Raw genomic sequence first — 144,179 nt, forward strand, 5'->3', positions numbered from 1 at the left:
AGAATGTGTGTTGACTGTAGAACTATTAATAACAAACAGTAAGATATAGACATCCCATTCCTAGACTTGATGATATGCTTGATGAACTTAATGGTGTAATAATTTTTACTAAAATTGACCTGAGAAGTGGCTATCACCAAATAAGAATGAGAGAAGGAGATGAGTGGAAAACAACTTTTAAAACCAAGTTTGGGTTGTATGAATGTTTGGTAATGCCCTTTGGATTGACTAATGCACCAAGTACCTTTATGAGATTGATGAATCATGTGCTTAGATCTTTCATTGACAAGTTTGTTGTGGTTTACTTTGATGATATATTAAATTTACAGCAAGTCTCTTGATGAACATGTTGAGCATATCTAAAGTGTGCTTGCTGTCCTACGTGAGCAAAAATTGTTTGCTAACCTTGACAAGTGCACATTTTGCACCGACAAAGGTAGTCTTTCTTGGCTTTGTTGTTTCAGGTCAATTTGTGGAGGTGGATGAGGAAAAGATCAAAGCTATTTGTGAGTGGATGCCTCCACAAAATGTGAGCCAAGTGCGTAGCTTCCTTGGACTTGCTGGTTTCTACCGACGATTTGTGAAAGATTTTAGCACCATTGCTGCTCCAATCAATGAGTTGACAAAGAAAGAAGTGCCTTTTAAATGGGGAGAAGCACAAGAGAAGGCATTTGAAGAACTGAAAATGAAGTTGACAACAGCCCCACTTCTTGCACTTCCAGATTTCGGTAAGACATTTGAAATTGAATGTGATGCAAGTGGTGTAGGAATTGGTGGCGTTCTCATGCAAGAAATGTAACACCCTAAAATTTACTCCTTTTGAAATATAGATAAAATTATTTAATTTTGTATTTTTGTGCTCATGAAAATATAGGAAAATAATATTTTTCATTAAATTAAAATTTATCATAAGGCTTAGCAATATTATTATGCATACATGCTGGTGCATATGTTTTGATGAATTTATCATAAGGCTTAGCAATATTATTATGCATACATGCTGGTGCATATGTTTTGATGTGATGCTTGTTGCTCCTTTATGTGTTGATAGTAAGAAAATTGTTTAAAATACGTTTAGTAGATCGATCTTCCTTATTCGGCACATATTTATCTTTTATCTACAACCAAATTTCTTGTTTCTAAGCTCAAATTTTTTTTATTAGGAGCTTTCTAAAATCTTTTCTTTGTCACTCAAAGCACTTCTTTTAGTTCCTCGTCCATCAAGCAATCTCTACAAACTTTTCGGGAATTTTTCCATCTTCTATTCTCACTTTTCTATGAGCATAAATCTAATTTTTAGATGTCCCAAATTATCTTATCATGAGATCCAAATACGTTATTTGAGTTCCTCATATTCCATAATGTCTCTGAGAATTTTTCCCGAATTTTCGGAGCTTTCGGAGTATTTTTCGTGGCTTAACTACTAATTCTAAACTTTTCTAGAATTATTTTATCAATGAAAATAATTAATTCGAAAATAATAAATCTCTTATTATTTTTCCAACGTCAAAGCCCATAATAAATCCCAAAAACCATATAGTTATTTACTAATGGGCTTTAATAATTAATTAGGCCTATTAGTAAAGATGAATGTTGCAAATCAATTAGTACCATATCGCTAGTTGACGTGGAGGTGTGGAGTTTCTCTACCTATATATATGTACCAACCCCTTAGGCAAAGCACACCAAAAAAAACTACCATATGCGAAGCCTCTAGTTTGGAAATTTTTAAGGTAGTAAAATTATATTTTCTCGTCCTCTCTATATCGCCAATGGCCAATCCCGATGACTACTCAAGCGATCGTTTTGCAGCTCTGAAGTTTACCTTGCCTGCCTCCGTCCGTCTCCAGCCAGGTCATGCAGAAGTCGGATCTTGATCTTGGCTAGCACCAGGATGCCTCTATATCTACTGAATCTAGTCTTCCGTACATGCTATTCGTCAATGCTCGATCTCCGTTACCGTGAATCTGCAACCTACCGAAAATCCTATGAAGGTACATGTCCTAGGTACCAGACCTGAATTTTGCTCTCTAACTTGCCCAGATTGTCTTCTAGTCATCACGTGCCTTTGATTAACCTTTTCTCAACAGAAAAACTAGCTGCATCTATGCGTGACCTTGCTGATGAGCTGCTGGACTGCTCCCAAAACTCCAGAACCCGCCGTCAACTTCCTGGTGTCGAGAGCCATCTAATGCTTGGGACAAAATCTGCCATGGTCATCATTCGTTATACACTAAGGTTTCTATTGTTTCATTATCTTCGATCCATTCAAGTTACGTTGAGAACATAGTGACATAATTTATGTGTTAATTAGAGTTAATCGTGTGGTACGTTAGTAAATTTCATAAATAACATATTTATTTTAATTAATTTCTGTGCAATTGGCTTTCGAATTATAAGAATATAAGCTTAACGTCTGTCTTCTACATGTCAAATGTTATTTTGATAAAAGGCAATATTAATATGTTTTAAATTTGTAATCCAGCCGACTGAGTTCAAAATCGTTTTCTGATATTTACAAATTTGCCACTGAAACTGTTTTAGCCATAAAATCTTCGTTCTAAGTCCGTTTTGACACATTCAAATTGTGTTAGGTTCATAATCATGAGATCTACATGTTAGTAAAATTATTTTACCCAGTTTGAAACTTTTAAATTTCGTGACTTTAATTAATTAATTACTTTTCTATATAAAATCGTAGAAAATTCATATCTCCTTCGTTTTAAATCCGATTTTTGTGATCTTTATGTATGTGAGATCGTAGCGATGCGTAGAATCATTTTATAAACTTTTCATACTGTTTTTATATGATTGGTGTACTGTTCTAATTGTAGCTTTGTTTGCTCGTGTATGCTTTCTTCGATTGTTTGTGTGATCGATGATCGAGTTTAGACGGAGAGCAGTTTTGGTGATCAAGATGAAAGCTTTGGAAACAAGTAAGACCAGCAGAACCAAAAGGATAAGCAAGAGCATTTGGATCAAGGCAAGTATAGCATTTTGATTTTATTTCTGTGACCATGATCCTGTGACTAGATTAATGTTAAGTAATAAATGATAAAAATGACTTTTTAGCCACTTGATGATTTATCTGTAAGTGATAACCGGGACAACAGTGCAACCATGAGGGCTATAATGGCTCTGGCTTTAGCTCAGTATGGAGACCTTTTCTAGCTTGTTAGAGGTTCCCCGAAAGGGCGGAGGGGCTGAACCGACACGGGTATAGTGCGAGCTCCTGTCCCTATGTGTATAGGCTGCGCGTCATTGTGCCATTCGGAAGGGGGGTATCTATATCTGCTCGCGAAGGAAACCTTGCGGCCCTAACATGTTAGACGAACTTTTGAAAGGCTTCATAGTGATCCCTGCCGACCTTCCTTGGAAGTGGGTTAAGAGGCTGATCACCTCGGGCGAAAGGGTAAATCATGACTCATGGGTAAAGATGTACAACCTCTGCAGAGTGTAAAACTGGTATACTAGCCGTGCTCACGGTCATGAGCGGCATTGGGGATTCTTGCATCGACGATGATGATTCTTGTGTGTTAAATATGCCCATTATTTATTATTTAATGCTTTACATTATTTATGTCACATTGATCATGAGATTGTGGGATATATACAATCTAGTTGCTATACTTGTGGAGTTCGACATGGACTCATTCTTGCTATTTGCCCCAAACCTCAGGAGAAGTTTAGACTTGTGATCAACCAGTCAGTTGGATCCTGTAGAGAGAAGTTAATGCCCGAAGTTTGGAGTTGTTTATCCGCTTTTGCTATCAAAGGTTATCTCTTTTATACTAAATACGTTATGTATTTATGCATTGTCTTTTGATATTACCCCTTATTTGTAGCTATATGTGAGATTTGGCTTCTAAAACTCACATATGGTGCATATCTGATTTTGTCCTTAAAATCGGGTATTGCAAAGTGGTATCAAAGCAATGCTGACTGTAGGACGCAAGCCTAGTTAGAAATTTGTCGTCTTAAGGTTTTGGAATTGTCATAAAATCCTTGCTCTATAAACCTTGGTATTTTCATCCATACTATATCCCTATCCTTGCTATTTGTCTCCACCTTGTTGCTTATTTTAAAAGTACGTGTTCTCACCTTCACTCCTTGATTCAGTATGCTATTAGATCCTTTTCTTACCCCCTTCTTGCGTTTTTGAAACATAAGTTTTAGGATCTTTGCCCTTAATGAAGAGAACGATAATATCGCAAGTTGAGTGAAGTGTGCTTAGTTGGTTTGTTATTATGCTTATGTTTGATTTAGATCTTTGTAATGATTGCAATGATCTTGTGGAATTACTTCACAATTTCATTAGTTTATAGACCTAACGCATAAGGATTAATGAAATAAGTAGTTGGGTTTGGCTATCTCTTGTTTCTATCCCTTGCTGATTTCTGGAGCAGTTTGAAATAATGCTGGTGTATCTAAAGGTCCGATCGTGCAAAGTTTATCAAATTTTTCTGGGAACAACTAGACTTCAAGCTCTTTCTCTGACCGCAAGAATCACCCTCATAGCTATTATGGTTTGGAAGTTACAAAAATCACTAGATGATACAGATGTGCTGTCCAGAATCTGGACCAGTTTCGGGAACTTGCTGTTTGAGACAAATATAACTATAGAATTTGGAAAAGTTTTCTATAGAAAAGTTATAGACGACTTGCTAAGCTTTCCAACGGTATAAGCTGGAACTTATTTGGATAAGTAGAACCTGAGATATGATATTAACAATTGGATATTTCTGTTCTATATCAAAGTCTGGACAGTTTTGGTATTCCCTATTTTCGGCCAAGTTAAAGACAGAATCTGGGAAAACATGGTATACGAAAGTTGTAGAGGATTTCCTAAGCTTTTTAAAAATGTAAGGATCATCTCTAGATGAGTTAAGTAGCTCAAGATATAATTTCTGGAAGTTACTGCACCTTTGCTGAGACATTATCAGGAAGGATATTATGTTTGGTTATTTTACCTATGCTTAAAGACAGAACCTAAGGAGGACTTCTACATGAAAGTTGTAGGGAATTTCATAAGTTTTCTAACGATATAATCTGCAACTCTATCGGATTAACATAATAAGAGTTATACATGTTTTACTACGCTGGTATTTTTCATATCGCGAGGAAATTTCAGGATACCTGTTTGCTCCACTGCACATAAGTTCTTTGGGATGTCAGAAGTTCTCAATGTTAACTTGTCTGGAAAGTATGCAAGCTACCTTTCTTGATCCCCTAGTTGACTTTTCTTAAGGGGGGTAGCCCAATTAAAGAACTACAAGAAGAAGTGGTTAATAACTGGAACATCTACAAGGACATCAAGTGCTCGATATGTTGGTTTGTTTCAAGATATCATTCTATTTGGAGTGTGCTAATACCAATGGAGGTTTATGTCATTAGTGATACTCATGGATTAAGAGTTGTGTATGAGGATCAGATGACACCAAAGTCTACAGAGTTGTATGTATAGTGTGAGAGTGAAGCAACTTAATTGTGATAAAGGTACCGATAATTGGAACTTAGTGATGAAACTAACCTTGGATCAAGAGACTCGGTACAGCGAATTTAAAAGACTATATGATGTGTAGCGTCTAAAAAGGATAGGAGAAATAAGTTTAAAGAAGGCCTACTACACTAGGTGTCTCGTCAATATTATAGGAATACTTGAGAGGCTACTTGGAGTAAGAGAGTGGAATCATTGCTATGAAGATATAACTACTTAAGAAAGTGAACAAGATTCAAAATCTACGTCTCTTTGATAACCGTTTTCCGAATCTCGAGGACAATTTTTGTGCTCATGAAAATATAGGAAAATAATATTTTTCATTAAATTAAAATTTATCATAAGGCTTAGCAATATTATTATGCATACATGCTGGTGCATATGTTTTGATGTGATGCTTGTTGCTCCTTTATGTGTTGATATTAAGAAAATTGTTTAAAATACGTTTAGTAGATCGATCTTCCTTATTCGGCACGTATTTATCTTTTATCTACAACCAAATTTCTTGTTTCTAAGCTCAAATGTTTTTTTATTAGGAGCTTCCTAAAATCTTTTCTTTGTCACTCAAAGCACTTCTTTTAGTTCCTCGTCCATCAAGCAATCTCTACAAACTTTTCGGGAATTTTTCCATCTTCTATTCTCACTTTTCTATGAGCATAAATCTAATTTTTAGATGTCCCAAATTATCTTATCATGAGATCCAAATACGTTATTTGAGTTCCTCATATTCCATAATGTCTCTGAGAATTTTTCCCGAATTTTCGGAGCTTTCGGAGTATTTTTCGTGGCTTAACTACTAATTCTAAACTTTTCTAGAATTATTTTATCAATGAAAATAATTAATTCGAAAATAATAAATCTCTTATTATTTTTCCAACGTCAAAGCCCATAATAAATCCCAAAAACCATATAGTTATTTACTAATGAGCTTTAATAATTAATTAGGCCTATTAGTAAAGATGAATGTTGCAAATCAATTAGTACCATATCGCTAGTTGACGTGGAGGTGTGGAGTTTCTCTACCTATATATATGTACCAACCCCTTAGGCAAAGCACACCAAAAAAAAACTACCATATGAGAAGCCTCTAGTTTGGAAATTTTTAAGGTAGTAAAATTATATTTTCTCGTCCTCTCTATATCGCCAATGGCCAATCCCGATGACTACTCAAGCGATCGTTTTGCAGCTCTGAAGTTTACCTTGCCTGCCTCCGTCCGTCTCCAGCCAGGTCATGTAGAAGTCGGATCTTGATCTTGGCTAGCACCAGGATGCCTCTATATCTACTGAATCTAGTCTTCCGTACATGCTATTCGTCAATGCTCGATCTCCGTTACCGTGAATCTGCAACCTACCGAAAATCCTATGAAGGTACATGTCCTAGGTACCAGACCTGAATTTTGCTCTCTAACTTGCCCAGATTGTCTTCTAGTCATCACGTGCCTTTGATTAACCTTTTCTCAACAGAAAAACTAGCTGCATCTATGCGTGACCTTGCTGATGAGCTGCTGGACTGCTCCCAAAACTCCAGAACCCGCCGTCAACTTCCTGGTGTCGAGAGCCATCTAATGCTTGGGACAAAATCTGCCATGGTCATCATTCGTTATACACTAAGGTTTCTATTGTTTCATTATCTTCGATCCATTCAAGTTACGTTGAGAACATAGTGACATAATTTATGTGTTAATTAGAGTTAATCGTGTGGTACGTTAGTAAATTTCATAAATAACATATTTATTTTAATTAATTTCTGTGCAATTGGCTTTCGAATTATAAGAATATAAGCTTAACGTCTGTCTTCTACATGTCAAATGTTATTTTGATAAAAGGCAATATTAATATGTTTTAAATTTGTAATCCAGCCGACTGAGTTCAAAATCGTTTTCTGATATTTACAAATTTGCCACTGAAACTGTTTTAGCCATAAAATCTTCGTTCTAAGTCCGTTTTGACCCATTCAAATTGTGTTAGGTTCATAATCATGAGATCTACATGTTAGTAAAATTATTTTACCCAGTTTGAAACTTTTAAATTTCGTGACTTTAATTAATTAATTACTTTTCTATATAAAATCGTAGAAAATTCATATCTCCTTCGTTTTAAATCCGATTTTTGTGATCTTTATGTATGTGAGATCGAAGCGATGCGTAGAATCATTTTATAAACTTTTCATACTGTTTTTATATGATTGGTGTACTGTTCTAATTGTAGTTTTGTTTGCTCGTGTATGCTTTCTTCGATTGTTTGTGTGATCGATGATCGAGTTTAGACGGAGAGCAGTTTTGGTGATCAAGATGAAAGCTTTGGAAACAAGTAAGACCAGCAGAACCAAAAGGATAAGCAAGAGCATTTGGATCAAGGCAAGTATAGCATTTTGATTTTATTTCTGTGACCATGATCCTGTGACTAGATTAATGTTAAGTAATAAATGATAAAAATGACTTTTTAGCCACTTGATGATTTATCTGTAAGTGATAACCGGGACAACAGTGCAACCATGAGGGCTATAATGGCTCTGGCTTTAGCTCAGTATGGAGACCTTTTCTAGCTTGTTAGAGGTTCCCCGAAAGGGCGGAGGGGCTGAACCGACACGGGTATAGTGCGAGATCCTGTCCCTATGTGTATAGGCTGCGCGTCATTGTGCCATTCGGAAGGGGGGGTATCTATATCTGCTCGCGAAGGAAACCTTGCGGCCCTAACATGTTAGACGAACTTTTGAAAGGCTTCATAGTGATCCCTGCCGACCTTCCTTGGAAGTGGGTTAAGAGGCTGATCACCTCGGGCGAAAGGGTAAATCATGACTCATGGGTAAAGATGTACAACCTCTGCAGAGTGTAAAACTGGTATACTAGCCGTGCTCACGGTCATGAGCGGCCTTGGGGATTCTTGCATCGACGATGATGATTCTTGTGTGTTAAATATGCCCATTATTTATTATTTAATGCTTTACATTATTTATGTCACATTGATCATGAGATTGTGGGATATATACAATCTAGTTGCTATACTTGTGGAGTTCGACATGGACTCATTCTTGCTATTTCCCCCAAACCTCAGGAGAAGTTTAGACTTGTGATCAACCAGTCAGTTGGATCCTGTAGAGAGAAGTTAATACCCGAAGTTTGGAGTTGTTTATCCGCTGTTGCTATCAAAGGTTATCTCTTTTATACTAAATACGTTATGTATTTATGCATTGTCTTTTGATATTACCCCTTATTTGTAGCTATATGTGAGATTTGGCTTCTAAAACTCACATATGGTGCATATCTGATTTTGTCCTTAAAATCGGGTATTACAAGAAAGGAGACTGATTTCATACTTCAGTGAAAAGCTAAGTGGTCCAACTCTGAATTACTCAGTTTATGATAAAGAATTATATGCTCTTGTTAGGGGTTTGGAAACTTGGCAACACTACCTTTTGCCTAAAGAATTTGTGATACATTCAGACCATGAATCTTTGAAACATCTTAAAGGCCAACTAAAACTGAACTGAAGGCATGCAAAATGGAGTGAATTCATTGAGTCTTTTCCTTACGTTGTCAAGTATAAGAAAGGGAAGGATAATATGTAGCTGATGCTTTGTCTCGACGTCATAATTTGCTTTCACAACTTGATAGTAAAATTCTTGGATTAGAAAGTATAAAAGAATTATATGCTAATGATTCATATTTTGCTGAACCATATTCCAAGTGTTGTGGCGGCGAGGGATGGGAAAAATTCCATTTGCATGATGGTTTTTTATTTCGAGCTAATAAACTTTGCATTCCAGATTACTATTTGCATTTTGCTAGTGCAGGAAGCTCATGCAGGAGGACTTATGGGTCATTTTGGTGCAAAGAAAATAGAACAAGTGCTAACTGACCATTTCTTTTGTCCTAAGATGAGAAGAGATATGGAGAGGCATGTTCTTTGCTGTGAAACCTGCCACAAAGCTAAGTCCCATTTGAACCCGTTTATACACTCCTCTACCTATTCCTAGTGTACCTTGGAGGATATTTCTATGGACTTTGTCCTTGGTTTACCACGAACCAAGAGGGGAAAGGGTTCCATATTTGTTGTGGTTGATAGATTTAGCAAAATGGCACACTTTATTCCCTGTCATAAGAGCGATGATGCTTCAGACATTGCTGAGTTATTTTTCAGAGAAATTGTGCGTCTACATGGAGTGCCACGTACCATCGTATCTGATCGTGATACCAAGTTTTTGAGCTACTTCTGGAAAACCTTGTGGGGAAAACTGGGGACAAGGCTGCTGTTCTCCACAATGTGTCATCCTCAAATGGATGGACAGACCGAAGTTGTGAACCGCACAATGTCAACATTGCTGCGAGCTGCCCTAAAGAAGAATTTGAAATTGTGGGAAGAAAGCTTGCCTCATGTGGAGTTTGCATACAACAGGGCAGTATATTCGACCACAAAATTTGGTCCATTTGAGATTGTCTATGGGTTCAAACCTACTGCTCCAATCGATCTTTTGTCTTTTCCTATAGAGGAACATGTAAACTTTGATACAAGCAAGCGAGCATAATTTGTCAAGATGCTTCATGATCGAGCTAAAGCAAACATTCAGAAGATGACCAAGTTATATGAGAAGTGAGCCAACAAGGGTCGTAAGAAGATGTTATTTGAACCGAGAGACTTGGTTTGGGTGCACTTGCGCAAGGATCGCTTTCCTGAACAACACAAGAGCAAGCTGCAACCCCAAGGCGATGGCCCATTTAAAGTGCTTCACAAGATCAATGACAATGCATATGAAATTGATCTCCCAAGTACGTATGGTGTGAGTACAAGCTTCAATGTCGCCGATTTATCTCCTTTCTTTGGACTGGACGAGTCGAGGACGACTCCTTTTCAAGAGAGGGAGGATGATATGACCACGCCAGCAAGCAATATGTCACAAGCTCTAAGTCAAGCTACAACCACTCAAGTTTTACCAACACCGACACCAGCCAAGTCATTGATGGACCGATTACATGTAGTCGTGCAAAGAAGCTACAACAAGAGGTCCACGCGCTACTTTGTGAGATTCATTTTAACATTAATGTGAATTTATATACTACCTAAGTGTTGTACCTTGATTGTACTCAGGTATATAAAAGAAGGGAAGGATGAATAGGACCCTGAAGAATGGACCAATGCATGTCCCAAAAGACAGACTAGCAAAACGGACCAGAAGAGTAAAAAATAGACCAGTCTAAGTCAAGAATGGACCAGTGCAAAGAAATTTTCGTAACTTTTTACTCACAAAAGCTATGAAGGCCCATGAGGACTTATTGGAAACCTTGTCGAACCTACTTTCCAATGAATCTAGTGGCGACCAGTTTGGATACTCTATATTGCCTGTAGACCAGAATTAGTACAGACTGCTCAGAAAGTCAACAGTCTGTCGTGATAGAATATTGGTACAACTTGCCGAGTAAAATTTTACCAATCTACAATGTTTCATGCTGGATGACATATATTGCTGGAAAGCCCTTTGAGTCTAGTTTCACAACCAAGAAACGGTTCATCATTTGGACTTACCAACAAGTAGTTATTGTCAGTTTATTGGAAACTGCTCTAGAGGCCAACAGTCACGCGAAGCCAGTTCGGGAATCCATTCCGAGGGGACCTTTCACATTGCCTTCCCTCAGAAAATCTATTTCATTTTCATACCTATCTAGGAGGGTTGTTCCTAGTATAAATATTCCCTACCTCTAAGCTATGAAAAGGACCTTTGATCATTTTGATAAACTACATGATATTGCAGGCGCGCTGCTGAGTGCCTTACTCAATTTTTGTTCTTCCTTGTTCTTCTTGGACTTGTGAAGTGAATACTCTGGGTTCCCATACTTCTTGCTCTACGGCTTCCATTCAGCTACGCCGTATTGTGTGGACTAGTTCTGGATTTTGGTTCTACGGTCGTTCAGAGATCAAGTCATAGTCTTCGCGGTTTCGGTGCCTCTCTCCCCGTCGCTTGGTCACATCCAACCTTTGTCAGGTATAAAGCTAGTTATCCACTGTTCGCAGCAAGTTATCCTTGTTCTTTTGATCTACTGTCGTGAAGATCGGGCCACCCTTGTGCTGATTCATATAGGTAACCTATCAGTACAGGGATCAAATGACTAAACAAGAAGCAATAGAACCTCGCTGGAGCGAGTGAGACAAAGAAGCTAAGAGAATGGAGCAAATTGCTGAACAAGAAGCAAGAGAAATACAAGAACAAAATCGAAGATGGTTGGAAGAGTATAAAGAGACATCATTGCAAGATGGAGAACTATCTTAGGCTTCCTTAGACAATGAATCCTACAAGCAAGTACTCTTTCCAACCTAGTATTGTCGGTAGACTTTATATTCCACAGCCTTGCCGTAAGGTAATAATGGTAGTTATCTAATTACTTTAGTACATTTATTCTTTTGCATGTTTAAAAAGAAAATAAAAATCTCTTATTGCTTTATTATAAAACTTTGAAAAGCTCCAAAGGATTAGACTTATGGTTTACCCCGTAAGAATATCCACTATGGTAGCACAAAAATAAATTTTCATTTCTTTGCATTATAAATAGAAAAGCACAAAAAATATATGAATCATGCTACACATTCATATCTGCTCATAAAGATAATCAATTACTCATCTACCTAACCGCTAACCCATTATCATATTCTAGCCTTGAGTTTTGGTTTTCTTGTTGGAGTATATATTTGTAGGATTAGACAACTCAAGTGTGAGAAAGGTCAGTTGGTCATCACTGCTAAGCATACTCTAAAAAGATCATTCAAGCGAAATATGACAAATATCTAGCTTGGGGGAGGAGCATCCCCTAGTTATCAGGTAATTATACCTAGGCGATTTATCAAGTCTATTTTATAGTTGTAAAATACCAAAAATATGTAGGCACATGAAGGTCCACTTATGTTGAGTCTTTAGTTAAATAAAATCTAAAAAGCAATAAAAAGAATTTTGAGTTAATTAGAGTGCTTCTAGGGTCAACTATGAACTATAAGCTTTGTTTTGGAAATGATGAATTGTAGCTCTACTAGACTTCTTCAAATACATAGTTTTCAACATTGAGTTCTCCTAAGTTTTGGATATGATTGCTTTAACTTGATAATTTACTCTGAACTTGAAACTTGTGGAGTAATATGCTTGAGCTAAGTCTAGGTGATTGACGAATATGACATAAGAGAGTTTGAGTTGCTATTTATCTTATTCTTAATGATGCTAAATTCTTGAGATTTATCTTTTGAAAATTTCAAACCCTTACATGATGAGCTCTTGTATGACAAAGTTGAATTCCTACCAAAGCCATATATAATACATATTTAGATTAGGAAACCGTTGCTCATTTATGCTACTTGCTTTCCATCGAGTTTAGTCAACCTTTGTCATATACTTAAGAGAGTCTTGTCATGCTTTTAAAATCAAAGTCACTAACACACTTCATCCACATTACTCTTACCCCAAGAGTAAGCACAACCATTTTCCACTTTTATCCATTTCCACCTCAGAGATGTTTTGCTCCTATACTGGGAGAAAACACCCCAAAATATTCATAAACCCATATGACAACCTTTATTTGCTCTAAGTTATTTATTGTTATCTCTTCAATCAATTTTTGTATCTAAGGATGCATGTGCATAAAAAAGAAAAGAGTATGAACATAGCCCAAGTTCTCCTGAAAATTCTGAAATTTTAAAAAAGAAGAGAGATTAATTTTGAAGAGCAAAAGTAGAATTAGAATTAGCCACCACATATACACCTATCCACCACATTCCACACACATGCACATCTTGGTTTAATTGTATGACTCAATTCTCTATATATCCTTTATTTGACTTTACAATATGTTGACGGTTGATAACATCAACTTTTATTAGAACTTTAAACCCAAAGGAGAACATGAAAACACACTAGTCTAGGGTTTTATTTGACAATTTCCACAATTTTTGTATATTCTGTATTTTCTAGGATGAATTTTAGAAAGCTGAAAAGATGGATTCTAGTGCAAAATAAACACAAAACTTATCCACCACGGGAAACATCATGGGAAGACTCAGGAAGGATCGAGAAGACACCCGAAGCAATGGGGGGCCTGGCGACTGCCAAGTGGGGCCGGTCGGCCCCACCCTAGCGCCGGCCGGTGCCCCCTCTAGGGTTTTGACCCTTCTCTTCTAGAATGTTCCTCCACCGCCTACGCTGAGTCATCTCGGCCCTTGGTTAAGTCGGTTTGATCCTACAGCGCACGTGCATCCCACCGGACTACAAATACAGGGGTAGACCCCCTGGAGACATCAATCAATCCATTATTCATCAAGGCCTCAAGTCATCAAGTATTAAGCGCTTTCAAGTTCATCAAGAGCCTTCTAGTTCATAGTTCTAGTTAGTTAGATTAGAAGTAGAGGAGATCTAATTCTTCATCGAGATCTAGAGCCCCTAGCATTGGTCTGGAGCGCAAGAGTTTGGTAATAGATCTAGTTCCTACTTTGTAGTATGCAATTGTATTATATGTTGTTAATTGCAATAGTCATTCTCTACTTTGATTATATGTCTAGGATAGTTGGTCTGATCTTATTGAATTCATGTAATTGCTCGTATAGCGTTTACCTAATAGATCGTTGGGTAGATGGTAGACAATATGTAGACGAGGTGTCTAGATATCTTGTTTATGTGCGAGTGCACCTTGACATGCTGGGATGTGTGGTAGTCCGCATAGGTGACAGCTGCGTTGATTCCTCTGTAGTCCACCCTCCGTACATAGGTCTAGCATGGGCGCGATCGCGAAGGAGGTGACGCTTGTGTCTTAATACCCTCATTAGTTGATGCCTCTTTACATGTGATTATGATATAAGGTTAGCTTAACAATGATTTCTAGATATAATTACACTAATTAGAGTTATTTATTGATGGAGTTATGGAATTACTTTAGATCCAACTCCCTAGTTTATCCAATGGCTAACTATGATTATGACTAGTAGATGCTCTGATGATTATCCTTAATTATGATACTTGATGATTATGCTATCATTATTATTTACCCATATTTATCTTTAGACCTCTGCCTGTTATGAGTAGATTAGAGAACCTTGGTAATATCATTTATTCATCCTATATAGTTTCTTATCAATATAATAGATTATAGTTGTTGACACCATTTTTGGACACATATCTTTGGGTACGTATCTAGGAGTTAATGAGGCGTAGATCGGCAGGCGAACAAATGGTGACTTGACAGAAGAGTTGCCGATGAGGGTTGATACCGATGATGAAACGACAGAATGTGGCCAAATCCAAGAGTGGTGATGAATCTATGCTGATGACTAATACTGATAGTTGTCGATGACTATGAAAGGCGATTTGCCGATGGTCACTAAGGGAGGCACAGGAATTGTCGATCGGATGGTGATGGTGTGCCGATCGGTTGTGGTAGATAGATTGGTGTTTTCCATAGTTATTAGAGTTTGTTGCGTATGCGGATTCCGTTCAATTTGGAATTCGAGTCCTAGTCGTGTCTGATTGTAAATCTTTTGGGCTGGGTATAAATGTAGACCCCGTAGCGATGTAAGAAGACACACAATCAATCAAACACAAGTTTTTACATCTATTCCAGCATCTACTTTTTCGACGACTTCATCAACTTGCGTATTTCCTTTTTACTACGAGTTTTTCGGAATTCATCGAGTCAACCTCGGCGAGTTCTCAAGTTCCGCATGAATACCTCTTGGCCGTGACATCCGGGCGCATCGCTGTTGTCGGGACCAAAGTATTCGAGTTATCACCTTTGTCAATTGTAAGGTCAAATTGGCTGGCACGTCTTAACGTTGAATCGGGTATTAGCCCTTTGTGTTTGGAGATCTACTTTTGCACCAACACATCTTTTGGCACGCCTGATGGGACTCAATTTCGTCATCAAGATCAACATGTCGAACACTGATTTCGACTTGGAGAACGTTATCCCCGTGATGGAAGCCAATCTCAGAGATGAACAGAAGTAAGCTATGACAAAAGCTATGGAGGATTACAAGCAGCTATGCTTGAAATCCTTCAGTATCAACAGGAGCGGCGAGGTGATCCAGAAGGAAGCATTGCCGATGCCTCGGCAAATCACTTTTGAAGCCAATCCTGATAAATTGCAAGAGATGGTTGACAATGCTATCAATCGTGCTCTAATCAATCAATCCAGTGTGTTGTCCAATACCGTTTTCAATGTTGTGGCTAGAACGTTCAAAGAAGGACAAGTACCACCAGCGTATGTGGGCCCGGCCTATCATCAGCCAAGATCATCATCGGTTACGGCTCCATCGGCAACTACAGTTGTTGCGGGTACAGAAGTTACTTCTCCTCCAAGCACACTAGGGGTAACCAATGGACAATCTACAACAATGAGAACTAACCCAGCAACAACAGAAGGGCAAATCCAACTTACTACAGATTTATTAGCATCAGCAATGTTCGGATCTGTGTTTAAAAATTCTCAAGTTCCTCCCAACTGGTGGGGATATGGTATGCCCCCAGAATTTATGGCAAATAGTTCTGGGATATCTCAAGTGGCTGACACGACAGGCAAGGCTCCTATGGCATCGGCACCCCCAGTATCGCCGATGACTCAAAATCCTCATTATTCCACAACTACCACTGCAAGACCCTTTACTGGAAATTCTCAAATACCAATATTCCAGATGCCTAACGCATCGATAGATCCAATGCCGACGCATCAAAGGTTTATGACACAGCCAGGGTATGTCAATTCAATGATGATGCCCAATTATCAACCATCGGTAGGGCCTACGCTGATGAATGTTAACAATGGATGGACAGGGCAGTTTGTCTTTCCACAGATGCCTCAGCAGAATCATCAGGCTATGGGATTTCAGCAGGGACCAATGCAACCTGGATTTCAGATTCAAGGGTTGATCAACCAGCCGATGAATCTCGGTCAGCAAGTTGGTGGTCAACAGGCGGTGGCTAATCCCATGTTCCCTAGAGATCGAGCACCGCAGAGACACGTGGAAGCTTATCAGTAGGTGCCAGATCCACAACCCGCCCATCGGCAGGATGCTGATGCTTATTGGGCTAATAAAATAGCTGAGGTGATGAGAGATCAATTTGGGATAAAACCCAAAGTCAACACTTACCCTTATCGGACGCTGTATCCTCCTGCATACGACTTAATTCTGCTTCCAAATCGATACAAGGTGTCGGATTTCACTAAATTCTCTGGGCAGGATGACACGTCAACCATGGAGAATGTTAACAGGTTCATCATCCAGTGTGGGGAAGCTGCTAATAGAGATGAGTTAAGGGTTCGTTTATTCTCATCATCTTTATCTGGATCGGCCTTTACTTGGTTTATTTCATTACCTCCAAACTTAGTGATTACTTGGGCCAATCTAGAAAAACAATTCCATAAGTATTTCTTTTCTAGAGTTCATGAGAACAAGATTACCGATTTAGTCAGGCTAAGGCAGCGCAATGGTGAATCAGTTGAAAGCTTTGTGCAAAGATTGCGAGATATTAAGAACAAATGCTATAGTCTGGTTTTTGATGATCGGCAGCTAGCCGATTTGGCTTTTCAAGGATTGTTGCCACACATTAAACACAAGTGTGCTTCTCAAGAATTTGAAAGTCTGAGTCATCTAGTGCAAAGGATCTCTGACCAAGACATCAAAGCTTTTGAACCTAAGAGAGCATGGAACAAAAAGGTATCATTTGTCAATGAGGCAACAAGCTCAGATTCTAATGAAGAACCAGTCATCAGTTTGGCAGAGTGGGTAAAAAATAAGAAGCTGATGTCTTGCCCTTTTGGGCACAAAGAGCCAGAAAAGTTTGCATTTGACATCACCAAAGCCGATAGGATATTTGACTTTCTGCTTCAGGAGGGACAGATCAAGTTGTCACCTAACCATGTGATTCCATCGGCGGTAGAGTTAAAGAAGATCAAATACTGCAAGTGGCATAATGCAACTTCTCATAGTACAAATGAATGCAAAGTGTTTAGACAACAGCTGCAATCGGCTATAGAATCTAGGAGAATTAAGTTTGATAGTTCCAAAGCCCAGAAGCCGATGAAGATTGACCAACATCCTTTCCCTACTAATATGTTGGATGCTAAGTGAAAGACTAAAGTCTTGACATCAGAGGCAGCTGAGAAAAGCGCATCGGTAGATCCTCAGCATCAGATCACTGCCGATGATGCCAAAGGTAAGGGCTTTATCCAGGAAGGTACCAGCTCAGGAAGGCCACCTCGGTCTCGCATTGTAATCACTCAAAGGAGGCATCAGGAAACCTCGCAGTAGCGTGATGATCGGTATCGTCGCCAACAGGAAGATCATCGCAGGGAAGAAGAAAGACGTCGACAAGAGTGGAATCGGCATCAAGATCATTGGAATTGCCCGTTCTTCATCTACTGTTGGGAGCAAAAAATCAAGCTACCTACTATTAGAGGCTGCCCTGAATGCAATGGTTATAATTGGTATGATAGACCAAATCGGTAGTATCAGAACAATGATCGACGTTTTGGTGGGCCGATTAGATGAAGGACATCAGTTCATGATCGGCTGGGGGCAGGCTTAGTGTGCACGATAGGCTTGGTGAGCGTGTTGGCTATTTTCCAAGAAACCAAGAGGAGCTTGAGGAGATGGCGGATGCACGGGTTCCCGATGAGTTCATATTTTGCAGAGATGCTAATACTTATCGTGTAGAGTCAAGGGAAAATCATCGTCAATTGGTAAGGCAACCACAACTTCCTCCATGGTGTCCAGAGGGGTTGACTAGGACAAAGAAAGAAGGCTGCAGCGGGAACGACAAGAAGAACTGAGTAGAGGAGAGAATTCTGCTAAGTCTGGAGATCTGCAGCAGTCAGATCCTAAGGGAAAAAGTCCATCGGCAGACATTAATATAGTGTTTATGTTGCCAACGGAATTCCTTGCGCCCTTCAGTGATGATGAGGAGGTAGATTTTCCCGACTAGATAGCTCAGTTGGCCCTGGTTCTGATGATGGCTATCTTTGAAAAGCCCACCGATAATGAAAGACAACATCTTAAAGCTTTGTTCATTAAAGGCAGGGTTGATCGACAGTCGATGACCAAGATACTTGTTAATGGCGGGGCCGCTATCAATATCATGCCGTATGCAGTCTATCGGAAGCTTGGCAAAGGAGATCAAGACTTGACCAGGACCGATATGATGTTAAAGGATTTTGAAGGAAATGTGTCTCCAGTCAAGGGAGCCATATGTGTTGAGTTGACCATCAGCAGCAAAACCTTGCTGACAACTTTCTTTGTCATCAGTGGAAAAGGTGCTTATAATTTGCTGTTGGGGAGAGATTGGATTCATGCCAGTTGTTGCATCCCATCTACAATGCACCAGTGCTTGGTTCAGTGGGTAGGAGACAATATTGAAATTGTCCTAGGGGATTCTTCATATGTCATTGCATCGGCAGAAGCAGATACTTATGAAAGGACCAGATGCATTTCAGGAGAGATTTGGGAGAAGGATTTTCTCAAAGTCGCTAATTATGAAATTCCACCGATCAGAGCAGTCGGTTATGACGAGGAGTTTTAATGGACAGGTTTGCCGATGATGGAAAATTAGGCTAGGGGTTTACATCGACCGATCATTTAGTAGAAATAGATATAGGTAGTGGTGATAGGACAAGGCCTACTTTATTAGGGCTAAATTAGATTCTGAGTGTAATCAACAGTTAACCGATTTGTTAAAGGAATATAAAGATTGCTTTGCTTGGGATTACACCGAGATGCCTGGTTTAGACCGATCTATTGTTGAGCATCTGTTACCTATCAAATCTGGATTTCGGTCGCATCAGCAGCTAGCTCGCCGATGCAATCCTAATATTCTTCCTAATATTAAGGCCGAAATAACTAAACTCATTGAAGCTAAACTTATTCAGCAATGTCGGTATGCCGAGTGGATTTCCAATGTCGTTCCAGTTTACAAGAAGAATGGGAAGCTTCGTGTCTGCATTGATTTCAGGAATCTTAACAAGGCTACACCGATGGATGGTTATCCAATGCCAGTTGCCGATTTGCTAGTTGATGCTACGGCTGGACATCGGATCATTAGCTTTATGGATGGCAATGCAGGATACAATCAAATATTCATGGCTGAGGAAGATATTCCAAAGACCGCATTTAGATGTCCTAGTCATGTTGGATTGTTCGAATGGATAGTCATGACCTTTGGCTTGAAAAATGCTAGTGCTACTTATCAGAGGGCTATGAATTTTATCTTCCATGAGTTTATCAGCAAGTTGGTGGAAATCTATATTGATGATGTAGTGGTTAAGTCTAGAGATTTTGCGAAGCATCTTGCCGATCTACGAAAAGTGCTGGAGTGCACAAGGAAGCATGGTTTGAAGATGAATCCTAATAAATGCGCATTTGGTGTACCGGCAGGACAATTTCTCGGTTTCATGGTGCACCAGAGAGGGATTGAAATTAGTAGGAGATCTATTGATGCCATTAACAAGATAGTTGCTCCCACCAACAAGACTGAACTCCAATCTCTGATCGGCAAGATAAATTTTATCAGGCGATTTATATCTAACTTATCTGGTAAGATTCATGCTTTTAGTCCTTTACTCAAGTTAAAAGCCGATCAAGAATTTATATGGGGAAAGGAGCAATTGTTAGCGTTGGATGAAATCAAGAATTATTTGACAAATCCTCTAGTTTTGATTCTACCTCAACAAAGAAAGCCTTTCAAATTATATTTGTCTACCGATGGGATGGTCATCGGTTCGGCTCTAATTCAAGAATTTGAAGGGAAGGAGCGTGTGATTTATTATCTAATTAGAAGATTGGTGGATGCTGAGACAAGGTATTTGGCAATTGAAAAACTATGCTTATGTCTATACTTTTCATGTGTCAAATTATGACACTATTTGTTATCGGCCGAATGCACTGTTATATGCTAAGATGACGTAGTCCAGTACATGTTATCAATGCCGATTATGAGTGGTAGAATCGGCAAATGGATATTGGCCTTGTCTGAGTTTAATCTGTGTTATGAATCGGCCAAGGCAGTTAAAGGCCAAAGTATGGCCGATTTTGTAACTCAGCATTGTGGTATGGTGGGCACTTTGGAAATCGTTCCTTGGACGCTCTTCTTTGATGGATCCACGTGTGACCGGGGGGTAGGAATCGGCATAGTACTAATTTCTCCTCGAGGAAAGAAGTATGAGTTTTCTTTGCTGATTGTTGCCACGTCGACAAATAATCAAGCCCGAGTACCAAGCTCTAATCAAGAGGTTGGAATTGTTAAAAGAGGTTCATGCTGATGCTATTGAGATCTTCGGCGATTCTATGCTTGTTATAAATCAATTGGCTGGGATTTATGAATGTCGAAGTGAAGTTTTGATAACCTATTATGAAAAGAGCATACAACTGTTGAGGGAATTCAAGGATTTCCGATTAGAGCATGTTCCTCGATTACATAATGAAGAGGCTAATCGGTTGGCTCAACATGCCTCGGGATATCAACCCATCTTAAATATGTTATCGGCAATCAGTGCCGATGATTAGAGAAAAGAAATCGTTGATAACTTAAAAGATCCATCTAAAAAGGTTGAGAGGCGTGTCAGGTTTCAAGCTACCAAGTATGTACTCCTTGGAGAAGAGTTATATTATCGAACGATAGATGGAGTTCTACTCAAATGCTTGGGTGATGATGAGGCTAGAAGCTTGATGGGTGAGATCCATGAAGGAGTGTGTGGAGCACATCAGTGGGCTTTTAAGATGAAGTGGATGATTAGGAGAAACGGGTATTATTGGCTGACTATACTTGAGGATTGCTTTAAATATTTCAAAGGATGTCAAGGGTGTCAGAGGTTTGGCAATATTTAAAGGGCACCCGCATCAGCCATGAATCCTATTATTAAGCCTTGGCCGTTCTGGGATGGGCTATTGATCTAATCGGCCAGATTTATCCACCATCAAGCAAGGGGCATAAGTTCAATTTAGTTGCCACTGATTATTTTACTAAATGGGTTGAAGCTATTCCGTTGAAGAAAGTGACATCGGCCAACATGATTGATTTCGTTAGGGAGCATATTGTTTACCGATTTGGTATTCCTCAAACGAGTACTACCGATCAGGGTACTATGTTCACATCAGGGGAGTTTGATGAATTTGCAATCGGTATGGGGATTAAAGTATTGAATTCTTCTCCTTATTATGCTCAAGCCAATGGACAAGCCGAAGCGTCTAACAAAGGGATTATTAAGCTCATCAAGTGAAAGATTGAAGAAAATCCTAGAAGATGGCACACATTGTTGAATGAAGCTTTGTGGTCGTATCGGATGGCGTGTCATGGATCGACCAAAGTTTCGCCCTATCAGTTGGTGTATCGGCACGATGCGGTGTTGCCATGGGAGATTAAGACTGGATCTAGGCGGATCTCTTTTCAAGATCAGTTCGCTGCCGATGACTATGCTACTTTGATGAAAGATGAGTTGGATGATTTGGCAGAGCATCGGTTGAGAGCTTTGATGAGTATAGAAGAGAATAAAAAGAGAGTGGCTAGATGGTATGATAAAAAAGTAAAAGCTAAGGAGTTTGCCGACGGAGATTTGGTGTGGAAACTAATTTTACCGATTGGGACTAAAAGTTCAAAGTTCCGAAAATAGTCTCCTAATTGGGAAGGACCTTATCAGATAAATCGGTCTGCTCCTGGTAATGCTTATATTTTAGAAACTCTCAAAGGAGTTGAATTTCCCAGAGCGTTAAATGGAAAATATCTAAAGAAATACTACCCAAGCATCTGGGTTGATACATAGAAGTTTAAGTGCCGATAACACTCCTATCGGCTGGATGAGATGTATCTAAGATCGTGCATAATGTTTTAAAAGTGCCGATAACAGTACTATCGGCTAGATCAGAACGAGCAAAAGTTTCTAATGGCAGAATGAAATGAATTGCCGATGGAGAGTTCACAGATTCAGCAGGGCTTGAATGGTCGATATGGCACGCAGGCGACAGGTTGGTCTCTTCTATCTTCCGGATGTCTCCATCAACAGAGCCCTCTACTGGCTTCAACTTCTTTTTCATCTGCAGTGCCTTACGAGCCTGGATGTTTTGTTCTTGCTAAAGAGTCTTGAGCATCTCAGGCAGTTGACTTTCTTCTTGTTGAGCTTGGGTCAGGGCCTCTTCCACTTGTTTGAGCTCAGCCAGCAAAGCCTCCCTTCTTGCCGATAGGGTGGAGATCTTTTGCTTCAGTTCATCTCCTGAGGACTGCAGAATGCCAATGCTCTAAAGCTTCTCATCGGCAATGCGCTTTACTTGCATTACTTCCTCTGAAAGTTGGGCATAGGCAGCTCTGCCGGTGAGGCGCTGGGTAGCTTTCTGGTATTGAAGCTGACGGCTTTCTAAATGGGCAACTTGGAAAAGAATCTCTTCTGCATCGGTTGGAATTTGACCGCGAAGGGTCTTAAACAGAGCTTTGGCTGGATCAGAATCATCAACCAACTGGGTGGTGTCTTGATGCAGCAGGGCCAACAGGTCTTCCAGCTTGGTTTTGATTTCTGCCGATGAGATCTCTACTGCTTGGGAAGAGCTCGCTTGTTCGCCCTCATCATCAGAGATATCGGTGGCGAAGGAGAATAAGCTGTCTAGGGAGTCTTGTTCCTGAAAGAAGATAAAGATAAGTTATTTGATAGTCAAATATTTGTGATAAACGATGGAAATTAGATAACTTACTTGCTTCAAAGTAATTTCACGCCTCTAGCCGGATGATGCCGTCGGCTCTATGGGTTGGTCGGCTGAAGTGGCCGATGGGATGATATCAACTGAGAAATTATGAGGGTAATTATGATTAACAAAAATAAGAGTCATCGGTAATAATGTTATGATCAGTACTTTACCTTGAGGGGGGACAGTGCTTGTTTGTTCTGGGCAAACAACCGATGATACACTCAAATCAGCTGGATCGGCAGTCTGCTCAAATACATCGGCTGGTGCTTCTTGTGGCTGAGGTGCTGATCGAGGAGGGGACGATACTTGCTGTGTTTGGATTTCTAGTGAAGAGGGGGATGATTCCACATGAATCAGTGACACTGGACGAGGAGGAGAAGATGGTGCGGTCCTCTCGCGCTTTGGTTGCGACTTAGTACTCTTGGGACCTTTTCTCTTAGCTTGGCTGGGCTGCGGGGCATCGACACTTGTTTGGGCGCTTCTGGTCTTTGCCGATTTGCCAGTTTGCTATTGCAACAACCAAAGATATCATCATTAGATACATAAAAGAATATTGATGAAATTTTGTTGAACAATAAAAGTTACCGATGAGGTCCCCGTAGCGGTTGATGTGCCCTGAAAAGATTATGTAAGTATGGGATGAAATCGGTAGAATCCAAGGAAATTAAGAGTCTACCTTGAAAGCCTGTGCCAGAGTGGCAGCAGCAACCGATGGGGAAGTCTTCGACCGCCTGGTGGTCGTCATCTTGAAGCGCACATTCCGATGCGCCAGGGATGCTAAACTCGGTGTGTTATGACCGATCAGAGAGATTGGACCTGATGGAAGGAGTTCGATCGGTCTTCCACTCCTGCTGACTGTCGGTGGTGGATTGTCGACCTGTTAAAATGAAAACAAGTAAGTTACCGATAAGAATAAAAGAGATAAAGGAGTTAAGAGATCGGTCAAAGACTTACAGTGTTATCAGGAACCTTATAGTTGGGGTCGATCATGCCCGCGATATGTCAGAGCCGATGTATTGAACAAGTGTTCCTTCCATTCTTCCCACCACTGCTTGTACATTTGAGTGATGAAGAGGGCTGGGATCCATGCCGATAAATCAATGTCTGACGTATTGGCATTTGGATGAAGCTGAGCTATTATTATCCACTCAAGTCCGCTGGTTATAGTCTCCTTTGGCTTCACCACATCGGCATAAGAGAGTCCAATCGGTAGCTGCCCAAAAGCCATTTGACGAGCCAGTGCTGATGGGTTATAAAATTCATAAGTGGGGTTGGAGTTCTTCCAACTACCGAAAATATTCACTGGTATGGCCCTTGGAGTGATGATTGCCATCATCAGGTCATTGTCTTTGTTGAGAGCGTCATCAAAAGGGTGAAAAGTGAGCGGGAATCTGGTTTCTGGATCTTCATAAGGCATCCATGCCCGCTGATCTTTGGGAAGGCCCTCATATAGAGTCTGGAAGAATTGGCTGACCTGGTCTTCATTGCCACCAGTACCAGGTAGGACTATGGCAGCCTCACCATAGTTTAGGGGTGGGCGAGTTGCCAATTCTTCATCAGCCAGTTCATGATCTTCGACGATATCTCTGGGAAATTGTTGTGTGAAAAGGTCGAAATGGAGGTGTTTGTGCATGTGAACATTGAGCCACATGTTGATGAACCACCAAGGGCCTCCTAAGTTGCCGATGGGTCAGCCTAACTGAAGCTTCTCAACCACTTGATGAAGGAGATGATAAACAAAGCCTAGCAAGTATCGGCCAAGAGGGAACAACCACCGCTGGCTAGTTTCTCTGCTGTTGATAGATAAACAGAAGTTGGCCCTACCGATCGGCCACATAAGACAAATTTATCTAGCCACATGTTTAGAAAGATGGTGTGCTCCCTTTGTCCAACTGGTCCTGTTTTCCGGTACTTCTGGATGTACCCTGACTAGCCGCCAATATTACGAGTTTCTACTTTACGTTCAGGCTTACTATCGAACAGGTGGCTATCATCGGCAGTTGCTATCTCCAGACCAGTGAGCATAAGTACATCGGCAAGCGTAGGAGAAGCAGGGCCATGAAGCACGAAAGCATTAAGGGTGTCTGACCAGAAATAGGAGGCTGCTATTAGTAGTGATTCATTTCTTTCCATATCGGCAAGAGACAGCCTGATGCACTGGTCTAATTTACGTTCACCCCATTGAACTTCGTTTGAATTGCCGATTCTCAAGAACCAATCCTTCCATCCTTTAGTAGAACTGGGCTAGGATCGGAAAGTATCTTTCCACAGATCTAAGGAGAAGTTCTCAGCTCTAAAGGAGATCCTATTTGTTTCTGCATTTATCAAATCGGTAGGATCTGGATTTCCCAACGGACCAAGGCATTGAAAGTGGGGTTGATCGGTGGGAATAACAATTTTCTCGGCCAATTCCTAAAGGTTTCAAGAAAAAAAACAAAAAAAAGGAGAGAAAATACCAAGTAAATAACCGTGCAAAAAATCGAAAGTACGGTAAAAAGAAGAAAAGGGATACTGAATTGACATCAGGGACGACGAAATTGATGGCCATTTGTTCTCGAGAGGAGGAAGAGATCGAAGACTCGAAGAATCGTTGGAAGGGATCCTTGCTGGAGTTCTTGAGTTTTTCGAATGATGCTGCCGCCAGGAAGATACGTTTGGAAGGTGTGGAATGACAAGTTGGAGGAAGGGTGCCGAGGAAAGAAGTATTTATAGGGTAAAGTGAGCTGGGGCAATTCTGACTTATCTCTTCACCGTATTCGTGAAATCCGAGGGTGTTCATGTGGATATGGTAACTGTTCGCATGATAATCAAAGGATTGTGCAGGTGATTTGACAGCAAGCGGTCATGATTTTGAAGATATCTTACTGTGCAAGATCTCCTGGTCGGCTCATCGGCAATCCTCTCTAACGGAAATGTTGCCGATGAACGTATATTTAGGAGGAGTGGATTGCTGATGAACATATATTTAGGAGATTTGGTTCGAGAAGTTGAGAGATTCGAGGAGCATGTTGGAGAATCGGGCTGAGGTTGTTTGGATTTGGTAATTAATTACTGTCAGCACGGAGTAATTGCGGAAAGACATCATTACTCAGGAGAATTTCGGAGCATTAATGATTTTATACTCCAAAATTGGGGGGCATGTGTTGACACCATTTTTGGACACGTATCTTTGGGTACGTATCTAGGAGTTAATGAGGCGTAGATCGGCAGGCGAACAAATGGTGACTTGACAAAGGAGTTGCCGATGAGGGTTGATACCGATGATGAAACGACAAAATGTGGCCAAATCCAAGAGTGGTGATGAATCTATGCCAATGACTGATACTGATAGTTGCCGATGACTATGAAAGGTGATTTGCCGATGTCACAAAGGGAGGCGCAGGAATTGTCGATTGGATGGTGATGGTGTGGCTATCGGTTGTGGTAGATAAATTGGTGTTTTCCATTGTTATTAGAGTTTGTTTCGTATGCGGATTCCGTTCAATTTGGAATTCGAGTCCTAGTCGTGTCTGATTGTAACTCTTTTGGGCAGGGTATAAATGTAGACCCCGTAGCGATGTAAGAAGACACACAATCAATCAAACACAAGTTTTTACATCTATTACAGCATCTACTTTTTCAACGACTTCGTCAACTTGTGTATTTCCTTTTTACTACGAGTTCTTCGGAATTCCTCGAGTTAACCTTGGCGAGTTCTCAAGTTCCGCGTGAATACCTCTTGGCCGTGACATCCGGGCGCATCGCTGTTGTTGGGACCAAAGTATTCGAGTTATCACCTTTGTCGATTGTAAGGTCAAATCGGCTGGCACTTCTTAACATTGAATCGGGTATTAGCCCTTTGTGTTTGCAGATCTACTTTTGCACCAACAATAGTTTAACACATAGAATTCCCAGTGGTATAAATATAAATCGACAACCTAGGATACTTCCCTAGGTAAAATGCTACAACGGTATAATTATCTGTCTGCTTGTAGAACCCATTTAATTTACAACTATATTCTATATCTTTTATTTCTGCCTAGTCACATTAGTGCCTGTGAATCTATAATAATTTCCTTGTAAATAATTAGGGATGACAACCTACTTCATGTTTAGGAATGTTAGTAATTAAGGAAGTGGCTAGTTGCTAATTGACAAGTTAATTATATACCGTGCATTTTTGGCGTTGTTGTTAGAGGTATGGTTTATTTCTATTTTTAGTAATGACAGTAGTAAATGCCAACAAGCATTTTTGGCGCCATTACCGAGGAAGGCACAATAAACTTAGGATATATTGATAACATATATACACATGGATAAGTCATATTACCAATTGATTTTTAAAACTCAATCAGGTACACCCTTCATCGTTATCATTTTGTTATCTTATGTAGGGTGATGAATGAATGGTTTTTCTCTTCCAATAAACTTTACTAAAGATCCAGAGAAACTCCTTAGAAAGAAGAAGTTTGTAGAAGCAAGGGACAAATTTGAGTCACCATGAAGAACACCCTCTGCTACTCAAGCTACCTCTTCAGAGGAGCTAGCTCCAATATTGGAAGAAGAATTTGAAGAACAAGTAGAAGAACAAGCAGAAGAGCATTTAGGTGAAAACCTAGCTCCTCCTATGTTTGAAAAATGGCTGAGAAGACACTATGAGAGTTCTCTGCCCCAACAACAGCAAACATTCGGACTGGACCAATAGTCAACACTGAGGAGAATGGATTCGAGCTCAAGCCTGCTCTTATTACTATGGTTCAAGCCAACCAATTCTATGGAAAAGCTCATGAAGATGCAAGTGCACACTTACAACACTTTCTAGAGATCTGCAACAGCTTCACGATCAGAGGAGTATCAAAAAATACTATCTTACTCTATCTTTTCCCATTCTCATTATGTTGACACCATTTTTGGGCACGTACCTAGAGACCAGTAGAGTATAGATCGGCAGGTGGAGCGACGGTAACTAACCTGCAGAAGAGTTGCCGATGAGGATGGTTGCCGATGAAGAGACAGCTGAATGTGACTAAGTCTAGAAGTGGTGACGCGTTCATGCCGATGGTCAGCGTTAGTCTATGCCGATGGCTATGATGAGAAGTCTGCCGATGACTCGGAAGGAGAACGTGAAGGTTACCGATTGATCTATGGTGGTGTCTCGGTTTGTCACGGGAGGATAGTTTTATGTTTTCCATAGATATTTAAATTCGTTTTGTATATGGATTCCGTTTAATTTGGAATTGGAGTCCTAGTCGTGTCTGATTGTAGCACTTTGAGCGGGGTATAAATGTAGACCCTAGGGCCTTGTAATGAGATATCTATCAATTAATCAAACACAAGTTTTTACTCATATTCCAGCATCTACTTTTCGACGACTTCGTCATATTTTCCTTTTTATTATGAGTTCTTAGGAGTTCGTCGACTTAAGCTCGGCGTATTCTCGAGTTCCGCGTGAATACCTCTTGGCCGTGACATCCGGGCGCATCGCTGTTGTCGGGACCAAAGTATTCGAGTTATCACCTTTGCCGGTAGTAAGGTCAAATCGGCTGGCACGCCTTAACGTTTGAATCAGGTATTAGCCCTTTGTGTTTGCAGATCTACTTTTGCACCAACACATCTTTTGGCATGCCCAGTGGGACCAGATTCAAGATCAAGATCGACATGGCGACTAGCGATTTCGACTTGGAGAATGTCATCCCCGTGACGGAAGCTAATCTCAAAGATGAGCAAAAGCAAGCTATTGCAAAGGCTATGGAGGATTACAAGCAACAATGTTTGAAGTCCTTCAGCATCAACAGGAGTGGCGAGGTGATCTAGAAGGAAGCACTGCCGATGCCTCGGCAGGTTACTTTTGAAGCCAATCCTGGTAAGCTTCAAGACATGGTTGATAGTGCTGTTAATCGTGCCTTGATCAATCAAGCTGGTGTGCTGTCCAATACGGTTTTCAATGACGTGGCTAGAACTTTCAAAGAAGGACAACTGCCACCAAATTATGTTGGTCCTTCTCATCATCAGCCGGGATCACCAGTTGTCACAGCTCCATCGGCTGCTACAGCCGCTGCGGGCGCAGAAACAGCTGTTCCTCCAAGTACGTTAGAAGTCACTAATGCGCAATCCACGCCAATGCCGACCAATCCATCAACATCAGATGAGTCGATTAAGCTCACTACAGACCTATTGGCATCGGCAATGTCGGGATCTGTTCCTCCTAATTGGTGGGGTTTTGGTATGCCCCCAGAGTTCATATTGAAGACACCTAGTACATCTCAAACGGCTCATATGAGAGGCAAGGCTCCTATGGCATCGGCACCTCCAAATATGCCGATGAATCAGAGTCCCCAGTATACTACCACTACTACTGCGAGACCTTACACTGGGAATTCTCAAGCTCCAACGTTCCAGATGCCTAATGCATCGGCAGATTCAATGCCGACGCAACAGAGGTTTATGACTCAGCCCGGGTATGTCAATTCAATGATGATACCCAATTACCAGTCATCGATAGGACCTATGCCGATGAATGCTAATAGTGGATGGCCTGGGCAGCAAGTCTTTCCACAAATGCCCCAACAGAATTATCAAGCTACAGGGTTTCAACAAGACCAGATCCAACCTGGGTTTCAGAATCAAGGGTTGGTCAACCATCTGATGAATCTTGGACAATAGATGGGTGGTCAGCAGATTGGTGGTCAAATGATTAACCCAATGTTCCATGCAGACCGTGCACCGCATAGACACGTGGAAGTGTATCACCGCCTCATCGGCAAGATGCTGATGCTTATTGGGCCGATAAGATTGCTGAAGTAATGAGAGACCAATTTGGGATAAAACCCAAAGTCAGCACTTACTCATATCAGACACCGTATCCTCCTGCATACGATTTGATTCCACTTCCAAATCGGTATAAGGTACCAGATTTCACTAAATTTTCTAGGTAGGATGATACATCGACTATAGAGCATGTCAACAGGTTCATCATCCAGTGTAGAGAAGCTGCTAACAGAGATGAATTGAGGGTTCGACTGTTCTCATCATCTTTATCTGGATCGGCTTTCACCTAGTTTATATCATTGCCTCCTAATTCAGTGATTACTTGGGCCGATCTAGAGAAGCAATTCCACAAATATTTCTTTTCTGGAGTCCATGAGAAGAAGATTACCGATTTGGTTAGATTGAAACAACGCAATGATGAATTGGTTGAAAGTTTTGTGCAGAGGTTGCGGGAAGTCAAGAATAAATGCTACAGTCTGGTTTTGAATGATCGGCAACTGGCTGATTTGGCTTTCCCGGGTTTGTTGCCACATATTAGGGACAAATATGCTTCCTAAGAGTTCGAGAGCCTGAGTCACTTGGTTCAGAGGATTTCCGACCAGGATATTAAGCCCTTTGAACCTAAGAGAGCTTGGAATAAAAAGGTGTCATTTGTTGATGAGGCAGCAAGCTCAGATTCTGATGAAGAGCCAGTCATCGGCTTGGCAGAATAGGTGAAGAACAAGATGCCGATGTCTTGTCCTTTTGGGCATAAGGAGCCAGAGAAGTTTGTGTTTGACATTACTAAAGCCGATAGGATATTTGACTTTCTACTTCAGGAAGGTCAGATCAAATTATCACCCAATCATGTAATCCCATCGGCTGAAGAATTAAAGAAGATGAAATACTGCAAGTGGCACAATGCAACTTCTCACAGCACCAATGAATGCAAGGTTTTTAGACAACAGCTGCAATCGGCTATTGAATCTGGAAGAATCAAATTTGATAGTTCCAAAGCTCAGAAGCCGGTGAAGATCGATCAACATCCTTTCCCAACAAATATGTTGAATGCTAAGGGAAAAACCAAGGTTTTGACGTCAGAAGCAGCTGAAAGGAGTACATCGGTAGATCCTCAGCATCAAATTACTGCTGCCGATGCCAAAGGAAAAGGATTGATCCAAGAGGGGACTAACTCAGGAAGGTCTCCCCGATCTGGTATTGTGATAACTCATAGAAGGCCTCGGGAGACTTGGCAGCAACGTGAGGATCGGTATCTGCGTCAGCAAGAAGACTATCATTGGGAAGAAGAAAGACGCCGACAGGAGTGGAATCGGCATAGAGATCACTGGAACTGCCCATTCTTTATCCATTGCTGGGAGCAGAACATCAAGTTGCCCACTGTTAGAGATTGCCCTGAGTGCAATGGTTATGATCGGTATGACAGATCCGATCGGCACTATCACGATGATGATCGACGATTTAATGGGCCAATTAGGGGAAAGCGTCAGTTCATGATCGCCTGGGGGGCAGACTCAGTGTGCACGATAGGCTTGGTGATTGTGTTGAATATTGTCCTAAGAACCAGGAAGAGCTTGAAGAGATGGCTAATGCACGAGTTCCCGATGAGTTTATATTTTGTAGGGATGCTAATACTCATCGGATGGAGTCAAGGGAACATCGTCGTCCATCGGCAAGGCAGTCACCACTTCCCCCATGGTGTCCAGAGGGGTTGACTAAGACACAAAAAAGGAGGCTGCAACGCGAAAGGCGGGAAGAGCTAAGCAAGGGTGAGAACTCTGGCCAGTCTGGGGATAAGGAACAATCAAGTCCTAAGGAGAAAGGGCCATCGGCAGATGTTAACATGGTATTTATGTTGCCGATGGAATTCCTTGCGCCGTCTAGCGATGATGAGGAGTTGGAGTTTTCCGACCAGATAGCTCAGTTGGCTCTGGATCCGATGGTAGCTATCTTTGAAAAGCCTGCCGACAATGAAAGGCAGCATCTTAAAGCTCTATTTGTCAAAGGAAGGGTTGATGGTCAGCCAATGACCAAGATATTAATTGATGGTGGAGCTGCTATCAACATCATGCCGTATACAGTATATCGGAAGCTTGGAAAGGGGGATCAAGATTTGGCCAAGACCGATATGATGCTAAAGGACTTCGAGGGAAGCGTGTCTCCAGTTAAGGGGGCAATATGCATCGAGTTGACCATCGGCAGCAAAACCTTGCCGACAACTTTCTTCGTGATCAGCGGAAAAGGTGCTTATAATTTGCTGCTAGGGAGAGATTGGCTTCATGCCAATTGTTGCATCCCGTCTACAATGCACCAGTGTTTGGTCCAGTGGGTAGGTGACAAGATCGAGATTGTCCCGGGGGATTCTTCTTATGTCATCGCATCGGCAGAGGCAGATACCTATGAGAGGACTAGGTGTATTTCAGGAGAAATTTGGGAAAAGGATTTCCTCAAAGTAGCCGATTATGAGGTTCCACCGATCCAAGCAGTCGGTTCTGACGAGGAGTTTTAATGGATAGGTTTGCCGATGATGGAAAGTTAGGCCAAAGATTCACATTGGCCGATGATTTGAGTGTAAGCAGTAGTTCACCTAGGCCTACTTTCACATCGGCCGATGATTTGAGTGTAAGCAGCAGTTAACCAAAGATTAACATCGGCCGATGATTTGTAGATATAGGTAGTGGTGATAAACCTAGGCCTACTTTTATTAGTGCTAAGTTAAATTCTGAGTGTAAGGAGCCGTTAATCTTTTTGTTGAAGGAATATAAAGATTGCTTTGCTTGGGATTATACTGAGATGCCTGGTTTGGACCGATCGATTGTTGAACATCGGTTACCCATCAAGTTTGGATTTCGGCCACATCAACAGCCAGCTCGCCGATGTAATCCTAATATTCTTCCTGATATTAAGGCCGAAATAACCAAACTCATTGAAGCTAAATGTGTTCGGAAATGTCGGTATGCCGAGTGGATTTCCAATGTTGTTCCAGTCTACAAGAAAAATGGGAAGCTTCGGGTTTGCATTGATTTCAGAAATCTCAATAAAGCTACACTGATGGATGGCTACCCAATGCCAGTTGCCGATCTGCTAGTTGATGCTGCGGCTGGACATCGGATCATCAGCTTTATGGATGGCAATGCAGGATACAATCAAATATTCATGGCTGAAGAAGATATTCCAAAGATTGCATTTAGATGTCCTGGTCATGTTGGGCTGTTTGAATGGATAGTCATGACCTTTGGCTTGAAAAATGCTGGTGCTACTTATCAGAGGGCTATGATTTTATATTTCATGAGTTCATCGGCAAGCTGGTGGAAATTTATATTGATGATGTGGTGGTTAAGTCTGGAGACTTCACAAAGCATCTTGCCGATTTGCGAAAGGTGTTGGAATGCACAAGGAAGCATGGTTTAAAGATGAATCCCAATAAGTGTGCATTTAGTGTATCGGCAGGACAATTCCTTGGTTTCATGGTGCATCAAAGGGGAATTGAAATTAGTAGGAGATCCATTGATGCTATCAGCAAAATAGTTGCTCCTACCAACAAAACTGAGCTCCAGTCCTTGATCGGCAAGGTAAATTTTATCAGGAGATTTATATCTAACTTGTTTGGTAAAATTCGTGCTTTTAGTCCTTTACTCAAATTGAAAGCCGATCAAGAGTTCGTATGGGGAAAAGAGCAACAATTGGCTTTAGATGAAATCAAGAATTATTTGGTAAATCCTCCGGTTCTGATTCCACCTCAGCAAGGAAAGCCCTTCAGGTTATATTTATCTACCGATGGTATGGTCATCGGTTCGGCTTTAATTCAAGAATTTGAAGGGAAGGAACGTGTGATTTATTATTTAAGTAGGAGATTGATCGATGCTGGGACCAGGTATTCGGCCATTGAAAAGTTATGTTTGTGTCTTTATTTCTCATGTATCAAGTTGAGACACTATTTGTTATCGGCTGAATGCACTGTTATATGTAAAGATGACGTGGTACGATATATGCTGTCTATGCCGATTATGAGTGGCAGGATCGGTAAGTGGATTTTGGCACTGTCGGAATTTGATTTGCGTTACGAATCGGCTAAAGCAGTTAAGGGACAGATTATGGCCGATTTCATAACTCAACATTGCGGTACAGTGGAGACTTTGGAAATTGTACCTTGGACGCTCTTCTTTGATGGATCCACGTGTGACCGGGGGGCAGGAATCGGTATAGTGTTAATTTCCCCTCGGGGAAGGAAGTATGAGTTCTCCTTGCCGATTGTTGCCACGTTAACGAATAATCAAGCCGAGTATCAAGCTTTGATAAAGGGGTTGTAATTGCTAAGAGAAGTCCATGCTGACGCTGTTGAAGTCTTCGGAGATTCTATGCTAGTTATAAATCAATTGGCTGGAAGCTATGAATGCCGAAGCGAGGTCTTGATAACCTACTATGAAAAAAGTATGCAATTGTTAAAGGAATTCAAGGATTTCCGATTAGAGCATGTTCCTCGGTTGCATAATGAAGAGGCCAATCGGTTGGCTCAGCATGTCTCGGGATATCAGCCCATGCTAAACGCAATATCGGCAATCAGTGCCGGTGATTGGAGAAAAGAAATCATTGACTATTTAAAGGATCCGTCCAAGAAAGTTGGGAGACGTGTTCCATTTCAAGCCACCAAGTATGTGCTCCTTGAAGATGAATTATATTATCGAACCATTGATGGGATTCTTCTCTGGTGCTTAGGTGATGATGAAGCTAAAAGTTTAATGGGAGAAATCCATGAAGGAGTATGTGGAGCACATCAGTCGGCTTTTAAGATGAAGTGGATGATTAGGAGGAATGGGTAGTTTTGGCCAACCATACTTGAAGATTGCTTTAAATATTTCAAGGGGTGTCAAGGGTGTCAGAAGTTTGGCAATGTTTAAAGGGCACCTGCATCAGCCATGAATCCTATTATCAAACCTTGGCCGTTCTGAGGATGGGCTATTGACTTGATCGGCTAGATTTATCCGCCATCTAGCAAAGGACATAAGTTTATATTGGTTGCCACTAATTATTTCACCAAATGGGTTGAAGTTATTCCTTTGAAGAAAGTTACATCGGCCAATATGATTGATTTTGTGAAGGAACATATTATTTATTGGAATTCCTCAAACGATTACTACCGATCAGGGTACTATGTTTACATCAGGGGAGTTTGATGAGTTCACAATCGGTATGGGAATTAAGGTGTTGAATTCTTCTCCTTATTATGCTCAATCTAATGGGAAGGCCGAGGCATCTAACAAAGGAATTATTAAACTTATTAAGCAAAAGATTGAGGAGAATCCTAGAAAGTGGCATACATTGTTGAATGAAGCTTTATGGTCATATCGGATGGCTTGTCATGGGTCGACTAAAGTTTCACCTTATCAGTTGGTGTATGGACATGATGCAGTGCTACCTTGGGAGATTAAGACTGGGTCTAGGCGATTATCTTTTCAAGATCAATTGGCTGCTGATGATTATGCTACCCTGATGACAGATGAATTGGATGATTTAGCAGGACATCGGCTGAAAGCTTTGATAAGTATAGAAGAGAATAAGAAGAGAGTTGCCAGATGGTTTGATAAGAAGGTGAAGGCTAAGGAGTTTGCAGATGGAGACTTAGTATGGAAGCTAGTCTTACCGATAGGGACTAAAAGTTTAAAATTTGGGAAGTGGTCTCCCAATTGGGAGGGTCCCTATCGGATAAATCGATCTGCTCCTGGCAATGCCTATATCTTAGAAACTCTCGAAGGAGTTGAATTTCCCAGGGCATTAAATGGCAAATATCTAAAGAAATATTACCCGAGCATATGGGTCGATGCATAAAAGTTTAAGTGCCGATAACATTCCTATCGGCTGGATTAAACTGTATCTGGGCCGGACTTAATGTTTTAAAAGGTGCCGATAACAGTCCTATCGGCTAGACCAAAATATTAGAAGTGTTTAAAAGAAAAGAGCAAATGTGCCGCCGATGAAGAATTCACATGTTTAACAAAGCCTGGATCGTCGATGTGGCACGCAGATGGATCTGGTTGGCATCTTCTATCTCTTTCATGTCATCATCGGCAGAGCCCTCCACTGGCTTCAACTTCTTCTTCATCTGCAGTGCTTTACGAGCCTGGGTGTTTCGCTCTTGTTCAAGAGTTTTGATTGCTTCAGGCAGTTGGCTTTCTTCATGTTGGGCTTGAGACAGAGCTTCTTCCACTTGTCTAAGTTCAGCCAACAGAGCTTCCCTTCTCGCCGATAGATCAGAGATCTTCTACTTCAGTACGTCTCCTGATGATTTCAGAATGCCGATGCTCTTATGCTTCTCATCGGCAAGGAGCTTCACTTTCGTCATCTCCTCTGAGAGTTGAGCGTGAGCAGCTCAATCGGCAAGACGCTGGGCAGCCTTTTGATACTGCAGCTGATGACTCTCTAAGTGTGCAGCTTGAAAAAGGGCTTCCTCGGCATCGGCAGGGATTTGTCCTCTGAGAGTCTTGAACAAGGCCTTGGCCGGATCGGAGTCGTCGACCAATTGGGCCGTGTCTTGATGAAGAAGGGCCGATAATTCTTCTAACTTTGCTCTGATTTCTGCCGATGAGATTCCAATAGCTCGAGAAGAACTTGCCTCCTCGCCTTCATGTTCAGAGATCTCGATGGCGAAGGACAACAAGCTATCGGGAGAATCCTGTTCCTGAGGAAGAAAATGAAATAAGTTATTCCATGATTAAGTACTGATGACAATGAAAGTAGAGATTAGATAACTCACTTGTTTTAGGGCTATCTCTCGCATCTGACTAGATGACGCCGATGGAACCACGGGCTGATTGGGTGGGATCGCCGATGAAACTATGTCAGCTGAAAGATTGACAGAAGTGATTAATAAAGTGGAAAAATAGGTTCATCGGCAGTAAATGGAAAATGTATTACCTTGAGGGGGTGCAGTGCTTGTCTGGATAGAGGAGACTACCGATGCTATGATTAGGCTTGCTGGATCGGTGGTCTGCTCGTGTACATCAGTCGGTATTTCTTTTGGCTGAGGTACCTCTAGCTAGAGTTCTTCCACTTGGGGTTCTTCTTGTAACTGAGGGGGAGATGGAATCTGCTGAGTCTGAGTTTCTGGAAGAGAAGGGGATGATTCTACTGGGATTGGAGATGCTGGAGGAGGAGAAGGCGTCGCTGTTCTCTAGCACTTTGCTTGTAATCTGGTACTCTTGGAACCTTTTCTCTTCGGTTGAATAGAATGGGGGGCATCGGCAGTCATACTTCTAGTCTTTGCCGATGTACCGGTGTGCTGATACAACAGTGAGAAGTTTATGAGTACAAGTGTAATAATTATAAGAACAGAATCGGTATGAGTAAAAGAATTTGAAAATTTACCTTGAAGGCTTGTGCTAGGGTAGAAGCAGCTACCGATGGGGATATCTTCGCCAGCTTGGTGGTAACCTTCTTGAGGCGCACACCCCGATGCATTATAGCAGCTAGGGTTGGACCGTTGTTGCCGATCAAAGAGATCGGGCCCGATGGAAGGAGCTCAATCGGCTTGCCACTCCTGCTGACCAATGAGGGTGTGTCATCGACCTCAATATAACAAGGAAGTAAGATACCGATGGAAAGTGAAAATGAAAGGATTGAAACATCGGTTTAGAAGTACTTACAGTGTTATCAGGGACTTTGTATTGAGGATCGATCATACCACGGTATGTAAGAGCCGATCTGCAGAATAGGTGCTCTTTCCATTCTTCCCACCACTGTTTGTATGCCTGAGTGATGAAGTGGGCTGGGATCCAAGCCGATGGATCGACATCTGTATCGGCGTTTGGTGGAAGCTGGGCTACCCTGATCCATTCCAGCTGGTGATGGTCTCCCTCGGCTTTATCACATCGGCGTAGCAAAGTGCAATCGGCAGTTGGCCGAAAGCCAGTTGACGAGCTAGTGCCGATGGATTGTAGAACTCATAAGTTAGATTAGAAGCTTTCCCACTGCCGAAGAAGTTCACCGGTATAGCTCTGGGAGTGATAATTGCCATCATCACCTCACGATCCTTGTTGAGAGCGTCATTGAAGGGGTGGAAAGTCAGAGGGAATCTGGTGTCTGGATCTTCATGGGGCATCCATGCCCGCTGTTCTCTGGTCAAACCCTCATACATAGTTTGGAAGAATCGGCTAACCTGGTCTGCGTTGTCACCTGTGCCAGGTAAAACTATGGCGGCTTCGCCAAAGTTCAGAGGGGAACGAGTTGTCGATTCTTCTTCACCCAGTTCATAATCCTCGGCTATGTCCCTGGGGAAGTGCTGTGCGAAGAGATCGAACTCAAGGCGCTTGTGCATGTGAATACTAAGCCACATATTGATGAACCACCAGGGACCCCCTAAGTTGCCGATGGGTTGACCAAGCAGTAGTTTCTGGGCTACCTGGTGGAGGAGGTGATAGGCCGAACCAAGCAAGTATCGGCCAAGAGGAAATCGGCCGCCAATGGCTAATCTTTCTGCTGCCGATAGGTAAACCAAAGTTGGTCCTGCCGATCGGCCACAGAATACGAATTTATCCAACCACATGTTCAGAAAGGTGGTCTGTTCCATTACATTGACAGGGCCTGTTCTTCGGTACTTCTGGATGTACCCTAACCAACCGCCGATAGAACGAGTTTCCACCTTAGCACTGGGTTTGGTATCAAACAGGTGGGTGTTATCGGCAGTGGATACATCTAAGCCGGTGAGCATAAACACATCGGCAAGTGTAGGAGAAGCAGGGCCATGGCCAAACACAAAAGCATTGAGTGTGTCTGACCAAAAGTATGAGGCAGCTATCAGCAGTGACTCATTTCTCTCCATATCGGCAAGAGACAATCTAATGCACTGATCTAGTTTCCGCTCACCCCATTGGACCTCATTTGAGTTACTGACTCTCAAGAACCAATCCTTCCATCCCTTGGTAGGACTAGGCTAGGAACGGAAAGCATCCTTCCATAGATCTAAAGAAAAATTCTTGACTTTAAAAGGGATTCTGTTTGTCTCCGTGTTTATAAGATCGGTGGGATCCAAGTTTCCTAGTGGACCAAGGCATTGAAGATGGGGTTGATCGGTAGGAATAACGATCTTATCGGCCAAATCCTAGAAATTTTTGGAAGCGAAAAGAAGAAGAAAAAGAAAAAGGACTCGGTAAGACAGGTTGCGGACGAACAGGGGTACAGTAAAAGTGCAAGAAAAAAAGCAGTACGCTGACCTCAGGAACGACGAAGTTGATGGCCATCTCCGCGCATTGGAGAAGATTGAGAACTTGGGAGTTGTTGGAGGAAGTTCTTGTTGGAGTTCTTGGAGGTATCGAACAGTGCCGCCACCAGGAAAGCAGAGTTGGGCCTGTAGAATGATGCGATGGAGAAGGAGTACCCGAGAAGGAAGTATTTATAGGACAAAACGGGCAAGGGCAAATTTGACTTATCTCTTCGCCGTATCCGTGAAATCCGAGGATACTCAGGTGGATATGGTAACTGTTCACACGGTAATCAAGGGATTGCGCAGGTGATTTGACAGGAAGCGGTCATGATCTAGAGATATTTCACTATGCGGGATTTCTTGGTCGGTCCATCGGCAGTTCCCTCTAACGGTAATATTGCCGATGGGCCCATAAAGTGGAGAGATCCGGTTCGGAAGGTTGAGGAATTCGAGGAACCTACAGGAGAATCGGGCCGAGGTTGTTCAGATTTAAACGGTCGGTTACCAAATTGGGAGAATTAATTGTGGAAAGGCATCATTACTGCAGAGAATTTCGAAGCATTAATGATTTCATACTCCGAAATTGGGGGGCATGTGTTGACACCGTTTTTGGGCACGTACCCAGAGACCAGTAGAGTATAAATGGGCAGGTGGAGCGACGGTAACTAACCTGCAGAAGAGTTTCCGATGAGGATGGTTGCCGATGAAGAGACAGCTGAATGTGACTAAGTCCAGAAGTGGTGACGCGTTCGTGCCGATGGTCAGCGTTAGTCTTTGCTGATGACTTTGATGAGAAGTTTGCCGATGACTCGGAAGGAGAATGTGAAGGTTGCCAATTGATCTATGGTGGTGTCCCGGTTTGTCACGGGAGGATAGTTTTATGTTTTCCATAGATATTTAAATTCGTTTTGTATACGGATTCCGTTTAATTTGGAATTGGAGTCCTAGTCGTGTCTGATTGTAGCTCTTTGAGCGGGGTATAAATGTAGACCCTAGGGCCTTATAATGAGATATCTATCAATTAATCAAACACAAGTTTTTACTCATATTCCAGCATCTACTTTTCGACGACTTTGTCATATTTTCCTTTTTATTACGAGTTCTTAGGAGTTCGTCGACTTAAGCTCGGTGTATTCTCGAGTTCCGCGTGAATACCTCTTGGCCGTGACATCCGGGCGCATCGCTGTTGTCGGGACCAAAGTATTCGAGTTATCACCTTTGCCGGTAGTAAGGTCAAATTGGGTGGCACAGCTTAACGTTTGAATCGGGTATTAGCCCTTTGTATTTGCAGATCTACTTCTGCACCAACACATTAATTATTGGGGAAAGCCAAGCAGTGGTTCTACATCAACAAAGACAAACACAATACATGGACCTATGCTCGACTGCTTTCCTGGTAAAATTATTTCCTATAGCCAAGACTAATGCTCTGCGTGGGAAGATTGCAAGTTTCCAACAACAACATGATGAATCATTCACTAAAGCATGGGAAAGATTCCAAAATTACATTGAAGACTGTCCTCATCATGGGATAGAGGAGTGGCTGTTAATGCGAACTTTCTATCATGGGCTCATCTCTAATACCCGTGAGTCTGTTAATGCTGCAGCTGGGGGAGCTTTCCTATCACTTAAGCTCTCAGACGCTAAAGCACTCATTGAGAAGATGGCCTCAAATTCAACATGCAATGAAGAACGTACTCAGCCTCAGAAGAAAGGAGGAGGAATCCATCATCTCAAGGAAGCCGACATGGTCACTGCCAATCTACACCTCATCATGAAGAAGCTCGACATAGAGAAAAAGGAAGTCATGCACATCAATGGTTCCCATATGACATGTGAAGAATGTGGAGACTACAGGCACTCAGCTGTCAGTTGTCCTACGCTGCAAGAGGATGTGAACTTCATCAACAACAACACCTACTATCATCCTCAACAAAATCAAGGATGAAACCAAGAACCACGACAAGGTAATTACCAAGGTAACAACCAAGGTTATAATTTTAATAACAACTTTCGCCTTTGAGAGAATTAGTTACTAGTCAATCCAAACTGCTAGATCAAATGACTAGGAAACTAACATCAAATGATAAACCTTTGGAGAACATACACACTAGGATGGATACTTTTGCTTCTGCCATAAAGAATCAGCATAGTTTCAATAAAATGCTAGAATCACAATTAGCTCAATTAGCTGCTGTTGTTCCTCCATTAGAAAAAGGCAAGATTCGAGGCCAACCAGATGATTTAGAAAATGAAACCTTGTTGATATTCACAATGCAACCCAATATCTTATTGAGCCAACAGATGTACAGTGGATTGACCACTCTCTACCAGAGAAGATGGGATACCCTGGAAGACCTGTCATTCCTATCTCTATAGGATGCCATAGCTTTCTGTCACACCCAATTTTAAGGATAAAATTGAATGCAAAACGTTATGTGTGCCCAGAGATCAATCACACATAAGCTGACAAATTATAGGGAGTATCATCACAAGTGTTTATTATATAACGATAATATCTTAGAGTCTTTACATAAATAAAGCAGAAATAAAAGATAACTCTTGCATGGAAGCTCCAACACAGAGGCACGTCAACTGGTTGACCACAAGACTAGAAATCCTAAGGGAAGTACTGGTGGTAGTCATTACCCATGCCATCTGTTACAGATCTGGGATTTTTATCCAAATAAAGAAAATAAACAAGTGTAAGTATGTCTCGTACTCAACAAGTGTAACATGGGGTTCATGAGGCTCAAAGGCTAGACACGGGTTTAACTGCATGTAGCTTTTAGTTGTCATACTTTTAGCAAAAGAGTAGCATCAAGTTGTCAAGTCCCGAAGTAAACTCATGATCAAGTAAGATGAATAAAGAATAGCATAAACAACATATTAGCAAAAATAACTTTAATAATTTTCCATTAGTGAGTATTTATTCTGTATTGGTCCAAGGCCGCTCGTGACCGTGAGCATGGCTGATATATCAGTTTTACACTCTGCAGATGTTGTACACTTTCACTATGAGTCGTGATTTACCCTTTTACCCGAGGTGATCAGCCCCTTAGCCGACTTCCAAGGAAGACCGGCAGGGTTCACTATGAAGCCTTTCAAATGTTCGTCTAACAAGTTAGGGCCTCTTGGTTTTGTTAGACAGTCCGTATGATCCACCCGCAGGAATCCACGATCTGCTATCCCCCATTTGCGCCACAAGGGTAACCACTAACAAGCTAGAAAAGGTCCTCATACTGAGCTAAAGCCAGAGCCATGTAGCCCCCACAGTTGTACTGTATGTCCCGGATGGTCATATACATATAAGTCCTTATGGAGAGAAACTAGAGCACCATAAGATAGCCCAATGCTCCAGCCCTCTTTTCCAAAGTTACTAAAAAGTCATATTTTAATATTTATTGCATATTCCATTAATCAAATTACCATATCATGGTTTAGTGGAGCACTAGCATAAGCTACCCAATGCAAAACCATAGGTGACAATGTATAAGATCAATACTAGGAAATCCTTAACAAGGAGACACATGCAATATGAATTGTGTGATTAAAGTTATTAGGAAACAAGGATGATCCCATGCTATATTTGCCTTGATCAAACTGGTCCTGCTGATCCTGCTCGTGGTAGTACTCTTGGTCACCCACGAACTGCTCACTGTCTATACGCAATCATCACATCAAAAGCAATCATCCAAAGACAATCATACAAGGCAAACAAGTCTATAATTAGAACAGTACACCAATAGTAATAAATAAAGATAAAAAGTTTATAAAACGAATCTACACGCACTACGATCACACAAACGTAAAGTTCACAAAAATCGGATCTAAAACGAAGAAGTTATGATTTAAATAAGATTTCCTTTAATAAAATAATAGATTAAATCTAAGCTTAGATTTGAAAAGTTAGAAACATGTATAACAGTGCTACTAATTTATAGATTACGCAAAAACAAATCTAACGCAATTTGAACGGATCAAAATGGAGTTAAAACGGAGTTTTATGAGTTAAATAAGATCAATGGCAAAACTAGAATTTTGAGAAAGCGTATTTTGAACTAAGTAAGCGAGAATACGCTTTCGGAGTTTAGAAAATGTATTCGGAAAATTCCACAAAGGACTGCGGGTTTGATCTTTAAAAAGCAGGGGGGCTATTTTGCTAAACGTGTGGCCGAAGGGGTACCCTACATCTGGGGCCGTCAGATCGCGGTTGAACGGTTGAGATTAGATTAGAGAGGGGAGGGGGAAGTTGGCCGGCTGGAGCTCGGGAAGGTCGCGGCGGCGCCATGGCCGAGATGGCTGGAGTTGGCCGAACCAACGATCTAGGGCACGATAGACTAAACCGAAAGCACTGGAACACTTAGGAGCTCGGTGCGAACTCACCTAGGGCAAGAATTGGGATGGAGAGAGGCCGGTTTGAGCTCACGACAGCGAGCGGCGGACGGCGGCTCTACAAAGAAGTTCGGCGATGGTTAGCTACACATAGAAAGCACGAAACTACGATAGGAAAGTTTCGGCGACTTCGCAAGAGCAGCGAGAAGCTCGGCAAAGGGCTCACGGAGACCAAAAGGCGTTGTAGCGGCGGGTTGCTTTCGAGGTGAATCTTGGCGAAGCTTTTCGGCGAGAACAGGGCGGCGGCTGGCGCTAGGATTGAGATAGGGGCTTGGCGAGAGTTGGGGCAAGTATTTAAAGGGGTGCAACGTGCGTGGCAAGGATCGCTCGCGCGAATCGCGCACGGTGGGTATGACTTGGGCTCGAGTCCTGTCCGGACACGAGGTAGGGGATGGCTCTGACCGCAGGGCCCCACCTGTCGGTGACCAAGGGGCGCGGACCCGCTCTGTCAGGTGCTGCAATGGAGAGGAGAGGCGCGTGGCTCGCTGGGCTACTTCAGCGTGGGCCAGGGACTGGGCCGCGCGGCAGAAGAAGGAAGGGGGAGAGAAAGCAGGCCGTGGGGGGGGGGAATACTGGGCCACGCCCGAGAGTGAATGAGGGAGACAATAAATCCTTTTCTTTTTTATTTTCACACCTTTTGCTCAAACCACTTAAAAAAGAATTGAAAAATCATTTTGAATTTAAAAACCACCACTCAATAAAACATATGCAGCAACATGGATGCTCAAACATGTGTCTAAACCTTATAGTGACTTTTAATAAAAATTCATTTCTTACTACTCTTTAGTGCTCACAAACAATTAAATAAATCATTTTACCCTATTTGGAAAGATGAAATTTTTAGGGTGTTACAATTCTACCCCCCTTAAAATTGAATCTCAACCTCGAGATTCGGTTGGTGCTTACTCAAACAATTGAGGATATGACTTTCTTAAATCTTCTTCCTTTTCCAAGGTAGCCTCTTCTTCGGTATATCTATTCCACTGTACTCTGCACATTTTGATAACCCGACTCCTAGTAACTCTTTCTGTTGTTTCCAAAATTCACACTAGATATTCTTCATAAGTAAGATCCCCTTTAACGGTCAATTCCTCTATCGGTATCTGCTCCTCCGGCACCCGCAAACACTTTTTAAGTTGTGACACATGGAAGACGTCATGCACTTTTAAACTTTCGGGCAGTTTGAATTGGTAAGCTACTTCCCCTCATCTTTCCAACACTTTGAAAGGCCCTATGTACCTTAGTGCTAACTTCCCCTTCATGTTAAACCTTCTTACACTTCTCATAGGTGACACTTTCAAATACACATAGTCTCCTACCTCAAAAGCCAATTCTCTTTTTCGTGTGTCAGCACAACTCTTCTGTCGGGACTGCGCTGCTCTCAAGTTCTCCCTGATAACTCTCACTTGTTGTTCTGCATCCCGTAGTACATCTGGCCCAAACACTTGTGTTTCTCCCGCTTGATTCCAAAACAACGGGGTTCTACACTTCTGTCCATACAAGGCTTCAAATGGCGCCATCTGGAGACTTTTCTGGTAGCTGTTGTTGTATGAAAACTTTTATCCCAACTCGTTCCATACTGTAACGCACATGCTCTCAACATATCTTCTAAAATTTGATTAGTCCTCTCAGTCTGGCCATCAGTCTGGGGATAGTATGCTGTACTGAAATTTAGCTTAGTCCCTAGGGACTCATGCACTTTCTACCAAAAGTGAGACATAAACTGGGTACCTCGATCAGAAACTATCTATTTAGGGACCCCATGCAAGCACACTATTCTTTCCATGTATAGTTCAGCCAACTTTGGTCCACTGTATTTGGTCTTAACTGGAATAAAATGAGCGACCTTAGTCAACCGGTATACTATTACCCATATAGAGTCATAACCTTTCTGAGTGCGGGGTAGTCCCACTATGAAGTCCATACCAACTTCCTCCCACTTCCACTCAGGGATTTTCATTGGTTGCAACAGTCCTGCCGGTCTCTGATGTTCTGCCTTGACTCTCTGGCAAGTATCACATAAAGCGACATACTTAGCAACATCTCTCTTCAAGCCATACCACCAATACTTCTCTTTTAGGTCTAGGTACATCTTAGTGCTGCCAGGGTGTATAGAATAAGCAAATTCGTGTGCTCTCGCAGAATTGCCTCCCTAATAGATCGATCCTCAGGCACACATAGCCTTTTCCCAAACCATAGTGTTCCATTATCATCCATCCAGAATCCTGGTGCCTTTCCAATCATGATGTTCTCAGCTATCTCTTTCAGCTTCTCATCCTGTAACTGACCCTTTCGTATTTCTTGCTCTAAACTGGGTTCTATTACTAACTCAACTGCATTAATAACAAAACCCAGATTTAGATGTGCAATTTCAGCACATAACTCATCAGCCATAGAGGCTATTTGCACCTCGTTGGCATAGCTTTTCCTGCTCAGGGCGTCTGTGACCACGTTTGCTTTCCCAGGTTGGTAGTATACCTCCAAATCATAGTCCTTGATCAACTCTAACCACCGTCGTTGCCTCAAATTCAGATCTGACTGTGTGAATATATACTTCAAACTCTTATGGTCCGTGTATATGTCACTCTTATGACCGATAAGATAATGCCTCTAGATCTTCAAGGCATGAACCACTGCTGCTAATTCCAAGTCATGGGTAGGGTAAATTAACTCGTGCTTCCTCAACTATCGAGACGCATAAGCCACTACTCTTCCTTCTTGCATAAGAACACACCCAAGTCCCAAACGAGATGCATCACAATAAATGGAGAAATTCTTACATAGATCTAGCAATACTAGCACTGGAGCTGTAGTCAATCTCCTCTTCAATTCCTCAAAATTTTCTTGACACTTCTCTGACCACACAAACTTGGCATTTTTCTCTAGCAGAGCTGTCATTGGTTAGGCAAGCTTGGAAAATCCCTCAATAAACCTTAGGTAGTAACCAGCCAATCGCAAGAAACTACGTATTCCACTCACATCAGTAGGTGGTTTCCAATCTAGCAAATCTTTCACCTTGCTTGGATCCACAGCTATTCCACCATTAGATACAACATGGCCTAGAAAGGAAACTTCTTTCAACCAAAACTCACACTTACTTCGTTTGGCATATAACTTGTGTTCCAGAAGCTTTTGCAGGACTAGTCTCAGATATTCAGCATACTCTAGTTCAGTCTTGGAGAATACCAATATATCATCAATGAACACCACCATGAACTTATCAAGGAATTCCATGAACACCTTATTCATCAGATACATAAAGTATGCAGGAGCATTGCTTAAACCGAAAGACATCACTGTGTACTCATACAAGCCATACCGGGTCGTAAATGTTGTCTTTGGTATATCAGTGGCACGAATCTTCAGCTGATGGTACCCAGAACGAAGATCAATCTTGGAAAACACACAAGCACCTCTCAACTGATCAAACAAATCATCGGTTCTAAGCAATGGGTATTTATTCTTGATTGTGACCTCATTGAGTGACCGGTAGTCTACACACATACTCTGTGTACCATCTTTCTTATCGACAAAAATCACTAGTGCTCCCCAAGGTGAAGAGCTAGGACGAATGAAACCTTTCTCCAGTAACTCCTTTATTTGTTTCTTATGTTCTTCTAATTCATTAACCCCCATTCTATATGGATGTTTGGCTATAGGTGCAGTGCCAGGTAATAATTCAATAATAAACTCAAGGTCACGGTCGGGTGGCATACCTGGCAAATCATCGGGGAACACGTATGGAAACTCATCAACAACCGGGTCCTCCTGCCTGACACTGTTGTCAAGCTGGTTCACTGTAGTTGTTGGCTGAGGCTGAACTGCAACTTCCACATATATTTTGTCCCCTTTTGGTGTTGTTAGTGCAACTGCTTTTCCTTTACACTGAATTGAAGCATCTTGTTGTTTCATCCAATCCATTCCCAAAATCACATCTATACTAGATGCTCTCAACACAATAGGGCAAATCTTGAACTCTACCCCCCTTAGAGTTAAAGTAAGTGGGAGGCAACAATAAGAAGCTTGCATACTTCCCCTCGGTGAATTTACTAGTATGGGATTCTTCATGGCACATAAGGGTAAGCTATGTATTCTAACAAATGCTTGTGATATGAAAGTATGCGAAGCTCTAGAATCAAAAAGAATAGATGCAGGGATAGAGTTGACTTCGAACGTACCGAGCATGACCTCCGGTTCCTACTGTGCTGTCTCAGAAGACATGTGGTTCACTCTTCGAGTATTAGAAGCTGACTTTTGGTGGTTATTCTGCTTCCAGGGAGTCTGTTGGTTTTGCTTTTCAGTGCAGTGATATGACGGGTGACCCTCTTTACCACAATGGAAACACTTGTTGGTTGTGTTAGGGGCACTGGTCTTCGTTGGAGTGTTGCTAGGTGTCCCCTGGCGTGACGTCTGATAGTTGCCCTACTGCTGATTCTGTTGGTTCTGCGAGCGCTACTGAAAGTGATTGCGCTGGGGGTACTGACCACGATTCCACTGTGAAGGTGGTCCTTGGTACCTTTGCTGAGAACCCTGCTGCTGGTTGGTGCGTGGACGAGTATTACTTACAGAGGCCTGTCCCTGCATCCGCTTCCTTTTAGCATCCATCTCCTTACGCTTGTTATCCACTACGATAGCATGGTTCACAAGCGTCTGATAGTTGGGGTATTCATTGGACTTCAGTTGGAGTTGAAGACCATCATACAATCCCTTCAGAAAGAGGTGCTGTCTATCCGCATCATTAGCCACCTCATTTAGAGCATAGCGTGACAGCTGAGCAAACTTGTCCCAGTACTCTGGAACTGTCATAGATCCCTGCTTCAAGCTTCGAAACTCCTCTGCCTTCAGCTCTATTAGCCCTTCTAGTATGTGGTAAGACCTAAAGTTCTCCTTGAACTCTAGTCATGTGATAGCAGGGGCATTGGGAGGTCGTCCATACTCAAACGACTCCCACCATGTCTGAGTTTCTCCCTGGAGTTGTCCAGATGCAAACAATACCTTCTGCCTATCATCACACTGTGCTATGTTGAGTTGCTTCTCCACTACACGAAGCCAGTCATCTGCCTCCAGTGGGTCAGCGGCATGTGTGAACACAGGGGGATGACCTTTCAAGAATTCACCACGCTTATCCTGTGGTGGCGCCCCTCCGATTGGGTGATTCTGTTGGTTGTTCACCAGGGCTTCCATGAGTTGCGTCTGGACTGCCAGTAGCTGTTCAATGATGGCAGGTGGGTTGAGTGGAGCACCCCTTCCACATCCTCTACCACTTGGCGGCATCTGTCATCCAACATAACATGCAGAACTATAGAATCTTCCAAATTATAGACATTCATGAATAGGTTTGCATTTCTGAAAGTTTTCTGAGTGATTTCAAGTGTCAGCAGTTCGGTAAAACAATCATAACTCGAGGTATAAAAGTCCAACAGAGGCGAAACTTCAATGATTGGAAAGCTTAAGAAATTGTCTACAACTTTTATTTAGAGCACAAATTCAGATTCAGTGGTTAAATTAAACATAAACTGTCTCCAATAGAAACTCTCTCAGAACTCAGACTGCACAGGAACCTCTGTTTTCAGCCTTCATATCTCTCGGCCCAGATCAGATAAAAGGGTGATTCCAGCGGCATAGGAAAGATACTTAAGTCTAGTTATTCTCATAAAATTTTCATAATTTTTGATCGAACTAATTTTTCTGGGTAAAATTATCAAGACAGATTGGTCTAAAGAAACAAAACAGGAAAGACAGATATACCAACCCAACTATTTATTCATTAAACCTTAATCCATAATAACCTAAACTATGGAACTTGTAGACATGCCTACAAAGTCCCAGCACTCATTACAAAGATCCAACTCACCCATAAACATAATAACAAAGCAACTAAGCATAACAAAAAGCACACCACACTAACTTGACTCGACTCACTTGCGCTTCTAGCGGCTTATTACATAATAGGGACTTCCAACACTAAGGGCGTGGTTCATAATCGAGCTTCTCATAGATCTTGGGCTGTCCTTCCCTCTCACGATGGTCGTCAATCATCTTGTAACACCTCTTGAGAGCCTTTCCTTGTGCTATCACCATGTCTTGTAATTTCATATGCTTTTCCACCATCACTCGGGAGACTGGGTCTAAATCTGCTGGCTCCAGCATTCCCCATCCTTGTTTCGGGTCTAGGCAGGGTAGGTAACGGTGTATATCCCACCGCATGTTACCGAAACGATGCTCATGGAGGAACAAAATGTTGTGAAAGCTGCTTCTTCCATGCTCTCTTCCATAGTAGCTCTATGTCCATCGTGACGGTAGCCCTTGTCCTTCAGATATGCATCTTTCTCCACATCCTTGGGAAAGATACGCACTTTGGACTTCAAGTAAGTGATCTCCAGGGGGTGCGTATACTCGGTGTAGGAATAGTCCACAATTGCATCCCAGTCAGAGAAGTAAGCCTCCAACATTCCCACCAGCCGGTGATGCGATGGAGCGTTGCACGAAGGCTTGTGGTACACCTTTCTAGTACACCCCATGGGAGGGGGCACATCATCCTCAGTAGGTTCTTCTTGTGGCAGTGATGGGGGTTGACCTCCTCAGGGGACAGCACCTTCTCTGGTTCAGACTCCACTTGTGATAGCTCTGGTTCAGATGCTTGTTCTGGAGGTGGTGGAGTCTCCTCATGTTCCGGTGAACTCTCCACTTGTGGCTCCATAGGCTCATACTAGTAACGAGGTGGGTAGTATCCTCCAGTTGAGAAATGAGCGGTCTTGTTGACACGAACCATCTATAGAATAGACCAGAGAGAAGTTAGATCAGAAGCAATGATTTCATAATAGAGTGAGACGGTAGAAGCATAAAAATTTTAGCAAATAACAAGAGTAAGATGGTAAGCATGAAAATAGAGAAGAAAAGACAACTAAAACAACCATTTCTATCTAGGCTTGCATCCTACAGTCAACACGGCTCTGATACCAATTTGTCACACCCAATTTTAAGGATAAAATTGAATGCAAAACCTTATGTGTGTCTAGAGATCAATCACACATAAGCCGACAAATTATAGGGAGTATCATCACAAGTGTTTATTATATAACGATAATATCTCAGAGTCTTTAAATAAATAAAGCGGAAATAAAAGATAACTCATGCATGGAAGCTCCAACACATAGGCACGTCAACTGGTTAACCACAAGACTAGAAATCCTAAGGGAAGTACTGGTAGTAGTCATTACCCATGCCATCTGTTACCCATCCGAGATTTTTATCCAAATAAAGAAAATAAACAAGTGTAAGTATGTCTTGTACTCAACAAGTGTAACATGGGGTTCATGAGGCTCAAAGACTATACATGGGTTTAACTGCATGTAGCTTTTATTTGTCACCATTTTAGCATTTGAGTAGCATCAAGTTGTCAAGTCCCGAAGTAAACTCATGATGAAGTAAGATGAATAAAGAATAGCATAAACAACATATTAGCAATAATAACTTTAATAATTTGCCATTAGTGAGTATTTATGCTGTATTGGTCCTATGCCGCTCATGACCGTGAGCACGGCTGATATATCAGTTTTACACTCTGCAGAGGTTGTACACTTTCACTGTGAGTCGTGATTTACCCTTTTGCCCGAGGTGATCAGCCCCTTAGCCCACTTCCAAGGAAGACCGGCAGGGTTCACTATGAAGCCTTTCAAAGGTTCGTCTAACAAGTTAGGACCGCTTGGTTTTGTTAGTCAGTCCGTGTGATCCACCCATAGGAATTCACAGTTTGCTATCCCCCATTTGTGCCACAAGGCTAACCACTAACAAGCTAGAAAAGGTCCTCATACTGAGCTAAAGCCAGAGCTATGTAGCCCCCAGAGTTGTACTGTATGTCCCGGATGGACATATACAAATAAGTCCTTATGGAGAGAAACTAGAGCACCATAAGATAGCCCAATGCTCCATCCCTCTTTTCCAAAGTTACTAAAAAGTCATCTTTTAATATTTATTGCATATTCCATTAATCAAATTACCAGATCATGGTTTAGTGGAGCACTAGCATAAGCTACCCAATGCAAAACTATAGGTGACAAGGTATAAGATCAATACTAGGAAATCCTTAACAAGGAGACACATGCAATATGAACTAGGTGAATTCCCCGCGCGTTGCTGCAGGATTTTCTTAAAAATAAATTATATATACATAACACTACTACGCGGTATTTAGTCTATTATGTATGTACACATATGAATTTGACTTGCATGTATTTTATTGTATTAGATCTAGTAAAAAATTGCTAAGTTAATAAAACAAAAACTAATATTTGGTTATATTATAGTGGAATTAATTGGTGATGAAACAAATAATGTATGTACATGACTTGTATGTGAATATATTAAAGATTTAAAGTATTTTACATGATATAGATGACATGGTTATTTTTTATAATTAATATGCAATGACATGGACTTAGTGGAGAATGATGTGGACATATTGCATGAAGAGATAAAATATTTAGTGGATCACTTAGTGAGGAATGATGTGGACACTTTGCATGAAGACAAAACTCATCTAGTGGGGTTTAGCTTTATAAGAGTTATATATTGTGTGATTAAAGTTATTAGGAAACAAGGATGATTCCATGCTATACTTGCCTTGATCAAACTGGTCCTGCTAATCCTACTCGTAGTAGTACTCTTGGTCACCCACGAACTGCTCACCGTCTATACGCAATCATCACATCAACAACAATCATCCAAAGACAATCATACAAGGCAAACAAGTCTATAATTAGAACAGTACACCAACAGTAATAAATAAAGATAAAAATTTTATAAAACGAATCTACACGCACTACGATCACACAGACGTAAAGTTCACAAAAATCGGATCTAAAACGAAGAAGTTATGATTTAAATAAGTTTTCCTTTAATAAAATAATAGATTAAATCTAAGCTCAGATTTAAAAAGATGGAAACATATACAATAGTGCTACTAATCTATAGATTACGCAAAAATGAATCTAACGCAATTTGAACGAATCAAAACGGAGTTTTTATGAGTTAAATAAGATCAATGGCAAAACTGTAATTTTCAGAAAGCGTATTTTGAACTGAGTAAGCGAGAATACGCTTTCAGAGTTTAGAAAACGTATTCGGGAAATTCCACAAAGGACTGTGGGTTTTATCTTTAAAAAGTAGGGGGGCTATTTTGGAAAACGTGCGGCCGAAGGTGTACCCTTCATCTGGGGCCGTCAAATCACGGTTGAACGGTTGAGATTAGATTAGAGAGGGGAGGGGGAAGTTGGCCGGCCAGAGCTCGAGAAGGTCGCGGCGGCGCCATGGCCGAGATGGCCGGAGTTGGCCGAACCAACGATCTAGGGCACGATAGACTAAACCGAAAGCACTGGAACACTTAGGAGCTCGGTGCGAACTCACCTGGGGCAAGAATCACGATGGAGAGAGGCCAGTTTGAGCTCACGACGGCGAGCAGCGGACGGCGGCTCTGCAAAGAAGTTCGGCGAGGGTTAGCTACGCATAGAAAGCACGAAACCGTGAAAGGAAAGTTTTGGCGACTTCGCAAGAGCAGCGAGAAGCTCGGCAAAGGGCTCACGGAGACCAAAATGCGTTGCAGCGGTGGGTTGCTTTCGGGGTGAATCTTAGCGAAGCTTTTCGGCAAGAACAGGGCGGCGGCTGGCACTAGGATTGAGATTGGGGCTTGGCGAGAGTCGGGGCGAGTATTTAAAGGGGTGCAGCGTGCGTGGCAAGGATCGCTCGCGTGAATCACGCGCGGTGGGTATGACTCGGGCTCGAGTCCTGTCCGGACATGAGGTAGGGGATGGCTCTGACCGTAGGGCCCCACCCATCGGTGACCAAGGGGCGCGCACCCGCTCTGTCAGCTGCTGTAGCGCTGGAGAGAGGCGCGCGGCTCGCTGGGCTACTTCAGCGTGGGTCGGGGACTGGGCCGCGCGGCAGAAGAAGGAAGGGGGAGAGAAAGCAGCCCGCGCGGGGGGGGGGGAGACTAGGCCGAGCCCGAGAGTGAGTGAGGGAGAGAAGAAATCCTTTTCCTTTTTATTTTCACACCTTTTGCTCAAAACACTTAAAAAGGATTTGAAAAATCATTTTTAATTTAAAAACCACCACTGAATAAAACATATGCAGCAGCATGGATGCTCAAACATGTGTCTAAACCTTATAGTGACTTTTAATAAATATTCATTTCTTACTACTCTTTAGTGCTCACAAACAATTAAATAAATCATTTTACCCTATTTGGAAAGATGAAATTTTTAGGGTGTTACACTTTCTAGAGGCTATTTGTGACTTCGGCACAAGTGTCAACGTCATGCCTACAGTAATTTATGAGAAAATATTATATGATCCCTTGTTGTACACAAATATGCGTTTGCAGCTTGCAGATCAGTCCATTTGATACCCTGAGGGAGTACTAGGAGAAATTGTCATTAGAGTGGGGCAATCATATGTCCCAGTTGACTTCATGGTCATGGAGACAGGAGTAGATGAGAAGGCACCCATCAGTTTGGGCAAACCATTCTTATGCACAACAAAAGCCATCTTCTATGCAGAGTATGCCAAGATCGTCCTATCCATCATGGACAAGAAAGAGAGATTCACATTCAAGAACCACGTCCTAAAAGCTCCTGTATCCCCAAAGCAATTTCATCAATAAGAAGAGCACAAATTGCAACCAATGCCGAAGAAGAAGAACAATAGAAACAATAGAAGATGGAGGAGGACCAAGCATGCACCTGCGGAGACAACTCAATTGATCACCACTCTTAACACAGAGAATGATCATATGCTACCCAAGCCATTTCCAATCAAGAGAGGTGATCCAAAAGTTCCAATCATTGAATGCACAATCAAAGACACCACCTTCCCTCACACCATCTACGACACCAGATCAGGCTGCAACATAATGTCAAAATAGGTATACAATGAGTTATTTGATTTACCTTTATACCCAACATGTATTCAGCTGCAGATGGTGGATCAATCACTAAGGTTCCTAGAAGGAGTGGTCAAGAATGTCACGATAAGAATTCAAGGACAATATATACCTGCAGATTTTCTAGTTCTTGACATGCAGGGAGACGATGATTCCCCGATCATCTTGGGAAGACCGTTCCTCTACATAGCCAAAGCCAACATCTACATCGGTTCAAGGCATATCCACTTCAACCTACCTGTCGGAAAGGTATGCTGTCAATTTAGAACACAAGTTAACCATGACCAGATCAGGAAGCAACGCAATAGGAGAAGACGCCAAGCTCGCCGTTAGGCTGGACAGTCTCACTGCGGATGGGAAGACTTTCCTAGCAAGATTGTGAAATATGAAGATCGCCTCATGGAGCAAGAAGAGAACATGCGAGCACCCTGATGGAGTGAGTGGGTAGAAGATGCTGAAAGGATGGACCAAATTGCCAAGAAAGAGAAAGAGGAGATTTTAGCCCAATTAGAAGCATGGGAGAAGGAGAACAGAGATGAAGAGTTGTAGCTAGAGAAGGAAGAAGCAAAAGAGATAGAAGTAAGATGGAAGGAAGGCACAAGTGATGCATCACCACGAAATGGGGAGTTGACTGAGGTTACCTCAGACGATGAACCCACTGAGTAAGTGCTTCCCTCTATCTAAGTCCTCTCGGTAGACTTTAAATTCCCTACCCTAGCCATAAGGTCGGAATGGTAGTTATCTAGTTAAATTAGCATGCATTAGTAATTTCGCTTTAATACACCACGTAGCATATTTATTTCTCTTGGCATATTAGTACAAAATATAAACAAATATTTACTACTTTAATTACAGCATCATAAATACCAAAGCCCCATGCGAATAAACTTATGGTAACCCCTTGGGGATATTTACTATGGTGGCATAAAAAAATAAATAGCATTCATATTTATTTCATGCATTATAAATCGGAAAATACAAAAGGATAGAACCATGAAATTCTGCAAAATTAGCTCATAAGAATAATCAATTGCTCATTGGCTGACCGCTAACCCATTATTAAAATCAAGCCTCGAGTTTTGGTTTTCTTGTTGGAGCATGACTATGCAGGAATAACATTATAGCAAGGAGAGAGTCTATCAGCGGCACACACTAGGTTTGCTACTGGTCAGCTCACTCTAAAGTACATCTACTCCAAGTATTGCAACATTCTAGCTTGGGGGAGGAGCATCCCCTAGTTATCAGGTAATTATACCTAAGTGATTTTCGAGTCTATATAGTCATAAAAAATACCAAAAATATGTGGGCACATGAAGGTCCACAAGTCATAGAGTCTCTTTGTGAGTTTATAACTAGTTAGATGTTAGAGTCTCTTTAGAGACAGGTTAAACTAAAGCTAAATAAAAAAATTTATGAACATTAAAATTTTGTCTTGGAGATGATGAATAGTTGCTCTGTTATAATTCTATACAAGTACCTAGATTCCAACGTTAGATTTTCTCGAGTTTTGGATATTACTGCTTTAATTTGAAGATTTACTCTGAACCTGCAACTTGTGGAGGCATAAGTTTGAGTTAAGTCTAGGTAGTTGGTTGATATGATCATTAAAGTCTGAGCTGCTATTTATCTTATTCCTCGCATTATCAAGTTCTGGGGATTTATTTTGAAAACCTAAAATCCTACATGATGAGCTCTTGTATGACAAGCTTGAATTCCTACCAAAGCCATATATAATTTAGATTTAGGAAAACTTTTACACATCATGCTGCTTGTTTTGCTTTGAGTTCAGTCAACCTTTGTCGTATACCTTATGAGAGTCTTGTCATGCTTTTAAAACCAAGATCACGTACACACTCTAGTTCACATATGCATTATTCCCACACTAGGAGTATTCACAATCATTTCCATTCCATGTTTATCAATCATGTTTTTCTCCTACAATGGGAGTAAACACCAACATAAACCATACCCATAGGATAAGCCCATCATAAATGCCCTAAGTTCTTGTTATTACCTCTCTAATCATTTATTGTATTCAAAGGATACAGGTGGCTATGCAAAGATATAAAAGAAGAAAAGGGAGTAAAAGATGGACAAGTGTTGCAGTAATTAAAACAATGGGTACTAGATGCCCGCCTCCTTGAAAAAAAATAATAATTAAGATAGCCCATGTCTTTCCTGAAAAGTTTCAATAGAGAGTTGTTCCCAAAGAAATAAAAGTTGGCCACAAATACCACAAATGCACCTATCCACCATATTCAACATACATGCACACCTTAGTTTGATTGTATGCCTTGATTCTCTATGGATCCATTAGTTGACTTTACAATACATGCATTGCAAGTATGCCTCTCCTTGTTATTGTCACTCCTATAAGCTCTACTATATATATAACTTTAGCTATAGGAAGCATAGCATCATTAATGCCTCAAGAGAGAACCATAAATACCGCATATATTGAGAGACTTGAGGGTGTCATACAATTAAGCTCTGAGTTTTATTTTGAAAACTTATAAAAACTTTGGAATAGTGGTTCTTCAAAGAATTTGAGACATAGTGCTTGACCTGATTGTTCTATCTTCTGATTGCTCAAGATTCATGCAAAAGCTGTAAAGCCCCATGGTTAAAGGTAAAACGGGTAAGTTTGAAGATTAGAGTAGTTATTAACTAATCTGGAGGAGAATCTTTGTTTGGGAGCATGTGTACTTGGAAAGAATTAAAACATTGTAACAACTCTTGATCCAAATACATATACTGCTTAGGGTTGATTTGACGAGGGACTAGCAAAAGGTAAGCTTGGGGGAATTGTTGATGGTCGATAACGTCAACTTTTATTAGAACTTGAAACCCGAAGGAGAACATGAAAACACACTAGTCTAGGGTGAATTTTAGCAAATCTAAACAGAGGGATTCTAGTGCAAAATAAACACAAAACATATCTGCCATGGGAAACATCACGGGAAGACTCAGGAAGGATCGAGAAGACACCCGAAGCAACGGGGAGCTGGTGGCTGCTAGGTGGGGCTAGCCGGCCCCACCCTAGCGCTGGCTGGCGCCCCCTCTAGGGTTTTGACCCTCCTCTTCTGGAATTTCCTCCACCGCCGGCCTACGAGGAGTCATCTCGTCCCTTGGTTAAGTCGGTCTGATCCTACGGCGCACGAGCATCCCACCAGACTATAAATATAGGGGTAGACCCCCTGGAGACATCAACCAATCCATTATTCGTCAAGGCCTCAAGCCATCAAGCATGAAGCGCCTCATATTCATCAAGATCCTTCTAGTTCATAGTTCTAGTTAGTTAGATTAGAAGTAGAAGATATCTAGTTCTTCATCGGGATTTGGAGCCCCTGATGTTGGTCTAGAGCGTAAGAGTTCGGCAATAGATCTAGTTCTTACTTTATAGTATTCAATTATATATTAGGGAGACTTTATTCTTAATAGATTTATACGTTCTTAATTGCAATAGTCATTGTCTACTTTGATTATATGTCTAGGATAGTTGGTTTGATCTTATTAAATTCATGTAATTGCTCGTATAGGGTATACCTAATCGTTCAGTTGGTAGATGGTAGACAATATGTAGATGTGGTGTCTAGATGTCTTGTTTATCTGCGAGTGCAGCCTAATGTACCGGGACGTGTGGTAGTCCGTATAGGTGACAAGCACTGAATTCCACTACTCTTGGTGGAAGAACTCACTGAGTTTGTTGATTTGCTTTTCTCATTTGGAGCAGCCATCTCTTTGCCTCTAGAAGCTCCAGAATTGCTAGAGCATGCACCACCACTTGAGTTGGAGGTTGTATTTTTACTTACAGTACCTCTTGGTGTGAATTTGCTTCCACTTGCTGCACTCTTTGTGCTGAAAGATACTCCTTTATTAGACTTCACATCTTGCTGCAATTGACGTTCAACTTTGCTAGCTTGATGCACCAATTCAACTAGATTACGGTATTGCTGAAACTCAACAATGCGTTGAATATTACGAGGCAGCCTAGACATAAATCTTGCAATTGTTTGCTCTTGATCTTCAGATACATTGGCTCTAATCATCGCCTTTTGCATCTCTTTATAATACTCATCAACACTAAGGCTTTCTTGCTTCAGATTATGTAGCTTGTGTTGGTATAAATTAACTGCACTCCATTAAATAGATTTTAAGTAGAATTATCCGCAAGGGCACAGATATCATACCAGTGTCACATTTTACCCGGAGGTTTTAAATATTGTATCCACAGGGAACAGTTGTGATGATGATAAAGTATATACACATAACCCTATAACTAGGCTAGATCACATCAAGAAAAGGAAATAGCTAATGCACTCTGGTTCCGACTCCGGTAAACTTTGTATAATACCATCTTATCGGGCAAGTAACCCGAATAGGAGAAGAATCAGAGTAATCTCCTACCAGGCACCTATAAGCCTATGAGTCCTATCAACAGGAAGTGGACTACAGAGGAATCAACGTAGCTATAAAGTCACCTACGTGAACTACCACTGTCCGGCTGATCAGGGGATATCCACAAGTAAACCTAGCCTAGGCACCATGCCTACACTATGAAATACTACTTCAACCAAGTAATGAACAAGATCAAAGCACTCAATATGAGTTGTGAACCAAAGAATGAATAAGAACAAGATGCTTACTTAAAGCAGAAGGGTAAGTACAAAAGTACCTCAGAACGCAGCTCTAGGCAAGGGAACTGAATCGAGACGAATATAGCCACGAAGAAGCACCGACAGGCCGGAACTCCTCCAGAATCTCTACTCCTCTATTCAATCTCTCTAATCTCTAAACAAGACTAGATCTAGAAGAACTAGTCTCTCCTAATTGCTACATCTAGATGAACTAGAACTAGATCAACTAGAGGGACCCTAACCCTAATTATGTAGACAATATGAAGCACCAGGGTGTAGAATGCCTCTTGGGGGAGCCTTGGGCGTCATTATATAGGTCGAGGTGGAGTAGGGGCAATGAACCGCCACGTCAGCGATCCGCGTCTTCATCTTGTGTGCACCTTTGGATCAAACCGACTTAAAATCGATGGAGGGATTCTTTGCTTGGCTTCCAAGGAGACGTGGGAGGAAGAATATAGAAGGCGGCGGGCATCGGGCAAAGTAGGGTGCCGACCGGCCCCAGGGTGGGGCCGGCTGGCCCCACCTTTCTTCCTCCACGGCTCTCGTTCCTTTGGGTGTCTTCTAGACCCTTCCTGAGTCTTCTCGTGATGTTTTCTAGAGCGGATGTGTTGATGCAAAAGCGGATCTGCAAACACAAAGGGCTAATACCCGATTCAAACGTTAAGGCGTGCCACCCGATTTGACCTTACTATCGGCAAAGGTGGTAACTCGAATAATTTGGTCCTGACAACAGCGATGCACCCGGATGTCACGGCCAAGAGGTACTCACACGGAACTCGAGAATACGCCGAGCTTAAGTCGACGAATTCCTAAGAAATCGTAGTAAAAGGGAAAATATGACGAAGTCGTCGAAAAAGTAGATACTGGAATGTGAGTAAAAACTTGTGTTTGATTGATTGATAGCTTGTTTGATTACAAGGCCCTAGGGTCTACATTTATACCCTGCTCAAAGAGCTACAACCAGACACGACTAGAATTCGAATTCCAAATTTAAATTGAATCCGTGTACAAAACGACTTAAATAACTAAGGAAAACATAAAACTATCCTACCGCGACAAACTAGGACACTTCTACCGATCAATCGGCAACCTTCAGGCTCTTCTTCCGCATCATCGGCAGACCTCCTTATCGTAGCCATCGGCACAAGTTAATAATGGCCATCGGCACAAACACACCGCCACCTATGAACTTAGTCATATTCGGCTATCCCTTCATCAGCAACCATCCTCATCGGCAACTCATCCTGTAGACCAAGCACTGCTGTCTTGTCTTACCGACCTGCATTCTACCGATCATGGACACGTGCCCAAAAACGGTGTCAACACATGCCCCCCAATTTCGGAGTACGAAATCATTAGTGCTCCGAAATTCTCTGCAGTAATGATGTCTTTCCGCAATTAATTCGCCCAATTTGGTAACCGACAACCTCAATCTAAACAACCCTGATCTGATCCTTCCGCAAATTCCTCAAAATCCTCAATGTCCCAAACGGACACCTCCACTTTAATCGCTCATCGGCAATATTACCGTTATAGGAGCTTGCCGATGGACTGACCAGGACGTCCGTATCTTATCCTCCCAAACGGCTATCTCCACTTCATTCGCCCATCGGCAACATTACCGTTACAAAGCGCTGCCGATGAACCGACCTGGAGATCCCGCACAGTAAAATATCTCTGGATAATGACCGCTTCCTGTCAAATCGCCTACACAATCCCTTGATTACCGTGCGAACAGTTACCATATCTACCTGAGTACCCTCGGATTTCACGGATACGGCGAAGAGATAAGTCAGATTTGCCCTTGCCCGTTTTGTCCTATAAATAGTTCCTTCTCGGGTACTCCTTCCCCATCACATCATTCCACAGCTCCAACTCCACTTTCCCGGCGGCGGCGCTGCTCGAAAGCTCCAAGATCTCCAACGAAGCCCCTTCTTCACCAACTCCGAAGCCCTCGATCATCCACTTCACGACGGGATGGCCATCAACTTCACCGTCCTGAGGTCAGTTCATCATCCCATCTCGTGTATTTTCGCCATATCCTGATTCATCTACAATTTATTTTACTGAACATTCTTCCTTTTCTCTTTTTATTCTTGTTCTTCCTTTTATACCCAAAACCATTAGGATTTGTCCAACAAGAATGTCATTCCCACCGATCAACCACACCTCCAATGTCTCGGTCCGTTAGGGAATCCAGATCCCATTGACTTCATCAACGCAGAAACAAATAGAATCCCATTTAGAGCCTAGAATTTTTCTCTAGATCTGTGGAAGGATACTTTCCGTTCCTGGCCCAGTCCTACCGTGGGATGGAAGGATTGGTTCCTGAGGGTCAGCCACTCAAACGAAGTCCAGTGGGGTGAGAGAAAACTGGACCAATGCATCAGACTATCCATTGCCGATATGCACAGGAACGAATCACTATTGATAGCTGCATCATACTTTTGGTCAGATACCTTAAATGCTTTTGTCTTTGGCCACGGCCCTGTTTCCCCTACTCTTGCCGATGTAGTTATGCTCACCGGCCTAGATGTATCCTCTACCGACAGCACCCACTTTTTCGACACCGCACCTAGCGCCAAAGTGGAAACTCGCTCCATCGGCGGCTGGTCAGGGTACATTCAGAAATACCGTAGGACGGGGCCCGTCAACATGAAGGAACAAACCACCTTTCTGAACATGTGGCTGGACAAATTCGTATTCTGTGGCCGATCGGCAGGACCGACTTCTGTCTATCTATCGGCAGCAGAGAGACTGGCTAACGGTGGCCGATTTCCCCTCAGCCGATACTTGCTTGGTGCTGCCTACCATCTCCTCCACCAGGTAGCCAAGAAACTCCTACTCGGCCAGTCCATCGGCAACTTGGGGGGTCCCTGGTGGTTTCTCAATATGTGACTCAGCCTCCACATGCACAGGCGCCTTGAGTTCGACCTCTTTGCCCAGCGTTTCCCCAGAGATATAGCTGAAAACCATGAACTGGACGAAGAGGAATCGGCAACTCGCCCTCCTCTGAACTTTGGCGAGGCTGCCATAGTTCTGCCCGGCATAGGATGTAATGCAGATCAAATCAGCCGATTCTTCCAAACCCTGTATGAAGGCTTAACCAGAGAGCAGCGAGCATGGCTGCCTTATGATGATCCAGACACCGTGTTCCCTTTGGTCTTCCATCCATTCAACGACGCTCTCAACATGGATCATGAAGTGATGATGGCATTGATCACTCCTAGGGCTATACCAGTAAACTTCTTTGGCAGTGGGAAAACTTCCATTCAAACCTATGAATTTTATAACCCATCGGCACTAGCTCGCCAATTAGCTTTCGGCCAGCTGCCGATTGCACTTTGCTATGCCGATGTAATAAAACCCAGGGAAGCCATCACTAACCTCCTTGAATGGAGTCGAGTAGCCCAATTGCCATCAAGTGCCGATACAGATGCAGATTTGTCAGAGTGGGTCCCAGCCGCCTTCATCACTCGGTCGTACAAACAATGGTGGGTAGAATGGAAGGAGGATCTGTTCTGCAGATCGGCTCTTACGTACCACGGCATGATCGATCCTGAGTATGAAGTTCCTGATAATACTGTAAGCATCTTCGAACCGATGTTTCAATTCTTTCAATTTTTATTTCCATCGGTAACTCACTTCTGTATCATTTTGCAGGTCGACAACACCCCTCCATCGGTCAGCAGGAGTGGTGAAAGGTCCTAATATGGCTAGAGGGGGGTGAATAGCCTATTTAAAAATTCTACAAACTCACTAGAGCAAGAAGTTAGTAAATAACAAAGCAAAGCTTTTTGCTCTAGCTCTAAAGGGGTGTTTGCAAGCCACCTACCCAACAATTCTAGTTGCTATGAACACTATACACACAAGAACTAAGCTACACAAGGCAAAGTAAGCAACTAAACTAATTACACTAGTTTGCGGTAAGTAAATGATAGGATGAGATATTTATACCGCCGTGTAGGGGATGAACCAATCACCAATATAAACAACCAAGCACCGGGAGAATGCCAATCAAACACAATTGAGACACCGATTTTTTCTCCCGAGGTTCACGTGCTTGCCGGAAAGCTACGTCCCCGTTGTGTCGACCAACACTTGGTGGTTCGGTGGCTAAGAGGTGTAGCACGAACCTCGTCCTCACTAGGACACCACAAGAACCTACTCACAAGTGAGGTAGCTCAATGACACGAGCAATCCACTAATGTTGCCTTTGGCTCTCCGCCGAGGTAGGTACAAACCTCTCACAATCACCGGGAGATGGCCACGAACAATCACCAACTCGTGCCAAAGCTCCTCCGCTGCTCCAAGCCGTCTAGGTGGCGGCAACCACCAAGAGTAACAAGAAAACCGCAGCTAAAACGATCCCCAAGTGCCACTAGATGCAATCACTCAAGCAAATGCACTTGGAATCACTCCCAATCTCACAAAGATGTATAATCTTTGAAGGAGATGAGTGGGAGGTGTTTGCTTTGGCTCACAAGGATGTCAAGTATGTTAGAGTGCCAAGGGTAACAGCCCTAAGCTAGCCAAACACGTATATATAGCCCCTCAAACAAATAGAGCCATTGGCTCTTTCACTGGGCAAAACACGGGGTCACCGGACATTCTTAAAGGGGCACCGGACGCTCAACACCAGCGTCCGGTGCTCCAACGTCAGCCGTGTGTCAGAGTCTAACGGTAACCTGCAGAGCACCGGACGCTGAGCAAGTCAGCACCAGACGCGTCCGGTGCACACCGGACTCATGCGCAGAGAGCTCCGCAAACTGCAGGGTCACCGGACGCAAGCCACCGGACGCACCCTTAGCGTCCGGTGCTCACCGGACCCATGCGCAGAGAGGGTCGCAAAACGCCCGCACACCGGACGCGCACCACCGGACGCTCAAGCCAGCTTCCGGTGCTCCAGAAGCCAGCGTCCGGGACAGGCACTGTCTGCACCGGACGCTCAGACGCAGCGTCCGGTGCTCCAGAAGCCAGCGTCCGGTGAGTGTTTTCTCAGCGAGAAACACTCCCACGACTACTCCAAATTTTCCCACCGGCGCAATAGAAAATATGCACTTCATTTTCTCGAAAAGCGCCGAATCCTCTCTCAACCCTTCAAACTCCACCTCCTTCTCAAAGTGTGCCAACACCACAAAGTGTGTACCAACAAGTGCATGTGTGTTAGCATTTTCACAATCATTTTGTTTGAAGGAGTTAAGTTATCTCACTAGGTTCTAAATGCATGCACATGAACAATGACACCTAGTGGCACTTGATAACCGCTTAGCCAAAGAATTCCCCTCTTTATAGTACGGCTATCTATCCTAAATGTGATCACACCCTCTATGGTGTCTTGATCACCAAAACCAAAACCCTAAGCAATACCTTTGCCTTGATCTCCATAGGGTTTTGTTTTTCTCTTTCTTCTTTTCCAAGTTGAGCACTTGATCACCTTGTGGTCATCACCATGATCATCTCTTGCTCCAACACTTGGCATGTACCAACCTCATTATGTCTACACACACTTAGCGTAGAGGTTAGTACTAGGGTTTCATCAATTATCCAAAACCAAACTAGGGCTTTCAAGTGGCAAGCCAATTGACCTGTTCCCATTAGGTCCAATCTCTTCAATCGGCAACAATGCTCCCACCCTGGCCGCCATCATGCATCGAGGTGTACATCTTAAGAAAGTTACCACCAGGAGAACTCAGATATCTCCATCGGTAGCTTCCTCTACCTTGGCACAGGCGTTCAAGGTATACTTTCAATTTTTATACCGACATCACTCTTACGTCAGTTGCACTTGCACTCACGAATCTTCCTTTCTGTATCAGCACACCAGCGCATCGGCAAGGACCAAAAGCAAAGGTGCCGATGCCCCCCAGTCCAGCCAGTAGAAGAGAAAAGGTGCCAAGAGTACCAGAGCACAGACAAAGCACCAGAGAGTAGCAACTCCCCCTCCTCCTCTGGTATCTCCAATTCCGGTGGAATCCTCTCCTTCTTCTCCAGAAACACAGACACAGCAAGTATCGTCACCCCCTCAACCGCAAGAAGCACCACAAGCGGAAGAACTCTGACCAGAAGAGCCCCAACCAGAAGTATCTCAACCAGAAGACACATCGGCTGATATAGGTGAGCAGACTACCGATCCAGCAGGCTCAATCATAGCATCGGTAGTTTCCTCAATCCAGACAAGCACTGCACCTCCTCAAGGTAATACATCTTCACGAAGCCATCATCGATGAATCCTACTTTCCTGTTCTCATAATTCCTCCTGCCAATTTTCAGCTAACGTAGTCCCATCGGCAACCCCGGCCGATCAGCCTGTAGTTCCATCGGCATCTTCCAGTCAAAGGCGAGAGATTGCCTTGAAGCAAGTAAGCCATCCAATCTCCATTAGTATAATTTGTCAATGCTTGACCATGGAATGACTTATTTTATCTCTTTTTCAGGAATAGGATTCTCCCGACAGCCTGTTCTCCTTCACCATTGACATCTCCGAAGATGAAGGTGAGGAAGCAAGTTCCTCCCGGGCAGTTGGGATTACATCAGCAGAGATCAGGGCAAAGCTGGAGGAACTATCGGCCCTTCTCCATCAAGACATAGCCCAACTAGTTGATGACTCTGATCCAGCTAAGGCTTTATTCAAAACCCTGAGAGGCCAAATTCTTGCCGATGCTGAAGAAGTTCTCTTCCAAGCTACACATCTGGAGAGCCGTCAGCTGCAGTACCAGAGAGCCGCCCAGCGCCTTGCCGACAGAGGAGCTCATGCTCAACTCTCTGAGGAAATGATGAAGGTAAAGCTCCTTGCCGATGAGAAGCACAAGAACATCGGCATTTTACAGTCCTCAGGAGATGTATTGAAGCCGAAGATTTCCGATCTATCGGCGAGAAGAGAAACTTTGCTGGCAGAACTCAAACAAGTAGAGGATACTCTGTCCCAAGCCCGACAGGATGAAAGCCAACTGCCGAAGACAATCAAGCTTCTTGGGCAAGAGCGAAATGTCAATGGTCGCAAAGCGCTGCAGCTGAAGAAGAAGTTGAAGCCGGTAGAAGGTTCTGCCGATGAAGACGTCAAAGAGATAGAAGCAGCCAACCAAATCCGCCTGCGTGCCATATTGACCATCCAAGCGCTGCTAAACATGTGAGCCCTTCATCGGCAACATGCTCGCCTCTTTCTGATTTCCAGCTTCCTTGATGTTTAGTCTAGCCGATAGGACTGTTATCGGCATCTTTTGAGACATTAAGCCCCAGACACATTTCAATCCAGCCGATAGGAGTGTTATCGGCATTTAAACTTTTATGCATCGACCCATATGCTTGGGTAGTATTTTTTCAAATATTTGCCATTTAATGCTCTGGGAAATTCAACTCCTTCGAGAGTTTATAGAATATAGGCATTACCAGGAGCCGATCAACTTATCCGATAGGGACCCTCCCAATTGGGAGACCACTTCCCAAATTTTGAACTTTTAGTCCCGATCAGCAAGATCAATTTCCATACCAAGTCTCCATCGGCAAACTCCTTAGCCTTCACTTTCTTATCATACCATCTAGCAACTCTCTTCTTATTTTCTTCTATACTCATCAAAGCCTTTAGCCGATATCCTGCTAGATCATCTAACTCATCTGTCATCAAAGTAGCATAATCATCGGCAGCCAATTGATCTTGAAAAGATAATCGCCTAGATCTAGTCTTAATTTCCCAAGGCAACAATGCATCATGTCCATACACCAACTGATAAGGTGAAACCTTGGTTGACCCATGACAAGCCATCCGATAGGACCATAAAGCTTCATTCAACAATGTGTGCCACCGTTTAGGATTTTCTTCAATTTTTCGTTTGATAAGCTTGATAATTCCTTTGTTAGATGCCTCGGCCTGCCCATTAGCTTGAGCATAATACGGAGAAGAGTTTAACACTTTAATTCCCATACCGGTTGCGAATTCATCAAACTCCCCCGATGTGAACATAGTACCCTGATCGGTAGTAATTGTTTGAGGAATCCCAAATCGGTAAATAATGTGCTCCTTCACAAAATCAATCATATTGGCCGAGGTAACTTTCTTCAAGGGAGTAGCCTCAACCCATTTGGTGAAATAATCGGTGGCAACCAAGATAAACTTATGCCCTTTGCTAGATGGCGGATAAATCTGACCGATTAAGTCAATAGCCCATCCCCGGAACAGCCAGGGTTTGATAATAGGATTCATGGCCGATGCGGGTGCTCTTTGAATGTTGCCAAATTTCTAACATCCTTGACATCCCTTGAAATATTTAAAGCAATCTTCAAGTATGGTCGGCCAATAATACCCATTCCTCCTAATCATCCACTTCATCTTAAAAGCCGATTGATGTGCTCTACATACCCCTTCATGGATTTCTCCCATCAAACTCTTAGCTTCATCATCACCTAGGCATCGGAGAAGAATCCCATCAATAGTTCGATAATACAATTCATCTTCGAGGAGCACATACTTGGTGGCTTGAAACCGAACTCGTCTTTTGACTCTCTTAGATGGATCCTTCAAATAATCAACGATTTCTTTTCTCCAATCATCGGTACCAATTGCCGATATTGCATTGATCATAGGCTGATATCCCGAGGCATGCTGAGCCTACCGATTGGCCTCTTCATTATGCAATCGAGGAACATGCTCTAATCGGAAATCTTTGAATTCCTTTAACAGCTGGATACTCTTTTCGAAATAAGTTATGATAACTTCACTTCGGCATTCATAGCTTCCAGCCAATTGATTTATAACTAGCATAGAATCCCCGAAAACCTCAACAGCATCAGCATGAACTTCTCTTAATAATTCCAATCCCTTTATCAAAGCTTGATATTCAGCCTGATTATTCGTCGACGTGGCAACAATCGGCAAGGAAAACTCATACTTCCTTCCTCGAGGGGAAATTAATACTATACCGATTCCTGCCCCCCGGTCACACGTAGATCCATCAAAGAAAGCGTCCAAGGTACAATTTTCAAAGCTTCCACTGTACCGCAATGTTGAGTTACAAAATCGGCCATAATCTGCCCTTTAATTGCCTTAGCCGATTCATAACGCAGATCGAACTCCGACAGCGCCAAAATCCACTTACCGATCCTGCCACTCATAATTGGCATGGACAGCATGTACCGGACCACATCATCCTTGCAAATAACAGTGCATTCGGCCGATAACAAGTAGTGCCTCAACTTGATACAAGAGAAATATAAGCACAAGCATAGTTTCTCAATAGCCGAATACCTGGTCTCAGCATCAATCAACCTCCTGCTTAAGTAATAAATTACACGCTCCTTCCCTTCAAATTCTTGAATTAGAGCTGAACCGATGACCATCCCATCGGTAGACAAATACAATCTGAAGGGCTTCCCTTGTTGAGGTGGAATTAGAACTGGAGGATTCACTAAATAATTCTTGATTTCATCCAGAGCCAACTGTTGTTCCTTCCCCCAAACAAACTCTTGATCGGCCTTTATCTTAAGAAGAGGACTGAAAGCACAAATTTTACCAGACAAATTAGATATAAACCTTCTGATAAAATTTACCTTGCCGATCAAGGACTGGAGCTCGGTCTTGTTGGTAGGGGCCACTATCTTATTGATGGCATCAATAGATCTTCGACTGATTTCAATCCCCCTTCAGTGCACCATGAAACCAAGAAATTGTCCTGCCGATACACCAAATGCACACTTATTGGGATTCATTTTCAAACCATGCTTCCTTGTGCACTCCAACACCTTTCGTAAATCGACAAGATGCTTTGTGAAGTCTCCAGATTTGACCACCACATCATCAATATAAATCTCCACCAGCTTGCCGATGAACTCATGAAATATAAAATTCATGACCCTTTGATAAGTGGCACCAGCATTCTTTAAGCCAAAGGTCATGACTATCCATTCAAACAATCCAACATGACCAGGGCACCTGAACACGGTCTTTGGAATATCCTCTTCAGCCATGAATATTTGATTGTATCCTGCATTGCCATCCATATAACTAATAATTCGATGCCCAGCCGCAGCGTCAACTAGCAGATCGGCAACTGGCATTGGGTATCCATCCATCGGTGTAGCTTTGTTAAGATTCCTGAAATCAATGCAGACCCGAAGCTTCCCGTTCTTCTTGTAGACCGAAACAACATTGGACATCCACTCGGCATACCGACACTGCCGAATAAACTTAGCTTCAATAACTTTGGTTATCTCGACCTTAATATCAGGGAGAATATTAGGATTACATCGGCGAGCCGGCTGCTGATGTGGCCGAAATCCAGACTTGATAGGTAACCGATGTTCAACAATTGATCGGTCCAAACCAGGCATCTCAGTATAATCCCAAGCAAAGCAATCTTTATATTCCTTTAACAAATCAGTTAACTGTTGCTTACACTCAGGATTTAACTTAGCACTAATAAAAGTAGGTCTAGGTTTATCACCACTACCTATATCTACTTCTACTAAATCATCGGCCGATGTAAACCCCTGGCCTAACTTTCCATCATCGGCGAACCTATCCATTAGAAACCTTCATCAGAACCGACTGCTTGGATCGGTGGAATTTCATAATCGGCAACCTTGAGAAAATCCTTCTCCCAAGCTTCTCCTGAAATACACCTAGTCTTTTCATAGATGTCTGCCTCTGCCGATGCAATAACATATGAAGAATCTCCTGGGACAATTTCAATCTTGTCACCTACCCACTGGACCAAGCACTGGTGCATCGTAGATGGGATGCAACAATTGGCATGAATCCAATCCCTCCCCAACAGTAAATTATATGCACCTTTTCCACTGATCACGAAGAAAGTTGTCGGCAAGGTTTTGCTGCCGATGGTCAACTCAACACATACTGCCCCCTTGACCGGAGACATGTTCCCCTCGAAGTCCTTCAACATCATATCGATCTTGGTCAAATCCTGATCTCCTTTCCCAAGTTTCCGATACACTGCATAAGGCATGATGTTAATAGCAGCTCCACCATCAATGAGAATCTTAGTCATAGGCTGACCATCCACTCTTCCTTTGACAAATAAAGCCTTAAGATGTTGTCTTTCACTGTCGGCAGGCTTCTCGAAGATGGCGGTAATTGGATCTAGAGCCAACTGAGCTATTTGGTCGGAAAACTCCAGCTCATCATCACTAGACGGCACCAAGAATTCCATCGGCAACATGAACACCATGTTGACATCTGCCGATGGACCTTCCCCCTTAGGATCTGATTGCTGCTGATCCCCAGACTGGCCAGAATTCTCGCCTTTGCTTAGGCCTTCTCGCCTTTCACGCTGCAGTCTCCTCTTTTGTGTTCTGGTCAACCCCTCTGGACACCAGAGAGGAAGTTGCTGCTGCCTTACCGATGGGCGACGATTTTCTCCTGACTCCAATCGGTAAGTATTGGCATCTCGGCAGAAGATGAACTCATCGGGAACCCGTGCATTGGCCATCTCTTCAAGCTCTTCTTGGTTCTTGGGAAAATATTGAACACGATCGCCAAGCCTGTCATGTACACTGAGCCTGCCCCCCAGCCGATCGTGAACGGACGCTCTTCCTCTAATCGGCCCATTAGATCGCCGATTGTCGTCGTGATAGCGCCGATCGGATCTATCATACCGATCATAACCGTTGCACTCAGGACAATCTCAGACAGTGGGGAGCTTAATATTCTCCTCCCAACAATGGATGAAGAACGGGCAATTCCAGTGATCCCTATGCCGATTCCACTCCTGTCGGCGTCTTTCTTCTTCTCGACGATAATCTTCCTGCTGGCGCCGATATCGATCCTCACGCTGCTACCAAGTTTCCCGAGGTCTTCTGTGAGTTATTACAATACCAGACCGGGGAGGCCTTCCCGAGTTGGTTCCTTCCTGGATTAAGCCTCTTCCCTTGGCATCGGCAGTAGTGATCTGATGCTGAGGATCCACCGATGCACTTCTTTCAGCTGCTTCCGATGTCAAGACCTTGGCCTTTCCCTTAGCATCCAGCATGTTTGTTGGGAAAGGGTGTTGATCAATTTTCATCGGCTTCTGAGTTTTGGAGCTGTCAAATTTGATCCTCCCAGATTCTATAGCCGATTGCAGCTGCTGTCTAAAAACTTTACACTCATTAGTGTCATGAGAAGTCGCATTGTGCCACTTGCAATACTTCATCCTTTTTAATTCTTCGGCCGATGGGATCACATGATTAGGTGACAGCTTGATCTGACCTTCCTGGAGTGGAAAGTCAAATATCCTATCGGTCTTGGTGGGGTCGAACGCGAACTTCTCTGGTTCTTTATGTCCAAAAGGACAAGACATTGGCTTTTTATTCTTCACCCATTCTGCCAAGCCGATGACTGGTTCTTCATCAGAGTCCGAGCTTGCCGCTTCATCCACAAATGATACCTTCTTATTCCATGCTCTCTTGGGTTCAAACGGCTTGATGTCTTGATCAGAAATTCTCTGCACCAAATGACTTAAGCTTTCAAACTCCTGAGATGCATATTTGTCCCTTATGTGCGGCAACAAACCCTGGAAAGCCAAATTGGCTAGCTGCCGATCATCCAGAACCAGGCTATAGCATTTGTTCTTGACCTCCCGTATCCTCTGCACAAAACTTTCAACCGATTCGTCATTGCGCTGCCTCAATTTGACCAAATCGGTGATCTTCTTCTCATGGACACTAGAAAAGAAGTATTTGTGGAATTGCTTCTCTAGATCGGCCCATGTAACCACTGAGTTGGGAGGTAATGATATAAACCAGGTAAAAGCCAATCCAGATAATGATGACGAGAATAAACGAACCCTCAATTCATCCCTGTTAGCAGCTTCTCCGCACTGGATGATGAACCTATTGACATGCTCCATGGTTGACATGTCATCCTGCCCAGAAAACTTAGTAAAATCCGGTACCTTGTACCGATTCGGAAGCGGGATCAAATCATATGCGGGAGGATACAGTGTCCGATAAGAGTAAGTGTTGACTTTGGGTTTTATCCTAAATTTGTCTCTCATTACTTCAGCGATCTTATCGGTCCAATAAGCATCGGCATCTTGCCGATGGGGTGGTTGTGGATCTGGCACCTCCTGGTAAGCTTCCACGTGTCTGTGCGGTGCACGATCTGCATGAAACATTGGGTTAATCATTTGGGCCCCAATCTGCGGACCACCAAGCTGTTGCCCGCCAATCTGCTGTCCGCCGACCTGCTGCCTGAGATTCATTGGCTGGTTGGGGATCCCCTGATTCTGGAACCCGGGATAGATCTGGCCTTGCTGGAACACAGTAGCCTGATGACTCTATTGGGGTGTTTGCGGAAAGACTTGTTTCCCAAACCATCCACTATTAGCATTCATCGGCATAGCTCCTACCGATGACTGGTGATTGGGCATGATCATCGAATTGACATACCCTGGTTGAGTCATAAACCTCTGTTGCATCAGCATTGAGTCTGCCGATGCGTTAGGCATCTGGAATGTTGGAGCTTGAGAATTCCCAGTGTAAGGTCTTGCAGTAGTAGTTGTAGTATACTGGGGACTCTGGTTCATCGGTATATTTGGAGGTGCCGATGCCATAGGAGTCTTGCCTCTCATATCGGTTGTCTGAGATGTGCCAGGTGTCTTCAAGTATTCCGGGGGCATACCATAACCCCACCAGTTGGGAGGAGGGACCAGTCCTGACATTACCGATGCCAATAGATCTGTAGTGAGCCTAGTCTGGTCATCTGTAGTCAGTGGATTAGTCGTCATCGGCGTAGATTGTGCATTAGTGACTCCCAACGTGCTTGGAGGAACGGTAGTCTGTGTTCCCGCAGCGGCTGTAGCGGCCGATGGAGCCGTGACCACCGGTGACCCTGGCTGATGATGAGAGGGGCCCACATAATCTTGTGGAAAGTTCTAGCCACGGCATTGAACACCGTATTAGACAGTACACCAGCTTGGTTGATCAAAGCACGGTTGATAGCACTATCAACCATCTCTTGAAGTTTACCAGGATTGGCTTCAAAAGTAACCTGCCGAGGCGTCGGCAGTGCATCCTTCTGGATCACTTCGCCGCTCCTGTTTATACTGAAGGACCTCAGGCATTGCTACTTGTAATCCTCCATGGCTTTAGCAATAGCTTGCTTCTGCTCATCCTTGGGATTGGCTTCCGTCACGGGGATGACGTTCTCCTGATCAAACTCAGTAGTCGACATGTTGATCTTGAATCGGGTCCCACCGGGCGTGCCAAAAGATGTGTTGATGCAAAAGCGGATCAACAAACACAAAGGGCTAATACCCGATTCAAACGTTAAGGCGTGCCAGCCGATTTGACCTTACTATCGGCAAAGGTGGTAACTCGAATACTTTGGTCCTGACAACAGCGATACGCCCGAATGTCACGGCCAAGAGGTACTCACGCGGAACTTGAGAATACGCCGAGCTTAAGTCGACGAATTCCTAAGAACTCGTAGTAAAAGGGAAAATATGACGAAGTCGTCGAAAAAGTAGATACTAGAATATGGGTAAAAACTTGTGTTTGATTGATTGATAGCTTGTTTGATTACAAGGCCCTAGGGTCTACATTTATACCCTGCTCAAAGAGCTACAACCAGACACGACTAGAATTCGAATTCCAAATTTAAATAGAATCCGTGTACAAAACGACTTAAATAACTAAGGAAAACATAAAACTATCCTACCGCGACAAACTAGGACACTTCTACCGATCAATCGGCAACCTTCAGGCTCTTCTTCCGCATCATCGGCAGACCTCCTTATCGTAGCCATCGGCACAAGTTAATAATGGCCATCGGCACAAACACACCGCCACCTATGAACTTAGTCATATTCCGCTATCCCTTCATCAGCAACCATCCTCATCGGCAACTCATCCTGTAGACCAAGCACTGCTGTCTTGTCTTGCTGACCTGCATTCTACCAATCATGGACACGTGCCCAAAAACGGTGTCAACAGGATGAGTTTCATGGTAAATATGCACTAGAATCTCTCTTTTCAGCTCTCTGTGAAATAAACCCTAAAACATACAGAATATGCAAAACTCATGAAAATTGTTAGTTTAAACCCTTTACTGGTGTGTATTCATGTTCTCCTTCGGGTTTAAAGTTCTAATAAAAGTTGACGTTATTGACCGTCAACAACTTCCCCAAGCTTACCTTTTGCCAGTCCCTGGGCAAATAACCCAAGCCTAATTAATAAACTTGGATCAGATGTTGCTACAATACTTCCACTTCTTTTAAGTACACTTGCTTTTAAACATAAATTGTCCTCTGTTCTAATTTTTAAACTTACCCATTTTACTTTTAACCATGGAGCTTTACAGCTTTTGCATAAGTCTTGAGTAATCGAAAGATAAAACAATCAAGTCAAGCATTATGTCTCAAATTCTTCACAGTACCAATATTCCGAAGTTTTGCAAGTTTTCGAAATAAAACTCAGAGCTTAATTGTATGACACCCTCAAGTCCCTTATTATGTAGTATTTATGGATCTCACTGAGGCATTAATGAGGTTATGCCTTCATACAACTAAGGATATATATAGTGGAGCATATAGGAGTGGCAATAACAAGGATGAGCATACTTGCAATTCATATATTGTAAAGTCAAACAATGGATCCATAGAGAATCAAGGCATACAATCAAATCAAGATGTGCATGTGTATGGAATATGGTGGAGGTGTATATATAGTATTTAGTGGCTAATCCTATTTCTACTTTTGCTCTTTGAAAATTACTCCCTCCTTAGAACTTTTCGCAGGAAAACCAGGGCTATCTTTATTCTCTCTTTCTCTTTCTTTTTTTCCACTACTATGGGAGGCGGGCATCGACGTACCCATTGTTTTAATTACTGGGACACTTGTCCATCTTTTACTCCCCTTTTTTTCTTTTTTTAAATACTTTTGCATAGCCACATGCATCCTTTGAATACAAATAATTGGAGAGATAATGATAAGAACTTAGAGCAATTAAGTGGGGGCTGTCCTATAGCGTGTATTTTTGGGTGTTTACTCCTAGTGTAGGAGAATATATATATATATATTAAGGTGGATCTGGATGAAGGTGAAAATGACTGTGCTTACATCCCAGAGTAGGAGTAATGCATATGTGGGTGGAGTACGTAAGTGATCTTAATTTTAAAAGCATGACAAGACTCTGATAAGGTATACTCCAAAGGTTGACTAAACTCAATGTAAAGCAAGCAGCATGAATGCGCAAAGGTTTTCCTAACTCCAAATGTATCATATATGGCTTTGGTAGGAATTTCAACTTTATCATATAAGAGCTCATCATGTAAGATTTTAGATTTTTGAAAATAAATCTCCAGAACTTAGTAATTCTAGGAATAAGATAAATAGCAACTAAGACCTTCATGTATAATATCAATTACCTAGACTCAGCTTAAACATATGCCTCCACAAATTTTAGGTTCAGAGTAAACTCTTAAAGTGGTCATGTCTAAAACTCAGGACAATTCATGGTTGAAAACTAGGCACTTGAAAGGAATTACTGCAGAGCAACTATTCATCATCTCCAAGACAAAATTTTAATATTCTCTAATTTTTATTTGACTCTAAACTAGACTGACTGTAGACACACTCTATGATCATACCTTAATATATAGATATGTATTTTGTTTGGTTTTTTATTCATTTCTATTGGACTTAGGAGACTCTAAAGACATAGACCTTCATGTGCCCATATAATTTTGGTATTTTTTTATATTTTCTTATGATACTATTGTGAACCTTCATGTGCTCATATATTTTTGGTATTTTATGACTATATAAAATAGACTCAATAATCGCCTAGGTATAGTTACCTGATAACTAGAGGATGCTCCTCCCCCAAGCTAGATGTGTGCAGTAGTTGGTGTTGATGATCTTCAGAGTGAGCTAACCGGCAACGCTTCAGGTGGGTGCTACTAATAGACTCTCTCCTTGTCATAATGTTTTATCCTGCATAATTACACTCCAAAAAGAAAACAAAAACTCGAGGCTCGAATTTAATAATAGGTTAGCGGTCAGCCAGTAAGTGATTGATTGTTCTTTGAGTTGATTTAAATTGACAGATTCTAGCACAATTCTCTTTTTTAGGATTTTCTAGTTTAATTATGCAGTAATGAAATATGTGTACATGATGTATAGTTGTATTATTATGCCTCCATAGAGAATATTTATTCTTATGGAGCTTAGGTTTTTCATAATGCAAGAAAGTAAATACAGAAGCTATTATTATTATTTTTTATGTCACCATAGTAAATATTCCTACATGGTTACCATAAGTTTATTCATGTGGAGCTTTTAATATTTTATGATGCAGTAAATGAAGCAATAAAGATTTATTTTATTTTATTTTATTTTTATATTTATGCAAACGAAAATATTAAAGTGAAATTATTAATGTAAACAGGAATACTAATTACTTAGATAACTACCATATTACCTTGTGGCAATGATGTAAAATTTAAAGTTTACCGACAGGTCTTCTTCTTCCACTCTTGTGTATCTCTTCTTCTTGAGAGATGGAGGTCTTGATGGTTGCATACCTCTAGTGATGGTAATGTCACTTTTGTTCTTTGATTTGGTCAACAGGTTGAAGTAGAGCTTTAATAGTAGCTGGCAGCATCTTGCTCAGTGTGCATGCTCACAGAACTTTCACTTGTAGATTAATAAACTTTGCTTGATGTGTTGTCCTGTTTGCAAAACTAAGGTAGAGATCAAGTGCATGGGTTCTGCTGGTGGAAAAACACCAGCAGACCCAAATCTATTTCTTTATTTATTTTTCTCCATCCTTAGGCACATGTAATACCCAATTTTGAGGACAAAACCAGATATACACCATATGTGAGTCTTAAAGGCCAAATCTCACATATAACTATAAATAAGGGGTAACATCAAAAGACAATGCATAATATATATAACGTACATAATAAATGAGAGATAACCTTAGGCAGCAAACAATGGAAGATAACTCCAACTTCGGGTATTAACTTCACTCTACAGGATCCAACTGACTGGTTGATCACAAGCCCAAAACTTCTCTTGAGGGGTGTGGAGAAATAGCAAGAGTGAGTCCATGTCGAACTCCACAAGTATAGCAACTATATTGTATAGATCCCACAATCTCATGATCAATGTGACATAAATAATGTAGCACATAAAATAATAAATAATGAACATATTAACACAATAAGAATCATCATCTTTAATGTAAGAATCTCCAAGGCCGCTCGTGACCATGAGCACGGCTAGTATACCAGTTTAATAAATACTCTGCAGAGGTCGTACATCTCTACCCATGAGTCATGATTTACCCTTTCGACCGAGGTGATCAGCCTCTTAACCCACTACCAAGGAGGGTCGGCAGGGATCACTATGAAGTCTTTCAAAAGTTCGTCTAACATGTTAGGTCCGCAAGGTTTCCCGGGCGCGCAGATATAGAGCCCCCCTTCCAATGGCACAATGACGCGCAGCCTATACACATAAGGACAGAGGCCACACTATACCCAAAACGACAAGCCTCTCTAGCGCCCTTACGGGTAACCTTTAACAAGCTAGAAAAGGTCTTCATACTGAGCTAAAGCCAGAGCCATTATAGCCCTCATGGTTGCACTGTTATCCCGGGTGATCACGTATAGATAAATCCTCAAGTTGCTAAAAAGCCATTTTATCGTATGTTGCTTAAACATTAATCAAGTCACAAGATCATGGTCATAGAAAAGAAAACCCAAATACTATACTTGCCTTAAACTTTACTTAAACTCAGATCCTTCTTCTAGTTCCAAACCTTCAACGAACCGCTTCTTGATCATGACATATAGCTCACCGACTAGATGATATCATAAAGCACCACACAACCATCCGAACAAACATGCATAGTAATCAAAGTAAATTTAGAACAATACAACAACCAATAAAAATAGTTGAAAACTAATCTACGCATTACTACAAACACTCAGACACGTAAAGCACTTTAATCGGATCTACGGTGAAAGAGAAACTAGTTTCAAAAAATTATATTACAAAAGAAAAGCCTATATGCGTAATTTGTTTTAATTAATAAATACCACATGGAACCTAATAATTTAGGTTAGTCAAATTATATTTCAATTTTAAGAGCCAAATTAAATAATCATATTTTATTTTATAAACAATATCATATATTTCATTAAGACCAACTTTACAAAAGAAAAGTATGCGTATGAGCATCTAAGCAAGCTATATATGGTGCATATTTACGCTAACCAAAGCATAGGGGCATGCTAGGTGCAATGGAGGAAATCCACAAAGGTACTAGCCACTTGACAGGTGAAAATCTGATTTTATTTACCACCTATATCATCCACACTAGTACCAAGGAAGAGAGTGACTACGATCCAAAAGTATATGAATTTAAGGTTGGGTTATGGATTTGGATAGGTCTACGAACAGAGAGATTATTGGAGCAAGTAATCACCTTCCAGAACTTAGCTAAGTCAAAATTTTGCAAAGCATGATCTATGTCTAGCTCACAATCTTGATCAAAGCCTAGTCATGTACTCAGTTCACTCCAAGTTAAACTATAATCTTTGTTGAACATGCGAAAAGTTACTCCCTCATTGTTTGATTTTAGTGTGGCAAGAAATTCTTCAGAGAGTAATTTTATACCGAATTTAGGAACTTGCCAAAATCCACCCCAACCAATGGCATAAAAGACGGTAGGAAAGTTATTTGGTCCAAGAGTTGCTCATCAAAGATAGTGGTCCAAGAGTTGCTCATCAAAGACAGTGGTGTGGTTGAAGCCGCAAGTGCGAAGGGTGTAGAGCTTCCCTAGCTCTTCATGAGTGAGCAAGAGGTTGTCGTGGGGCTCTAGCATCCTATCAGTAGGGATGAAGGGAACAAGTGTGTGCAGTTGTTCCTCCTCCACTCTATCATGGCTCCTACTCTCGGAGTGGTGACAACTCGAGGATGAGCCATCACCCTTCTTCTTCTTGGTGAGCTTGGTGTAGATGAATTTCTTAATGCTAGCTTCACAGGTGAACAAACAAGACCAAGCTTCCTACTATACTACTATGCAGAAGGGAAATGTTTTGGGTTTTTTTGGGTTTATAGCTACTACAGCACTAAGCTTGAGAAGGCTTGGAACACTAAAGAGAAGAGAGAAGGCCAAGTGAGCTCGAGATGATTCTACTAGTTGTGGTGTGGAACTGAGCTCACATTGGGGTGCTATTTATAGGGGTGAAAGGGCATGACAAAAACCCCCATAGGGCAGGTCGATCGACCAGGGTTCACCCCCTTTGAAGCATGCCTTCAACTATGGACAGGGAACCTAGCCTCGTGCTCGCAAAAAGTCGCCAAGTGGGACCAAAAGCATGCTCGGACGACCATGGTGTTGACGGTCCTTAAGTACTAAAATTAATAATCAAATAAACATGAAAAAGGATCAATATGAAACAAACATCTAGAATTAGGGTTTTATCTGACAGATTTCCACGAGCTTTGGTGTTTATCTATTTCTGCAGGGGGTTATCAGAGAATATGGAGAGAAGGCCCACATGTCATGTTTACAACGAGATAATTACGTGCCGCGCAATTTTCCTCAATCTAGAAGGGTCCAGAAGCCACGGGAACGAACGAGAGCACGATCGGGCTCGGGGGCAGGGCGGCCGCCCACCCCCCTTGGGCGCCCGCCCAGGTCAAGAACCCAATCGGGACTCTGCTTTGGGACTACGCTCCACCGACCTAAAGGATCAATCTAAACCATACAATCTATGTCGGTTTGATCCATTGGCTCACGTTCACTTGAGGGGACTATAAAACCAAGGCCAAACCCCCCTGGAGGGAGGAGAAGAGAAGAAATCATTATTCAGAGGTAGCCATCAAAGTTAGGGTTTAGAGCTTCTCTCCCACAGAGAATTAGAATTAGCTACTCCCTAATCCTTCAAGTTTAGAGGTTTGATTAGATAGCAATTAGAGAAGTAGAGCACTACGCTCTGGATTCGGATCTTCAGTAATAAAGATTGGTATTATTCATATCTTTCTCTAATTCTTTGTTCTAATTGCATTATGTCTCTAATTATTATGTTCTTAGTTTGTTCTAGTTCTACATTTGATATACTTCTAATTGATAATGAGTTTATGTATAAGTTTGCAAAGCGCTTAGCTCTTGACGCGAGGGAGTTAGGTGATAGATCACATGTGAGCGTGGTGCTTAGATGTTATTTATCTGCAAATGTATCCTATTGGCCGGGTCGTGTGGTAGTTCGCGATAGTGAAAGCTTCGTTGATTCTTATATACTCCACCCTCCGTTGATAGGACAGGCAGAACCAGTATTGTGGAGTAAGTCATGCGATGCTCTGATTTACTTTATCAATGTTCCTTATACATGAATGAAGAGTCTTTTATGCTATATATGATCTTGTAGATAACTAGAGTAGATTATGACTTAGTAGTTAGTAGATAACTTAGAATCTATTCTCTAGCTAATCCGACATCACCTACATATATGAGGACTAGTCTATTTTCTAATCGCTGTTCTTTATCCCTTGAACTTATAATTCATTATCATTATCTTTATAGTTTACCCCCTGCTAAAGTAAGTGACTGTGTGACGAGTTTCTCATTAGTAATCATGTTCTTGCAAGTTTATCTTTAGTCTATGCCTTGATAGATTTTGCCCCCTTATTTTAATTTCATCCCCCGAGCAAAATTATAAATAACGATACCTGGAATACTTATCCTGGTGAAATGCTACAATGAGGTGTTTTATCTGTGCGCTTGCGGATAGAATAGATTATTTTCTAGAGAGCCTTTACATTTATAAATACCTTTGTACACTCTGGCACCATGCTGGGGATGACAACCTAGTATCTAAGTGGTGTTAGCTAGTGTCAACAAGCATTTCTGGCACCGTTGCCGGGAATATTATACGAGTCTCAGGAATAAGTCATAAAGGGGAACAAAAGGGTAACACATAGGAACGGTAAGGAAAGCTAGAAAATCAATCAAGGTTATTCATATAAAATTTTAGACTAGACTATAGAGAAATAATTGCATAAAAACAGCTACTAAGTGAGAAATCATAACAAGGCACCTCTGCTTTGGCAGGTTCACCCTGTTGTTTTTCTATGTTAACATTTTTATACAGGGTATATCACGATTGACTTTGGGTACATTCAACTCTTCATCATCAGAACCAAAGCAATCAAGAGAAGAAGAAGCTAGCTACCAATTGCTGAAGCTATGGCACAAAAGACCCAACAAGAATTCTCTGCTCCAAGCCTTGAGAACATTCCAACTGGTCCAATATTTGCAGTAGAAGAAGGAGTACCCGAGTTTGAGCTCAAGTCAAGCCTCATCAGTTTGGTACAAGCTACACAATTCAGTGGAAAGGCACATGAAGATGTCAGTGCACACTTGCAGAATTTCTTAGAGATTGGAAGCATAATCCACATCAACGGAGTTGACAAAGACGTCATACTGCTTCACCTTTTTCCATTCTCACTAGAAGGAAAAGCGAGGAAGTGGTTCTACACTCAACAAGATAACATCAACAACTGGACGAACTTGTCAGATGCCTTTCTATCAAAGTTTTTCCCTATAGGCAAAACAACTGCCTTAAGAGGAAATATTGTCAGTTTCCAACAACAGAAGACAGAAGCCATTTTAGAAGCATGGGAGCGTTTTCAAGGATACATATCAGACTGTCCTCACCATGGAATGGCCACATGGTTACTTATGCAGACCTTCTACCATGGATTAACCCAGAAGGCTCGTGAGTGCCTAGATGCATCTGCTAAAGGATCATTCTTGGAGCTTACAACTGGAAAAGCAGAGATACTTTTGGATAAGATAGCAGAAAATCAAAGCTGGTTCCAAGATAAAGCTCAACAATGTCATCAAACTGAAGAAATACCAAAAGAAGTAAATGCATTATCAACTAAGATGGAAAATTTGCTCCATTGGATTGACCAAAGGGCCAAGTTTAAAGAAGATCAAAGGGCCAAGTTTAAAGAAGATCAAAGGGCCATTGAGACAGCATACAAATATCAACCAACTTCGAGTCAACCCAATAGCAAAGGTATGAATTCAGGTAATACTTTCAAGCAACTTTCATTAAAAGAGATAATTGCTCAACAAACCAAAATTAATGATGAAGTTAAACAAAGGCTAGATACAAATGAATTATCTCTAAAAGATATACACAGTAAAATGGATTTTCTACTAACTGCCTTTGATGAGCAAAACACTCTTAATAAAAGGGTAGAGCTTAAATTAATAAAGATAGCTGCTGCACTGCCTGTTGCTACTAACCTTGAGGAGGTAAAGAATATAACTACTAGAGGAGGCAAAGCCACCAGAGATCCCCCATACCCAAAAGAGAAACAAAGAACATCAGCACCAGTGCAACCAGCAGTGATAGAAGAAGAAAGCCCAGTTGAAGCAGAAGATCTGCTACAACCACCAAGAAATGGAGAAATGAGGAAAGATTTTTACGACACCAACTATTTGCCATTTCCCAGAAGAAACAGAGGACTACAGTCGGATGAGCAGTTTGGTAAGTTTGTAGAGGTCATTCAGAAATTATATGTCAACATACCTCTGCTCGATGCCATACAGGTACCTACATATGCAAAGTACATCAGAGATATTCTTAACAAGAAGAGGCCACTGCCCACCACTGAGGTTATCAAGCTGACAGAAGAATGTAGTGCGGCCATCCTCAATAAGCCACCAAAGAAGAAGGAAGATCCTGGATGTCCCACTATTGATTGCTCGATCGGAAACCAACACTTCAACAATGCACTTTGTGATCTCGGAGCAAGTGTCAGTGTGATGCCAGCATCAGTCTACAAAAAGCTTGAGCATGCGACCCTAGAACCAACATCAATGTGCCTACAACTAGCGGATCAATCGGTTCGACACCCGTTGGGCATCGCCGAGAACATTCCAGTCAAGATCAGAGATTTCCTTGTGCCAGTAGACTTCGTAGTATTGGACATGAGTCCTGACTCAAAAGTGTCCATCATCCTTGGAAGGCCATTTCTGAGCACTGCCAATGCCCACATCGATGTCGGGAAAGGAGAAATCAAGTTCAACATAAACGGACAAGAAGAACACTTCACATTCAAACCCAGACCAGAGAGAGACTCTACAGTGAAGGAAGTTCATGAAGAACCACTGGAGACACCATCTCCGGAGGAAGGTAATTCAGAAGATTAAAAGATTTGGAGGTCCAGCTTGGGGGACCTAAAAATCCCAAACCCTCACCGGGAGGTAAATCGGTATTTATCCGCATTATTAATTTTCTCATGTTTAAATTATTGCATAATTAATTCTTGCATTAGTCACATTTATTCATAGCATTATTATAATAATAAAAAGCCCCATATAAATAATATTCATGGTGTGTAACAACCCATATTTATTAATTATTGTGGAGGCACAAAAGTATTTTTCATTATCATTTTAATTTTCAATTCTCATAGATTTTCCTGCATTATCTTTAATTATATTAATCTTCTAGAAGCATGACCCACACTCCTTGGGTCCCACATGTCATACACTTCACCTCACATACATCCCATCACATAATTTCATCCACCAATATGTTTCCACTCACCAGACATCTTTCCACCGTCCAACCACCACCAACACAACATTATTCTGCGTGAGATCAAAGCAAGGAAGCAAGTGGAGGATGTTGACGGTCCTTAAGTATCAAATTTAACTATCAAATAAACAAAGAAAAGGATCCAAATGAAATCAACATCAAGACTTAGGGTTTTATCTGACAGAATTCCACGAGTTTTGGTGTTTGTCTATTTCTGCAGGGGGTTATCAGGAAATATGAAAGAAAGGCCCACACGTCGGGATTACGTAAAGATATTAACGTGCTGCGCAATTATCTTACATCTAGAAGACTCCAGAAGCCACGAGACCGAAGCGGAGGCGAAACGGGGCCAGAGACAGGGCGCCCGCCCTGTCCTACTGGGCGCCCGCCCACCTCCTGTGGCCAATCACGCTCAATCTCGCGGATTATGCTCCACCGACCTAAAGGATCAAGAATAACCGTTCAATCAATGTCGGCTTGATCCGACGGCCCAGGTTCACTTGAGGGGACAATAAAACCAGACCCCCTGGCCCCTGGAGGAGACACCCCTTGATCATTATTCATTATTCATAGACAGAGCAAAAGCTAGGGTTTAGAGATGAGAGCTCTCCTCTCTTCTCTAAACTAGAGTAGATCTAGATAGTAGCGAGATGGAGAGCGAAGGAGGATTAGAGGAGAGGCCGGCCTGTCGGTTCTTCCTCCGGTTGTACTTCGCCATGATCAAGCTCTAATCAAGCTTGCTCATGGGATGACTCTGGTAATCTACTTCTAATTCATTATGCATTTACTAATCATGTATGTTCTGGTTCACAACTCTTTTGAGTACTTCTAATCTATAGGACCCTATAGGTTAGAGTTGTAGTATAGGTGCTTAGACCTAGATTACTTGTGGATATCCCCTGACTAGCTGGATCGTGTGGTAGGCCGCGTAGGTGACAGTTACGTTGGTCCCCTGTAGTCCACCTCTCGTTAGCAGGACGGGTAGGGTTTATCGGCCTATGGATAAGCATCCTTTGTGGTGTACTCTTATCACGTGGTTCGTCCCAGACATAGACATACCCCTTTGAAGTAGAGAAACCATAGTTATCCTCTCTATTCTGCTACCATCGCCCATATACTAGAATTGCTCTACTCTCTATTCCCATATTATCACTCACTGTTATCTTACCTTTAATATTGTTCTTATTCAATTCTACTATCTTTCCTATTTATACCTATCTATCTATCTTGGTTAAGTTAGAGCGTAGTTGGTTCTCCCGTTTCCCTGTGGATACGATAAAACCTTTAACCGGGTAAAAGCTTCAACGGTATCCGTGCGCTTGCGGATTATCTGTGTGCGTATAAATACCATAGTACACTCTAGTGCCACGCTGGGGATGACAACCTAGTATTCAAGTGGTGTTAGCAAGTGTCAACAAGCATTTTTGGCGCCGTTGCCGGGGAAACGGTTGCTGAGTTGACTACGAACTAGTTTAATCATTTTATAAAAAAAAATATAACAAAAAAAAATATTTTCCTTTTATCCTTTGCCTCATCTCTGCTAATCTTTCTTCTTATCTAATCCTTGATCTCTGGTCTATCATGAATTCAAACATGTCTATCTATGAATTTCATAGACCTACGGGCACACATCTCGAACCACCAAAATCTTCAAAGCCTATCATAGCATCTAGTTTTGAGATAGACCCCGAATACATAGAATTTATTCAAAAACAACCTTTCTCAGGAGAAGGTGAGGAAAACCCATACACACACCTAAGAGAGTTTTATCGAGTCTGTGACCTCCTTCGCATAGAAGGCATGTCCGATGAGACCCTTAAATGGAAGCTCTTTCCGTTCTCTTTAACGGGAAAAGCTAGACATTGGCATAAACTCAAAGTAGGGAGTGTTCATGGAGATTGGAAGGAGTTATATAGTAGTTTTCTTTCTAAATATTTTCCAATCTCCAAAGTGGTGGAACTTCGGCGTGAGATTCTTTCTTTTAGACAACTGGAAGAAGAATCTCTTGGCAAATCATGGGACCGCTTTATTAACCTTACTCTCACTGGCCCAAAACTTTCTATTCCAGAAGAAGTTCTTCTAATTCACTTTTTTGAGGGCCTTAGTAAGAAAGATAAGCAAACCCTTCATGCGGCCTCTAGAGGATGTTTCCACCACCTATCCTCTAGTGAAGCTTGGAATTTTATTGATTTAATGAGCGGAAAGTCTCCTAGCTTTTATATCCCTGAGAAAGAGAAAGAACCAGTTCCTAGACAAGAAGAAGAAGTTTCGATAGACAGATCACAACCACTTCAATCCCAAACTTTAGCTATCGATCCTAAACCATCAATACCCCAAAATTCTCCAAGGGAGGAAGGAATTCCGACCTTAAATCTTTTAGATGCTGATGGTTTAGACTTCTGGTTCTATAAGAGACCTTCAAGCAGGGATAATTCAAATCATTGCAATAATGTTTCTCTTAGAGAATGTCCTGGTTCCTATCATGAAGAATTCGAGGATGACATATCAAGTGAAGGAGAGCTAAGCCATATAGACAATTCTATCTACTCCCCTTCCATGTTCACAAGTTCTAAATCCATCCTTGACCTTAGAGATCCCTCTTATCCCTCTTCTTTTCAGTCTCATGATGATCCTAGCAATTCACCAAGACGACCAAACCATAGGAGTCATGAAGACCATAAGGATGGCATGTCAAGTAATGCCATAGAAGGAGAGCTAAGCCATATAGAAAATTCTAACACCTCCCCCATTTTGATCACAAGTTCTAAATGGCTAGAATGTGTAGAATGGATGGATAAGGAAGAAGCCTTAATAGGTTCTGACTTTGGCTCAATTTCAAATGGTGAGTTCTTGACTCCCTTTGAAGATGAGATTCATCCAACTACAGAAGAGGACATAGGTGAGACCAATCCAGGAGAAACTCCGAACATTCAGATTAGAGACGAAGATAACATTAATGAGCATGGAATTTATTTCATAGCCACTTCATTTACTCCATGCTCATATGCAACATCTTCCCAATCTATTGGTCTCTCCGACATCACCACACTTGAGATCTCCAACCCCCTCTTCCTTTCTATTTATAAAAACTTTAAAAGGACGGTTGTCGATGCATATGTCTATAATAAATATTGCAGATCTCGTTGAGTTGATCTAGATATAGGTTGGCGTCGGAGGGGAAACCACTTCGCCAACATAAACTGATGGTTTTCCAAGGACAAGCTTAGTGTCTTAAAATAAGCATTGATCAGATCGTAACATGAGCCTTTAATTATTTACAACATTACCTTGTGTATTGAGCATATAAGGATAATTGTAAAAAAAATATTCCTTCAGGTATTCTTGTCACTAACCTTTCTAAGATTGGAGCAACAAGATTGGATGAATGACAAGCACAAGGTATGTCCAACCAATCATCATACAACATTGAATTAAATTCATCCAAACTTGAATTTTGCAAAATTCAAGCTTGGGGGAGTACTTTACATAAAAACATCCTTTGCCATGTTGCTATGCTGGTTGTCCCTACCTTTGAGACATGCTCAATTTGTTAAATACTAATCACACTACTCCATCTCCACTTGAGTTGATCTCTATAAACGCTGTCATGCTACCTTTGTCTATTTACTAGCAAGTGTTGGTTTGGAAGTACTCGCCATACTTCCATTGGCATTTAAATTAAGCATGGTGCTTAGGTTAAATAGCCTTCCTTAACCTGATTAGACATGGAGTCTAGTTTGGTTATTGAACTAAAAAAACTGCTTGAGTAGATATTGGTATATTTTGTCGGACTAACCCCTGCAGAAAAACTTTCAATATCGATTTGGGAAGTCCTGAGATAAACTCACATCAGAGACGAAGAGAGTGACACATGAAGTTTAACAATTTGCACAAGAAGGACATAGCTCATTCATCATAGAGAGATGATCCATGGAGGGTGCCACAAACACGACGCACAACCGCTAAGAAAGGAAAGCTTCCACAAGATGATGCTGTACCATCACTCTTCGAGCAAGGTAACATCTTAAGGTACTTGACTATCACTTTTATAAGCTTCTCCTTGGTTCTGGCGTTCATATAAATAAAAGAGACAAACGTGTATGATTTACAACTCTAGATTAACCAACCCAACTGATTCAACATGTTTAGTCCTTTAATCCTTGTTCTTAGTACTACCTCCATGATCCCACACTCCTAATCATATGAGCTAAAATGTTACACATTCAATCATTGAGAGATATAAAGAAAAAGACATATACATAAATAGATTATATTTCCATAAGGTTGAGCGATCTGATCTGACAAATGTTATAAGTGCTACACTCATGAACTTATCATCCATCAACTTTGTCTTGCTCACTATGATTAAGGTTAGAGAAGAACAAATACACTTTTGGTTCTGTTGGTGTTTTCCACCAACAGGGCCCATGCACTTGATCTCTGCCTTGTCTCTATGAGCAGGTACACTACGAGCACAAACACACTGAGCAAGATACTGCTAACACCTTACTTCGAACTGCTGGGCAAACGAAGAACATGGGTGACACCGTATTAAAAGGTGCAGACGTCAAGGTCCGCACCTGAATCAAATGACTTACCTGAAGAATGAACACGAATTTAAGAATCAAGAAGACTAGCAGATGGAGGACATTCTAATCGCTGTCAGAATGCTGCTGACTTTCAAATACACCTCTGCCACCTGCTAGCTACATCAAGAGAAATTATGTCAAAACTCAGCTTGGGGGAGAGCACCCCTATTTATCTCGCTAAGTATTTCTACCTATCTTTATACTTATATTATATTAGAATATTAAAATACATAAACTATGAAAAACCAAATAAAGATTTTATGCTTATATATATATATATATCTTTTCTTAGTTTGCTAAATAAATAAATAAATAAATAAAGTTTGCTATGAATCTTAATAATAAAATTCTAGCATGGATATGATGAATAGTTGCTCTGCCTAAATTGCAAATTTAAAGTTCTCTCTCAAGTTTAGACATAACTGTTATAATTTAAAGCTTGCTCTAGATCTAAACTTGTGGGATGAAAACTTGATCTGAAATCTAAGTTGTTAACGGATATGATATGGGAAGGTTGAGCTGCTGTTTATCTATTCCTAGAGATGCTAGAATTCTGGAGAATCTTATCTTTGAAAAATCTTTAAAATGTTGCATGATGAGTTCCTGTATGATGAAAGTTTAAATTCCTACCACAGCCATATATACATGCTTGCTAGACTTTGAGCCACACATTTATTATTTACTGCTTATGAGCATTGAGTGTGGTCAAGCTGTGTAGACCCTTAGGAGCTTGTCATGTGGTTAAATCAAGATTCACTTGCACGTTCACTCATATATATGCTACTTCTACTCCGGAAGTACCATCCACATATATCCATCCATTTCCATCTCCAAAATCACCTAAAAATATTCTACTCCTAATTCGGGAGAGAATAGCCAAAAACATCTGTGTTTTTCCCTTGTGAAATAAATGCTCAAGTTATCTTGCTACTACCACTTGTTATATTATCTTAAAAAGATGAGTGCTCTGAAAAAAGAAGAAGAAAAAAAAGAGAGAGAAAAGAAAAAAAATAAACGAGGAAATAAAAAGGGGCAAGTGCCCGGAACCTCGAAAGAAAAGAAAAAGAGTGAGACGAGAGGTAAAAATGGACAAGTGTCCGACAGTAGAATTAGGGGTACAGGATACCCATCTGAGAGAAAAGAAAAAGAAGAGCATCTCATTCTCCTCATAAAGTTTCAAAAAGCAAGGAAGGTATGTATCCCCTCAAAAGAGCAAAAGTAGAATTAGACTTTCACCATTGTTATCACCATCATCACCATACACTATTCATTCGCCACACATGCACATCTTGATTTGGCTTATTGATTTGTTTCTTTGGATCCATGGTTTGACTATACAATAAATGTCTTGTAAGTATGTATACTTTATCTCCCACCTATGAGCTCCAGATATTAAAGCCTTATTAGAGTAGGGTGAGAGAGAAGGCAATGTCACTATGCCTTATACCACAAATACCACATATTTTGAGAGAAGGCATATACCATCACTGCCTTGGTAAGGATCCAGAAATACCACAAAAGAGAGATATGAGAGAGTCATACAAAGGAATCTCTGAGTTTTATTTGAAAATCTGCAAAAACTCCAGAGCTATAGCTGATCAAGAATAAGAGACATGGCACTTGGCTAGACTGTTCTATCTTTTAACTACTCAAGACAGAAGTGAAGGTTACAAGTCCCATGGTGAAAGGTAAAGTAAGTAAGTTTTAGTTCTTGACAGTTTACTCTAACTTAGAGATGAGATCTTATTTAAAAGCATGTGTACCGTTAAATTTTTAAGATATTGCAACAACTTCTGATCCATTGATGAGTCTATCCTTGCTCAGGGACGAGCAAGAGGTAAGCTTGGGGGAGTTTGTTGACGGTCCTTAAGTATCAAATTTAACTATCAAATAAACAAAGAAAAGGATCCAAATGAAATCAACATCAAGACTTAGGGTTTTATCTCACAGAATTCCAGAGTTTTGGTGTTTGTCTATTTCTGCAGGGGGTTATCAGAAAATATGAAAGAAAGGCCCACACGTCGGGATTACGTAAAGATATTAACGTGCTGCGCAATTATCTTACATCTAGAAGACTCCAGAAGCCACGAGACCGAAGCGGAGGCGAAACGGGGCCAGAGACAGGGCGCCCGCCCTGTCCTACTGGGCGCCCGCCCACCTCCTGTGGCCAATCACGCTCAATCTCGCGGATTATGCTCCACCGACCTAAAGGATCAAGAATAACCGTTCAATCAATGTCGGTTTGATCCGACGGCCCAGATTCACTTGAGGGGACTATAAAACCAGACCCCCTGGCCCCTGGAGGAGACACCCCTTGATCATTATTCATTATTCATAGACAGAGCAAAAGCTAGGGTTTAGAGATGAGAGCTCTCCTCTCTTCTCTAAACTAGAGTAGATCTAGATAGTAGCGAGATGGAGAGCGAAGGAGGATTAGAGGAGAGGCCGGCCTGTCGGTTCTTCCTCCGGTTGTACTTCGCCATGATCAAGCTCTAATCAAGCTTGCTCATGGGATGACTCTGGTAATCTACTTCTAATTCATTATGCATTTACTAATCATGTATGTTCTGGTTCACAACTCTTTTGAGTACTTCTAATCTATAGGACCCTATAGGTTAGAGTTGTAGTATAGGTGCTTAGACCTAGATTACTTGTGGATATCCCCTGACTAGCTGGATCGTGTGGTAGGCCGCGTAGGTGACAGTTACGTTGGTCCCCTGTAGTCCACCTCTCGTTAGCAGGACGGGTAGGGTTTATCGGCCTATGGATAAGCATCCTTTGTGGTGTACTCTTATCACGTGGTTCATCCCAGACATAGACATACCCCTTTGAAGTAGAGAAACCATAGTTATCCTCTCTATTCTGCTACCATCGCCCATATACTAGAATTGCTCTACTCTCTATTCCCATATTATCACTCACTGTTATCTTACCTTTAATATTGTTCTTATTCAATTCTACTATCTTTCCTATTTATACCTATCTATCTATCTTGGTTAAGTTAGAGCGTAGTTGGTTCTCCCGTTTCCCTGTGGATACGATAAAACCTTTAACCGGGTAAAAGCTTCAACGGTATCCGTGCGCTTGCGGATTATCTGTGTGCGTATAAATACCATAGTACACTCTAGTGCCACGCTGGGGATGACAACCTAGTATTCAAGTGGTGTTAGCAAGTGTCAACAGAGGAGGCACACCCAGGATGGACACCAGGAGTGGGCGCCCGCCCACCTACCAAGGGCGCCCGCCCTGCTCCCTCTTCCTCCTATAAATAGCCACCTTCTACCTCCATCCTCTCCACACAAGCACTCCAGAAAACCACACAAGTATCAGTTTCCAGAAAAAGCTCTTGTAGTGAAGAGAGAAGAGAGTAGAGAGAAAGAGAAGAGTGGGAAAGAAGTTGATAGAGAGTGAATACCACTTAGCAAGTAGTGATCCCTTTGTCTAAGCGGAAGTAAAAGTTGTTTAGGGGGAGGTTCTGCTAAAATAGAAAATTTATCTTGAACGACTAACCCCTGAACTATTGACATTCCAGACAGCTGACCACTAACGTTTTCTCTCATATTTTCCACTAGTTGTGTTTTTGCCAACTTTTGTTTACAAGATGTTTAAGAAGGTGAAGAATGCAGAGAAGGCTCTCAAGAACATTGGTACAAGGAGTTCAGCTCGACACTCCTCACAGCCATCAGAGATGAGCGTCGACCCGACACCCACACAAGCTCCATCATCTTCATCAAGTCAGCAAGTCAAGGTCCTTCTTAAGATAGGAGACCTAGGACTGAAGACCCGAAGAGAGAAGGAAGTCTATCAGCAGTTGAAGAACAAAGATTTCATTCACACCCCTACTATCGATCCAATCTTACTACAAGAAACAGGTATGGACACTGAATTTGACTTAATTTTCCAGATGTTAGGTTGGACAAATTTTTGGAATATAACTAAGCTGGGTTCTCGTCTTCTCACCCTCGAATTTCTTTGCACTTCACAATACTATGAGGGGGGAATTGTTTTTCGGATGTTCAAACAGGAAATTATGTTGTCTTGGAGAGAGCTGAGCGACCATCTTGGTTTCTCTTCAAGATGCATCCTGAACATTGACTCCGATTTACCTAACTTTGAGAGACACCAGTTTTGGAGAGAAATATCTAGATATAATTTTTATAGTCAAGCCCGAACCAGTGACATGGAACACCCTACTCTTAGGATGTTCCACAAATGGCTTGGGTACAATCTTTTCTATCGTGATGATATTAGGAAAGTAAGAGTAGGAGATTTACAACTTTTATATGCTGCTATTAATAAAGTACCCACTTCACCTGTTACACTTTTGGTTTCACATTGGCTTAGTATACCTAGTCTTCAGGGACCAGTAGGATGTACTTCACTTATCACTCGTCTAGCCTCTAACCTTCATTTACTAGAAAACTCATCGTTGGACTTCATAGAGGAATTAAGAATTTACCATGGCTATGACACATTTAGACAAGCTCGGATGTTAAAGAAAGAAGGGAATATAATGTATATGCTATATGATGATAGAGGCAAGATTCGGTTACCTAACCCGAACCTTGGCCTGTACGTTGTCCAAAATTTTTTGATTGAGATTGCAGCAACACCAGTGAAGCAGAGAGCTCCACAGCGAGTGGCATCTGAAAGGATGACCACCCATCGAGAACGCACCTGGTATGGAGCTGACCCTGGACTAGAAGAAGCAGCGCACCTGCATTATTGCGATTACAACCCTCGAGTCCTTCGAGACCCATGGGTTCGACATGCGCAACTACAAGAGCCAACAGAGGAGACATGGCCGGAGAGCCAAGATCACCAGTGGACAAACCCGCCTTTTCATACGGGCAGGTACTCCACTGATCCATATGGAGCTTCAGGATCCAGACCTCCGCCCCAATTTGATGCAGGACGATACTCCGACGCCTCCTACGCCTTCACGAATAACTACTATCAAGAGGCCGGTGCTTTCTTCACTCGCACCGACAACACCCTCCTCGACATCCAGAACACGCAAGCAGAACATGGAAGACTCCTGGAAGAGCAACAAAAATGGAACCAGGACCATGCTGCTGCAGTACAAGAGCTGAGACAAGATACAACAACAATGAACGACAACATCACAACTATGATGCGGTTCTGGAACATCGGGTAAGACTGACGTCAACATCCAGCTTGGGGGAGTTCCTCCCCAATTTATCAAGTAAGTTTTTATTTGCTCTTCTTATTTATTCTTTTCTATTTTAATATTTTATCTTAAAAAAAACTTAGAAAACTCAATAAATATTTTCTTGCTTCAATTTACTGCATTTTATAAACATGAAAACAAAATAAAAAGAGTGTGTAGATAAGTGTGCTTTATTTCCCTGCTAAGTTTAATCTCTAGAAAAATAAAAGACCAAAAAGATACATGATGGAAATAATGAACAGTTGCTCTGTTTGCTTATTTTCTAGTACCTAGCTTTTACATTAGAGTTCTTCCAGGAACTACTAAAACTGAAATTACTATCTTTGGGAAGCATAAAACTAAAGTCTAGTTAAGAGAAAGGCATAATATAAAGTTGAGATACTGTTTATCTTGTTCCTACTACACTAAGTTCTGGAGATTTATTTTGGAAACTTGCAAATCACATGATGAGTTCCTAGCACACCAAACTACCTACCACAACCATACTTCATATAACATCTTTTACTATATTTACATTGAGTTTGATCGAGCTGTGTAGACCCTTAGGAGCTTTTCATGTGGTTAAATTAAGATATTCACTTGCACACATCTACTACACCATCCATCACCATTCATTAAAATTGCTAAAAATATTATCACTCACTGTCCCAAATATTGTTAATCTCTCTCTCTAAAAAGATTCAATGCAGAAGAGGCATGGGTTATGCAAAAATATGCGAGGAAATAAAAAGGGGCAAGTGCCCGGAACCTCGAAAAAGAAAGAAAAAGAGTGAGACGAGAGGTAAAAATGGACAAGTGTCCGAAGTAGAATTAGGGGTACAAAGATGCCCACTAGAGCGGAAAAAATGGACAAGTGTCCGACAGTACAATTAGGGGTATCTACTACCCACCTGAAAAAAAAAGAGAGATAGCCCATGTTCTCCCAAAGCAAACATCAGAGAAGAGGAGAGATAGCAATATGAGGAGCAATGAGAAGTAAGTTTCATTATGACTTATACATTTTCACCATCACTATCATTTACTCCCCCACACATGCACATCTTGATTTAATTATATGCTGAGTTCTTTTGGATCCATAGCTCGATTAGACAACACATGTACGACCTGTTTTTCACTCCTATGAGCTCCACTTAAATATTCCATTAGCTATAGGTAAGTGACATTATGGTAAGGATCCACAAATACCACATATAGAGAGACTTGAGAGAATCATTGTTGGGAACTCTGAGTTTTATTTTGAAAACTTATGAAAAACTCTAGAACAAAGGTGAAGTATAGACAGGAGGAATAGTGCTTGACTTAATTATTTTGTCTTTTGATTACTTAAGACTTAAGTGCAGGTACTAAACTCTATAACACTTCACTCTAATCTGGAAGAATTTTATGCAAAAGCATGTGTGCCAGTCAGGAAAGAAAACATCGAAGCAACTTCTGATTCGTCTAAGTTTAGCTATTTGCTCAGGGACGAGCAAAGGGTAAGCTTGGGGAGTTTGTTGACGGTCCTTAAGTACTAAAATTAATAATCAAATAAACATGAAAAAGGATCAATATGAAACAAACATCTAGAATTAGGGTTTTATCTGACAGAATTCCACGAGCTTTGGTGTTTATCTATTTCTGCAGGGGGTTATCAGAGAATATGGAGAGAAGGCCCACATGTCATGTTTACAACGAGATAATTACATGCCGCGCAATTTTCCTCAATCTAGAAGGGTCCAGAAGCCACGGGAATGAACGAGAGCACGATCGGGCTCGGGGGCAGGGCGGCCGCCCACCCCCCTTGGGCGCCCGCCCAGGTCGGGAACCCAATCGGGACTCTGCTTCGGGACTACGCTCCACCGACCTAAAGGATAAATCTAAACCATACAATCTATGTCGGTTTGATCCAATGGCTCACGTTCACTTGAGGGGACTATAAAACCAAGGCCAAACCCCCCACCTAGAGGGAGGAGAAGAGAAGAAATCATTATTCAGAGGTAGCCATCAAAGTTAGGGTTTAGAGCTTCTCTCCCACAGAGAATTAGAATTAGCTACTCCCTAATCCTTCAAGTTTAGAGGTTTGATTAGATAGCAATTAGAGAAGTAGAGCACTACGCTCTGGATTCGGATCTTCGGTAATAAAGATTGGTATTATTCATATCTTTCTCTAATTCTTTGTTCTAATTGCATTATGTCTCTAATTATTATGTTCTTAGTTTGTTCTAGTTCTACATTTGATATATTTCTAATTGATAATGAGTTTATGTATAAGTTTGCAAAGCGCTTAGCTCTTGACGCGAGGGAGTTAGGTGATAGATCACATGTGAGCGTGGTGCTTAGATGTTATTTATCTGCAAATGTATCCTATTGGCCGGGTCGTGTGGTAGTTCGCGATAGTGACAGCTTCGTTGATTCTTATATAGTCCACCCTCCGTTGATAGGACAGGCAGAACCGGTATTGTGGAGTAAGTCATGCGATGCTCTGATTTACTTTATCAATGTTCCTTATACATGAATGAAGAGTTTTTTATGCTATATATGATCTTGTAGATAACTAGAGTAGATTATGACTTAGTAGTTAGTAGATAACTTAGAATCTATTCTCTACCTAATCCGACATCACCTACATATATGAGGAGTAGTCTATTTTCTAATCGCTGTGTTCTTTATCCCTTGAACTTATAATTCATTATCATTATCTTTATGGTTTACCCCCTGCTAAAGTAAGTGACTGTGTGACGAGTTTCTCATTAGTAATCATGTTCTTGCAAGTTTATCTTTAGTCTATGCCTTGATAGATTTTGCCCCCTTATTTTAATTTCATCCCCCGAGCAAAATTATAAATAACGATACCTGGAATACTTATCCTGGTGAAATGCTACAATGAGGTGTTTTATCTGTGTGCTTGCGGATAGAATAGATTATTTTCTAGAGAGCCTTTACATTTATAAATACCTTTGTACACTCTGGCACCATGCTGGGGATGACAACCTAGTATCTAAGTGGTGTTAGCTAGTGTCAACACATGGCTTTTGCCACCCACCACTTTAATCATGATGTGTTGGGTTATCTGATAAAGATGGTGGTGGTGCTGACCTACATTTGCTGCTGGTTGCCTCAGATTGCCATGTTTAGTGTTTGGTGAAAGAGAAAAGGAGAAAGCAAAAGAGAGGACAAGCACCAAAGTGGTTCCCATGGACCATGGGGACCCTTAATCATGCATTGTTACTCCCTATGCTAGCTTTGGCTGTTGGCATGTTCCCTAAAGCATCAAAGTGCTTAAAATAGCATCCTAAGCTAAAGTCACGAGCATTTGACCATCTCACCTCGAATTCTGGCTAGTGTGTTGAGCATGGGATCCTTTGACATCATCATTGGGAGATAGCAGGATGCCTGGTGGCACCAAGGCCAGGTCGGTCGACCTGCCTTTTGGACACCCTAGGTATCCAATGCCCCTCCTAGGATCCTGCTTCTAGCCAAAGTGGAGGGAGAGGTGGTGGACCCACAAAGCCAGGTCGGCCGACCTGGCAATGGTGGCCCCACCAGCTCACCGTTTCTCTAATCACTCTTCTCAAGTTTTATTATTTATATCTAAGTTATTTGGTCAAAATAAAAAATGCATTTTTTTAAGTAAGCATGCAATTGAAAAGCAAAATTTAAATGCAGAAAATAAATATGAGATAACTACTGACATACCTGGTCAGCGGAGGGCTCCATGTTTTAGGTCCATAGAGCAGGACCTCTCTATCGGGTTTCATTCTGTGGACGCCTCGGTTGGTCCCAGAGAAGGGGACCGTGCAGGCATCTCCTTCTCCCGCCATTCCTTTTTGGAATGTTCTGCTTGCTTGGCGGGTTCCTCCTTCTGTTTGGCATTTTTGGCCGACTTGCCTTTGTTGTACCTCCGGTGAGATTTGCCGCGATGTTTCTCCTCCGGTTTCGTGTAGTTCGGCTGCATGTTAGTTTTATAGCCATTGAAAGGACATTTGATCCTCTTACCTGCAAACTGTAGGTGGATCTGGTGAAACCCGACATAGATGATGGCGTTCACCGTGTTCAGGAATGGCCGTCCTAGGATGACGGGGATGTCGATGTTTGACCCCACATCGAGGATGACGAAATCAGAGGGGCATATTTATCTTGGATTTCAACCAAGATGTCCTTAGCGACTCCCTCTAGGATTTGAATGGTTTGGTCCGCCATCTGCAATCTCATAAAGTTTGGGAGCAAAGCGCCCCCTAACATATTTTCATAAATTACCTTGGACATGATGTTGACGCTTGATCCAAGGTCACAGAAGACATTATGGAAGATATCTCGAATTTGATGGTCGACAAGCCTGGGTCGTCCTTCTTTGTAATGAACGGGGGATCAAGGAGATATCTCGAATTTGAACGGATCAGAGTCTTACCATACCTCATGGAGACTATTTTAACGGACTTAAGCGGGTCCTTAGGTTTCCCTGGGATCCTACCTTGCTCATATGATAGGACAGCTGCAGCTAATTGAGCTAACTGTGTTTCTAACATTTTATTAAAGCTCCATTGATTCTTAATGGCAGAACTAAAGTTGTCCATTTTCTCACTAAGGCTTTCTAGGATCTTGTCATTAGCTACAATTCTCTTATTGATACTATCATTAATTTTAGTTTGGCCTAGCACAAGATCTTTAAGAAAAGGTTGGTTACCAAAGGAATTACCAGAATTATTATTGTAACCCATACCTTGGCATTGGTAGAAGGGGCGTGAACTCCATTGTTGTTGTTGGGGCCGGTTCCCGTTGTTGAAGTTGTTGTTGATGTAGTTCACCTCCTCCTGGGTCTCAGGGCAGTTATTGCCTAAGTGATCATCTCCTCCGCATACCTCGCACCATGGATCAGTTTCCACAGCACGAACAACAGTAGGGGTCTGGATGGCCTCAATTCCCTTTTTAGAGGAAGATTCCTCTATTTTCTTCATAAGGAGGTCCATCTTGGCAGAGAGCATGTCCACCTCATTGAGGGCGTGGACACCTCTCTTCTTGGGCTAGAGGCGCTCCTCATTCCATCCTTTGTTGATGACCATCTTTTCAATGAGGTCCTTGGCATCCTTAACATTTTTCTGCAAGAATGCCCCTCCAGCTGAGGCATCAAGGTGAATACAGGCCATGTCGGTCAGCTCGTGGTAGAAACCTTGAATAATGAGCTATTTGTCTATCCCATGCTTTAGGAATCGTCTCTAAACCGACTGTACTCATTGAGACGTTCTCATGCTTCAGGAATCATCTCGTCGGACTATTGCTGGAAGCTCGAAATCTTCCCACGCAGGGCACTGGTCTTGCCTGCTGGGAAGAACTTCTGGAGGAAAGCATTGGCACACTTGTCCCAAGTTGTCACTTAGCTCTTATTGGCAGAGAACCACGGCTTCGCCTACCCCAAGAGTGAAAATGGGAAAAGGCGAAGGCGGATGGTGTCCGCCGTGACATTCTTGACGGTGAAAGTGTTGCACACCTCCAAAAAGTGTTGAAGGTGGTCATTGGCATCCTCATGTGGCTTCCCACAGAATGGATTGGCTTCCACCATGTTGATCAGTGCAGGCTTGAGCACAAAGGTCACACCGTCCAAGTTCAGGTTCGGGCCCGTAGCGACAAAGTCAGCTAACGGGGACGAGAACTCAGTGATGTCTTCTGGGCCAAGACTACCTCAACAACTGGTGTGGGACTGAGGAACCTGACGGCATCTAGTTCTCCTCAACAATTGCTCAGGATCTTCAACGAATTTTGACGGCAATTGAAAACTGCTCATGCACTGTCTAGATTCACAATAACGTGAAACAAGACAAGTGAAGGGTAAGCCCCTAACACAAATGGATATTAGATTTTAGAGTAGAACACGGATTCCAATTTATTAGAGATTCCTAGTATGATGCTTCTCTAGCAACGGCGCCAAAAATGCTTGTTGGCAAATCTTAACGCACACCGGCTAGAGTAAGATGTGACAAGTACCTAGAAATGGTTGCGCCTAACCAGCACTACTTAAATGCAAGCCTAAGCTGTTACTAGGATAGGTTGTCAGGCTACCCTGAGCAACGGCTCTAGAAATGCTAAGTAACGCTAAAGGTATTGCTTTATTGTGACACCATAATTACATGGGAATATGACCATATTGCCATATATTGTGTTACATTGCATCAAATAAGTATTGCAACGTATCAAATTTGGTGGCTAGAGTCACAATTGCCATGTTCATATGCTAGTGGCAATAAAGGATAATGCAACGAATCATTGTTCGAGGTAATAGGAGGAAAATGCAAGGAATCAATGTTGGTGGTGATAGGTGGATAATGCAACAAATAATTGTTAATGGGGTAATAGATGAAAAATACAATGATTTTTACTATTTTGGTACAGAGGTGGATTAGAAAGAAGATTATATCACTGTAAAATAGTCTATATATGCTAGGAAGGTTTTGGGGTATTTTGGAATGTCGCAGGTACAGAGGCCAGGGCATTTAATGCTTTTGCCATGCTCCCACCTAACCTGACAGTCACGGGAAACGTGATGGGGGAACAAGCACCCGTCAAATCTCACCTTTTTCACCTTTATCCCCCAGGATTGTTAAAGGTACGATTCGGTGTAGTGCTGCAGGTGTAATATCCCATCGCGACACCCCTCGAGACGCCCAAAGTCAGCGCTCCACTCAGCAAAGCCGCTGAGAACCTGCTGATCTTTCGCCACCCAGACATCATAGTCTGGGTTAGGAACGGGGTCCTTAGCGTCATCGTCGCCCTTGGTGACAAGAAACTCCAATGGAGGAATGGCCGAGGACCTGATGAAGCAGTTTTGATAAACTAGCAAATATGCACATGCAATACGCATGTCGTATTTGTATTGGATGTTCCTTGATTTTATTTCCACACCATGTTATAGTTGTTGTTCATTCCACTAGTACAGAGGCATACTATACAGGCGGTTGGTAATCTATTTTTACTGGTATTTTCCAGCACTGCCTGCACTGGAGGCTAGTAGAAATAGGCCAATTCCACAGGCGTTTCCCTATATATATATATATAATATACCCTAGCGGTGACGCAAGATGTACCAAGGGTAACTCTACAAGCGCACATGTACCGCTGTAGCACTTCAACCGTGGTGAGTATCCGCGGTGTCGTAATTTATAGTTCGCTCACGGGAAGTGAACTAAGACTCTCTAATAAATATATGGATGGATATCCGTGGTTTATGTCTACTCAATCTAAGTTCACTAGTGCTAACAGGGGGTAAGAGTAGCAAGATAGAACAATAGATAAGTCAGATAAAGGTAAGTAAATATAACTGGTAGCGAGCTAGCTAGGTGGGAGGACAACGAGTGAGTAAGAACTCCTATGTATCTAACTCTACTTCTGTGTTCTAATCCTAATCAATGTAAATGACTCAACTAGACTAGTATCCAAACAGTCTTGTGTGGTGGAAGTCGATTGCAATAGGAGGACGAAACTCCTATCAAAGCAGACTTTTGACTTATGGGCGCCTACAGACCGTACCCGATGGGAAGGAGAGGTCTGTCACGCTTCACCGCCGTCCGCTAATACGTTTGATACAGTGGTATCCACTAATAAGCACTAGCCTAAGCACCTCGCTTACACTAGTCTTATAACTTCAACTATCACGTAAATAGCCAAAGCCCCTAATGGTAGTGAAACACACACATGCACGAAGCAATACTCAAAGTAAAGACTTGAAGTAAATACTTATTAAAGTAAAGAAAGACTATATTGATATAAAGAATGTAATATAAGAGAAAAGGTACAAGAGCTATACCAGACTCTCCAGAAGACAGCTTCGAAGACCTGAGCTTCGCTAGACTCGACTCTAACTCCCACTCTAGACTAGACTACACTATACTTGATCTCCCAAGTGTGATTTGGAAATGAAATATGGAGATGAGAGATGGAAGATGTCTTGGGAAGGTGGAGGACCACTCCTTATATAGGGGTGAGAGAGGGGATGCCACGTCAGCGATCTGCGTGCTCCTTCCTTCTCCAACATTAGATGCACCGACCTCCCAACCGCTTAGATGGACGGTTGGGGCATTACCACACATGGTAAATGTGAGTAAGATCGGTGGGAGTGAACCGACTCCAGATGAGGCCCACTTGTAGGCCGGCCGACCTACCATCTGGATGACAGTGGGTCCCACTGACCTTCTCGAAGGTCCTTAGGTCGGTGGGAGGCTGGGCCAGGTGGCATGACCCAATTGGTCGGTCGGCCAACCGACCTTTGGGGCCCCTAGCCCACCACTAGCCTCCTGGTGGTGTCCCCACTTGTCATATATAATGTTGTCCAAAGTTGAGTCTAGTTGCACACTTGCTTGCTTCCTTGTGGGCCCAATGATCCATGTGCTAAGTGTTTGAACCGTTGAGGGCAAGCACACTTGGATCCAAGGGTTGGGATTGACTCCTTGGTGTATGCCATGGCTCATGCCATGGAGGGGAGCCCCTGGTGGGCCCAAACCATGGTCGGCCGACTGAGGTTATGGGGCCCACAGGGCTCATTTACTTCTTCCCTACATTGAACAAGCTAAGAGTACAAGTGGAACTTTATTAGTGATAAATATGTTCATATGATGCTTATCTTCCTTCAATCGAGGACTGTTGATGGGCTTTTGAGTATATAGAACTGTGTCTTATTTCCCGTCAACAAGATCCCCCAAGCTTAACCTTTGCTCGTCCTGAGCAAACAATCAAGACCTGGTTCAATTGGATCAGTTATTATCATTAAGTTAACATCTTAATAGTACTAAGTGCACAACAAAGAACTTCTCCTTGAATGGAAAACTTAGCAATGCTAACACACCAATGTTTCTTTAGCATCCCATGGGGCTTATAGCATTAAATCAGTCTTGGGATGTTGAGAGATAGAACAGCTTTGACTAGACATCTACTTTTCTCAGTTTTTAGCAAGTTTCATGCCAGAGGTTTTTGCTATGTTTTTCAAAAGAAACCTTAATGTTCCTCATATGGTTTCTCTCAAGTCACTCAAGTGGTGTTGTAAGTGCAATCAAGCCCATTGTGGGTTTTGGTGTTGATGACCACCGAATTAGGGAACTAATGATCTTTAGTGAGATGACAAGCAGGGAACTAAGAATGGAGGATGTTAAACAGTTTGATGGGTCCCCAATCCAAATTAAAAAGGCTTTTCAAAGAGGTTTCATGTAAGTTTTATCTTTGTTTCTATTTATTCCTTGAGTATAGGAAAAGCCGTACTATCAAGAGGGACTCCAGGTTTGTTGATCAAATGTCGAACCAAATGCTCAAATCTTCTGTTTCATTCTCAACCCTCAGTCAAATCAGTTGTGCTCTCTCTATGTTATCCTGACTGGTTTGACTAGGGCGGCAGTGCTGCCCTTGAGGGTGGCAGTGCCGCCCTCCTTCTGGCCGTTGGAAGACAGGGGTATATATACCCCTCCTACTTGACCACAACGGTCATCTGAGCCATTTACTTCGTCTTCCTTCATCCTAACCATTACAGAACACCAGTGCTCACTTCTCTCTCTCTCTTCCATTGTTGCTTCTCAAGCTCTCAAGCAAATCCATCTTTCCCACCATCAATTCTTGAGAGAAAAGGTTGCAAACTTCGATTAGAGAGGAGATCCACTGTTTCCCAAAGTCTAAGAGCATTTGGTTCACGTTTGGTCGGCATCCCTAGAGTTTGTTACTCTTGGAGCTTGCTCCTAGCTGGCTAGGCGTTGCCCTAGAGCTTGCCAAACTTGTGTGGCAGCCTAGGGAAGTCTGTAACCTCGACTTGAAGCTAATAAATCACCCCTTCCTCAAGAGGTAACACTCTTGCGGAAGAACGAGGGAAGGACAAGCCTTTGTGGCGAGTCGGTCCTTGTGTGGGCACCTCAACAACGTGGAGTAAGTGCAGCCTTGTGTGGCGTCCGCTGAACCACGGGGTAAATCTTCGTGTGCTATTTATGTTCTCTACTTACTTGTGTTATTGAGTTGTTCTAGGGTTTGAGCTCGATCTACTGTGCAACATATCTTCTGCAGGTTTGTGTGTTGGTTCTAGTGTTTACTAACTTGTAGGGAGCTAGGAAATTTACATGATCTATGTTTCACAAAGTCTTTCTTGTTTGCTATCTTTAGCTTTTTGTCAAGTGGCCGGCATTGCCGCCCTGACCAGTGAATCTGATAGTAAGTGAAGTTTTTGAGTTGTCAGGCCTATTCACCCCCCTCTAGGCCATCCTAGACTGCCAGAGATCATACAAGTGGTATCAGAGCAGGTTACTTCAGTTACGCTTCACGGCGTGAAGTATGGAAGTCGGAGGAGGTTCTAGAGCTACTCATGAGCCAAAAGGTGGTGATGTGCTTGTTGAAGATGCTAGCAGCAGTAGTGATATGTCTCTTTTGACAGCAAGTAACACCACCCTCAAGGATGACAAGACCACTAATGTAGAAAGAACGAAAGAAAGAAAGAAAGAAAGAGAGAAGAGCAAGAAGAGAAGCTAAAAGAAAAGCAAAAGAAGAACAGAAAAGCTCGATGAAAAGATGAAGAGAAAGGAAGAAAGAAGGCGTATACGTGATGAAAGAGCCAAGAGAAGAGCAGCAAGAACAAAGAAAGAGGAGATAAAGGCATATCATGTATCATCAAGTGAACTATCATCTAGTTCGGATGATGGCGATGATGATGCCTCTTATAACATCACCAAGAAGGACAAGAAGGGCAGCAAGAAGAACTTGGACAATGGCAAAAAGAATTTTTTAGCTATATCCTTTAACTATTCTTATTTAACTAACCGTGATAAGAAGTCCTACATCAATGTGCCCGTGGGAAACTTACCTCATTTCGATGGGACTAACTTTGCCAAGTGGAAACACTTGATGAGGGCCTATCTTATTGCTCTTCACCCCGGACTTTGGGAGATTGTGTGCAGTGGATTACAGCCACCCGAAGACTCGGAGCATCCAACCAATGATGAGTTAGCTGCTGTTCATCTCAATGGTCAAGCCACAAGCATCCTTCTCAGTGCCTGGGATGGAAATGAATACAACCGAGTGATGAATGTTGATGTAGCAAAACAGATTTGGGATACTTTGCATCTTGCACATGAAGGTGTTGACAAAGTAAGAAGAGCAAAGATTGATTTGTTGATGGCAAAGCTCAATAGATTTGTGATAGTTGATGATGAAGGGCCACAAGAAATGTTTGATAGGCTAATGGCACTAGTTGGAAAGATTAGAGGCTATGGTAGTGATGAGCTAGATGATCACAAGGTAGTGAAGGTCATGCTAGAGACATACTCTCCAAGAAATGAGACCGTAGTGACATTAATTAGAGATAAGAAGAAGTTTGAGCACTTCACACCAAATGATGTGCTTGGTAGATTGTTAACCTTTGACATGGAAAGAGAAGAAGCAAATGAAAGAAGAAGGCTAGTGGAGCTACAAGCCAAGTTGGAAGGCATGAAAGTCAAGGATCTAGCTCTCAAGGCAAAGAAATCAAATCAACAAGGCAGCTGCAGCAAATCCAAAAACAGCAAGCAATCACCAACAATCAAGCCCAAGAAAGCAAAGCAAGTGCAAGAAAATGATCCAACCTCTTCCTCCTCAAGTGAAGATGAAAGTGATGGTGATGAATATGAGAAGATCAGTGATGTTGCTTTCTTCATGAGGAAGTACCACAAGGGATTGAAAAAGCAAGGGTATAAAGTTGTACCAAGGAGGTTCTCCAACAAGAAAAAGAGAATGTGCTTTGGATGTGGCAACACCGAACATCTAATTGCAGCTTGCGCACTGGAAAGTAAATAGAGCACTCACAAACACATCAAGAAGGAAGGAAAATATGAAGGCAAGAAGAACTACAAGAGAAGTGGAGAGGCACACATTGGTCATGAGTGGGATTCAACTCAAGAGACCTCAAGTGATGAAGATGAGAAGATTGCTACCATGGCTGTCCTCAAGATGTCCTCTTCACCAAGGCTCTTCAATAACATGACTGATGATGATGATGATAATCCCTCTCCCACTTGCCTCATGGCAAAAGACAAGAAGGTGAAATCAAAATCTACCATTCTATCGCTGCCTCACAATGTCTCAAGTAGTGATCTTAGTGATTCGTCTAGTGATGATGATGTCTCTAGTGATGAAGAAATAGATAACATTACAAAAAATTTGGATCCTAAGACTAAACTCTTTATCACCAAGCTATTAGAGGAATTAGATGGTGTTCATGCTGAGCTTGATGCTAGGGATAATGATCTTGATACACAAGAAAAGATCTATGTGTCTTGCAAAGAAGCACTTGCGGTAGAGAGAAGTGAGGTGGCTGACCTAAAGAAATCCTTATCAAAAGAAAAGGAAAACCATGCTCTCACAAAGAAGGAAAATATTGCTCTCCTTGAAAAGTATTGTGCCTTAGATAAAAAGCACAAAGAAAGGAGCTGCAATATGACCTTCTTCGAGAGAGCCACTCACAGCTCTCTAGTGCAAAGAATATCTCTAACTTCTCTAGTATTAAAGGTTGTGGTAAATGCTATAATCTTTATTTGAATATGTATTTCACTAACCTTGCAAACATGGAGGTTATGAGAAAAGAAATCACTAGATTAAATGATCTGCTGAAGACAAAGTGTGAAGGTGCAGCAAGTGGCAAGGAAAATCAACCAAGGAAGTCATCATACAAGGATGGAAGACATCCACACATCAAAGATGGGCTAGGACATATCAAAGGTGGAAAGTACAATGGAAGAAAGATAATCAATGGCTATGAATGTGTCAAATTCATCAGTAAAGGTAAATTTGGTACAAAATAGCCTGCACAGAAGGTGGCACACAAGTCTCCACGAGCAGCACAGCCAGCCAAGGCGGGCAGTGCCATTATGATGGGAGGCAGTGCCGCCCCCCACAGAAAAGGGAAGGCTACCAACCTTATCTCTGAATAGATAAAGCCAAATAAGAAGGTGTATCAGCCAAAGAAAAAACCCCAGGATATAAAGAAAACCATTTGGGGAACACCAAACAAGTTCTCTCATCAACCAGGAGCATCAGCACAAAGGCAAAGTTTGAGTTCTTGTTTTGTGTTAAAGAACAACAGCAATGGAGCAGTGGTTGCCAAATATATTGGCAGTGACAGAAACATTTATATTAATACCTCAATTTGGGTACCTAAGTTTCTTGTAACTAACATGCAAGGCCCCAAGAATGTTTGGGGGCCTAAACCAAGAAACTAAATTTGTTTTGTAGGCATACTCCTCCGGTGGGTCAAGTTGGGTGCTTGACAGCGGCTGTACAAATCACATGACCGGAGAAAAGAGTATGTTCTCATCATATTCCCCAACTACAAATTCAAATGAGACAATCATATTTGGTGACAATTCTAAGGGGGAAGTGATTGGCCTTGGTAAGGTAGCTATTACACTTGATCATTCAATCTCAAATGTCTTACATGTAAAGTTGTTAGGATACAATTTGTTATCAGTGTCACAATTGTGTGCAGCTGGTTACAATTGTCTCTTTACGGATAAGGGTGTGGAAGTCTCTAGGAGGGAGGAGTCCTCTATTGTATTTACAAGTCATTTGAAGGGCAAACTTTACCTAGTTGATTTCAACAAAAGTAAAGGAAAGCTTGAGACTTGTTTAGTGGCAAAATCTAGCAAGGGCTGGTTGTGGCATCGCCGACTAGCTCATGTCGGGATGAGGAACTTGGCCAAACTCCTAAAAGACAACCACATTCTTGGACTAACCATTGTTGAATTTGAAAAAGACAGAATATGCAGTGCTTGCCAAGCCGGAAAACAAGTAGGCGTACCACACCCACCAAAGAGTATCATGACCACTACACAACCTTTGGAGTTGATTCACTTGGATTTCTTTGGACTTGTCGCTTACCTAAGTCTCGGGGGTAACAAGTATGGCTTAGTAATTGTTGATGATTATTCACATTTCACTTTGGTGTTCTTTGTGTATGATAAGTCACAGGTACAAGAAAAGGTGAAGATCTTTGTGAGGGGAGCACAAAAGGAACTCGGTCTCCCTATCAAGAAAATGAGAAGTGACAATGGAACCGAATTTAAGAATACTCAAGTAGAAGAGTTTCTTGATGATGAAGGCATAAAACATGAGTTTTCAACTCCATACACCCCGCAGCAAAATGGTGTAGTAGAGAGAAAGAATAGAACGCTCATTGATATGGCAAGAACAATGCTTGATGAATACAAGACCTCTGACATATTTTGGTGTGAGGCTATCAACACCGCTTGCCATGCAATCAATTGTCTCTACCTACACAAGAAGCTCAAGAAGACATCTTATGAACTACTAACTGGTAACAAGCCCAAGGTGTCTTATTTTAGAGTGTTTGGGTGTAAGTGTTTCATACTTAACAAAAGAACCAAAACCTCTAAATTTGCACCTAAAGTTGATGAGGGTATTCTCCTTGGCTATGGATCAAATGAACATGCCTACCGCATCTACAACAAAACCTCCGGTAGAGTTGAAGTTGCTGTAGATGTGTCATTTGATGAATCTAATGGCTCTCAAGTAGAGCATCTTGATGAAAGTGTTGTAGGAAAGGAAGATCCACCGTGTCATGCAATCAAGCACTTGGCCACTAGAGAAATCAGGCCACAAGAAGACAAGGAAATAGGAAAGGAAGATCTCCAAGATGATGCTGCAAAGTCTTCCGCCGACACTCTTGATGCAGATGTTTAGGCCACACCTACTGTCGACCAGCAGGGCGGCAGTGCCGCCCCTCCCTCTGCAGCAACAGAAGCAACACATGTTCAAGGACGTGATCTCTCACCTATTCTTGAACCTGAAGTAGATGTGGAGGCAGAAGATGATCAAGAAGAGGTGGAGCATCCAAGACTACGTCAAACAATTCAAAGAGATCATCCCGTAGATAACATTCTTGGAAGTCTACGAAAGGGAGTGTTGACTAGATCTCATTTAGCAAGTTTTTGTCAACATTTTTCTTTTGTCTCTTCTATTGGACCAGATAAGATAGAAAAGGCATTGCCTGATGAGGATTGGGTCTTGGCTATGCAAGAAGAGATCAACAACTTTGAGAGAAATCAAGTATGGACTCTTGTTGAGAGACCCAATACAAATGTCATTGGTACCAAATGGGTCTTTCGTAATAAGAAAGATGAAAATGGTGTGGTGACAAGAAACAAGGCAAGATTGGTGGCTCAAGGATACACACAAGTTGAAGGATTGGACTTTGATGAGACATTTGCACCAGTGGCAAGGCTTGAAGCTATACGAATGTTTTTAGCCTTTGCTGCCCACAATAACTTCAAACTACATCAAATGGATGTCAAAAGTGCATTTCTTAATGGTCCCATACAAGAATTAGTGTATGTTGAGCAGCCACCAGCCTGTGAAGATCCCAAGTTTCCAAATCATGTCTACAAGCTCCAAAAGGTGCTCTATGGGCTCAAACAAGCACCAAGAGCATGGTATGAATGCCTTAAGGAATTCTTGCTAAAGAAAGACTTTGAAATAGGCAAAGCTGATTCTACCCTTTTCACTCGCAAAGTTGGTAACGATATATTTGTGTGCCAAATATATGTCGATGACATAATATTTGGTAGCACTAACAAAAGCTTTTTGTGAGGAGTTTAGTAGGATCATGACAAAGAGGTTTGAGATGTCCATGATGGTGAGCTAAAGTTCTTCCTTGGATTTCAAATCAAGCAATTGAAGGAAGGAACTTTCATCAGTCAAACCAAGTACACCCTTGACATGCTGAAGAAGTTTGACATGGAGAAAGCAAAGCCAATCAAAACTCCCATGCCAACAAATGGACATCTCGATCTTGATGAGAAAGGAAAAGCCGTCGACATCAAGGTATAGGCTCCCTACTTTATTTGTGTGCATCTAGGCCTGATATAATGCTTAGTGTGTGCATGTGTGCTAGATTTCAAGCTAACTCGAAAGAGTGTTAGTTAGTGGCTGTTAAGAGAATCTTGAGATATTTAGTAACACTCCTAACCTTGGCTTGTGGTATCCTAAGGGCTCCAAGTTCAATCTACTTGGCTATTCGGACTCTGATTATGCCGGTTGCAAGGTAGATAGAAAAAGCACTTCGAGAACATGTCAATTCCTTGGATGATCCCTAGTGTCTTGGAGTTCTAACAAGCAAAATTGTGTAGCCCTTTCCACAGCTGAGGCCGAGTATGTTGCAGCCGGTGCATGTTGTGCTCAATTACTTTGGATGAGGCAAACTCTTCGTGATTTCGGATGTCATTTTACCAAAATCCCACTCTTGTGTGACAATGAAAGTGCCATAAAACTTGCAAACAATCCCATAAGTCATTCAAGAACTAAACACATAGACGTCCGACATCACTTTTTGAGAGACCATGAAGTCAAAGGAGATATCAAAATTAGCCATGTGAGCACCAAAAAGCAACTACCCGATATCTTCACTAAGCCTCTTGATGAGTCAAGGTTTTGTGCTTTGCGTAGTGAGCTGAATACACTTGATTCTCGTAACGTGGTTTGAACTCCAGCACACAACTTGTTTGATTTCGTAGTATGTATAGGTAAAAATTTGCGAAAAGTTCAATTATGTCTTTGAAAACCTCTTAAAAATTTGTCTCAAATATCATGACTATAGTTTGAATGTTTCTTTGTGTCTAGTCATGGTGTTTGAGTTGTATGTGTTCATGTCTAAAGAAATATGGAGAAGTTAAAGTCTAAAATCTCTCTGCTGTCAAGGAGGGCGGCAGTGCCGCCCTAAGCCATTCTGGCTGGGCGCACGTGGACATATCCTCTCGGGCCCACTTCTCTTTCCTTCCTTTAGTCTAGCCCGTGATCTCTCCCTCTCCCCTCTCTTCCTCATTGTGCCGCCCCTCTCTCTCTGTCTCTCTCCCTCACGCTCGGCTCTAGGGAAACTCTTCCCATCGCCTCTCTCTCTCTGCCGTGAGGAAGGAGGAAGGAGAAGGCCACCTTCGGCCATCTCCAGTGGTGCATTGGGTTCTGCTGCTCCCTCTCCGAGGGGGCATTCTTCTCTCTTCCCCTCAATCCAAGGAAGCAAAGCAAGGTGAAACCCTAACTGATTCCGATCTATGCAATGTCTACTTTTTGGGCAAAGGTTTCAGTTTCTAGTGGATGGATGATGGAGTAGGAAGAGGTTTAGTAGATGGATTTGAAAGGATTTGGTTTCTCTTGAAATATTGAAAGATGCCCTCTGGCAGTGCCTGAGCTTAAGGTCGGCAGTGCCAGCCTCGGCAACTGCATCACTGCAATTTCAATATGTTGAAAGGAAAGTGAATCGATCAAAGTTCATAGATTAAATCAATTCTATTTTATTTGTCCATCCTTTTTAAGTTTATGCTCATCTAGACCTAGTCTGCTTATGAACTGTCTTAGAGATTGTATGATGGATTGTGGAATAGTTGTAAGACAAGTTAAATAAGCAAGAGGAAGTAGATTACAATCTGCAGAAGTCTGCAGGGCGGCAGTGCCACCCTACCCTGACCAGCACTGGTTGGGGAATAGCTGAAGATTGTTGTTTAACTCTTCTTGCTTGTCTAACTTGTTTTATAGGTGTCCTACTATCTACCATATGTACAGTTTCTCATTTGGTTCAACTTTTGGCATAGATGGACCGAGGGAAGCAGAAAATATCCACCAAGCAACAAGTTCGCAGAGGCAGGGGGAGAGGCAGCAGCTCTGGAGTTTTCTATGGAGATGATAGAGCAGCTAGGTAGCAGTATATTCAGCAAGAAGAGATGTTGCAGCAGGCAGGGTTCACCATCTCTCCTAGAGGTTGTCCTAGCACTCCCTTGCACATTGTTGAGTTTGATAACAGCTACATGAGGGACAGCACTGATGAGTTTGAACTCAAAGCACCAAATGACACAGTGGATCATCCCTTAGTTAATTATGCAGCCAGCTAGAAAGCTGTGGATGAAGCTAGAGAGATGGATCACTATGCTCACAGCAAGATAAGTGGTGTTGATTATCGTTTCTGGAATGTTTTTCATTCAAATTTTTATGCCACTGCTATCCTACCAGCTAGAAGGGGTAAGATTTGTGAGATGCATTTCATTGACTTTGATGCTATGCAAGCAAAAGAGGAGCCTGATTTTGATGCTGCAATCAAAGTATGTGATAAGTTTGAGCTCTCCACTCATGTCCTTTCAATCTAACTGGAATAGAGAGATACTTGCCCAGTTTCATGCTACTTACTTCTAGAACAGTGATGATGATGAGGTGCATTAGATGACAGATGGCACACATTATAGGATTGATTTCCTCACTTTCTGCAGAGTATTTGGTTTTGGAAATGACCATAGAGCCAACTCTTGAATTCACAATGAGAGAAGGTTTGAGCCACATGAGGTGAGTTTTATGTGGGAGGATCCAACCCAAGTGAACAACAGGAGGACTGGGTTGAAGAGTTTCTATTATGTCATGAACAACCTTATCAGAATGACACTCAACCCAAAAGACAATGCCACTGATTTAAATGGTCATATTACTAATGTGCTGTCCAAATTTCCAGAAGGGGACAAGTTTAATGTCCCAAGGTTCATATGGCTAGAGCTGGCATATGCTATGGATGATATGAGGCGAGCACATATGCTCTTTATCTGATGTTTGTGATAGAGAGAGTGACAAGAGTCAGATATCCTAAGGATTGCTACCACACTGTGTACAATATCAAGAAAACAAAAGGTGGTAAAACAGCCCCACCTCCTGCAGTAGAGAGCTCATACCATAGTGAGGGAGGCCACAGTGTGCCACAGAGGAGAGGTGGAAGGAAGAACAAGCGCTTTTAGAAGTTGGTAGAATGGGTGAAGGCTATTTTTGGCACTTGCTCTTACATGGCACAAAATTAGTATGATGACAGGATGGAGAGCAGGCATGCAATAAATGCAGCTAGAGATGTTCAGGGGCTACCTCCTCTTCCACCTGTTGCTCCACCTCCTCGGTTTCCAGATCTTCCTCACCAATCTGACACAGAGTCTGATGAAGAAGAACATGGTAGCTATGAGAGGCACCAGGGGTATGATGATGATCCAGATCTTCAGGAGACACTAGGTAGTGTCTATCGGCAGTTTAGGGATAAGACTAGACAGCAGCGGGCCAGCACTTCAGAGGCTGCTCCTCGTCGTTCCATTTGTGCTTCTCGCTTCACAGCTTCTACTCACCGTGGAGGTCGTGCTGTTATTGAGTCTGATGATGAGGAGGAGTGAGTTGGTCCTTCTCTCCTTCTCTTTTCTTTTCTCTTTTTGGTACTTGATGCCAAAGGGGGAGAAAATTAGAGGCTAGAGGGGGGGTCAATTCAATTAAATTAGTTAGTTTCATGTTTCAGATCCCATGAGAGTAGATGTGAGTTGAGAGTTTGAGAGTCGCTCAAAACTCTATTTTATGTAATAATTGCTACTGTTGGTGTTTTTCCCCTAGGGGGTCACACCAACTAGTGAATTTGTATGCGTGCTCCCCTTTCCAGATGGTGATGCAAAAGACACAAAGATTTATCCTGGTTCGGGCAAGAGAAGGCCCTACGTCCAGTGGGGGAGGGAGAGTTTGTATTATTCTACACCTAAGTGCTTGTACAGGGGTGAATACAAGCGTGTATGAACTGGGATGGAGATGGAGTGTGGGAGATCTACTATGTGTGTGATGTCTCTTGTGTTCGCTCCCGGGCCTCCCCTTTTATAGTTCCAAGGAGAGACCTAGGGTACATGTATAGGCGTCAGAGTAGGGGTCGATTGAGGTATGGCGCGCTGACCTACTCGAGGCCTCCGTACCGGCGTGGTCTCGAGCCGTCCCGTCCTGGTAGCCTGATGATGATTACGCGTGCCCCTGTATCCTGCTCTGTGCGCCGCCTTGGGCCGGTTTATCTGTTGCACGCCTGTACGTCATGGCGGCAGATACGTCGGAGTAGTTGCAGTGTTGTCATTCGACGCCCAACCCTTCCCCAGGAAGGAAACATGTCTGGTCGAGGGTCGAACGCCGTGTAACGCCCTGCTAGGCAGAGCGCTAACCTTGCATGTCTCGAGGGGGTCTTGATTAGACGTTCCGACCCCACTTCCTGTGTCCTGGCATGCTCTGGATTGTTTGGTGGGGAAGGCTGCAAAAAGAATGACGGGACGGGTGCCTGTTCCCTATCACGCTTCCCGTGACCTGCGGGTTAGGTGCGAATGCGGCAGGCGCATTGAATGCCCTGGTTCCCATGCCCGTGTCAGGCGGCGGGCGGCGTCCTTGCGCTCGACGCCTTCCGATTCGCTCGAGCCCGTTTCCGTATTCGACGGTAACCTGTGCTCGAGCTCTGGTCGATTCGCAGGACGCCCTTTCCGTGTTCGAGGCTATTGGCTGTCGAGGGCCGTACGTATGACTGAGTAGAGCGTCGAGTTGGAGGCCTCGACTTGTGTACGGATATTCTTGATAAAGACATCAGTTGGGGTACCCCTTACTGATATCCACGACAGTAGCCCCCGAGTCTCCATTCGAGCGTTTGCGCTCGAGTGGAGGCTATATTTTTCTAGTCGAGGTTCCGTGGGGGCGTGCGAGCGACCCCACGGGGGTAGCCCCCGAGCCCTTGGAGGAGTTTTTGACTCCTTTAAGGGTTATATTGCCTAATTTGCAGAAACGCTCTTGACACCCGTGGTGGAATGTCCTGATTGGCTCGTTTCGCGCAGGGGCCTCGACGTACTCTTGATAGAACGAGCGTCATTTACCCCAGATTGAGCTCCTAGCGGGTGATCCAAGTGAGAACCTGTGCCCCTTTCAAGGGGGTCAGCTGCAGCCCAGAGGCGTTCTCATAAAGCGGGGTCGATGTGGTCGGGGATGCTGGTCTCGTTCGATAGATTCCAGTGGCTTGATGCCTCCCGTCGGGGGGATTCCTCTCGACTGTCTCGACCCTACCTTAGACATCCCCAGCGAGTTCTCGAGGCGGACCTCGATTTTTGACCACTCGCCGGGCATCCCTGACTCTGTTGCTCGAGATCGGCTGTCGAACCGTTTCGGCGGGTCAGCCTGCGACCTCTCGAGACTCTCATGGTACGTACCTTGGCTTACAGGGGAAGGAAGAGGCCATGGCAGTTCACCTTTCTGCCTGTTGGGCGCTCCTTTTTAGGCAGGAGCCGTCGCGGCACTGTATCAGCGCAGAATTCGTAACGTCCCATCTGTGAGGAGGAAAAAGACCGTTAGGCGGCGCATTTATGGGGGGAGTTACCGTGTTTATCGGATCTGCCCGTTGGTGGGTCGCTGCCTTTAAATATCCTGTGGCCTGGTTGCTGTTCTCCCTTCCACCTTCTGCCTCCATTCTTGCCTTAGCTCCCTTGCCATCTTACACGCGCGCGCACCCTCGAGTAGCAGCGAATCCGCTTCCCTTCCACCCAAAGATGCCTGTGAGACTCGTCGCCGCCGACGACTGGCGCCCGTCGTCGATGACGGAGCGCCGGCTGCTGGAGCTCGAGAGGGAGGGGCTTCTGTGCCCCCACACTTCATCGTTGCGGCCGGAAAGGATTGCGCCGGCTGCGGACCACCGGGAGCCCATGCCGCCCACGGGCTATGTGATCTCTTTCGCCAAGTTCCACCACCACGGCCTGGGCGCTCCTCCGAGTCGCTTCATGCGGGCGCTTTGCCACCATTACGGGGTGGAGCTCCAGCACTTCTCCCCAAATGCCATCACCGTCGCGGCGGTCTTTGCCGCGGTGTGTGAGGGCTATTTGGGGATGATGCCCCACTGGGACCTGTGGCTCCACCTCTACAGGGGCGAGCTCTTCAACGCCCCCACCGGGACCACAGGCGTGACGAAACCCGTACGGGCGAGGTGCCTCAATCTGGTGTTGACGAAACCCGGACCGGCAAGACGGAGAGGCCACGCGAGTACATCCCAGTGGGATTGTCATCGAATCACGCTGGATGGGACTCCCAGTGGTTCTACCTGTGCAACGACGATGGCCTCCTTCTTGTCTACACGGGCCACCTGATCACGGAGCGCCTGGAGAACTGGACGTACGGAGTCGTCCAAGTTCACCAGTCGCGGCTCGACCCCCTCCTCGACCCCTTGGAGAAATTGCGCGTGGAATGCCTGACCGCCACTCTCGTCCTCTCAGCCGTCCATCATCGGAGGGTTCTCCCGTTGATGTCTCGGCCGCTGAGGATGGACGAGATGGGTCCCGGCGTTTCGTCCCGGGACCTCGAGGCATGCCGGACGTCCGACGAGGCCCCGGCGGACGATGAGGTCGCGGCCTGGGTCAGGGCGGCCGTCGCCGGCGACTTCCAGCTGGAGCACGTCAACGGCTTCCCTATGAGGCCTGATGTGGGATCAAACGATCTGGTAAGTCCTTTTCCTGCATACGGCTTCGATTCTGGGTTTCCTTCGATCCCTCTTTAAGCTATTCTTTGCTCTCGCAGGGACCGGTCGACGTTCGGTCCTCGAGGCCTCTAGTGAAGGAGGATGAGGTCGACCGCGACAAGCGGCGCCAGTCCGCTGAGAAGCAGAAGTCCGCAAAGGACTCAGAAAAGAAGAAGGAGAAGACGAAGAACCTCGACCGCCAAGCATTAGAGGCGCGTCGAGCAAAGTCCAGGCAAAGGGGGGAGCCTGAAGAAGAATCCCCCAGCGAGGACAATGGCGGCGATGGCGACGACGACAGCGACGACTCCGAGGGGATGGCGTCTCGCCTCGACCGGATCCTCAAGGGTCCGCCTCGAGGTGACATCGACGCCCCGCGGATGGGAGCACCAAAAGAGGGGCCAAGCGGGTCTCATCGCTCCTGGGCTGATACCCCTCCCGCGCCTGCGCAAAGTCGGGTCGCCCCACGCCGCCAGCCTCCCCCTGCGCCAAAGGCGGGTGGCCTGGACAAGCCCCAGGCGACAGGTCCGCTGACCCACGGCCGTGCCGCGGCCTCCGGCAAGGGGGAGACCAGCCGCAGGAGCGCTAGCCCTGGCGCTCGCCAGGCGGGAGGTGCTGAGCCGAGGCCCGTGCCCGTTCGTGAGGGTCCTGGAGCCTCGACGCGGGGTGGTTCGAGGCCTACCGGTCGAGGTACCGGCAGGCGAGCCGTTCTCCCTATGGGGTAATGCTTTCGACGCTGTGGCTCTCATCCTCCTACTTCTTTGTGTTTTCTCGTGTAATGGTCTCTCTTATGCCCATTTTTCTTTCCTCAGGTTGAAACGGACGCTCGAGCAGGCCCAGCCCTCAATGGCGAATAGGCTTAAAGTGGGCGCGGCCTCCAAAGATTTGGGTTAGTGGCTCATTCCCATTATTATGGGAGTTATGTCGTTCTTGTGGCGACTGACCTTTACTTTTGTGTGTCTTATAGGCTCCTCCGACCTCCGACCGCCGACCGGTGCTGAGAGCGCCCCGCCCCGTCCCCTGGCGGGTGAGTTCGCCCCATCGTCGCCAAAGCGGGTCGAGGCGCCTCACCCCCAAGGGCAGGAGGGAGCCCCCGAGCCTCCCCGATTGGGGGCTGAGGCAGATCCTATCACTATAAGTGACGGGTCTGGCGGCGATGGGTCTTCGAGGGACGCCTGCCCTATGGACGAGGAGGTCGAGGCCTCTCCCACCGCGAGGCGGACACCTTGGCCCATCGGGCTCCACTCTGTCGAAGAGCAGAGGAAGAAAGAGGAAAAAGAGCGTGAGCAGAAGACGCGGCAACAGCCGCAGGAGGAACAGCAGCTGCAGCCGAAAGGAGGAGAGGAGGGGCAGCAGCCAGCAGGTCCCCAGCTCGAGGAGCTGCTGGAGCAGGACTGTCGCCAGGAGCTACAGGAGCTCTAGGGGCAGCAGCAGCAGAGGGGCCAGCAGTTGGAGGAACCGCTCGAGCCTCCTCCTCATAGTCCGCCCCAACCAGTACCACCGGCGCCGCAAGAGCCCGGAAACCAGGAGGAGGGTCTGCCAGTTTTTGGTCCTCCGACCCCGGCGTGGCTCCGTCCAGGGGCGACTGCCTCGATCCCAGCAGAGTCGGGGCGCGCGGACGGCGTGGTGGCGCTCGCCTGCATGATGCATACCCCCGTCGACCCCGAGTCCGAGATCAGGAGGACGATCTACAGCATGGACGGAATCGCTACGGGATTCCTCCGGGGAGGAGCGCGTCCCCGCCGAGGAAGATGAGATCAGGACGTCGGGTGGCGGCGGCGGCAGCGAGACTGGGACGTGGAAGACGGTGGACGATGATGGGCGGTTCCCCTCTCTCGCCACGGGGGGTCTCTCGAAACTGTCAAGGAGCTCATCCGAGGCGTCAAGGCGCGCGCCGACCAAGAGATGGAGAATTGGTGTCCCGACCGGATCCGCATCCGGGCTTCCACCAATCCGTCCGAACCCAACATCTTCCTAGACGACCGGAAGGAGGCCGAGAAGTGGGAGCACGTCGAGGAGCTCCACCTTTGGATGAAGCATACGGTGGGGCTCCTGTCTGACGTTGTTAACAACGGGCTCGGACCGGCCTATTTCGTAAGTATTTTCCAGTCCTTAATCTTTATAGAACGTTTGGTTTTGTGTTCTAACTGCTCGATCGACGGCTTGCAGGACCTGAAATAGACTTCCCGCATCAAGTCGAGCTTCATCCATGCCACGAGAGGCGGCTGGGAGCAGCTCCCTATCCTCAAGGACAAACTCCTGGAGTCGCAGGAGAAGCTCCTCAAGGCCTACAAGGAGCTTTTGGCGCTTGAGGAGGAGAAGAAGAAGAGGGAGGCTGCTCTGGCTGAGGCTCGAGAGGCCTCAAAGAAAGCTGTGGAAGAGGCTATGCTCCTGAGGGAGCAGGCCATGGCGGTCGAGGAAGCCGTGTCCAAGGCCTGGGAGGAGGCCTTGTCTTATAAGAACGCCGTCGCTGACCTAGACAAGGAGAAGGGCCTCCTCCAGACTGAACTCGCCTCCGCCCGAGAAACCTTTCAAAGGATGAAGGTGGAGTGCGTGAATGGCGAGATCGCCCGTAGCGCTGTAGAGGAGGCTAAACAGAAGGCTCTCGAGGATCTCGAGGCGGAGCGGGCTCGATCCCGCAGCCTTTCTGATGACGTCGATCGTCTGAAGAGGGCGCTGCTGGAGAAGGAATGAGCCATCGCGCAGGCCGGTAAGGTGATTGAGGACCTGCGCATCACCAACACTGAGTTGGTGCGCTCCAACAAGGAGATTCAGAGAGCCAACACCAAGTTGGTTGGTGAGAATACGGCTCTGGAGGAGAGTATTCACGGTACGTTTCTATCGTCGAGTTTTCTTTTCGAGGTGTGCTTGGTGTTAGCCAATTTCTTCATGTTGGTCTTTGCAGGGCTTAAAGATGAGCTGCTGGCCGCCCAAGTCGAGGCCCGTTCTGCCCAAACTCAGCTCGAGGGGGAGGTCGCTTTGAATGGTCGGCTACGGACCGCAATAAGTGACCTCTCGGCGTCCTGGGAGCTCGAGCCTGTTGACGAGTCGAGGGAGGAGGCTCGAGGCGATGCACTGGTCGACCAGCTGTGCTACCTAGGCGCAACACTGAGGGATCGAGTGTGGGACGCTCTTCATGTCGGAGTGAAGCGAGCGATGTCGGTAGTCTGCTCAGGCTTTTCTTACGACATGGAGGTGGTGTCCCACGACTTTGTCACCGACATCTCCAAGACTGATGCAGAGAACGAGGAGAGGCTCCATGCCTTGATTGATGGCGCAGAGGTCCCTGGAGAGAGGTTGGCCAAGTTGTTCGAGCCAGAGGTACTTCCCCCAGAGACTAGCTCAGGCGCGGGCGAGGATGGTGAGGGCCGAGACGCGTACTGAGGCCTGCGAGCCTACTCTGGGTGCTCAGGCCCCCTGTATAGTACTTTCTAATTTGTGTTGAGTAATATTGCACTTTTAAGGGACTTATAAGATCTTGTGAATGTTTTGCCCGTCTTTCCGTTCGAGGCTCGTTTGTTCCCTTTTTACGCCTATGTTCGTTTTTTTTCGTTTGGTCTTTTGTTCAAGGCGGTCTCGATTGCCTCAAGGGTAAGGAGGCGAGTAGAGTTTCCGTAGCCCGAGGGTGTAGGAGTTCTCAGGCTCATCGTCTCTCGGCCCTTAAGGGGCTCGAGGTGCCTCTACTACTCGACCGTACGAGATTTACTGCTAGGAGCGAAAGAATTACTTGGTTTTTTCGACACTTGGGGGGAATCCCTTGCTAGCCCCTGAGGGGGTATCGACTATGATGGGTCATAGTTGGTACTCCCTTCTAACGTTGAGATTTCGACTTGTGAAAAAGTAAGTTACTCGAGGGAAAGATCTTATTTATTCACGCATTCATTCACAAGGCCTTGGTACAGAATGTACATGGGAACATAAAGCTTTGAAATTCTATGGGTAGAATCGACGTAGTTGTTCGATGTTCCACGCATTGGTGAAGATCGTCCCTTTTTCATCCGCTAGCTTGTATGTCCCCGGCTTCAAGACCTCGGCCACTACGTATGGGCCCTCCCAAGGTGGAGTCAGCTTGTGGCGTCCTTGATTGCTTTGCCGCCGCCGTAGGACGAGGTCGCCCATGTTCAGATCTCTCTTGCGTACGTGCTTGTCGTGGTAGTGTCGAAGCTTCTGCTGGTATCTGGCGGAGTTGAGGAGGGCCATGTCTCGAGCTTCCTTGAGTTGGTCGACCGCATTCTCTCGAGTTTCTTTATTTGACTGCTCGTTGTATGCCTTGAGTCCAGGGGACCCATACTCGAGGTCCGTCGGGAGCACAGCCTCAGAGCCATAGACCATAAAGAATGCGGTGTATTTTGTGGCTCTGCTTGGCGTCGTTCTTAAGCTCCACAGGACCAAAGAAAGCTCCTCGACCCATTTCTTGCCGAATTTCTTCAAGCGGTTGTAGATCCTTGGTTTGAGCCCCTGCAAAATCATGTCGTTGGCACGCTCGACCTGGCCGTTAGTCCGAGGGTGGGCCACTGCAGACCAGTTCACACGGATGTAATGCCGATCGCAGAAGTCCAAGAACTTTTTGCCGGTGAACTGAGTGCCGTTGTCGGTGATGATGATGTTGGGAATCCCGAACCAGTGGATGATGTCGGTGAAGAAAAGGACGGCTTGCTCGAAGCGGATGTTGGTGATGGGTCGAGCCTCGATCCATTTGGAGAATTTGTCGAGGGCTACCAACAAATGTGTGTACCCCCCTTTTGCCTTCTGTAGAGGTCCTACTAAGTCGAGCCAACACACCGCAAACGGCCACGTGATGAGGATCATCTGGAGAGCGTGAGTGGGCAGATGTGTCCTCTTGGCGTAGAACTGGCACCCATGGCACGAGCGCACGAGCTCGATGGCATCGGCTACGGCCGTTGGCCAGTAGAAGCCTTGTCGGAAAGCGTTCCCTACGAGGGTCCGTGGAGCTGCATGGTGGCCGCAAGCCCCCGAGTGTAGATCCTCGAGGAGTTTTCAGCCGTCTTCTAGGATGATGCAATGCTGCAAGATCCCTATTGGGCTTCGTCGGTATAGCTCATTGCCCTCGCCGTAGATCACATACCATTTGGCACGTCGAGCGATATGGCGGGCCTCGGATTGATTTTCTGGTAGCTTGCAGCGGATTAGGCAGTCGAGGTACGGCGTGCGCCAGTCAAACGGTCGACTGGGTCGCTGTTCCACCTCCATTACCTCGGCTGCCATTAGCAGCGCTTTGACGGTGTCGGTTTGCTGGGTTGGAGTGGTTTTGACACCCGCCCCCGAGCCCAAGTCGACGGATGGCTCGAGTAGATCTCTCGAGAATGCGTCAGGTGGGACCGTGCCTCGAGTCGATGCGATCTTAGCGAGTTCGTTGGCCGCCTCGTTGTAGCGTCGGGCGATGTGGACGAGCTCAAAGCCATGGAACTTGTCCTCGAGTCGACGGACCTCCTTGCAGTATGCCTCCATTTTCAGGTCGTGGCAGCTCGAGGTCTTCATCACTTGGTCGATGACAAGCTGGGAGTAGCCTCGAACGTCGAGGCGTCGGACTCCTAGCTCGATGGCGATCTTGAGTCCGTTGACAAGGGCCTCGTACTCCGTGATGTTGTTGGATGCGGCAAAATGAATCCTGATGACATACCTCATATGAACGCCCAGGGGCAAGATGAACAGCAGGCCCGCCCCAGCTCCCGTCTTCATGAGAGACCCGTCGAAATACATCGTCCACAGCTCTGACTGAACCTGAGCCGGGGGGAGCTGGGAGTCTGTCCATTCCACGATCAAATCCACTAGGGCTTGTGACTTGATAGCTTTACGGGTCGCATAAGTGAGGGTCTCACTCATGAGCTCGACCGACCACTTGGCGATTCTTCCCGTGATCTCCCGACTTTGGATGATTTCGCCCAAGGGGAAAGACGAGACCACTCTGATAGGGTGGCCGAGGAAGTAGTGCTGCAGCTTGCGTTGGGCGAGGATTACGGCGTAGATTAGCTTCTGGATTTGTGGGTAACGCGCCTTGGTCTCTAAGAGCACCTCACTGATGAAATAGACCGGCCACTGGACTGGCAGCGCATGCCCCTCCTCCTGCCTCTCGACCACTACCGCTGCACTGACGACCTGGGTCGTCGAGGCGACGTATAGAAGCAGAGGTTCTGCGGGTTGAGGCGGGACTAGGACTGGTGTAGAGGTTAGCGTTTTCTTCAAGTTCTCGAGGGCTTCCTCGGCCTCTGGGGTCCAAGAGAAACGCCCGACTTTCTTCAGAAGTCGATACAGTGGCAACGCCTTTTCTCCCATCCTCGAGATAAAATGACTCAGCGCCGCTAAGCATCCCGTGACTCTCTGCACGACCTTGACGTCTCGGATTGGCCCCATTCTCGTGATGGCCGAGACTTTCTCCGGGTTAGCCTCGATGCCGCGCTGGGAAACGATGTAACCCAGGAGCATGCCTCGAGGTACGCCAAAAACGCACTTCTCTGGGTTGAGCTTGATCTGGTTGGCGCGTAAGCAGCTGAAAGCAATCTCGAGGTCCTGGATCAGGTCTCCCCGTCGCTTTGACTTGACGACGATGTCGTCGACATAGGCCTCGACCGTCGACCCTATGTGCTTGCCAAAGACGTGGAGCATGCAGCGCTGGTATGTTGCTCCCGCATTTCAAAGCCCGAACGACATGGTTACATAACAATACATCCCAAAAGGCGTAATGAAAGATGTCGCGAGCTGGTCAGACTCTTTCATTTTTATTTGGTGGTAACCAGAATATGCATCAAGGAAAAAAAGGGTTTCACATCCCGTAGTAGAATCAACAATTTGATCGATACGTGGTAATGGAAAGGGAACTTTCAGACATGCTTTATTCAAACTTGTATAATCGACACACATCCTCATTTTCCTATTCTTTTTCTTAACTAGTACAGGATTTGCTAACCAGTCGGGATGGTGAACCTCCTTGATGAATCCGACCGTCAAAAGCTTGTGGATCTCCTCGCCAATGATCTTGCGCTTCTCCTCATTGAAGTGACGCAACCGCTGCTTCACTGGTTTGGAACCGGCTCAAATTTCCAAGGAGTGCTCGGCGACTTCCCTCGGTATGCCTGGCATGTCCAAGGGACTCCATGCAAACATGTCGGTGTTCGCACGGAGAAAGTCGATGAGCACGGCTTCCTATTTGGGGTCGAGGTCGGCGCTGATCGTCAGCACCTTGCCGTCGGAGTTGTTGGGGTCGAGTGGGATCTTCTTTGTTCCTTCTGCCGGCTCGAAACTGCCCGCGTGGCGCTTGGGCTCTGGAGCCTCTGCGGCCAGGGCCTCGAGCTTTGAGGCGAGCTCGGTGGAATTCTCGACAGCTTCCCCATACTCGACGCATTCGATGTCGCACTCGTACGCGTGCTCGTAGGAGGAGCTGACAGTGATGACGCCCTTGGGTCCGGGCATCTTCAGCTTCAAGTAGGTGTAGTTGGGAATAGCCATGAATTTGGCGTAGCCCGGGCGCCCGATGATGGCGTGGTACGTGCCTCGGAACCCCACCACCTCAAAGGTAAGGGTCTCCTTTCTGAAATTGGCCGCCGTGCCAAAGCAGACCGGTAGGTCGATTCGACCTACTGGCAACGCCTTCTTTCCCGGCACGACGCCATGGAATCCGCCGGCGCTTGGTTGAAGCTGCGCCCTGTTGATGCCGAGAAGGTCGAGGGTCTCAAGGTAGATGATGTTGAGGCTGCTGCCACCATCCATCAACACCTTTGAGAGCCTGGCGTTGACGATGATGGGGTCGACGACGAGCGGGTAGACACTAGGGGCGACTACCTTGTCGGGGTGCTCGTCTTGATCGAAGGTGATGGGAGTGCTCGACCAGCTGAGGTACTGGGGCACCGCCATCCTTGCCGCAAAAACCTCACGGCGTTCCCTCTTGCGTTGCCTTGCGGTCAGCTGCGTCGAGGGTCTGCCGTAGATCATGTAGCAGTCATGGACGGCTGGGAAACCGTCGTCGTCTTTGTTATCCCCTTTGTCGCAATTCTTCTCTTTCTTTGGGTCGTCACGGGTGTCCTTCTTGAACCCCAGGCCATCGAAGTGTTTTTTCAGCATTCGGCAGTCCTCGAGCTTGTGGTTTGTCCCTCCCTTGTGGTAAGTTCATGGCTCCTTTAGCATCTTGTCGAAGATAGCCCCTTCTAGGGGCCCTCGAGGCCTTTTGCGTTCCATAGCGGCGACGAGATCGTCGTCGAGGTCCTCCCGCTGGAACGGCCGCATCTTCTTCTTCTTTTTGTTCTTCTTGGGCCCTCGACTAGGGCCCTCATCATCATCGGCGGGTGGCTTGGCTTTCCTTCCCCTGCTGCGTAGTTTGCCACTACGTCCATCAGCTCGTCGACGGTCTAAGGGCAATTCCGGCCTAATTCCCGCACCAAGTCTCGACTAGTGGTACCAGAGACAAAGGCCAGGATAACGTCGTGGTCGGGGATGTGTGGCAGCTCGGTGCGGTGCTTTGAGAAGCGTCGAGCATATTCTTGGAGGGTTTCTCTTGACTTCTGCTTGCATTTGCTGAGGTCCCACGAGTTGCCGGGTCGTATGTAGGTTCCCTTGAAGTTGCCCTCGAACACCCTGACCAAATCAACCCAATCATAGATCTGGTTGGCCGGGAGCTCCTCGAGCCATCTGCGGGTGGTGTCGGAGAGGAAGAGTGGCAGCTGTCGGATGATGGCTCGATCGTCCCCTCGAGCGCCTCCTAGCTAACAGGCTAGCCTGAAGTCTGCCAGCCACAGCTCTGGCTTGGTCTCGCCGTTGTATTTTGCGATGCTGGTCGGGGGTCGGAATGGGCTGGGTAGCGGCGTGCTGCGGATCGCCCTGCTGAACACCCTTGGGCCCAGTGGCTCCGGGGCCATCCGGTCCTCGTCGCTATCGTACCTTCCGCCGCGGTGGGCGCTGTAACCGCGCTCCTCTGCATCCCCATACCGACTGCGTCGATTCTCGTCGATGTCGCGTCGTGCGTTGTGTCGATGTTGGTTGTCGACGGGGAGGACGAGCCTGGTCTTTTTCCCTCGAGGGGGCGGCTGCTGATGGACCGATACCTCCTTTTCGTTCTGAGCTGGCTCATCATGCTTTTCTGTAGCTGCCCCTCGACGTCGGGAGGCCGAGCTTTCTGCTTGCTGAACTGCCGCCACCTGGAGCAGTGTCTGCACCTCGTCTCGGATGCGCCGCGCTTGGGAGTTCGAGGGCTTGGGCATATTACGCAACAGCATCGTTGCTGCCACAACGTTCTGGCCTGCTCGAGGGAAGCAGCTGACAGGTTGTTCTAGCTCCCCGTCCCTGACGATCTGCCTATGTACCTCTCGAGCCCGCCTATGAACACTTCCGCCAGGCGGGTAAGGCAGGTCCTGCTCGAGGATCTGCTCGAGCAGGACGAGGCGCTCGCGATCTTCGTCAAGTTTTGTCTTGAGCTCCTGTAGCTGCGCGAGTTGTGCGGCTCTGTCTTCCTGTGGAAGTGGATCGAGCTGTCCGTCGTTCCCAGGTGTCCTGGGGTCTTCCCTTGCTGCGGGGGCTCGACCGCCAGCCACGGCGTCTTGCGTCTCGTCGGTAGTTTCTACCACTCCGTCGATATGGAAGCACTCCCTAGTAGGGTCGTAGCTGTCGGATTCCGACCCAGAGTCTGGCTCAGCGGCGTAGAAACATCCGTGTCCTTCCTCCAGCAGCCGCTGCCTGAGGGAGGTAATCGTGTACCGCCCAGGGCCTAGGCGGCGGAGGCTTCGTACCTGCGAGAAGTCTGGCAGCTCGGATGTCTGTGGCCGTGCTCCATTGTTGCGTGGGAGGACAATTGGTCGTTCCACGTACATCTGGGCGTTTGGACATATCGTCCTGGCGAGCGATGCTGCGGCGTTGTCCAGTCCGAACGGCAGCGCCCTTCTTGGGGCGAAGAGCCCATGTGGAAGTAGTGTAGCGGTGGGGGAGAGCGCACGAGGCGCGTCGCCTCCTGTCGTCGTGCGATCCTCGTGGCGTCAAGCCGTCATGCCCACGGTTTCGATGCGCTTGGCTGTCGGCTCCTGTGCCGCCTCCGGCCTGGCATGAACTGTCGGTCGTGACGAGGCAGAGGGGCGATGGTGGCGCTGTCCACGCCTCTTCTTGGGCGGGGAGGCGTGGTCGCGAGGACGTCTCGGGGCCCTCAACCGTGTTGGCACAACGCGGGCTCCTCCCGGTCCTTTGATCGAGAGCAGGATCATGTCATAGTCGGAGCCAGTAGACATGAACTCGAGACTCCCAAACGAAATCACCGTGGAGCGCGGAATCGGTGAAGTGAGAGTGGCCATCTAAAAAGGAATGGGAAATCGGTAAAAAACACGTAGGACCCCTACCTGGCGCGCCAACTGTCGGTGTTTTTCCCCCGGGGGGTCACACCAACTAGTGAATTTGTATGCGTGCTCCCCTTTCCAGATGGTGATGCAAAAGACACAAAGATTTATCCTGGTTCGGGCAAGAGAAGGCCCTACGTCCAGCGGGGGAGGGAGAGTTTGTATTACTCTGCACCTAAGTGCTTGTACAGGGGTGAATACAAGCGTGTATGAACTGGGATGGAGATGGAGTGTGGGAGCTCTACTATGTGTGTGATGTCTCTTGTGTTTGCTCCCGGGCCTCCCCTTTTATAGTTCCAAGGAGAGACCTAGAGTACATGTATAGGCGTCAGAGTAGGGGTCGATAGAGGTATGGCGCGCTGACCTACTCGAGGCCTCCGTACCGGCGTGGTCTCGAGCCGTCCCGTCCTGGTAGCCTGATGATGATTACGCGTGCCCCTGTATCCTGCTCTGTGCGCTGCCTTGGGCCGGTTTATCTGTTGCACGCCTGTACATCATGGCGGCAGATACGTCGGAGTAGTTGCAGTGTTGTCATTCGACGCCCAACCCTTCCCCAGGAAGGAAACATGTCTGGTCGAGGGTCGAACGCCGTGTAACGCCCTGCTAGCCAGAGCGCTGACCTTGGATGTCTCGAGGGGGTCTTGATTAGACGTTCCGACCCCGCTTCCTGCGTCCTGGCATGCTCTAGATTGTTTGGTGGGGATGGCTGCAAAAAGAATGACGGGACGGGTGCCTGTTCCCTATCACGCTTCCCGTGACCTGCGGTTTAGGTGAGAATGCGGCAGGCGCATTGAATGCCCTGGTTCCCATGCCCGTGTCAGGCGTCGGGCAGCGTCCTTGCGCTCGACGCCTTCCGATTCGCTCGAGCCCATTTCCGTATTCGACGGTAACCTTTGCTCGAGCTCTAGTCGATTCGCAGGACGCCCTTTCTGTCTTTGAGGCTATTGGCCATCGAGGGCCGTACGTATGACTGAGTAGAGTGTCAAGTTGGAGGCCTCGACTTGTGCACGAATATTCTTAATAAAGACATCAGTCCGGGTACCCCTTACTGATATCCTCGACAGCTACCTACTTCTTTAAGTTGCTTCGGATATGAACATGTACTTGCTATTTGCACTAAAACTTGTTATCTGCTTTTCTCACAAGGTTGTGTTTGTGCTGTTTCTGGCTGTGTGGTTGAGCAGAAGCCAGCAGTGCCGCCCTCACAGGCCAGAGGTGCCACCCTCAGCCTCTGTTTGTAATGTCTGCAGTGTGTATTTATGCCATATGCATACACGTTCTTTTTATGACACTGTTTGCAGCACCCCACAGTAGCCATAGACATAGGAGGGATCCCAGCAAAGCTAAAGGTATGAAACTTGGTCTTTCAAACCAAGAACGAGTATTCAAGACTCTATTCATACATTTAGGGGGAGGTTCTATGATCATGGCAATGTTTATCTCTGCTTTACTTATATCTTTTGTATGCTTTAATTGGGTTGTCATCAATCACCAAAAAGGGGGAGATTGTAAGTGCAATCAAGCCATTAATCTTAGGACTTATGACAAAACCCTCACTATGATCTACATGATTTGACCAAACTCAATACATATGCAAGTTGCACACAAGGGTTGTTTCAGACATACATATTTTGGCTCTGGTAGGAATTTTATTGCTAATGAGGAGTGACTAAAACTATGGTTTTATGATATTTAAAATAAATTTCCAAGTACCTTGAACAGGATTGGTGTGATGAGCTTAGAACTATGTCACTTTCATCAACAACTTAGTCAAAATGCATTCCTATATAATTTTTGTACCCATGAGCATAAACATATGCCAGAATAAACTATGTGTCACATATGGATCTTTAAATGTCAAGACTCAAGTTAGTCATGTGAATTAAATTTCATTTTAAACATTTAGAGTAGAGGAGGAGAAAAGTAAGAACGAGAGGGAGTAAAGGATGCAAACCAGACAGGAAGATGTGGGGCATCGTGTTGATGCTGGCTGGTGGGCCCGGAGTCACAAGGTGCGGTCGACCGACCCTACCCTGGTGTGCCCAGGGTAGCCCTGTGTTCCCCTCGATGCGTGGAGTGTTGTTGTGATGTCTATTTCCCGGTTGGTGCAAGACCTTCGGTCAACCGACCGAACCTTTGTGTCGATATTTGGCGTGTCAACTCGGGTCTGTGCTCCTGACCAAAAGTCATGCTTCGTTTCATCCAGCGAGGACATTTGGGGATCAGCCAATCCCCCACACTTGAGGTTTTCTATGTTCAGGATTTCAACAACACGAAGAGACGTCACGTGCACATGTTCTGCTGGTGGCAACACACCAACAGAACTGAAAGTCTTAGTGAAAATCAAAAGGGAAATGGAACTAAAGAAGTCAAAATGGAATAATTCAAACAAAGTGCCTAATAGTCTAATTAAAGTAAACTAGGGAGAGGGGATCTCTAGTAGATCCTCTCTGTTGATCGCCTTAGTGATCCTCTTGATCTTCGCATTATTGCTAACACGAAGATGGTTAACTCGTCTTCCAAATCCTAGTAGGCCATCTTTAGCTCTGACACGGTCTCCATGAGGGCCATGTTCTTCTTACGTAGGACAACCGTGATGTGGAGGAGCTTCTCCACGTCGCTCTTCTCCAGCTCTCCCTCAAATTGGCCAGGCTGATGGGAGGTGGAGACAGCCGACAGTGAAAGGAGCCACTGGTGGAGTCGTTGGACTCTCTCAGAGCCCTTCGCTCTTCGGTGTCCAGGGACGGGACAAGTTTCTTCCCCATCCCAAGCCCTGCGCTCATAATCTTGTGCAACGGTGGTGAGGCCGGGGTGTAGGAAGGCGTGAACGCCGAGCTGCCCGTAGTGTTGGAGGAGACAGCGATGGGAGCCTTGCTGGTGCCCGCCGGAGACTTTCCCTTCAATGCCAATTGACCTGTGGTAGGCCGCTTTGGTGTGGTGGCCCTTGTCGGAGATTTCCTGAGCATTCTCCTTAGGGTGAGAGAACACGACGAGGATCCCGACTTGGAGAAACACTGGGGGGTCCTCGGGCGACCGCGCTCTAGGTCGGTCGACCCAAAGACATGGTCGACCGACTAGGGGTTTGGCCGTGACGGCCCTCCGGTGGGTGGCACCATGGCCAAAGGCTCTACCTCAATGACATACATCACTAGGAGCTGCTCCAATTCCTCCGTAAGGGAGAGGGTAGGCATCGGTGAGTCAGGGCGGTGGACGATCTGGTTGTTTTTCGATGGAGGGGCCATGGCAAGGTGTTGGTGCTGATGGTGAGGTGTTCAAGAGTTTAGAATGGCTCTTGGTTCGAAGTGGCAAGCAATGGGAGGAAGAAGAAGAAGAGGGGGAGCTATTTGTAGGCTTAGGAGGATGCTCCTGGCCGTAAGAATTTGAAATCCGCCTAGAGCATTAGAGGGATTGTTGATATTTGGTAACGCAATCATAATTAATCCACAAGCACACGGATATCGGTGAGCACTTCTGTAAGGTCCAAATGGCTAGAGGGGGGTGAATAGCCTATTTAAAAATTCTACAAACTTCAACTAGACAAGTTGATTAGTAAACCAAAAGGCGAAGCTATTCTAGCACTAGCACAACTAAGCTATGCAAGCCACCTACACAAGTCTAGCAAGAAAGCTAAACACTAGTTACAACAAGAAAGCACAACTAGAAAGGTAAAGGAGAGGGGAGTGATTGTTATACCGATGTTGTAGAGTAGAAATATATCCAATCAATCACATGCACAAACACAAGAGAAACCTCGGCAAGAGAAGACACAAGATTTTTTACCGAGGTTCACTTGCTTCCCGGCAAGCTACTCCTCGTTGTGGCGATACACCCACTCGATGGATCACGAGCTGATTGGCAATCCAAAGCCAAACCCTCAGTGGGTGCCGCACATCCACTCACAAGATGGGGATCCTCCAAGCCACGAGCAATCCACTAGAGTAGCCAATTGCGATCTCCCACGGGGAAGGCTCAAGAACCCGTCACAAATCACTTGGTGAGGCTCGAAACAATCTCCAATAACGAGCTCAACACCACCGCTGCTCCAAGCCGTCTAGGGCGTCGGGAAACACCCAAGAGTAACAAGAAATCCGCAGCAAACTCAAGAATCAAGTGCCACTAAATGCAACTCTCAAAGCAAAGCACTTGAATCTCACTCAATCTCACTAGGATTAGCAAACAAGCAAGGAGATGAGTGGAGGGAGTGTTCTCTAGCTCAATGTATGCCTCAAGTAATCAAATGTGCAAGAGAGAGCCTCCCAAAGCCGGCCACCTTTTATTTATAAGCCCCCACAAAGAAACTAGCCGTTGGTTGTTTTCACTGGGCTGAAATCGGGGGCACCGGACGCTACTAAGTGGTCACCGGACGCTCGACCCCCAGCGTCCGGTGCTCAGGGGAAGGCCACGTGTCCAACTTGAATCTCGCGTGTCAGATCCTAACGGTCACCTGTGGAACACCGGACGCTCTGCAGGTCCACACAGGACGCGTCCGGTGCACACCGGACTCATGCGCAGAGAGTTCCGCAAACCTACGGGTCACCGGACGCTAAGCACCAGTAGCGTCCGGTGCTCACCGGACCCATACGCAGAAAGGGTCACAAAACGCCCGCACACCAGACGCTAACCACCGGACGCTCTCAGAGTGCGTCCGGTGCTCAACCCTAGCAGGGTCAGGCACACCAGACTCTGAGGCCAGCGTCCGGTGCCTCCGCACTCAGCGTCCGGTGAGTGTTTCTCAGTGAGAAAACACTCCCGCTACTTCTCCAAATTTCCCACCGGCGCAATAGAAAATATATACTTATTTTTCTCAAAAGCACCGAATCCCGCTTCGCAAGCTCGGCGGGAGGGAGAGAGGAACCCAAACCCCTCTCAACCCTAGGAACTCCACCTCCTTTGTAAATGTGCTAACACCAACAAGTGTCCACCACCAAAGTGCATGTGTGTTAGCTTTTCACAAACATTTTTACCAAAGGAGTTAAGTTAGCACTTTACTAGATCCTAATGCATATGCTCAAGATATGGACCTAGTAGCACTTCATTCGAGAGATGACCGTGATTTCCCCTCTTGATAGTCGGCTATCTATCCTAAACCCGGTCAATCACTTCTCTACTCATCTTAGACCGGCAAAAGTAAAGTCCTATGTTTATACCTTTGCCTTGATAACTTTGCTCCTTGTCCATCATCATGATCTTCACTTCATGCTTCATCCCTTTGTGATCATGTGGCCACCTTTCCATGCCACAAAGCACCTTCATCACATGTGTTGCTATGCCTATCTCAAATCACTTAAACACAAGGCATTAGCAACTTGGTGTCATTAATTACCAAAACCAAACTTGGGCTTTCAACTTCACCCGGGATGTTATCCAGAGTATCGTATTTATATTTTTACCACTAGGAGAAAGCGTGCATCTGACTAACTCGGTCTATTACTACTAACCTTTAGGCTACAAACTATGTGATTCGATGTGAGTGATGTATAGAGAAGACTACAACTGCACTCTTGTTCTAACCTTGGTAAGGATGATCTACTGTTCTGTTGGGGAGGCTCACGGAATCTAGACACCACAGAGGATGTTTGACCTGCACCTATAAACCCTATCGATCCTGCTAATGGGATTATGGGCTACAAAGGTAACTCGGAAATGTCACGTTCCTTGCTACTACCACGGTCTAGCTAGTCAGGGGATATCTATGAGTATACTAGCCCAAACACCACGTTTACGCTAGAGATGATTAATCTAAACTCTACGCGACGAGATCAAAGTAAACTCATAAACTAAAGAACAATAAAACAAAGAACTTACTAGAATTTAGAAGTCGAAATACTAAAGAATCCTAGGAGCAAGCCTCAGATTAGGAGACTTGATCCCGCAGGTACAACCTCGGAGTAGACACCAACAGGCCGGGCTTCCTCCGATCTACACCTCCACTCTATCTCTCTCAATCTAGTAGAACTAGTCTACTCTCACATTGGATGCTACGCCCTATGAGGTGGGAACCCTAAGGAACCTCTCTCTCTGAATCCTCTCTGGAAAATATGCTAATGAATAACTGGATTCTCTCCTCCAGGGGCCAGGGGGCCTTGCTTATATAGTCTTTTCAGATGAATCTGGGCCGTCGGATCAAACCGACATTGATTGAACGGTTTTCCTTGATCCTTTAGGTGGGTGGAGCATAATCCGCGAGGTTGAACGTGATTGGCCACCAGAGGTGGCGGGCGCCCTGCCCCCGGGCCCGATCGGCCTCCCGTTCGTTCCTGTGGCTTCTGGAGTCTTCTAGATGATAGAAAATTACGCAGCACGTTAATATCTCTATGTAAACCCAACATGTGGGCCTTTCTTCCTTATTTCCTGATAACCCCCTGCAAAAATAGATAAACAACAAAACTCGTGGAATTCTATCAGATCAAACACTAATTCTAGGTGTTGTTTGTATATTGGTCCGTTTCCTTGTTTATTTCATAATTAAAATTGATACTTAAGAACCGTCAACAAACACCCCCATACTTAGGCTTTTACTCATCCTTGAGAAAAGGATGGTTAAGAAAAATATCTAGGGTTAAAACATTGTAAAGCATTCTCTTCATACCTGTAGGGTGTAGAAATCCACTGTGTACCGTAGTCAGGGAAATATATGGTCAAGAGTAGAGATCCTTTCTTCTTTTCAATCCTATCACTTGGAGTTTTTGTATATTTTTGAAAAGAAATTTAGCATACCTTTATCCTCATAGGTGCTCTCAGATCACTCATTATCTTTTATATATCTCACTGTGGCTGTTTTAAGTTGCAAAAATTCTCAAGCATACTTACCTTGCATTTATTGCCTGATCAAAACGGGATCTGAGGAGAGGAATGTCATACTCTTAGATCAAAGACTTTGGAAATTAAAATCTTGTCAACTCTTACTGGCATATTGCTTATTAGAGGGACCATGGGCTACCATTTTTTTCTCTCTTTTTTTTTCAGGTGGATACCGAGGTACCCCTAATTCTACTGTCGGACACTTGTCCATTTTTTCTGCGAGGTTGTCAAGCACTTGCTCCTTTTTATTTCCTCGAAATATTCATATTTTTTTGCATATCCCATGCCTCTAATGCAATAATACTTCAGAAGAGTGAATCTTTCTAAATAAATGCCTTGATCTTAGGAGCATGATAAATCTCTCAACAAGGGTCTAACTCGTTTTGAACAAACTCAATACAGAGCAGATAGCTTTTATAACAATTAATATTTTCAGGTTTATCAGACATATAAAAACTTAGGATGGTAGCTAGAATTTTTGAAGATTTTGAAATAAATTCTCCAAGCAACAACGATATCAAGAATAAGGTACTCATTCTCTGCCATCTCATATTCCACAATGACTTAAGTAACATAGGGTTTTTAAATGATTTTTAATAATTGCAAGTTTTCAGGAAGTATCACAGAGTGAGATTAATCATGATTAGAAACATTTTAATCTTGTTAATTTATCATGTCGGAGACAATATTCTGCACAAACCAAGATATATGTGTATGTGTAAAGTGTGCAGAGTATGTACCTGAATCGTGGAGTGGTTTAGCCGAAGTGCGTTTGGTATGTCGAGGGATCTCTCCCATACTTGTTTTCTACTTTCTTGCATAAAAAATAAAGTAGAGACACACAAGACATAATAATAATAATAATAATAATAATAATAATAATAATAATAATAATCTTTATTAATCTCGAGGCATTTATTACAAATGACTAGTAATGAACTGAAGCAAATAATAGATCTAAACCGAATTTAAAGATGAATAACTAAGATGCACTGCCTCAAGATCTAATCTAGATAACTTAGCGGCGCTCTAACTCCCTGATCTTCTTATTGGCACTAGCAAGATCATGCTTAAGACCTAGTATAACGGTGTTCTGATTAGAGAACTGCCTATTGATGGAGTTAACCGAGGACTGGAGCTATATGATGACCTTATCTAGCCTACGAATGTCCTCATCAACATCTAGGCCTATAGTCTTGCGGCGCTCAGGAGGTATCTCAAGAGCGTTGAGAGCGTGCTTCGGGGCTGCCTTTTGAGGGATGAAATGGACTTTGGCTGCTCTAATCCCCTCGAAGTAAGGCCTCTCCTCCTCCGTAGTGTAGCGGATGCTGCCGATCTCGCCGCTCCAATTGGTCTTGACTCCAACGCCCCGTTCATTGGGCCTCGGTGGCAGGATCCTCGTGCCGGCTGGCACCTTGACGGTGGCCTCCTTCTTGGCTAATGGTCCATTGAGAAGTAGGGGCTGCCGCGGAGCGGTGAGAACTGGTTGAGCATGGTAAGATTGGGTGGAGCTGTGCTGGCGTGATGGTATGGCTGCTAGCTGTCGCTCTGTGTTAGCCAGGATAAGAGCGTAGGCGTCGGGGTCTTCCTTGGGCTTCTTGTTGAGGTCAAAAGGGACAACTTCCCAATCGTCGTGAAACTCTTCGGCCATTGGAGCAGCGAGGAACTAAGCAAGCTCTAATAGAAGAAGGAGGGAAGGCTTGAATGAATTGGTGTTGAAAACTGACGTCAGGGATCTGTTTATATAGGGGTCAAAAGGTGCCTCTAGGGTTTGCTCGGGCTACTCCCGCCGCCATGCGTGCGAAACCTTCCATCTGTATGATTATTTAGTTTATCATAAATGGGTTTATCGCGACGGAAGAAATCGGGACTGAGAGGAGACAGGGGCTGGGCGCCTGCCCTCATCATCAGGGCGCCCGCCCTGTGCCTGGCCCCTCTATGGGCCTGCCTCCTCGAGCATGCTTCTAGATGTAGACTTTATTCGAAAAATATATACGTGGCCCAAAAACGTCAGATTAAAAAGGTCGGGCCCTAATTTTCCATGGGAAGGTAGAAATGGATCACGTCTATCTCTTCTAATTCTTTATTGGGCTCCAAAAATAATTTAAGACATTGACCATTTACCTTGAATAACGTACCTTTGTCATTTTGAAGTGTGATAGCTCCGTGGGATGATCAATTGATTACCTTGAATGGTCCTTCCCATTTACTCCAGAGTTTTCCATGCCCGAAAAGCTTCACCCTGGAATTAAAAAGTAATACCTTATCTCCGGGTGCGAACTCCTTCTTCTTGATCCTCTTGTCATGCCACCTTTTGACTCTTTCTTTGTAGATCTTCGAGTTGTGATATGCTTTATCTCGCCTTTCTTCCAATTCTGATAGTTGCATTCTTCTATGATCTCAAGCGATATCTAGGTCCATATTCCATGTCCTTATGGCCCAATGTGCTTTGAACTCTAATTCAACAGGTAGGTGGCAAGTCTTCCCGTACACCAATTGGTATGGGGACGTTCCAATTGGGGTCTTGTATGCTGTCCGGTATGCCCAGAGTGCATCGGGTAACTTGTCCTTCCATGCCGTTCCCATCTCATTGACTGTTTTTTGAAGAATATTCTTGATTTTCTTGTTGGAAGTCTCTGCTTGGCCACTTGTCTGAGGATGGTAGGGGGTAGCAACGTTGTGATGGATTCCATGTTTTAATAGATAGTGCTTGAAGCGTTTGTCGATGAAGTGTGCTCCTCCATCACTTATCACTACTCTGGGGACTCCAAATCTTGGAAATATAATTTCTTCAAACATCCTCTTTGAACTGATGTTGTCAGCGTGCTTGCAAGGTAGTGCCTCTACCCACTTGGAGACGTAGTCAACTGCCACCAAGATGAACTCACACATCTTTGATGGGGGAAATGGACCCATGTAATCTCTTCCCTAGACATCAAAGAGCTCAATCTGTAGGTTTTTGGTGAGTGGCATGGCATCCCTTGTGTTTATGTTTCTGTGCCTTTGACTTGGCCCACATCTTCCGATATATTGCTTCGTGTCTTCATACATTGTAGGCCAGTAGAATCCACACTGCCAGATCTTTGAATGTGTATGGAATGCTCCATAATGACCTCCATAAGGTGATTAATGACATCTGTCGATGATCTTCCATCCTTCCTCGGTGGTCACACATCTCCTGAGTAAGCCATCAGAGCATACTCGGAAGAGGTATGGCTCATCCCATATATGTGAACGACTTTCTTGAATAAGCTTCTTCTTGTTCGCTCCTGGTGGTACATACCCTGAAACCATAAAATTAACAATATCTGCATACCAGGGGTCAGACCTGTTAATCCCGTAGAGCATGTTGTCCCGGAGTGAATCATTGATGGGGGTTTCTTGTGGATTCTTAAATTAAATTCTAGACAAGTGATCAGCAACAGAATTTTCTACTCCCTTTTTATCTTTTATTTCTAAGTCAAATTCTTGAAGTAATAAGATCCATCTAATCAGGCGAGGTTTAGCATCTTTTTTAGTGAGCAGATATTTTAGTACAGCATGATCAATGTAAACAATTATTTTAGCTCCAACTAAATAAGATCTAAATTTATCAATGGAAAAACAACATCCAGAAGCTCTTTTTCAGTGGTTGCATAATTAAGTTGAGCTCCTGTCAAAGTTTTACTGGCATAAGCAATTGCATGATGCTTCTTATTTTTAGTTTGTCCCAAAACTGCCCCCACAGCATAATCACTAGCATCACACATAATTTCAAAAGGCAACGACCAATCAGGGGGTTGAATGATTGGTGCAGAGATGAGTACATTCTTTAATAAATTGAAAGATGTTAGGCATGCATCATCAAATTCAAAAGGAGCATCCTTGGCTAGCAAAATAAGTGGTCTAGCAATGAATGAAAAATCTTTTATGAATCTGTGATAAAAACCAGCATGGCTAAGAAAGCTTCGAATTCCTTTTATATTCACAGGTGGAGGTAGTTGTTCAATTACTTCAATTTTAGCTTTGTCTACCTCAATACCTCTTTCAGGCACTAAGTGTCCCAGCACTATTCCTTCCCTAACCATAAAATGACATTTTTCCCAATTAAGGACTAAGTGCTTTTCTTCATATCTTTGCAAAACCTTGTCTAAGTTTTCAAGACAACTATCGAAAGTTTTTCCATATACATAAAAATCTTCCATGAAAACTTCCATAATCTCTTCAATCATATCAGAAAATATAGACATCATGCATCTTTGAAAAGAAGCTGGTGCATTACATAACCCAAAAGACATTCTACGGTAAGCATAAGTTCCATATGGGCATGTAAAAGTTGTTTTGCTTTGATCATCGGGATGGATCGGGATCTGGTGATACCCTGAATATCCATCTAAGAAACAGAAGAACGAATGGTTCGCTAATCGCTCTAGCATCTCATCTATGAAATGTAAAGGAAAATGATCATTTTTCGTGGCTTTGTTCAGTTTTCTATAGTCTATGCACATCCGCCACCCTGTGACGGTGCGTTGCGGAATTAGCTCGTTCTTTTCATTCATAATGACAGTCATGCCTCCCTTTTTAGGCACAACTTGCACTGGGTTCACCCACTCACTGTGCGGCACAGAATATATAATCCCTGCATGCAGCAACTTTATAACTTCCTTTTTAACTACCTCTCTCATCGCGTTGTTTAGTCTATGTTGGGGCTCTCGAGAAGGTGAAACAGAAGGATCTGTCGGAATACGATGGGTACAAATCATAAGACTGATTCCTGTAAGATCTTGGAGTGAGTAGCCGAAAACTGAGTGATAATTCTCAAGAATGGTCATCAATCGCAGAGTTTGCTCCTGAGTAAGTTTATCACTAATGATCACAGGAAACTCTGGATTATTGTTTAGGAAAGCATAGATAAGACCAGATGGTAAAGTTTAAAGCTCTATTGGACGTCTAGGTGTTTCTGCAAACTCGTCTAAGGGTTCAGGTTCCGAAGATTCAGCTTCTTCTTCTATGAAGAAAGGAGCTTCTTCTTCTAAGTCTAGTTCATCTAAAAGCTCTAGAGATGCAGCCTTTACCTCCTCCATAGGATCGGGCAAAAGATATGACTCGGTCTTATTATTTAAGGAGTGAGAAATTGTTATTGGAAATTTAAAAGCTTTTCCAAAAGAAATGTGTAGCTTTCCAGTATGACCTTCATAAAGGAGTCTTCTAAAAGGTTGTCCTATCAACTGGTCGAAGTCCCGTGTATCAAAGATATAGAAGTTCAAATGAACCATGGAGCCTTCTACCATAAGGGGTAGGACATTAATAATTCCAAGACTGGGGACTAATCGTCCCGAAGATTCCTTTATGACCTTTGTTGTGGGGGTTAAGACCAAATTTTTAAATAACTTAAGTGCAAAAGATTCAGACATGATGTTGATCCCCACAACAGGATTATAGAGAGCATCAAATTGATCAGAATCATAAGCACAACGTATAGTTATAGGAGGTGTGTCCAAACAGATCACATCAGAGGAAAGCTCTGACTCCTCCAACCATTCGCTACTCATGACTGCGATAAGATCTCTCAATTGATGTTCAGTTGGCAAACAAATGCTAAAATGGCTGTTTTGGGGTCTGTCAATAGAATGGTAGTTTGAAATGTTTCCAAAATCGGCAAAAAGATCAGATTCTATATCCAGCATGAAATCAGGTGGTGGAATTTCTTCCTTTTGTGGCTCAGAACTTGGGATAGCTAAAGTAGATGGAGAATTTGGCAGAGTGTCTACTTCAGCTTCGTAGGTTTCATCATGAAGGGTATTATCCATCTCAGCTTCTAGGATTCTATCTAGGATTGCTCTAGCGTCATTAGTAGGGATGCGAAAGAAAGAACCACTAGACATTGTATGTAGCATTTGTTTATGATCTTTCTGAAGACCTCAAAAAAAGTGAACTAAAAGAACAAGGTCTACAAGATTAAGGTTTGGACCAGATTCTAAAAGATCAGAAAAATGTTTCTAGGATTTTCCCAAAGTTTCATTATTTTTTTGTTTAAAAGATAGGACTTCGAGTCTAAGGTCGCCGATACGGTCGAGGGAATAAAAATCTAGACAAAAGTTGGCTCATAAGACTCCCCATTCACCTCATTGTTGACTTACCTTCTGACTATACCATTGTCTAGCTTCTCCTCTTAAAGAAAAAGGAAAAAGCTTCCAACGTAAAGTCTTATCAGAAATGCCTTCAATGCGAAGACAATCACATGTTTGCTCAAAATCTCTAATATGAAGGTAAGGGTTTTTGTCTTCCTTTCATGAAAAAGATAGGTTTTGAATCATGGCAATCAACCTAGAACTTAACCTATACTAGGATGTTTGGATAGGCTGTGATGACTCCCATGGTAAAGGTCAGTTTCCAAAGGTGTTGCAAATTGATAGATCGATTTAGAATCTTGGTTTTTCATAATGTAAGAGTAAAGAAATAAAGAATATAAAAAGATAAGAAAAGATAAAAGTGTAAATACCAGCTAGTAGTAAGACTCAAGGTTATCTCAGCAAACCGTCTTTGTCCCCGGCAATGGCGCTACAAATGCTTGTTGATATTTGGTAATCCGCAAGCGCATGGATATTGGTGAGCACTTCACCCGGGATGTTATCCAGAGTATCGTATTTATATTTTTACCACTAGGAGAAAGCGTGCATCTGACTAACCCGGTCTATTACTACTAACCTTTAGGCTACAAACTATGTGATTCGATGTGAGTGATGTATAGAGAAGACTACAACTGCACTCTTGTTCTAACCTTGGTAAGGATGATCTACTGTTCTGTTGGGTGGCTCACGAAATCTAGACACCACAGAGGATGTTCGACCCACACCTATAAGACCTATTGATCCTGCTAATGGGATTATGGGCTACAAAGGTAACTCAGAAATGTCACGTTCCTCGCTACTACCACAGTCCAGCTAGTCAGGGGATATCTATGAGTATCCTAGCCCAAACACCACGTTTACGCTAGAGATGATTACTCTAAACTCTACACGAAGAGATCAAAGTAAACTCATAAACCAAAGAACAATAAAACAAAGAACTTACTAGAATTTAGAAGTCGAAATACTGAAGAATCATAGGTCAAGCCTCGGGTTAGGAGACTTGATCCCGCAGGTACAACCTCGGAGTAGACACCGATAGGCCGGGCTTCCTCCGATCTACACCTCCACTCTATCTCTCTCAATCTAGTAGAACTAGTCTACTCTCACATTGGATGCTACGCCCTATGAGGTGGGAACCCTTAGGAACCTCTCTCTCTAAATCCTCTCTGGAAAATTTGCTAATGAATAATTGGATTCTCTCCTCTAGGGGCCAGGGGGCCTTGCTTATATAGTCTTTTCAGATGAATCTGGGCCGTCGGATCAAACCGACATTGGTTGAATGGTTCTCCTTGATCGTTTAGGTGGGTGGAGCATAATCCGCGAGGTTGAACGTGATTGGCCACCAGAGGTGGGCGGTTGCCCAAGGGGGGAGGGCGGTCGCCCTACCCCCGGGCCCGATCGGCCTCCTGTTCGTTCCCGTGGCTTCTGGAGTCTTCTAGATGATAGAAAATTGCACGGCACGTTAATATCTCTATGTAAACACGACATGTGGGCCTTTCTTCCTTATTTCCTGATAACCCCCTGCAAAAATAGATAAACAACAAAACTCGTGGAATTTTGTCAGATCAAACCCTAATTCTAGGTGTTGTTTGTATATTGGTCCTTTTCCTTGTTTATTTCATAATTAAAATTGATACTTAAGAACCGTCAACAGGGATAATCAGGAGGGATGACTGTGATCCGAGACCGTTTGGATCCCTTCAAAGAGGGATCGGTCGACCAGCCAATTTTAAAATTTTGAAATCTCGAGTTCATGGCGACCTTCCATACTCTGTTCTGAACATGGCAAGGTGCCAATGTTACACTAAGTGTCGGTCGGTCGACCCCCTCTTTGGGGCCTGGCTCAACCGGGGTTTGTGCCCCAGCCTCCCTTGGTCGTGACAGATGTGGTGTCCTATGGATCGACACTTACCTCGGTCGACCGACCCCCTTAGTGGGAGTATGGCTCGACTAGGTGTGTCTCTCGGGTCACCCAAGAGTTTATTGAGTGGTGATAGGCTACCGATATGAATCGGTAAGAGGGTGGCCTGATCTTCACGACAGTAGATTAAAAGAACAAAGATAACTTGCTGTGAACAGCGGGTAACTACAAAGGTTGGATGCGACCAAGCGACGGAGAGAGAGGCATCGAAACCGCAAAGACTTCGACTCGATCTTCGAACGACCGCAGAACCACAATCTGGAACTACTCCACACAATACGGCACAGCCGAACGGAAGCCATAGAGCACGAAGTAGGGGAACCCAGAGGATTCACTTCACAAGTCCATGAAGAACAAGGAAGAACAAATGTTGAGTAAGGCACTCAGCAGCACGGCTGCAATATCATGTAGTTTATCAAATGATCAAAGGTTGCTGATAGCTTAGAGGTAGGGGATATTTATACTAGGAACAACCCTCCTAGATAGGTATGAAAACGAAATAGAGTTTTTGAGGGAAGGCAATGTGAAAGGACCCCTCGGAGTGGATTCCCAAACTGGCTTTGCGTGACTATTGGCCTCCAGAGTAGTTTCCAATAAACTGACCATAACATTTTATTGGGAAGTCCAAATAACGAACTGTTTCTTGGGTGAGAAACTAGACTCCAAGAGCTTTCCAGCAATGTATGCCATGCACCACGAAACATTGTAAATTGGTACAGTTTTGCACAGCAAGTTGTACCAACATTCTGTCATGACACACTGTTGACCTTCTGAGTAGTCTGTACTAATTCTGTTCTGTAGGTAATATGGAGTATCCAAACTAGTCGCCACTAGATTCATTGTAAAGTAGACTCCACAAGCTTTCCACCGAGTCCTCATGGGCCTTCATAGCTTTCACGAGTAAAAAGTTATGAAGATTTCTTTGCACTGGTCCGTTCTTGACTTCCACTGGTCCGTTTTTGACTCTTCTGGTCCATTTTGTAGTGTCCTCTGGGACTTGCACTGGTTCGTTCTTCAGAGTCCGATTCATCCTTCTCTTCTTCTATATACCTGAGTACAATCAAGGTACAACACTTAGGTAGTATATAATTATCATTAATATTAAAATGAATCTCACAAAGTAGCGCGTGGACCTCTTGTTGTAGCTTCTTTGCACGACTACGTGTAACCGGTCCATCGATGACTTGGGCTGGTGTCGGTGTAGGTAAAAGTTGAGTGGTTGTAGCTTGACTTGGAGCTTATGACATCTTGCTTGCTGGCATGGTCATATCATCCTCCCCCTCTTGAAAAGGAGTCGTCCTCGACTCGTCCAATCCAAAGAAAGGAGATAAATGGGCAACATTGAAGCTAGTACTAACACCATACGTACTTGGGAGATCAATTTCATATGCATTGTCATTGATATTGCGAAGCACTTTCAATGGGCCATCGGCTCGGGGTTGTAGCTTGCGCTTCATTGTTCGAGAAAGCGATCCTTGCGCAAGTGCACCCCAACTAAGTCTCCTGGTTCAAATAACATCTTCTTACGACCCTTGTTGGCACGCTTCTCATATAACTTGGTCATCTTCTCAATGTTTGCTTTAGCTCGATCATGAAGCTTCTTGACAAATTTTGCTTGCTTGCTAGCATCAAAGTTCATATGTTCCTGCATAGGCAATGGCAAAAGATCGATGGGAGCAGTAGGTTTCAACCCATAGACAATCTCAAATGGACAAAATTTTGTGGTCGAATGTACTGCCCTGTTGTATGCAAACCCACATGAGGCAAGCTTTCTTCCCACAATTTCATATTCTTCTTTAGGACAGCTCGCAGCAATGTTGATAGTGTGCGGTTCACAACTTCGGTTTGTCCATCCGTTTGAGGATGACACGTTGTGGAGAACAGCAGCCTTGTCCCTAGTTTTCCCCACAAGGTTTTCCAAAAGTAGCTCAAAAACTTGGTGTCACGATCAGACACGATGGTTCATACTCCATGTAGACGCACAATTTCTCTGAAAAACAATTTAGCAATGTGTGAAGCATCCTCGCTCTTATGACAGGGAATAAAGTGTGCCATTTTGCTAAATCTATCAACCACAACAAATATGGAATCCTTTCCCCTCTTAGTTCATGGTAAACCAAGGACAAAGTCCATAGAAATGTCCTCCCAAGGTACACTAGGAATAGGTAGAGGAGTGTATAAACCATGAGGGTTTAAACGGGACATAGCTTTGTGGTAGGTTTCACAGAGAAGAACATGCCTCTCCACATCTCTTCTCATCTTAGGCCAAAAAAAATGGTCAGTCAGCACTTGTTCTGTTTTCTTTGCACCAAAATGGCCCATAAGTCCTCCTGCATGAGCTTCCTGCACTAGCAAAATGCGAACAGAGCAATCTAGAATGCAAAGTTTATTAGCTCGAAATAAAAAACCATCATGCAAATGGAATTTTTCCCATCCCTTGCTGCCACAACACTTGGAATATGGTTCAGCAAAATAGGAATCATTAACATATAATTCTTTTATACTTTCTAATCCAAGAATTTCAGTATCAAGTCGTGAAATCAAAGTATGACGTCGAGACAAAGCATCAGCTACAATGTTATCTTTCCCTTTCTTGTACTTGACAACATAAGGAAAGGACTCAATGAACTCACTCCATTTTGCATGCCTTCGGTTCAGTTTTAGTTGACCTTTAAGATGTTTCAAAGATTCATGGTCTGAATGTATCACAAATTCTTTAGGCAAAAGGTAGTGTTGCCAAGTTTCCAAACTCCTAACAAGAGCATATAATTCTTTATCATAAACTGAGTAATTCAGAGTTGGACCACTTAGCTTTTCACTGAAGTATGCAATCGGCCTCCTTTCTTGCATAGAACGCCACCAATTCCTACACCACTTGCATGACATTCAATTTCAAATGTCTCACCAAAATCTGGAAGTGCAAGAAGTGGGGCTATTGTCAACTTCATTTTCAGTTCTTCAAATGTCTTCTCTTGTGCTTCTCCCCATTTAAAAGGCACTTCTTTCTTTGTCAACTCATTGATTGGAGCAGCAATGGTGCTGAAATCTTTCACAAATCTCCGGTAGAAACCAGCAAGTCCAAGGAAGCTACGCACTTGGCTTGCATTTTATGGAGGAATCCACTCACGAACAGCTTTTATCTTATCCTCATCCAACTCCACACCATGTCCTGAAACAACAAAGCCAAGAAAGACTACCTTGTCGGTGCAAAATGTGCACTTGTCAAGGTTAGCATACAATTTTTGCTCACGTAGGACAGCAAGCACACTTTGGATATGCTCAACATGTTTATCAAGAGACTTGCTGTAAATTAATA

The 144,179-nt window shown here is 43.7% G+C and overlaps 1 protein-coding gene across 1 annotated transcript; it reads left to right on the forward strand.

The window, feature by feature from the left end:
* LOC110434792 (atherin-like) lies at window positions 116,420-117,125 on the forward strand. The gene is made up of 3 exons (XM_021459516.1): window positions 116,420-116,424; window positions 116,516-116,592; window positions 116,671-117,125. The coding sequence occupies exons 1-3, from the start codon at window positions 116,420-116,422 to the stop codon at window positions 117,123-117,125; spliced, it is 537 nt and encodes a 178-aa protein (XP_021315191.1).

Source organism: Sorghum bicolor, chromosome 4, assembly GCF_000003195.3.
Source record: "Sorghum bicolor cultivar BTx623 chromosome 4, Sorghum_bicolor_NCBIv3, whole genome shotgun sequence".
Lineage (NCBI taxonomy): Eukaryota > Viridiplantae > Streptophyta > Magnoliopsida > Poales > Poaceae > Sorghum > Sorghum bicolor.

What these genes read in the sequence shown, in the direction of transcription:
- LOC110434792 (XM_021459516.1), top strand. An exon ending in CGCGGCCTCCAAAGATTTGG is followed by an intron (nt 116,593 to 116,670) that starts GTTAGTGGCTCA and finishes TGTGTCTTATAG; the next exon opens with GCTCCTCCGACCTCCGACCG.